Source organism: Coptis chinensis, chromosome 5 (assembly GCF_015680905.1).
Source record: "Coptis chinensis isolate HL-2020 chromosome 5, ASM1568090v1, whole genome shotgun sequence".
Lineage (NCBI taxonomy): Eukaryota > Viridiplantae > Streptophyta > Magnoliopsida > Ranunculales > Ranunculaceae > Coptis > Coptis chinensis.
Window position 1 is genome coordinate 44619353 of NC_141460.1, and position 144179 is coordinate 44763531.

Below are 144179 nucleotides of genomic sequence, written 5' to 3' on the forward strand. Positions count from 1 at the left end.
CTCCTATTAAGATCAAATTGCATTCTAATGCAAGTATTTATAAGGAATGCATCCAAGAGACTTGGCCGTTGTCCGCAGAGAATACAGTTGAGTCGAATAATGAAGGCGAAGATATGACATGGTTGGTTGAGGATAATTTCGATAGTCATACTTCTAATTTAGAATCTAATGATAATGCCGCGAACCGGGTTCGCGATGCAGCTTATCGTGATCCGGTGGAAGATATCCGACATAGACAAATTGTAATTCGAATAAGCAAACGAACTTTCGGGACGAGAGTTGAAATGCTCGAAGGGGTCAGGAAGATATCTTGTCTAACTTGGAGATTATCCACCGTAATCACCAAGCCCAAGATGCGACTCAAGATCGAGATGGAAGCACGCCGCTTTGTTCGTGATAGAGATGCTACGACGTATGCCACTCGTGGATGAGTCCGTCTCACCGAAGTCCGAGAGGCATGAGCGCCGTCGCCAAGAGCCGGATGGCTCAAGCCATTCTTCGCCACGTAACCGGTCTCCATCTCGGGGACCATCTTCTTCACACGCCTAGGTGTTCACCATCGGGCCGGGTGTGGTCCTGTTATTTCATTGTTTTTATTGTTTTGTTAGTGGAATTTTATTTCAGTAGTTAGATTTAAATATTAAGTTGTTTGTTTTAGATTGCTTGGATTTCATATTATTTTAATATAATTTATTTTGATCATCTCTTCGTAAGGTTGTCTTGGAGTTAGAGTTGAAAATTAGGCCGATATCGGCATAGCTATGATTTTTATAGTGATAGCATGATATGTAGGAGAGTTTAGAAGTTACTATGCTAAACCAAGTTTAAAAGATACCATGGTTGTTAGGAAATCAAAACTATGGATAGTTTCCGTTTTGGTTTGGGCAGTTTTCAAGTTCCGAAATTGCCTTTAAAACAATTTGGCAACTTGCCGATTCGCTTTGGAAACCCATAACTTATTTAAACTTCCATCTTTCTACACTCACAACCCACACTACACCCCACAATCATCTCTCACTTTTTACTCCAAGCTTTTTCTTCTTGTTTCTCTTGTCAACTCGGTTTTACGATTTATTTACGACGCCGCGCGCCGGAGGATTTTTGGCCGCCTTTACACTTTTGTCGAATTTTGTTCGAGAGCGCCGCTTCAAGTAGAGCGACTTCGCCCTAAAACACTGTAATACGAAAAATCTCGAGCGCCCGCTTCAAGCAGAAGCGACCGCTTAAAACATCTGTAATTTCAAAAACCTAAGAGCGACTTCGCTTTATAATGAAGGCGCCGCGCATCCATCATCGAAAACACGTGAAATTCCAATTTCCCCGAGGTTTCTTCCGTGTTTTCGCAGCTGTTCTACACAGTAGTTTTGAGATGACACCTCCTATAGTGATTCCTGAACAGTCATTTGAAGACTTGATGGGAACCGATACCTATGGAGCATCGTTCCGCGAGCGGATCGTGTAGTTAGGATGGCGGCATCTTCTGGTGAGTGATGACGACTCTTTTTCACCTAAGCTAACTGAATTCTTCTATAATAATATTACTTTTTATTGTACCCAAGAAGGAGAACAAAAATTTTCCCTTGCTATTGATGGCACGACTATGAAATTCAGTAAGCAATTGATAGCTTTGGTTTCGGGTTGCCATTACCCGACCTATGCACACGTGGGGATATATGATGATAACTCATACCTATATGAATATGCCTATTTCCATGAGTATTATGGGGAGGGTGTTTAAAGATCATGGACCAAGACCAATATAACATCGCACGAAAGTAGCCTATCGCTGAATGTAGGCATTAACCATGTTGTTCATCATGATGAACATTCTAGGGAACGGCAGTTTATACGCCAATAATATCGGCCGGTGACATTTTCCTTGCTTTAGCCGAGGGACATCGTCGGTATGACATTCCCCGAAGTTTTAGTTGCTACTCGGCGAGGCCATTCCTTGAGGCATAAGTACCTTCTTATGCCTGCCTTGGTTTGTCGCTTTTACGCGGCTTTGCCTACCCTTTTATTGCAGACACGCATTACCGATCGGGGAAAGGGTCGAAATCATGAGACCCACCAATCGGTGGTAAGATCATTCGAGCCATGACTTGGCGGGATGGCAGGTGCAACCACATTTGGTTGCCCCCTTACACCCCATCGACCAAATAACACTAGAGAGGTTAGCACTAGTTGATGATACACGGGACGGCGTGGCAAGTTGTTATGGCATGGCAGGATGCGAAAAGAACCTCATATAGAAGAGGAGGATGACGAGTAGATGAGCTTATGTCCCAAGCAAGATGTCTTTATGTACGTTTTAACCTTCTTTTGCAGATGTTCTGAATTCCATTCCGCTTCAATGGTATTTTTAACCCTTTTTATTTAAATGCTTTGAGGACAAAGCATGCTTTTTGTCCCAAGTAATTTCATTCTTTTATAAATATGTATAATATGCATTTGTTTTCTAGTAAAAATTTCAAAAATTTATAAATATAAATAAATAAGTTATGCTATACACTTAGGAATATTGGTATTGTTTCTTTCTCTATGCTCTTAACAATCTAGAAGTCTCACATAGCTTTTTGCATCGTAATAATTGTTAGGAACTTAGGTTAATATGTAGGTAATAATCTTTGCATCTATCTATAAATATATTACATGAGTATCTATGATTGTTTGGCAGTAAGTTTTCAAATCTAGGCTAAAAGTACTTATTCTACAAATCCTGTGAGAATATAGCCTAAAGCCTTATATGAGTGAAACAATTGAGAAATGACACAAGGGAGAAGTAAAATCCGGATAGAGAAATCACACGTCCACTTGCTTGATCACTAAACCATATCCTAAGCGAGAATTTAGGCCCTTTTTGGATCGATATAGCCAGAAATTCAAACCTATGAATTATTTTCCGCTAGTCGCCCCTTTGAGCCTTTCATTAGCCCTTCCATAAACCACAATTCCTTTACCCTGTTACAAAAACAAAAACAAAATAAAAAAAAAAAAAAAAAAAAAAAAATATATATATATATATATATATAAATATATATATATATATATATATATATATATATATATATATATATATATATATATATATAAATCAACCTACCCAATTAAGATAAGTCCGAGAAAATAGAATGAGTGAAAGAAAGAAGAAGAGAAAACCCGTGTAAACAAAAAAATTAGTTAGTTGCTTCAGAAAAAAAAAAAAAAAAAGAAGTTTCCATCCAAGGAAAAAAAAAAAAAAAAAAAAAAAAAATAGAAATAAAATCAAAACTCCAAAAATAGAATAAAGGGAGTCAAAAGCCAAAGAAAAGAAAAAAAAAATATGGCTAAGGATGGAAACAAAGTGTAGAAGGAAAAGTAAAATAACAAGGTTTCTCTAGTTACATAATATGAAGACTCTATTATCTCAGACTTGTCCTTTTCGAATATCCATTTCCTTCCTTCTTAAACCATCTCCTAATCCCATGAACACCTAATAAAGACCTCTAGCTCAATTAAGAATAGGTTAGTGTGATAGTAAGTGGCAGATGTGTTTGATCGACTCGGCTTCCTTGTTGTCATTGAGATTGTAAGGTAAAAGTGTGCCCACCGCGACACCGGAGTAGCTTAAAACTTGAGTGGAAAAATCAAAGTGGTTTTGTCTTGACATTTATGTGAGGACCTACTTAAGGACGCTTATTCCGAAGTTTTAAACGGACTCGCTATTACATTTCATAGTATTACTCATTGTTATATGTTTATTTTAGATGATTGATTATTATGCATATATTAGCTTAGGGTTCCGATTTGGGTTATTCTTATGTATTTGCTAGTGAGATGTATAGATAGTTGAGACATGAATGAGAAAACAATAGTTTTATTTCGAAGTCGTCACAGTATATAGGCGAAGTTTGTGAGTACCTTCATCGAAAACTCTCACGAGGTTATAACTCGGTCCACTAGGGAATTCCTAGTGGTTTAAGGCCTTGTTGCATATGGTCAATGCAATCGCGACTCAGTGAAAACAAGAGTAGTTAGAACTCCATTTTTGGTCACTTATTCTAATTTCTCATCTTTGCTTGAGGACAAGCAAAATGCTGTTTGTGGGTGGTTTGATAAGAGCCCAAAACTGTAGTTTTAACCCCTTAATAATCATATTGTTAGACCAATTATGTGAATAATAAGTAAGAGTTAATACTGATTACGTGTTTTATGCATTTCAGGCTTCAAAGTCCATTATGTGCGTAATCGCGCCACTTTTAGCGAGGATAAAGGAGCAACAGTCAAAGCAGAACTTCCGAATGCCATATCTTTGGACTCAGACCTCGGAATTGGGCCTACCTTATGTCAAAACGACCGGCTCGGAAAGAGCTTTCCAATGGTCCACGCCTTGCCCCAATCAGAGGAGCAGAAGTGGACGAAAAGTCTGTTGAAGCGAACTGCAGCTGAAGAGGCCTTTTTGGACCGAAAGAATTGGGTTTTGGGCCTGATTCTCTGGCCCAAAACATGGCTCCAAGCCCATGCACGATTTTTGGATCTGGATGTATAAAAACAAAAGCTTCATTCTTTGTTAATGGTAGCTAGTTAGACCTAAATTAATATATAGAATTCTAGATCTAGTTTTATTAATAGATTAAGTTTTAGTTCCATTTGAATTCCTGTTTTAGATTAAATCTTTGAATGATTGTTCTTGATTGATTAGATTAATAAAATAGTTAGTTGTCAATTTCGAATTTTGTCATTTCCATTCTAGATCTAAATTAAATTCTTGTTATTATTCCATTCCACCATTAAATTAGATTCATTATTGTTAACTAAGTAAATCTCAATTTCTTACATTATGTTTAGTTTAGATTCAATGGGAAATGTTGGTTTGATGACTCAAGGCTAAACCTCCATTAGAGGGGGTTGATGAAGCCTTGATGAAAACTTAGTGGTTAGTATAGAATTTGGTAGTAGAATCTATTCCACTCTAGAAGGTCGTGGTTTCGCCATGAGAATGGGTGGACGACCTCACATGCTAGTTAGTATCTGGTAGGAATGCCATGAACACTAGGGATTAGACTCGAAATTCTTGCCGTTAAAATGTAAGAATCGAGATACGACAATCTATACTAGGTTATTAAGTTGGAGTCGAGGTGGATTTAATTCCCTCTATTTCTTTATCTAGAGTCAAACAATCGATTTCGTAGCTTCGTAGATTATCTTTAGTTATATTTTATCTTGTTATTTATTATATCTAGTTATTTAAAATAACGCTGGCCTTGTTAGCATAACATTTAAGTAAAGCTCTCATTGACTTAAGAGAGATTTCTTAGACTTAGAAAACAATCCATGCTAGGGAACTAGGAGTGGAACGAACTTCCTACTCCACTTAGTGCAATTCGTGACGAGAGTAGAAGCTTTGATAATAGAACACGAAAGTTAGTTTAGTTTACTTTACGTTGTGAATTCATCGCTCATTTCAGAGGTAAACTATACATTACATTTATCATTATAATTATTATAATTACCCTGATCATGTCCTTGTTGTGGTGGAGCTTGGTTATAACTGTGCGTTGGCCTAACATATTGATTATTGTACCCTGTAGGTGTGACTTGTTGGTTATTTCTCCAACCTAAGCTGGGTTTTTGTCTCCCAAGGGGTTAGGTTCACTATTAATGGAACAAGAATGTTCATAGGCTATAGGACGATTGGGAGTCGGGATGCTCGGGACTCAACGTAAAACTACATGGATTTGAATTTACATTCATGATGTGGATAGGCTTTTGTTGTCTGTAAATGGCCTCTACCTTTTTTGTGAGGGATTCAATTAGAGTTTTAAGCTCAAGATCTGATTTAACCTCAAACATACTGGTAGCCTTAACTGTTGAAGAAGAACTAGCGGAGCGGAAGTAATCGTCACTACACCCCCAATTATTATTACGCTTAGTCCGATCTTCCAAAAATTTATATGCCTCTCGGGCTCTTTTACTTAGGAAACTACCCCCATTCATTATGTCTAGGACTTCTTTATGGTGGTGTAGAAGTCCTTGAAAAAGGCAACGAACTAACGTGTCTTTTGCTAGGTGATGGTGTGGACACTCTATAAGGAGATCGGTGAAACGATTCCAAGCCTCAAAATGATTCATGAGGATTTCACGAAAGAAGTGAATCTTGGAAAGCATTTCATCCGCCTTTAGGGGTGGGTAAAATGTTCCATAAACAGGTGAACAAGTTTGGCCCACGAGTCCACAGAGTTAAGGCTTTGGGCGCTTAACCAAGACATTTGCTTTATCGGCTAAGGTGAAGGGAAATACCCTCAGTTTAATTTGTTCCGCACCAACCGTAGGATGATGGAATGTTGTAATGACTTGTTCAATCCTACTTATGTGTTGATAAGGTTTTTCATGGTCTAAACCATGGAAAACGGGTAACAAATTAAATATGTTTGGGGGAATTCAAAAATCCCCCACTGGGTCTGCTAGAACGATGCAAGATTTAGGGCTATCGCTCAAGGCTTTGTAAAAGTCGGAAAGAGGAGTCTCTCTTTCTTCAGCCATTATGTCAGGTGTGGTTGGTGGGATAGTAGTTAGAGGTGTAGTGATTGGTATACTCAATAGATTTGTTTGTTGACGTTGATGGTTAATTACGTTCGGTGTTTTTCTCCCACTGGACCTTAATCTCATGCAAGTCTAAGTCTAAATAATGAAAACAATCCAAACAATCTTGATATATTAGTATGAACCTCTATTTGGAGATGCGAGGTATGGAAGAAAGGAATACCGATAAGCGCCCTTGCTTCGCTTATAAATAGCGTCTTGTTTACGCGTGTTCAGTGTAAATAACAAGTTAGAACACTGAAAAAACTTAAAAATTGAAGTTTGAAACAAAACTGTTGAAATCCGGGATTTTGGCTTCTTTGGGTGCTTCGCGCCGCTTTGATGCGGTCGCTCCGTGCGGTTCCAAGAAGCCTTAGCTGCGTTCGGGTATGGGGCTGGTCGCTCCCGTGTTCCAATAACTTAGCTGGTCGCTCGGTATGGGCGTGGTTTGCGCTCCGTTTCAAGAACTTAGCGCGGGTCGCTGTGATGGGCGCGATCGTCGGCGTCGCCCGTAATTTTTCGCGGAACTTTTCAATGCTGAAAAAATAAACAACCCGCGAGTATGAATCAAACAATGGTGGGTGGGTGAAATGGGACTTAAAAATGACTAATTATACTATGAAAACAATGCTGAAGTGAAACTAAGATGGTAGCGGCGCCATTTGATAAACGTAAAAATGATAGATTTTACCTACGAAATGAACGATGAACTCAAAACGTAAGTAAACTAAAACTTTCTTATGAACCTATATGTTTATCAAGGATTCTACTCTCAATTCTATCGAGATAGAGTGGAGTAACAAATTCGTTCCACTCCTAGTGCTCTAGCATGGAATGTTTTCTAGTCTAATTAGTCGGTCTTAAGTCTAATGATGAGAGATTTACGAGGGGGAATTATACTACGATGCAATATGAAATTGATTATTTGAATTTAAACTAAGAATGCTATGGAAATATGATTGTTTTGAATCTAGATAAAAGATTAAAGGAGAATTGAATCCACCTCGAATCCAACTTGGTAACCTAGCATAGGTTCTTGTATCTCGATTCTTACGTTCTTACGGCAAGAATTTCGAGTTCTAATCCCTAGTGTTCATGACATTTCTACCAAATACTAACTAGCATGTGAGGTCGTCCACCCATTCTCATGGTGAATCACGACCTTCTAGAGTGGAATAGATTCTACAATGCTTCTACACTATACCACTAAGTTTTCATCAAAGCTTCATCAACCCCTCTAATGGAGGTTTTAGCCTCGAATCATCAACCCATCATTTCCCATTGAATTATAACTACACTTCATATCAAAATTCTAACTTTACTAATCTAAATTAAACAATAATTGAAATCTAATTAATTAACTAAGAATGAAATAAGAACAAGAATTTAAACTAGATCTATAAATGTAAATGACAAAAATCGAAATTGAATAATAATAACTATTTTATTTATCTAATTAAATGACGAACAATCATTCAAGGAATTAAATAAAAACAAGATATGAAACTAATTAAATTAAACTAATTAAATCTAAGGAAAACTAGATCTAGAATTAATTAATGGAGGCCACTAATCTAATCTTTAATCTAGGTCTAACTATCTACCATTAACAAAGAGTTAAGCTTTTAGTTTTTATACTTTCAGATCCAAAAATCGTGCATGGGCTTGGGGCCATGTTTTGGGCCAGAGAATCAGGCCCAAAACTCAATTTCTTTAGTCCAAAATGGGCTCTTCAGCTGCAGTTGGCTTCGACAAATGTTTCGTCCACTTGTACTCCTCTGATTGGGTCAAGTCTTGGACCATTGGAAAGCTCTTTCCGAGACGGTCGTTTTGACATAAGTTAGGCCCAATTCCGAGGTCTGAGTCCAAAAATATGGTCTTCGGAAGTTCTGCTGATTTTGTGTGCTGTTTCTGCCCGCGTTGACTTTGACTTTTCAGCTTTAACCGGGCTTTAGAAAGGCTTTGTTTTCTTGAATCTTGGCCTTTAATCATAGAACTCCTTAGCAACCAACCATTGCTCCTTTATCTAGCTAAAGTGGCACATTTCTGCATATAATGGACTTTGAAGCCTGAAATGCATAAAAACACGTAATCAGTATTAACTCTTACTTATTATTCACATAATTGGTCTAAAAGTATGATTATTAAGGGGTGAAAACTACAGTTTTGGGCTCTTATCACCTACCCCTATAGAGGTACCAGTTAAACCACAACCTAAGAAACAGAAAGCAAAGGTTAGACATCTAGTTGATCCATACGCTAAATATAGAGAGAAACCACCGTTTTCCCAGAAATTAGCTATGTTAAATAGGGATATTTCGACGAGATTAGGGAAGTTTTTAAAAATCTAATGATAAACTTACCTTTTCTGGACGCAATTAAAAAATTAACTCACCATGCTAAGTTTCTCAAAGAGTTGTGCACTAAAAGGCATAAGACAAATATTCCTAAAGACGCCTTTTTAATTGAACAATTTCCAACTTTAACGGAACACAATGGAATCGTTAAGTACAAGGACCCTAGTCGTCTTACTGTATAATGCACCTTAGGAGATTCCCACACGACGGCCGCTTTACTAGACCTGGGGTGAGTGTTAACTTACTCCCGTAATATCTATACAAACAAATAGGTCTACAACAGATGCAACCTACTAAAATGACGTTGCAATTAGCGGATTGATCAATTAAGTACCATAAGGGTGTTGTTGAAAATATGCTTGTTAAGGTCCAGGATTTCTACTATCCTGCTGATTTTGTTATCCTCGATACAGAAGTCGCTAACGACTCTGTTCCGATCATTTTATGGTGTCATTTCTTGGCGATTGCAAACGCGCTTATAAACTGTCACGATGGGTCGATGTCTTTGTCTTTTGGCCATCTTTCGGTTGAGGTAAGTATTTTTAAAATGATGAAACAGTTACTAGATTCGTCTATAGATGGAGAGGTTAGCATGATCGAGAGTTTAGCTCAAGATTACTTTAATAACACGTTTCCAGAAAACCATATGCATAAATTCCTTTCTTTTGGAAGTTCAGATTTTGTCAATGACTCTTACATAGAGGAAGTCAACACCATCTTCGAGTCTACACAAATCGTAGACCCTTCGGTTGCTCCATATACAGAGTTTGAAGAACTGCTGCCTAAGCAAGTATTCATTACTCAAGATGAGGACCCTCTAGAAGCATTTATCGATATTCCTCCCACCCCGGTGCTTAAACCTCTTCCTCCTGAGTTAAAGTATATTCAACTTGATCCGGATGGTAGTCATCCGGTAATTATATCTTCTTTGTTATCTAAGGAGGAAGAGACACGGTTGATCAGGGTGATTAGGGAACATCATTCTGCGATTGGTTGGTCCCTAGCCGACATTAAGGGAATTGACCCTAATGTGTGCACTCATCGTATCCATTTAGAGGATAACGCAAAAACTTCTCAGCGAACCTCAGCGTCGTTTAAACCCTGCTATGAAAGAAGTGGTCAGGGAAGAGGTCTTACGGTTACTCGATGCGGGTATCATATACCCAATCTCTGATAGCGAATGGGTAAGTCCTATTCATGTAGTTCCAAAGAAATCAGGGATTACCATGGTACGTAACACTAAGGGTGAATATGTTGCCACGCATGGTCCTATGAAATGGAGGATCTGTATTGATTACAGACGTTTAAATGCCATGACACGAAAGGATCATTTTCCTTTACCCTTTATAGATCAGATGCTTGAACGTCTAGCTGGTCATGCTTTTTATTGTTTTTTGGATGGCTACTCTAGTTATTTCCAAATTATTATTGATATTGATGACCAAGAAAAGACTACATTCACATGTCCTTTTAGAATATACGCCTATAAACGAATGCCTTTTGGCCTTTGTAATGCTCCTGGTACCTTCCAGCGGTGTATGCTTCATATATTTAGTAACATGGTAGAGCGTTTCATGGAAGTGTCTATGGATGATTTTTCTATCTATGGAGACTCTTTCACTGAATGCCTGTCTAACCTGTCTAAAGTTTTAACACGATGTGAAGAGAAGAGTCTCGTTTTAAATTGGGAAAAATGTCACTTCATGGTGAAAAAAGGCATAGTACTAGGTCACATCGTATCTAGTGATGGCATCGAAGTAGATAAGGCCAAACTAGATAAGATAGTGACTTTACATATACCACGGACTGTCTGTGATATTAGAGCCTTTCTAGGCCATGCAGGTTTTTATAGGCGTTTTATCAAAGATTTTTCGAAAATACTAATCTACTTTTAAAGTAGACCATCTTTGATTTTAATTTTAACTGTAAACAGGCTTTTGAAACTTTGAAAGCCGCCTTAACTTCCGCACCCATTATACAACCTCCCGATTGGTCTAAACCTTTGGAACTCATGTGTGATGCTAGTGATTATGCAGTTGGTGATGTCTTTGGGACAGAAACTAGATAATAAATCCAATGTTATTTATTATGCTAGTAAAACTCTAAACGATGCTCAAAGGAATTATACAACTACTGAAAAAGAATTCTTAGTTGTCGTTTATGCTTTAGATAAATTTCGTCCTTATTTGGTTGGTTCTAAGACTCTAGTTTACACGGACCATGCAGCCCTTAGGTGCCTTCTCGCTAAGAAGGATGCTAAGTAGAGATTGATCAGATGGATTCTTCTCCTGCAAGAATTCACATTAGAAATAAAGGACAAACGAGGGGTCAAAAATATAGTTGCCGACCACTTATCTAGACTTACAAACGACGATGATAGTGATTCTGACTCCATACCGGACTCTTTTCTAGATGAGCATCTATATGCTATATTTTCTGCACCATGGTATGCTGATATTGTGAATTATTTAGTGTCTGATGTTATTCCTTACGAGTGGTCAAGAAATGAACATAAGAAGTTCTTGGCCAGAGTTAAGCTATACTACTAGGATGAGCCTTACCTTTTCAAGTATTGTGCGGATCAGATCATTCGTCGTTGTATTCTCCAATGGGAATATAATGAGGTTCTCTCATTCTACCATGACAAAGAGTGTGGTGGCCATTTTAGTGGTATGAAAATAGCTGCTAAAATTCTTCAATATGGGTTTTATTGGCCCACTCTCTTTAAAGATGCCCAAGTGCATTGCAAGACGTGCATTCGTTGCCAACAACTTCGGCGAATCACGAAGCGTAATATGATGCCATTGAATCTAATATTGGTGGTAGAAATTTTTGATGTATAGGGCATTAATTTTATGGGTCCTTTTCCAGTTTCCCACGGTTTCATTTATATTCTAGTCGCCGTGGACTATGTGTCTAAATGGATAGAGGTGGCTTGCCGTAGCAATGACCATAAGACAGTTGTGTTTTTTGTTAAAGAATATATTTTCTATCGATTTGGCATTCCCAAAGCCATCATTAGTGATGGTGGAACATATTTTTACAATATAGTTGTTGCATCTCTAGTGAAAAAGTATGGAGTTACACATAAAGTAGCAACTCCGTATCATCCACAAACTAGTGGACAAGTAGAAGTTTCTAATAGGGAAATCAAAAAGATATTAGAAACAACTATAAATCTTGATAGGAAAGACTGGTCAAAGCGTCTATCTGATGCCTTATGGGCATATAGGACCGCTTTCAAAACTCTTATAGGTATATCTCCCTTTAGACTTGTATTTGGAAAACCTTGTCATTTTCCCATTGAATTGGAGCACCATGCTATGTGGGCTATAAAAAACCTTAACTTCAATGTCAATGAGTTGTGTCAGTTTAAGTTGCAATTGAATGAGCTTGAAGAAACCGTGAGCGATTCTTATGATCTCGCGAAGGATTATAAAGCTAACATGAAATGTGTTCATGATAAGTAAATCTTGCGCAAAGAGTTTGTGGTTGGTCAAAAAGTTTTGCTTTACAACTCCCGTCTACATATTTTTCCAGGGAAATTAAAAACATGTTGGTCTGGTCCTTTTCTGGTTACTGAAGTCACCCCTCATGGGGCAATCACCTTGGTAAATCCCAAGGACAACAGTACCTTTCAAGTCAATGGCTAACGGTTGAAATATTTTCATGAGCTATTGTCCCCTGATGTAGAGGAAGTCCTTTTACAGGACCCTGTCTATGAGGACTAACCTTTTTCATTGGTGTAGTTCCTTCCATTTCCATATATTGGTAAGTGCACCATTCAAGTAACCGGGCCCTCCTTATGGAGCGTGTGGCTGTAAGTACCAGATCCTAAGTCCACTTTAAACATAATTCACGTTTTCCACTCTTACATGTTTTCTCGGATTTTGAGTCATGTTCTTCTATGGTATGAATTATGCATTTATTGCTTTATTGTTTTTCTTATATTAAATCTTATTCATAAAAATTAAAATTGTTAAAATCATAAAAATAGTCATTTAGGAAGTCTTGGGAATCTTACTTTAAAAGACCCGCTTTTAAACAAATTTTCTAAACTTCGTTGCCAAAAATTTGTTTGGGGTGGGGTGTTCGTTTCTGTACTGGATTGTTCAACTTCCCTGTTGTGTTGTTTATGCCATTTAATTGTATTCCGATTCGGGTTGACATTATCTAGGAAATTAGAGTTCATTCGTTCGCATAACTTACGTCATACACGCACTTTGAGGTGTTTTTAATCTTCTTATATGTCATCTACAGTTGGAATAGAGTGTTTTATAGTTCATTGGATTGGAAATTCTCTCCTGATCATTTCCATATCTCATTCGCAAAAATCGGACCGGTAACGAAGCAGCAATTTTAGTTTGAAGTTGCGTGAAAAAAACCATTAAATTTTGAAAAATTGAATTGGGCTTGGGTCCAATCTCGCACGCACGTGCGTCTCCTTCTTCAAACAACAGTCGCGTTTCATTCTCCAAACCGCCATTAACAACAAAGCTTCAAAACCTAACCTAAAATAAAAAAAAGAAAAAAAAAAGAAACCTAATTACACCCACGCCAATTAGTTAAATCCACCACAAATCTTCTCCAAACTACACCCACCACCATCCCCACCTATTTAAACCACCAAAAAACACCGAAAATTCAAGAATTGTGAACTGCCGCGCCCACCCACGCGCCACCACCACTGTTTTGTTAGTGAGGGAGTCTCAAACTCAATCCCCACATTCAAGTTAAACCCCCACATCGTCCCAAATCTTAAAATGGCTTAAAGACGTCGGATTTTGCCGGAGCACGCGTTTACTGCTTACCACTTCATGCTGTTTTACGGTGACAAAATGGTTAGGAGAGATTGGAGTGGTTTGTGGTACTCGATAGAGGATTTTTACCATGAAGATTTGGTCCGACAGTTTTATAGGATGAGGGAGTTAGATGGAAATAGGATGTTTGTCAAGATGGCTGGGCGGAGGAGAGAAGTATTTACTGAGTTGTTAGCTGAGATTTTAGGCATTACGCCTAGACGCCAGCTCGATGCCATACTACTGGATTCCCAATTTACTGGGGTCGAGTCTTTGATGCACGCGACTGTTACGGAAGGGAACTACAATGCGAGCTCGCATTGTGTTCACCAGTCGTCTCTCAGAACCAACTAGCTGGCTGTAGCTCAGTGGATTGGTAGGAATGTCATGGGGAAGGAGAAAGTCAGTGACATCGGGCTGAACTGCCTTCACATTCTATGGATACTCCAAGAGCAAAAGTATGAGTTCTGTATTTTGGAGTTTTTGGGTAACATGATTAGGGGAGTTGGGAAGAGTATTGCACCTCTCCCTATTTTGATAACCAAAATCATGATGACCTTGAGAGCGACTCCGACTTCTGATAGGATTTGCCTGAAGGAGCACCAAAATCCTCATATTTATACGGAGTGTATCCAGAGAGTTTGGAGGTTGCCTGAAGAGAGGGTAGTCGAGGAGGATGACTCGAAGGACGAGGAGGACACAACATGTTTTGATGTTGATGCCTTGGAGAGGTGTAGGTCGGATGTAGAACGCCTGGCTGTGATTCACCGTGGCATGCGTTCTCTAAATACTATTTGTGAAGACCTCTGAACTCGGCAGGCTACCATGTATCATAACTTTGAGACTCGTGCCCAGCGTGAGGATGAGCGATGGGAACAGACGAGGGCAGAGATGGAAGCTCAGCACAAGTTCCGAGACGATATGCTTGCACGCTTTCCACCCCGGGGTGGTGCTTCTTCTGAGGAGCAGTTTGTGAGGCACAAGCGTTGTCGCCGCAGGACTTATGGCTCTGTCCCATCAGGAGCTCAGGAGACATCACCTTCCCATGTCCCTTCAACTACCAACAGCGATTGGTTTAGGAATATTATGAGTTGATGTTGTTTTGTATTTGCTTTTTATTTTAGTTTAGATGTTAATTTATGAATTCCGTATTTAATTTTGAATTTGGTTGTTAAATGTTGGTTGAATTTCCATTTTAATATAATCTGGTTCTTTTTAAATTGTGCATTGTTTTCCCACCTTCCCGAATTGTTTAGGGGTGGTATTATGTATTCTATCATAATTTTTGATATGATCCTCAGGTTTAGAATTTGTGTTGGAGTGAGGATTGAGAATGTTGTCGATATGGGCATCACTACGAATAGATATTGTGATAGGATAAAATCTCGATGAATTAGGCAGTATCTATCCTAAATTCAACCTAAAAGGTATTAGGTTTGTTTTAGAATAGAGAATATGGGTTGTTTTCGTTTTCGGATTTGGAAATTTTTTGTTTCTGGCAAATTGCCTTAAAACTTTTTGGTAACTTCCCGATTTGTTTTAGCAACTTAAAACCTATAAAAACTTCATTCATTCTACACTCACAACCCACACTACACCTCACATTCATCTCTCACCTTTCACTCCTACGATTCCCATCTTTTTATCCATTTTAGCACTATCAGCACCTCGGAGCGCGACCTGCGCCCTAGGCACCTTCTGACAAAATTTCCCCAGAGCGCGACCTGCGCCCTACCAAGCCCTGAGCTAAGCACGACCTGCGCCCACACCACTGGAATTCTAGCTTTCATCCTGAGCCCGACCCGCGCCCATCCCAGGCACAAAGTGAGCGCGACCTGCGCCCAAGTGCCTGGAACTCAAAAATCACCAAGGCGTACCCCGCGTCCTATCCAGGCATAGGTGGAGCGCACCCCGCGCCCAAAACCCTCTAGGCAAGAAAAACTCCAATTTTGGTGGGTTGTTCCAGGATCCTTCGCAGCTATTCCAGCAAGTTTATTGGGGATGACATTCCCTCGTATCATACCGGAACAGTCTTTCGAAGACTTGTTCCAAAGTGACACCTATGGTGCGTGGTTTTGCGAAGTGATCATTCTAGCAGGATGGGAGCCACTATTGGTAAGTCCTGATGAACTTTATTCTCCCGCACTTACATCTTATTTTTACGATAATTGTAAGTTCTTTGATAGACGAGATGGAGAACAAGTATTCTCCATCACCATCGGGGATGAACTAATGGAAATTTCATGGTTCTTGTTAGCCTTTGTGCTTGGACTTGCTATGCCGGCCGAAATACAAGACTCATGGGCCTATTTGGTAGATAATATGTACATGTATAACTATGATGATTTGCATGAGCAGTACAAGGCAAGAATATTTAGGATAGAGGACCAAGGGGATTATAACGTCGCCCTTGGTAGCTTGTCTATGAACGTGGGCACTGTTATGTTTTGGATTATGCTAAACATTATAGGGGAATGGCGTTATTCTTCTGTGAATGACGAAACTTGTGATATTTTCCTTGCTTTAGCTGGGGGACGTACACTCTATGATATCCCCCAGACCTTACTGTCTAGTTTAGCCCGAGCCCATGCCAAGAGGTATGAGTACCTTCTTATGCCTGTTTTAATTTGTCGTATAATGCTATGTTTCTTTCCTATTTTTTGTGCCCATTTCACGGATTAGGTTGGGGTCGACATTGTGAGACCAGCCAATTGTATTATACGATTGTTCCGTGTAATGACTTGGCAAGGGTGGAGGATACAACCTCATCAGGTTGCACCTTACACCCCATCCAACCAAGTGGCGCTTGACAGGTTAGCTATAGTAGACGATAAGTGGCGTGAAGCCTGGAAAATCACCATGGCATGGAAGGATGCGAAGGAACCACATTTCTTCATTAAGGATGAGGACAAAAATGCTTAAACGGGAGTTAAGGTTCGTTTTTATTTCAGTTAGTGTCTGCTTATGTCCCAAGCAATATATTTCTCATTAACCACATAACGGGTGGAACTCTTATAGAGTTGCATCAGTTTTTCTTTTCTATATTAGTATGTTTAACCTTATTTTCCAGATGTTCTAGAATTTCACGCGTTTCAATGGTATTTCTCTACCTTATTTATTTAAATACTTTGAGGACAAAACATGCTTCTTGTTTAGGGGGGGCATAAAAACGCATGTAATTAAGGCATCTGTTAGGATATAGATATGTATAATATGCACTTGTTTTCTAGTTAAAAAATTCAAAAATTTTAAAAATATAAATAATAAGTATACTATACACTTAGGAATATTGGTATTGTTTTCTTTCTCTATGCTCTCAATAATCTAGAAGTCTCACGTAGCTTTTGCATTAGAATAGTTTTTAGAAACTTAGGCTAATATGTAGGTAATAATCCTTGCATCTATCTATAAATATGTTACATGAGTATCTATAATTGTTGGCAGTAAGTTTCTGAAATCTAGGCTAGAGTACTTATTCTACAAATCCTGTGAGAATATAGCCTAAAGCCTTATATGAGTGAACATTTGAGAAATGACACAAGGGAGAAGTAAAATCCGAATAGAAAAATCACACGTCCACTTACTTGATTACTATACCATATCCTAAGCGAGAATTTAGGCCCTCTTTGGATCGATATAGCCAGAAATTTAAACCTATGAATTATTTTTAGCTAGTCGCCTCTCTGAGCCTTTCTTTAGCCTTTCATAAACCACAAATCCTTTACCCTGTTATAAAACAAAACAAAAAAAAAAAAAAAAAAAAAAAAAAAAAAAAAAAATCAACCTACCCAATTCTTTGAATAAGTTTGAGAATAGAGATGGAGAATAGAAAAGAGAAGAACCTTTGAAATCAAGAATTCGTTAGTCGCTTCAGATAAGAAAAGGAAATTTCCATCCAAATAAAAAAATAAAAAAATAAAGGAAAATAAAGAGTTAGAACTCAAAAAAAAATAGAATCAAAGGAGTCAAAAGCCAAAGAAAAAAAAATATGGCTAAGAATGGAAACAAAGTGTAGAAGCAAAAGTAAAGAACAAGGGTTTCTCTAGTTACATAATATGAAGCCTCTATTATCTCAGAGTTGTCCTTTTTGAATATCCATTTCCTTCCTTCTTAAACCATCTCCTAATCCCCGCAACACCTAATAAAGACCTCTAGCTCAATTAGGAATAGATTAGTGTGATAGTAAGTGGCAGATGTGTTTGATTGACTCGGCTTCCTTTGTGTGTCATTGAGTTTGTAAGGTAAAGTGTAACGACTACATCGGAGTAGCAAAACTTGAGCGGAAAAAATCAGAGTGGTTTTGTCTTGACATTTATGTGAGGACCTACTTAAAGACGTTATTCGAAGTTTTCAAACGGACTCGCTAGTTCATCTCATAGTATTACTCATTGTATATATGTTTATTCGTAGATGATAGATTATTATGCATATATTAGCTTAGGTTTCGACTTGATTATACTATATTCATTGCTAGTGAGATATATAGATAATTGAGACATAGATAAGGAAACAATAGTTTTATTTCTGAGTCATTGTAGTATAGATGAAGTTTGTGAGTACCTTCACTGGAAAACTCTCACGAGGCTATAACTCGTCCACTAGGGAATTTCTAGTGGTTTAAGGCCTTGTTGCATATGGTCAATGCAATCGCACTCGGTGAAATGAGATTAGTTAGAACTCCATTTTTGGTCACTTATGCTAATTTCTCATATTTGCTTGAGGACAAGCAAAATGCTGTTTGGGGGTGGTTTGATAAGAGCCCAAAACTGTCGTTTTAACCCCTTAATACTAATGCTTTTAAACCAATTATGCGAGTAATAAATAAGAGTTAATGCTAATTATGTGCTTTTATGTATTTCAGGCATGGAACTCAATTATGTGCATAAATGTGCCATTTTGCCGATATAAAGGAGCAAAGGGTTGGTTGCTAAGAAGTTCTGGGATTAAAGGCCAAGACGGGCAGAAACATCACACAAAAGTCAGCAGAACTTCCGAAGATCATATCTTTGGACTCAGGCTTCGTAATTGGATGTACCTTATGTCAAAACGACCGGCTTGGAAAAAGATTTCTAATGGTTTAAACTTTGACCCAATCAGAGGAGAAAAAGTGGACGAAAAGCCTGTTAAAGTTGAAGCCAGCTGAAAAGGGCCTTGTGGACTGAAGAAATTGGGCTTTGGGCTCGATTTTCCGGCCCAAAACATGGACCTTCAGCCCATGCACGAAAATGTGGATGTGGTCTCCTCCATTTCCACACACAATACTTAGCTCTTACGCATCAATTAGCTTAGGTTAGAAGGTAGCCATTAGAGTAGCCATTAAACCTTAGTTCTAGATCTAGTTTTGAGATTTTAATTAGTTTTCATTCCTTATTTTAGATTAAGTATTTGAATCATTGTTTATCATTGATTAGAGAAATAAAATAGTTACTTCTTGTTAAATTCGATTTTGTTATTTAGTGAATTACTTAGATCTAAATTCAGTTATTAGTTGTTATTCAATTCTTAGTTGTTAATTTAGATTTCAATTATTGTTTAGTTAAATTAATTAAATGTAAAAAATTTTATATTATGTCTTATTCAATTTCAGTTGGAAATGATAGTTTGATGAATCGAGGCTAAACCTCCATTAGAGGGGTTTGATGAAGCCCTGGTGAAAACTTGATTGTGTAGCGTAGAAACGTTGTAAGAGTCTATTCCACTCTAGAAGGAAGTTGATTCCCAATGAGAATGGGTGGACTTACTCACATGCTAGTTATGAATTGGTAGAAATGCCAAGTATAATTAGGGATTAGAACGACCAATTCTTACCGTGAGAACGTAAGAATTGGATTACAGCCATCTATGCTTGTCTTTTAAGTTGGATTCGAGGTGGATTCAATTCCCCCCTAATTCTTATTCTAGATTCAAACCTTAGTATTCTGTAGCATTTCGTAGTTGAGTTATTCATATCTTGTTAGTTAAATTTGCATCGTAGTATAATTCGTAATTCTCTCATTGACTTTGGTAGGATTGATAGTCGTAGGAAACTTGAATGCTAAAGAACTAGGAGTGGAACGAATTTTCTATTCCAACTCTATTTCAATATATTCGAGAGTAGAAAACAAATATCTTTGATAAGTCTAGTATAAGTTTAAGTTATAGTTTTACTTTCGTTTAGAGTTTCATCGCTTTATTCATTAGTAAAACTATCTTCTTACGATTATCAACTTTGTAGTGAGGAGGTTTAGAAATTACCTCCCAAGGTGTGCGTACACGACCCTTGGGGTGAAGGCGACGTCGGTTGGTGCTTTATATGAGAATCAAGCACAACCTTTCGATCTTTGCCCTATTTTAAGTTACAATAAAGGTCCACTTAAAAAAGCCCACAAGTAAGGTTTTTGACAATTTATACAACTTTGCCTTTAAGGGCCCAAACTTAAAACAAAACTAATATTATACTAATCTAATTAACAAGTTTTAGATTAATCCAGTAAATTAACTATAGTCAAATAGACTTAGAGTGTCGATTACCAAGTTGATCCATAGTGTGTGAGCTATGATTTTCTCATTGCCTCACACACTTGGACTTCCCAAGGCAATTAAAGCTCTTGCCCCTTGGTAAGTGTATAACTTAAACCAAGTTTAACTCATGTTCATCATAAGAAATCAATCAAAAACCACTTTTCCTAATTTTTTTTTTTTCATTTTTCTTTTTATCCCTAACTATTACAAACAAGTTGCACTGATTTATCCTACTCTATTACACAATCTGGGCTCGGTGTACCACTATTCATCACAAACCAACCACGCAACCAAAAAACTGAACCCACGTCACTAAAGGTGATTGGGCGGTTGCCCTTTGGCTAGCCCGTGGTCGCTCGCGAGGACGTCCCTTGACCCTGGCCAAAGTCGATCGTCTTCCGGCTACTTCTTGAGCTCCTTTTCAGGTTCTTGGTTCCGCACCCTGATTTGTAAGAAAATAGATCAGTAACGAAATAACAGCGAAATAAAATGATGAAAAATAAAAGAAATAGAAATGAAAGGGTAAGAAGAGTGCTTCCTCCTTAGGTGCTCAACCAAGCTCTTCTCCTCTATGAATCCATGATGGTGGCGCCATTTGAAGTTGTAGATTGTAGAAAGTATACTTCATAGATTTGTAAGAAGTTGAGGTTCATCCTAGATTGTTTAGAGTTAAGAGATTGGGAGTTTAGGGAAGAAGGTAGACTTTTAGTTTAGGACATGGCTAGTTTAGTTGTGAATGAAAACATTGAAAAACAAGTTGTTGAAGATTGAAATTACTCAAAACATTGAAAGCAAATGATTTAATGAAAGATTGAAACAAGAAGAACAAGGAAATATTGATTGAATGAAATAAACAAGATAAAATAACAAGATTGAAATACAAGAAAATGAAGAACAATAAAGTAAAACTTGAATTAAAAAACAAGACTAGAAAAGTAAAGCAAACCAAATGGTTTGTATCCTAATAAAATGGATGAGTTCTCTCTCCATTGCTTTTTGATTATATACCCCTCCTTTTGCCAATTACATATTTGCCCTCATTCATTCTAAATTAGACACCTCACCTACCCCTTTCACTTTCGCTTTTGTTTTTGCTTTATGGGTGCCTTCTTGACCAAGATAGGTTTAGGGATAAGTCTTCATAATTTGAGATAAGGGCCTCCATCTTTGGTCTTCTGATTTGAGTCCTTTGATTGGTGACTTTGACTCGTTCACTTGAGTAAAAGCTATGAGTTGTCTTTTCGTTAAGCGTAAGAGGGACTGTAATGCATTAATAAAGGGGTAATAAAATGCATATTTGGGTGCTGATCACCACCCCCAAATAGCATCTTGCTTGTCCTCAAGCAAGGATGAGAGAAAAAACTAAGATCACAAATGTGTGATTAATTATCAACTAAACATCTCGTTTCGCAGAGTAAGATTGCATTGACCATATGCAACAAGGCCTTAAACCACTAGGAATTCCCTAGTGAACGAGCTTTAAGCCTCGTGAGAGTTTTCCAGTGAAGGTACTAACAAACTTCTGCTATTTAATACAAAGAGTGTTGGTTCCTTATTTATTCTCAGATGTCCATACATCTCATTAGCGGTGAATAAGGAAAAGCTCCTTTGAACTTAGAATAATATATGTACAATAATTTAATAATCTAAAGATAATTGTGCAAAAGTAATGAAATGCAAAAGCAGAGTTGTTTTCGAGACTTTTGGAGAGCGTCCTTAAGGTGGGTTCTCATAGGGGTGTGTTGCAATCACAACTCTCTAATAGATTTCCTCAAGTTTCGTTCTCTTAAGTGCAGTGGGCACTTATATTCCTCACATACACAAATGACGTCCAAAGGAACCGGGGTTGATTGATCACGTTTGATTGAGCTAAATGTATTTTATTAGGAGTTACAGGGTTAGGGTGATGGTCTAGAAAGAAAAAGGAAGGGAAAAACAAAATCTGATGAGTTGAGAAACTAGGTCTTCAAGATACTTGTAACCAGAGAAGAATCTTGTTTTGTTATTTTGCTTCCGAATTGTGATACATTCTTTTAGCCCTTTGGCTTTGTGACTCCATATGCTTTTGAATTTTGGGAGTTCTAACTTTCTTTTGTTTCACTTTTTGTTTTGTTTTTGATATCGTCTCTTTTTATTTTGAACTTTGGGAGATTCAATTTTTGACTCCTTTGAATTATTTTTTTGGAGTTTTTGGTTTTTGATAGGTCTTTCTTTTCTTTCTTTCTTTTCTTTTTGAAGCAACTAACTGATCTATTTTTGTATAAGGTCTTCTCTTCTCTTTTTCTGATATCCATCTAATTGTCATCTCGTCAGCTGGGTATGCTTTTTATTGGGTTTCGTAATGGGTTAGGATTTTATAGTGAAGAATAAAAAGGCTTTTAGACAAACGTGAAAGCTCAAAAAAGGGGTAACTAAAGGAAAAATCTATCTTTTTGGGTTTTTAACGTTTATTTGGCTATATCGATCCAAAAAGGGCCTAAATTCTCTCTTAGGATATGGCGTGGTGATCAAGTACGAAGCCCATAGTAAAAAGCTTAAACCTTATTCTTAAAACTTTATCACTAATCAGGGTTAACTTTTTATAGAACTTCACTATCCACCTCGTGTACCCGGACCAGTACTCATATAATTGTTCCAGTAACATAAACGTGCTTCAAGGCTATTAAAGGCACTATTTATACGCGTAGCAAGGACGCTCCAGGTAACACCTCTTTACATCCTCGAATCTACTGTAAGATTATTCTATTTCTAGTAATAATCAAGCTAATTTTTGCATGCTCCTTAGGAATTGCCTATTAGACTTAAAACTTGCATGAGATTAAGATCTGGTACGCATAAACTTGCCTTTTTAGTTTATTGTAGACGCAAAAAATATCGCCTATCCAGAAATTGACCAATCACCACACACACATCACCTACACCCACCAACACTACATTTGTAACAATGGGTGAAGAAATAGCAGAGAGACCTCTCTCTGATTTTTATAAAACTTTAAACGATGGACCTGAGTCCTGCATAATTTTTGTAGATACTATGGGAGATTTTAGAATCCCCAATATATTTAATCTGCTACATGTTTTCCATGGCTTAGACCATACGAAACCTTATCAACACTTATGTAGGATACAACAAGTAATTACTACATTTCATCATCCTAACATAAGACATGAACAAATAAAGCTAAGGGTGTTTCCTTTCACCCTAGCTGACAAAGCAGCAACTTGGCTAACAGCACAAAAGCCAAACTCTGTCGACACATGGGAAAAACTAGTTGAATTATTTATAGAACAATTCTACCCACCACAGAAGACTGATGAGATGCTACAAAATATTCACTTCTTTTGCCAAAAGCCTCAAGAATCTTTTTTTGAGGCTTGGATTCATTTCACTGATATTTTAATTGATTGTCCCCACCATAATCTTGGTAAAGACACACTAGTTCGTGCCTTCTTCAAAGGCCTATCCCAACACCATAAGGAGACGTTAGACATCATGAACAGAGGTAATTTTTTAAGTAAAGGAGCCACAAATGCTTGTAACTTCTTAGATAATCAATCCAAGAAAAGTAACAACTTGGGAGGTAACGATTACTCCCGCTCCAATACTTCTTTTTTAACAGTTAAGGCAACCAGTATGTTTGACGTAAAACCTGACCATGAACTTTAAACTCTTATTGAATCCTTTAATAAAAGGGTCGATACCCTCTCTGTGCATAAACAAGAAGCGATACCCACTCCAGTCATGAACATCAACTCCCCACCACGTAATGTATGTTTTAATCCCAACCATACAAATTCCTTTAGTCCCTTACTCTACGGCTCACCGCCACCACAATCCGTAGATAATTATGCTTTCACTAACCCTAACACACAATGGATGCAAAACTTTAATTATAATCAACAACAACAACTTACACCTCCAGGTATTAATTATCAAAACGTTAGTCCCACTACAAACTTCCACCAATTTAACCAACATCTAAGACAAGGTGATTTAGGTGACTAGAATAAAAGTTTAGTGCCCGTGACCCAGAACAATGAACATCAAGACATGACCATGCACCAAGCCTTAGTTCCAGTCACTCCACTAGTTAAACCATCTACAGAGGACGTAGTAGTAACTTTGCTACAACATCAAAATCAAATTATGCAACAAAACTCCAACTTGATGAAGGAACAAAATGAACAAAACTCCAACTTGATGAAGCAACAAAATGAACAAAAATCCAGATTTATGAAATATCAACATGATCAAAACACTAACATGCTACAACAAACGATGCAGATGATGCTATTTGTGCAAAAGGTTATTGACATGTCTCCTAACTAATATAATAACCAACAAGGCATGTTTTCAGGTCAAGTTGTGCCTAATCCTAACTCAACAAATTAACACTGCCTTCAAAGTAAACAATATTCAATGTAATGGTAATATAAACCAAGGGGACGTAGAGGCAGTCACTACCCTTCGTTCGGGTAAAGTAGTTGATAACCAAGTGACTATGCCTAAAGATCACCCGCAAACTAAGAATGAAATCATACCAAATACTTTTATAGAAACTGAAGACCCTACAACTGTAGCAGTACCAGTTAAACCACAACCAAAAGGGAAAACCTTACAAGACCCCATAATAGAAGCCTTCTTACCTGAACAATATCCCTCTTTATCTAAACATAATGGAATTGTTAAGTACAAGGACCTTGGTCGTCCTACTGTACAATACACCTTCTGAGATAACTTCATAACAACTGCACTATTAGACCTAGGGGCGAGTGTTAACTTACTCCCTTTTTATTTATATAAACAACTAGATCTCCACGAACTTAAACCGACCAAAATGACTATGCAGTTAGCCGATCGTTCTATTAAGTATTCCAAGGGTGTAGTTGAAAATATTCTCATTAAAGTTTAGGATTTTTACTATTTAGCCGACTTCGTTATTCTTGACATAGAAGTTGCTCATGATTCTATTCCCATCATCTTAGGGCGTCCTTTCTTAGCAACTGCCAATGCCCAAATCAATTGCCTGGATGGATCAATGACTCTTTCATTTGGAAATCTTTATATGGAAGTTAACATGTTTAGACTCAAGCATGGACAAATAGGTTTGCTTGTAGAAGGAGAAGTAAAGTCTGTTGAGAATTTTGTATCTAACATTAGTACAACCAACGCCTTAGTCCCCACCTTAGTAGATACCCCTCTTATGAAAGAAGACAAAGATCACAATTTCTACTCCTTTAACATAACTGAATTAGAGGAAGAATTTTCCACCCTACCTTCCGACCCTATGGGAGATGTAGTTAATCTCACAATGGAAGAGATAGATGAATTCCTCAAAGATGCTGATGAATACCACAATTATGTGGATTTGAACAACCTAGATGAGGAATTTGATGAGTTTCTAAGAGCCTGTGATGATCCACCCTCTCAAGAACTACCTAAAGCACCATCCGACCATCATCCACCTAAGCTAATTTGATGTAATCACAATTGCAAAGAAACAAATTCTACAAATTCTCAATTAAAATCAATTCAATTCAATCCAAAAAGTAACTATGGCCAAAGGCCTACAACTTCTTATATTGGAAAAGAACTTCTAAAACAAATAAAACACCCTAAATTCGGAATTAATAATAACCCCAAAATACTCTTATACTAAATAACCTCAAAATACTAATTAGACCAAATTCTAGTACTCCCTAATGACATAGAAACTAATATAGGACTCAATTATCAATGTGAAACCCTAATTCACATCATACTCCCCCACTTGAAAAACTCGACTCCGATGAGTTAAAATTCTTCTTAGATCTCCAATCACTACGACGATGAGGTGGCAGAGAAGTATCATTCCCAACTTTAGCAAGCATAATCTGATGAGACAACATCTTATACAATGGCTGATTATGCAGTGTAAAGACAAGTCGACCCTGAGAAATACGATAAGTCTACTCCCAAGCACGATAAATAGCTCGAACACTATACTGCCAACTAGTGCGGAAGACCAAGTCACATGTATCAAGACTACTCAAATGACAAAGAACATAGTCACGAAAATCTCCCATGCGAACACTAACAATAACTGTCTCTGCAAGTTCCTCAAAATCTCCAACTCTGAAGAATGCACCTTCCTAGGTCGACGATGTATCATAGTAGTCAAACCAAGTGTGTCAACCATACGACGAGAGATCAAAGAAATACTACTGCCATTATCCAAAACCACATGAGTAGGACAAGTCTTAGAAGCTAGTGGATTACATAAAGTAGCACTCTGTCAAAATACATTACCACGTGTAGACTCTGTTATAGGCGAAACATGAGCCATAAGCATAGGCAACCTTTTATCTGCGGGAGTAAGAATTCCCTCAGTTTTATCAATAGTTAGAACTGGTTTCTTAGGACAGGTTTACTTGAACATGACCCTCTTGACCACAACTATAACACTTAACAATTCTCTTCAGACCTATGGGAGTAACTTTATAAGATGACATGGAGGAAAAGTAACTCATTTTCGTCTCAGACTCACTACCAAAATTGTAAGTTTCCTCCAAGGTGTTAATCCGAACATGGACTAAATCATAACAAATGTCTCCCCTAAGACCATTGATAAATGTAAAAATGCTAGTTTACCTACGAAATGAATGATAAAACTCAAAACGTAAGTAAAACTAAACGAGATTACGTTCCTAGTTTATCAAAGATTGTTCTACTCTCTATCTATTGAACAGATATAGTGAAGTAGGAAGTTCGTTCCACTCCTAGTTCTTTCACATAGTAATGTTCTCTAAGTATAAATAATCTTAACTAACCGTCTAATGAGAGATTTACGAATTATAAACTACGATGCAACTACCCACAAGATACGACTAATTAACTACGGAATGCTGCGTTGATTTTATGATAAGGAATTAGGGGGGGCGGGGTTGATTCCACCTTAACTCAACTTAACTTACTAACGACGAATTGTCGTAATCTGAATTGAACTGCTATGCAGAACAATTGGTTCTTCCTAATCCCTAATTACACATGGCACTTCTACCAATTCATAACTAGCATGTGAACGATTAAACCCATTCTCATGGTGAATTAATCGTTTCTAGAGTGGAATAAAAATTACGATGACTCTACGATAATCGGAATCAAGCTTTCATCAAGGCTTCTCAACCCCCTCTAATAGAGGTTTAGCCGAGAATCATTCCGCAATCATTTCCATAAGAATCTAAACTAAACATAATATCAAGATTCTAACTTTACTAATTTAACAAACAATAATTGAAATCTAATTAATAATTAAGAAATGATATCAACAAGAAACTAAACTAGATCTATAAATGTAATGACAGAAAACGAATTGAATAATAATAAACTATTTTATTAATCTAATCAAATGAATAACAATATTTTAAAGGTTTAATCTAAAACAAGGAATGAAAATGAAACTAAACTTAATTAAAAACCATTAAAACTAGATCTAGAAGCTATTCTAATCTAACCCTAGCTACCATTACAAGGAACTAGTTTTCTAAATATAACTAGATAACTTAAGAACTAAGCTTTTTTTTGTTTTTATATGTTTCAGATCCAAAATCATGCATGGGCTTGGAGCCATGTTTTGGGCCAGAGAATCGAGGCCCAAAACCCAATTCTTTCAGTTCTAAAAGGCCTCTTCAGCTAGAGTTGGCTTTGACAAACTTTTTGTCCACTTTTGCTCCTCTTATTGGGTTAAGGCTTATACCATTGGAAAGCTCTTTCCGAGCCGGTCGTTTTGAAGTAAGGTAGGCCCAATTCCGAGGTCTGAGTCCAAAGATATGGTCTTCGAAAGTTCTGCTAACTTTGTGCACTGTTTCTGCCCGCGTGGACTTTGACTTTTCATCTTTTGATTGGGCTTTACAGAGCCTTTGTCCTCTTGAAAATTGGCCTTTATTCACAGAACTCCTTAGCAACCGACCTTTGCTCCTTTATCTCGCTAAAGTGGCACATTTCTGCACATAATGGACTTTGAAGCCTGAAATGCATAAAAACACGTAATCAGTATTAACTCTTACTTATTATTCACATAATTGGTCTAAAAGTACGATTGTTAATGGGTTAAAACTACGGTTTTGGGCTCTTATCAAACTACCCCCAAACAGCATTTTGCTTGTCCTCAAGCAAATATGAGAAATTAGAATAAGTGACCAAAAATGGAGTTCTGACTTCTCTCGTTTCGCTGAGTGCGATTGCATTGACTATATGCAACAAGGCCTTAAACCACTAGGAATTCCCTAGTGGACGAGTTATAGCCTCTTGGGAGTTTTCCAGTGAAGGTACTCACAAACTTCATCTATACTACAACGACTAAGAAATAAAACTATTGTTTCCTTATTCATGATCTAAATTAACTATACATCTCACTAGCAATGAATATAGAATAATCAAGTCGAAACCTAAGTTAATATATGCATAATAATCGATCATCTACGAATAAACATATATACAATGAGTAATACTATGAAATGCATTAACAGGTCTGTTTCTGAAACTCGTAATAGCGTCCTTAAATAGGTTCTCACAATAATAGTCAAGATACAACACTCTGATTTTTCCACTCAAGTTTCTCTACTCCAGTGCGCATTGGGCATACTTTACCTTACAATCTCAATGACAAACAAGGAAGCCGAAGTCGATCAAACACATCTGCCACTTACTATCACACTAACCTATTCCTAATTGAGCTAGAGGTCTTTATTAGGTGTTGCGGGGATTAGGAGATGGTTTAAGAAGGAAGGAAATGGTATTCAAAAGGACAAGTCTGAGATACTAGAGTCTTCATATTATGTAACTTAGAGAAAACCTTGTTATTTTCTTTTGCTTCTATACTTTGTTTCCATCCTTAGCCATATTCTTTCTTTTTCTTTTCTTTGGCTTTTGACTCCCTTTTATTCTATTTTTGGAGTTTTTATTTATTTCTATTTTTCTTTTTCTTTTCCTTGGATGGAAACTTCTTTTCTTTTTCTGAAGCAACTAACTAATTTTTTGTTTACACAGGTTTTTCTCTTCTTCTTTCTTCACTCATTCTATTCTCAGACTTTTCTAGATTGGGTAAGTTGAATTTTTTATTTTGTTTTGTTTTTGTAACAGGGTAAAGGAATTGTGGTTTATGGAAGGCTAAAGAAAAGGCTCGAGGGGGCGACTAGCGGAAAATAATTCATAGGTTTGAATTTCTGGCTATATCGATCCAAAGAGGGCCTAAATTCTCTTAGGATATGGCATAGTGATCAAGCAAGTAGGCGTGTGATTTCTCTATCCGGATTTTACTTCTCCCTTGTGTCATTTCTCAAATGTTTCGCTTCATATAAGGTTTTAGGCTATATTCTCACAGGATTTGTAGAATAAGTACTCTAGCCTAGATTTGAAACTTATTGCTAACAATCATAGATACTCATGTAATATATTTAGAGATAGATGCAAAGATTATTACCTACATATTAACCTAAGTTTCTAACAATTATTTCGATGCAAAAGCTACATTGAGACTTCTAGATTGTTAAGAGCATAGAGAATGAAAACAATACCAATATTCCTAATTGTATAGCATAAACTTATTTATTTATATTTTTGAAATTTTTAACTTGAAAACAAATGCATATTATACATATCTATATCCTAACAGATGCCTTAATTACACGTGTTTCTATGCCTCCCCCCCCCAAACAAGAAGCATGCTTTGTCCTCAAAGCATTTAAATAAAGAGGGTAGAAAAATACCATGGAAACGCGTGAAATTCTGGAACATCTGCAAAACAAGGTTAGAACATAGTAATATAGAAAATAATAACTGACACAACTTTGTAAGAGTTCCACCCATTATGGGGTTAACAGAATAAAATTGCTTGGGACATAAGCAGACACTAACTGGAATTAAAAACTGACTTTATCTCCCGCTTTTATTCTTCATCCTCTTCTTCTATAAAGAAGTGAGGTTCCTTCGCGTCCTGCCATGCCATGATAATTTTCCAGGCTTCTCGCCATTTATCATCTATTATTGCTAACCTATTAAGTGTCACTCGGTTTGACAGGGTGTAGGGTGCAACCTGATGAGGTTGTATCCTCCACCCTTGCCAAGTCATTGCACGGAAAGATCGAATAATACTATTGGTGGGTCGCACAGTGTCGTCCGTAATCCAATCCGTGAAACGTGTACAAAAAATAGGGAAGAAACATAGCATAATAATTAGAACAGGCATAAGAAAGTACTTATGCCTCATGCTATGGGCTCGTGTTAAACTAGACATCAAGGTTCTAGGAAGGTCATGGCACATACGTCCCGTGGCTAAAGCAAGGAAGACGCTGCAAGTGGCATCATTCACAGAAGAAAAATGCCATTCCCCTAAAATGTTTAGCATGATCCAAAACATAACAGTTCCTATGTTCATGGACATGCTACCAAAGGCGACGTTATATTCCCCTTGGTCCTCGATACGGAAAATGCCTGCCCCATATGACTCATGCAAAAACTCATAAGTGTAGACATGCATATTATCTACCCAATAGCACCATGGGTCTTGAATTTTAGTAGGCATAGCAAGTCCAAGAACAAATGCTAGAAAGAACCTGGTAATTTCCATTGGTTCATCATTAATGTTGATGGAGAACACTTGTTCTCCATCCGGTCTCTCAAAGAAAATACAATTATCATAAAAATAAGATGCAAGTGCTGGAGAATAAAGTTCATCAGGTCTTACCATAAGCGGTTCCCAGCCTACGTATGTGATCACCTCGCGAAACCAAACACCATAAGTAGTGCTTTGGAACAAATCTTCGAAAGACTGTTCCGGTATTATTGTAGGAGATGTCATCTCAAAACGACCCTCTGGAACAACTGCAATTGATCCGGGAACAATCCGCAGAAAATTGGAAATTTATGGTCTAAATAGGTCGCGTGGAATGCGCTCCGCTTGAAGCGCAGTGCGCTCGTAGTTTTGGATTTACATTGTTTTGGAGTGCAGGTGCGCTCTCCCGAGGTGCAGTGTAAAATTTCGACAATTTGTGAAAATGGTGAAGAAAATGGTGAAGGAAACGGGGGAGTGAAAGGTGAGAGATGGAAGTTAGGTGTAGTGTGGGTTATGAGTGTAGAATGACTGAAGTTTTTATAGGTTTTAAGTTGCTAAAACGAATCGGGAAGTTGCCAAAAAGCTTTTATGGCAATTTTCGGAAATACTAAAATTTTCAAACTCAAAACGGAAACAACTCATATTCTTGATTCTAAAACAACCCTAGTATCGTTTAGGTTGAATTTAGGATAAAACTACCTAACTTATCGAGATTTCATCCTAACCAATATTTATTCATAGATATGCCCAGATCAGCATAATTCTCACCCTAACTCCGAAATAACTTCTAGAAATGAGGGTCATATAAAAATCATGCTGGAATAAATAATACCACCCCCAAACAATTTGGGAAGGTGGGATCAATATTAAACAACCACGCACAATGAAAATAACCGCATTATATTAAATTTTTCATTCAAAGTACATTTCACTACAAAATTCAAATTACCGAATTAAAACTTACATTAAAAATAAATAACAACAATAATAAATAACAACATCAAATATTATCAAGCTATACTATCCCTAAACACGTCGGTACTGGTAGCGGAGGGCACACGCTCAGGAGATGGCTCCTGAGCTCCCGATGGGCTAGCACCATTCGTCTTTCGGCGACGACGCTCGTGCCTCGATGATGTATCCTCAGAAGGAGAATCCCCGTGAGGTGGAAAGCGTGCAAGCATATCGGCTCGAATCGGCGAGATTCCATTCCAGCCCTTATCCGTTCCCACCGCTCATCCTCTCGCATTTGGGGTACGAATCACCGGTTATGGTGCATAGTAGCCTGTCGAAGTTCGGAGGTCTTCGCAGATAGTATTGAGTGAACGCGATGCCACGATGAATCACAGCCATGCGTTCGTGATCCCGACCAACACGCCTCCAAGGCATCAAAGATCAAAACATGTCAAGTCCTCCTCATCCCACGAAGTCATTCTCATTTCCAACGCCCCTCCTCGTCGACTACCCTATCCTCAAGCAACCTCCAAACTTGTTGGATACACTCCTAATAAATTTGAGAATTTCGGTGTAGGGTGAGGCAAATCCTATCAGACGTCGGAGTCGCTCTCAACTTCAGCATGATCTTGGTTATCAAAACAGGGAGAGGTGCAATAGACTTCCCCACCTAATAATCATGTTAAGCAAAAACTCCAAGATACAGAACTCATACTTCTGCTCCTGGAGTATTTATAGAATGTGAAGGTAGTTCAGACCGATGTCGTTGACCTTCTCCTTCCCTATGACATTCCTACCAATCCACTGAGCTGCAGTCACCGGTTGGTTGGATTCGAGGATGCTGGCGAAACACAATGCGAGCTCACATTGTAGTTCCCCCGCAATTAACAGTCGCGTGCATCAAAGGCTCTACCCCAGTATATTGGGACTCTTGTAACATGGCATCAAGATGGATTCTAGGCGGAATGGCTAGAATCTTAGCCAACAACCCAGTAGTTACTTCTTTCCTCCTCTTTGCCACCATAACAAAAATTCTATTCCCCTCCAACTCCCTCGTGTTGTAAAACCGTTGGACTAACTCTTCGTGGTAAAAGGCGTCGGTTGAGTACCACAAGCTATTCCAATCTCTACTAACCATTTGATCACCGTAAAACGGTGCGAAGTGGTCGCCAGTAAATGCTTGCTCTGGCAAAATCTGACGTCTTTGAGCCATTGGAAGTTTGAACTGATTTGGGGTTTGTAGAAGGTGTAGGAAGCAATGAGGAACAATCTCACTGGAACAACAATGGTGGTGGTGCGGTGGTGGCGCGGTGGTGGATCGGCAGCTCCAATCTTTGGATTTTTTGGTGTTTTTTTTGGTTTTGCAAAATGATGGAGGTGGTGGTGGAAAGGTTTTTGAGAAGATTTGAAATTGATTTGGATGTTTGGCGTAGTGTAGTTAGGTTTTTTTTTATTTTTTTATTTTTGGTTTAGGGTTTGAAGCTTGTTTGCTTGTTAATGGCGGTTTGCAATTGAAAACTCACGACTGTTGGTGGAAACAAAGAGGCGCAGGTGCGCTGCCGGTGCGCGCGAGTTGGGCTCAAGCCCAATTCGAATTTTTCGAATTTTTGTCGATTTTTAGCGCGACTTCAAACTAACATTGCCTCTTCGTTACCGGTTCGATTTTTGCGAATGAGATATGGAAATGATCAGGAGAGAATTTCCAATCCAATGATCCATAAAACACTCTATTCCGACCGTGGATGACATATAAGATAGTGGAAAATGCCTCAAAGTGCGTGCATGACGTAAGTTATGCGAACGAATGAACTCTAAATTCATAGATTATGTCAACCCAAATCGGAATACAATTAAATGGCTTAAGCAACTCTAATGGGACAGAAAACATTCTAGGACTGAAACACGAACACCCCACCCCCCAAACAAATCTTTTACAACAGAGTTTAGAAAATTTGGTTTTTTTTTTTTTTTTTAAAGTGGGTCTTTTAAAGTCAGATTCCCGAGACTTTCTAGATTACTATGTTTATTATTTAATAAACATATATATATATATATATATATATATATATATATATATATTTTTTTTTTTTTTTTTATAAATACGGATTAATATATAGAAAAACAATAAGCAATAAGGACATAATTCACCCCATAGAGAAACATGACTCAAAAACCGAGAAAACATGCATGAGTTAAAAATGTGAATTATGTTAAACGTGGAATTAGGATCCGGTACTTACAGCCACACACTCCATAGGGAGGGCCCGGTTACCTTAATGGTGCAATCACCAATATCTGAAAATGAAAGAAAATGCACCAAACACAAAAATTAAGTCGTTTATAATCAGATACTCGAGACTTTATCTAAACATATGTATGAACATGCAGTTTATCATATATCAACAACTGAAATAGTTGTGGATCATTCCATAAATAAATATCACAAAAAACATACCCAAACACAATCAAGCACCAAGATTTCCTATGACGCAACCTAGTGAAATGAAAGTGAAGTCGGATAGACCTATAACGTAACCTAGATGCACCTTCTTTTTCATCTTTGAACGAGAGGGTGTCCTAGTGAATAAGTGTGGAAAAGTGAATGGTTGTGGAAGATATGGTGGATATGGATAAGTTGTAGAAGGAAAGCATGGAAAAAATGAGGATGTGGGTTTAGCACAAAACTCATTCATGGTATAGGTAGGGACTGTCTCAATTCTGAAAATGAAGGTGTCAAATGGTTTGTCCTTCTGAAGTATTTGTTTACTAGGAGGATTTAAAAAATTTGAAGCACAGGAGAAACAAAAGGATCGAGTGCATACTCGAGATTCCTTTGAAAGGGTGGAAGGAGGGGAGTCGAGGCAGATGTTGTGCAAAGTAGTTCTTGATAGGGTGACTCATCACCTGCTCTAAGAAACTCATCGAATTCCTCATCTAGCTTGGTCATATCCACATTACTATGGTATTCCTCTATATCTTTGAGAAAGTCATCTATCTCGTCCTCATCCATAATATGTGTATCGATTAGTGTAGGGATGAAAATGTTGGAGTCTGAACCTTCAAAGGAAAGAAATTTGGGCATCTGATTATCAGGGAATGTGTTGTTGAAACAATCTCGAGCGATGCTCTCGATCATGCTAACCTCGCCATCCATAGACGAATCGGGTAACTGTGTCTTTGGTTTAAAAACATTTACTTTAACAGAAAGATGGCCAAAAGACATGGACATCGAACCATCGCGGCAATTTATGAGCGCATTGGCAGTTGCTAGGAAATGACGCCCTAAGATGATTGGGACAGAGTCGTTAGCGAATTTCTACGTGATCGAGGATGACAAAATCAGCCGGATAGTAGAAATCCTGAACCTTTACCAGCACGTTTTCAACCACACCCTTAGGATACTTAATAGACCGATCAACTAATTGCAACGTCATTTTAGTGGGTTGCATCTCCTCTAGACCTATTTTCTATACAAATAAAATGAGAGTAAGTTAACACTAGCCCCCAGGTCTAATAACGCGGTCGTCCTATAGGAATCTCCTAAGGTGCATTGTACAATAGGACAACCAGGGTCCTTGTACTTAACAATTCTGTTATGTTCAGATAGAGTTGGGAATTGTTCTGTTAAAAAGGCGTCTTTCGGTATATTGGTCTTATGCCTAGTAGTACACAACTCCTTAAGAAACTTAGCATGGTGTGGTAGCTTTTTAATAGCTTCGAGGAAGGGAAGGTTTATAGTTAGATTCTTGAAAACGTCCCTAATCTCCTCATAATTTGTATCCCTAGTTAACATGGCTAATTTTTGTGGAAACGGTGGTTTCTCTCTATATTTAGCATATGTATCACTGGATGTTTAACATTGGCTTTTTCGCTTCTTAGGTTGTGTTAGAACGGTACCCTACCGTGGTAGGCTATTCAGTTTCTATTTCGGTATCTAGTAAAGTAGCGGTGTAGGGGAATATCTTGGTGGGGTAACTATAGGCATAGTTACTTTGTTATCAACCACTCTGCCAGAACGGAGAGTGGTGATGGCATTTAGCTCACCTACATTTTCATTTTCATTACTAGTATTACCGGTTACCTCAAAGGCCGTGTTTGTTGTTTTAGGATTAGGTATCGCGTGACCTGGAAACACACCTTTGGGTTGGGCTTTATCTTGGGCCAACTGTTAGCTTAAATTATTAACGGATTGTAGAAGCTGTTGGTTAGATTGAGTCATGGTTTGGAAAAGTTGTTGGCTCACCTGTATGAAGGTGTCAAGACGATCTGGTTGTGTGGGTGTAGTGGTCATGGGTGGTGTTACTAGAACTATCTCGCGTTGATTATTTGTGGGTGGATTGTGATAGTTATTATTTACCGGAACGATACCTCTATTAGCAATACAATTATTATAACTACCTTGACCTTGTGCTTGACCTTGTCGAGGTTGCGCTTGGTTGTTATAATTATTATAATTACCCTGCCCCCCTGTCCTTGTCGTGGTGGAGCTTGGTTATAACTGTGCGTTGGCCTAACATATTGATTATTGTACCCTGGAGGTGTGACTTGTTGGTTATTTCTCCAACCGAAGTTGGGATTTTGTCTCCAAGGGGCGTTAGGTTCACTATTAATGGAACAAGCATGTTCATAGGCTATATGACAGTGGGAGTCGGGATGCTCCGGGACTCCAACGTAAAACTACATGGATTGGAATTTACATTCATGACGGGGATAGGCTTTTGTTGCACAGAAATGGCCTCTACCTTTTTAGTGAGTGATTCGATTAGAGTTTTAAGCTCAGGATCGTGTTTTATCTCAAACATACCGGCGGCCTTAACTGTATTAGAAGAACTAGCGGAGCGGTGGATATCGTCACTACCCCCCCAGTTGTTATTTCACTTAGTTTGATCCCCTAAAAATTTATAAGCCTCCGAGGTCCTTTACTTAGGAAACTACCCCCATTCATTATGTCAAGGACTTCTTTATGGTGATGTAGAAGTCTTTTGAAAAAGGCACGAACTAACGTGTCTTCCGCTAGGTTATGATGTGGACACTCAATAAGGAGATCGGTGAAACGATTCCAAGCCTCTAAAAATGATTCATGAGGATTTTGTCGAAAGAAATGAATCTTGGAAAGCATCTCATCCATCTTTAGGGGTGGGTAAAAATGTTCCATAAACAGCTGAACAAGTTTAGCCCACGAGTCCACAGAATTAGGCGCTTGGGCAGTTAACCAAGACGCCGCCTTATCGGCTAAAGTGAAGGGAAATACCCTGAGTTTAATTTGTTTAGCACTCACCGTAGGATGGTGGAATGTTGTAAGAACTTGTTCAATCCCACGCGATGTCGATAAGGTTTTTCATGGTCTAAACCATGGAAAACGGGTAACAAATTAAAATATTTGGGGGTATTCGAAATCCTTAATCGGGTCTGCAAGAACGATGCAAGATTTGGGGCTATCGCCAAGGCTTTATAAAAGTCCGAGAGAGGAGTCTCTCCTTCGCCGGGCATCAGGTCGCAGAGTATGTGGAATAGTAGCTAAAGGTGCAATGAGTGGTATACTAGATAGGCGTTTTTGTTGACGCGTTGCCGTGTAATTACGTTAGGGTGTTTTGTTCGACCGGACCTTAATCTCATACAAGGTTAAGACCAAACTTAACTAAACACGACAACCTCCAAACAATCCTCGATATTCTAGTATAAACCTCTAACGTAAGATGCGAGGTGTGGAAGAAAGGAATATCGATTGCGCCTTTGCTTCGCTTATGAATAACGCCTTGTTTACGCGTGTTGGTGTATATATAACAAGTTAGAACACTAAAAACTTGAAAAAATCGGGTTGAAACAAACCCGTGGAAACCGGAAAAATCAGTTGGGCAGAAAGCGCCACTTTGAAGCAAAAGCGCCGGTGTAACCTTCGAAGTTACCGTGTTTTGAGCGCGGGTCACGCTCAACTTCCAGTAACTTTAGCAAAAGGTCGCTCCTTTTAGAAAAGTGCCTCCGTGCAATTTTTGCAAGGAAGTTTAATGCTGAAAAAGACAACCACAGTTAGAATCGAACAAGGGCAGGTGGGTGAAATGAGACTTTAAGAAGAGTACTTATACTACGAAAACAATGCGAAAGTGAAACTAAGATGGCAGCGGCGCCATTTGATAACCGTAAAAATGATAGTTTTACCTACAAAATGAATGATAAAACTCCTAGTTCGTTCCACATAGTTCTTTCACATAGTAATGTTCTCTAAGTATAGCAGGTGCCGACTAGCAAAGTCGGTAAAACCTTTGGATGATGGTACCAGAGGTCTGGGGTTCGAACCCCGCCAGCATCAAAGAGTTACTGATCTCATTTAAAACAGGTTTGCCAATCAAAAAAAAATGTTCTCTAAGTATAAATAATCTTAACTAACCGTATAATGAGAGATTTACAAATTATAAACTACGATGCAACTACCCACAAGATACAACTAATTAACTACGGAATGCTGCGTTGATTCTATGATAAGGAATTAGGGGGTTGATTCCACCTTAACACAACTTAACTTACTAACGACCGAATTAATCGTCAGAATCCGAATTGAATCGCTTGAGAACAATTGGTTCTTCCTAATCCCTAATTACACATGGCACTTCTACCAATTCATAACTAGCATGTGAACAATTAAACCCATTCTTATGGTGAATTAATCGTTTCTAGAGTGGAATAAAAATTACGACGATTCTACGATAATCGGAATCAAGCTTTCATCAAGGCTTCTCAACCCCCTCTAATGGAGGTTTAGCCAAGAATCATTCCGCAATCATTTCCATAAGAATCTAAACTAAACATAATATCAAGATTCTAACTTTACTAATTTAACAAACAATAATTGAAATCTAATTAATAATTAAGAAATGATATCAACAAGAAATTAAACTAGATCTATAAATGTAATGACAGGAAATGAATTGAATAATAATAAACTATTTTATTAATCTAATCAAATGAATAACAATATTTTAGAGGTTTAATCTAAAACAAGGAATGAAAATAAAACTAAACTTAATTAAAAACCATTAAAACTAGATCTAGAAGTTATTCTAATCTAACCCTAGCTACCATTATAAGGAACTAGTTTTCTAAATATAACTAGATAACATAAGAACTAAGCTTTTCTTTTTTTTATATGTTTCAGATCCAAAATCGTGCATGGGCTTGGAGCTATGTTTTGGGCCAGAGAATCCAGGCTCAAAACCCAATTCTTTCAGTCCAAAAAGGCCTCTTCAGCTGGAGTTGGCTTTGACAAACGTTTCGTCCACTTTTACTCCTCTTATTGGGTCAAGTCTTAAACCATTGGAAAGCTCTTTCCGAGTCGGTCGTTTTGACATAAGGTAGGCCCAATTCCAAGGTCTGAGTCCAAAGATATGGTCTTCGGAAGTTCTGCTGACTTTGTGCACTGTTTCTGCCTACGTGGACTTTGACTTTTCATCTTTTGACCGGGCATTACAGAGGCTTTGTCCTCTTAGCAACCGACCTTTGCCCCTTTATCTCGCTAAAGTGGCACATTTCTGCACATAATAGACTTTGAAGCCTGAAATGCATAAAAACACGTAATCAGTATTAACTCTTACTTATTATTCACATAATTGGTCTAAAAGTATGATTGTTAAGGGGTTAAAACTACAGTTTTGGGCTCTTATCAACCATGCAGATAATGGCGAATGCGAACTTCCTCACTCTTTGGCAGGTTGCAACGTGATTGCAAACGATAAAAGGACTCGGTATACTCCTGTGCAGACTTAGACTCTTGTTTTAAATCTTGTAACTTCCCATTCAACTATTGAGCATAATTCATAGGAACAAACTTAGTAAGAAAAGCTTCTTTCATGCGCTCCCATGTAGTGACTTGACCCAAATTTTGGCGTAGGCGTTGTTAGAGAAACTCTGTCTACCAAATCAAAGCAAAACCTTGAAGCCTAGTAGCAACCCAAGAAACCTTGCGATCTTCTAACATATTTTAATAAGAAAACACATTCTCTATCGTAGCAATCCACTCAAGACAAACTTCGGGCTCCATGATACCTGTAAACTCTGGAATATCAACATTTGGCTTGAACTCACTCTCAGTTGGTGGATGATGATTAACAATAATGGGAGGAGGCAAATTATCTCTATGAGGTTCATTTTCATTCGTCAACAAATCTCGTAACTTGGCAAAATGTACATCGAGAGAAGTCATCAGATCTTCTTTCAATTTCTCAATTTTTTCATCTAAACCAATGAACTTCTTATCATAACCAGATGCTTTCTCAATTATATCATTCACACTCTTCTATAATGCCTTAAACTTCACATTAAGTTCTCTTATTGTCGTCGCCATGAGAATAATAATTTTTATTTTTGTAGTGAATAGTAAACACAAAGGAAGCGATTGTCGATAAATAAAGATGCACGAGCGGTGTTGATCGATAAACAAGATACCTAACAAGGTATCGATGAACAAGCATTACCATATTATTTTGTTTTTTTTTTCTTAACTAAAAAAAATCAAATCTTTTTTGCAAAAGAAACAATAAACCAATTAATAATACCTTTGATAGAGTTGCAGAATTGATTTTTTTCTCCACTAATTCTTTTATCTTCTTCAATAATAAAGAACAATTAACAAAGACCTTCAAAGGCAATAGAAGCTTTGAAATCTAGCTCTTGATACCAATTTGATGGAATCACAATTGCAAAGAAATGAATTCTATGAATTCTCAATTAAAATCAATTCAATTCAATCCAAAAACTAACTATGGCCAAAGGCTTACAACTCCTTATATAGGAAAAGAACTTCTAAAACAAATAAAACACCATAAATTCATAATTAATAATAACCCCAAAATACCCTTATACTAAATAACCTCAAAATACTAATTAGACCCAATTATAGTACTCCCTAATGACATAAAAACTAATATAGGACTTAATTATCAATTTGAAACCCTAATTCAAATCATAATCCCTCATAAATTCCAATCATTTACCACCACCTCGATTCCCCTCCCTCCACCTTTTCAAAGGAACCTTGAGTATGCACTAAACCTTCTTATTTCTCTTGTACTTCATGACTTTCTAAACCCATCTGGTGAAAAAATAATACACAAGGACAAGCCACCTGACACTTTCTCATTTTTTCCATTCCTTCCTTCCAAAACTTATCCATATCCCATGTATCTTCCACAACCATCTAAGTTCTCATGATCATTCACTTGGACACCCTTTCGTTCAAAGAAAAAGAAGAAACAACATTCTCGATTAGGTTCTAGATCATCATAATTCACTCCCAGTCAGTTAAGCCACACCATAGGAAATATTAGTGCTTAATTCTATTTGGGGGTGCATTCCGTGATAATTATTTATGGAAAGACCCACAACTCTTTAGATTGTTGATATATGGTAAACTACATGTTAATAGATATATTAGATAAAGTCTGAAGTATCTGACTATAAAAGACTCATTGTATTCTCTGGTGTACTCTATTTCATTTCATATTTTTATGGGAATGCACCTTTCATGTAACTCATGCATTCATCTGTTGCAGTTTTTCTCGTTGTTTGAGAAGTGTTTCTCTATGGACTAAGTTTCATTTTTTTTTTATTTCTTTCTCGTAATTTTGTTTTTTCCAAAAATCAAATATATAAAAATTAAAAAATTAAAACATAAACACATATTAGTAAGTCTAGGGAATCTGACTTTAGAAAACCCAAGTTTTTTAAAATACCACTTTTCTAGAGTATAGGCCAAACAAAAAATTTCAAACTTAAAAAGTGTTTTCAAATTTTGTTTGGAGGTGATGTATTTTGGTCTTTCATTTCAAAACTTTTTGCCACCCTTTGTCTGTCATGTTTACTTCAGTAGAGTCTACGTTAGTTAGTTACATTATTTAATTGTGCAATTGATTTATTCCATGAACACCCTTCTCCCAAATTGTTTGGGGGTGATATACTTAATTTTAGCACATTGTATGTGCACATATTAAAATTGCATGTATAAATATTGAAATATAGAACCCATGAGCCTTGTTCATTTAATTGGAATGCATAATGTAATTAGGTACCTTAATTTCGTGACATGTCACTATTTTATGGAATTTCGGAAGCTAATCCTATAGGAGCCATGATATGCGCATGCTTGATTTGTGAACGTATGATATTATATGAGTATGCTTATGTCCCAAACGCTAATTATTATTTCATGTTAGTTATCTCCATAACGGGCGAAACTCATATAGGAGTTGCGTATGTTTTTATTTCTTTATATTAGTATAGATTAACCTTCTTTTTCAGGTGCCCCCATTTACAAGCACATTTTTATGGTAATCTCTATTCTGTATTTTCATTCCATACTTTGGGGACAAAGCATGATTCTGTTTGGGGGTGGGATAGAAACAAGTTGTAAATGTTTAAGCACATATTAGGTTGTATATTACATATTATTTGTCATATAAAAATTAGAAAAATATAAAAAATTATAAATATAATTTATACTATGCACTTAGTGATAATTGTATTGTTCCCTTCTCCATGATGATATTAGTCTAGAAATCTCACGTAGTACTTGAATTAGGATTTAATTTTTGAAACTTAGATTAATATGTAGGTAATAGTCATTTCATCTTTTCTTGAATATCTTCCATGAGCATCTATGATTGTACTTGGCAGTATTTTTCTTAGACCTAGGTTAGAATACTTAATCTATATCGTGTGAGCATCTAGCCTAAAAGCCTCATTAGGTTCTAGATCCATCATAATTCACTCCTATTCCACTAAGCCACGTTGTAGTAAATCTTGGTGCTTAGTTCTGTTTGGGGGTGCTTTCTGTGATAATTATTTATGGAAAGACTCGCAATTTTTTAGGTTGTTGATATATGGTAAACTGCATGTTAATATATTTTAGATAAAGTCTCGAGTATTTGACTTTTAAAAGACTCATAGTATTTTTCGGTGTACTCCATTCCAATCTTATATTATGGGCGTACACCATGGGTTCCATTTTTATTTCTTGTTTGTAATTTTGTTTTTTCCAAAAATCAAACACATAAAAATAAAAAAATAAAAAACATAAATATTTATTATTAAGTCTAGGGAATCTGACTTTAAAAGACCGAAATTTTTGTAAAATACCACTTTAATGGCGTATAGGCAACAAATGTTTTCAAACTTAAAAAGAGTTTTCAAATTTTGTTTAGGGGTGACGTATTTTGGTCTTTCATTTCAAAAAAATTTGCCACCTTTTGCCTGCCATGTTAACTCCAGTAGAGTATAGGTTAGTTAGTTTGTAATTTAATTGTGTTATTGAATTATTTCATGAACCCCTTTCTTCAAAATTGTTTTGGGGTGATATATTTAATTTTAGCACATTGTACGTTCACGTATTAAAATTGCATGTATAAATATCAAAATATAGAACCCATGTACCTTGTTGATTTAATTGGGATGCATAATATAATTAGGTATCTTAATTTCGTAAAATTCCCCTATTTCACTGAATTTCAAAAGCTAATCCTATAGGAACCATGATATGCGCATGCTTGATTGGTGAACGTATGGTATTATTTTATTTATGTTAGAGTCCACTTATATCCCAAGCGCTTTTTATTATTTCATGTTATCCCCATAGCGGGAGGAACTCATATAGGAGTTGCATATGTTTTTATTTCTTTATATTAGTATAGATTATACTAACCTTCTTTTTCAAGTGCTCCAATTTACAAGCACGTTTCTATAGTACTCTCTATCCTTTAATTTTATTCCATACTTTGGGGACAAACCATGATTCTGTTTGGGGGTGGGATAGAAACATGTTGTAAATGTTTAAGCATATATTAGGTTGTATATTACATATTATTTGTCGTATAAAAATTAGAAAAATATTAAAAATCATAAATATAGTTTATACTATGCACTTAGTGATAATTGTATTGTTCCCTTCTCCATGATGATATTAGTTTAGAAATCTCACGTAGTACTTGAATTAAGATTTAATTTTTGAAACTTAGATTAATATGTAAGTAATGGTCATTGCATATTTTCTTGAATATCTTGCATGATCATCTATGATTGTACTTGGCAGTATTTTTCTGAGACCTAGGTTAGAGTACTTAATCCATATCCTATAAGCATCTAGCCTAAAAGCCTAATAAGAGTAAAATATTTGAGTGATGACACAAGGGAGAAGTCAAATTCTAGTAGAGAACTCACACATCCACTTGCTTGATCACCATACCATTCCTTAAGAAAAAATTTAGGCAATTTTTGGATCGATATAGCTAAAAATTCATACCTATAAGTAATTATCCGCTAGTCGCCCCAATGAGCCTTTTCAGTAGCCTTTTCACAACCACAAATCATATTTAAAACTAATAAAAATAAAAATAAGAATACCCATCTTGAATGAGTCTAAGAAATAGGATGAGTAAGGAAAATAAAGAGAAAGACCTGTGGAAAACCAAATTTAGTTAGTTGCTTCAAAAAATAAAAACAAAACAAAAGAAAAGGAAAGAAAAATAGAAATAGAAATAAAATAAAAACTCCAAAAAAATAGAATAAAAGAGTCAAAAAGCCAAAACAAAAAGGCTAAGGATAGAAACTAAGTATAGAAGCAAAATAAGAACTAGGTTTTCTCAAGTTAGATGTAATTGAAGACCCTATTCTCTCAGACTTGTTTATTTGAATATTCATTCCATTTCTTCTTAAACCATCACCTCAGCCCCGTATCACCTAATAAAGACATCTAGCTCAATTTGGATTAATTTGGTGTGATAGTAAGTGGTAGATGTGTTTGATCGACCTCGGCTTCCTTCGATTGTCAATGAGATTGTGAAGAAACATGTGCCCATTGCACACTGAAGTTAGCAAACTTGAGTGGAAAAATCAGAGTGTTATTTGTCTTGACACATTTCTTGTGAGAACCTACTTAAAGACGCTAATCCAAAAGTTTCAGAAACAGACCTGCCATTGCATTTCATAGCATAGTTTATTGTATAGTTGTTTATCTTAAGATTATTTGATTACTATGCATGTATTAATTTCAGAGTTAGATTGATGATCCTTGTTTAAATGGTAATGAGATATATAGATTCTGAGATAAAATTAGGGGACAATTACTTTTATTTCTTAGTCGTTGTACTATAAATGAAGTTTGTGAGTATCTTATTTGGAAAACTCTCACAAGGCTATAACTCGTCCACTAGGGAATTCCTAGTGGTTTCAAGCCTAATTGCATATGGTCAATGCAATCGCACTCTGCGAAACGAGATTAGTTAGGACCATATTTTTGGCCACTTATCTATTTTTATTTCTCATTTTTGCTTGAGGACAAGCAAAATGCTGTTTGGGGGTGGTGTGATAAGCACCCAAAAGTGTAGTTTATTCCCTTTAATAGTATTCTATTCAGGTCAATTATGTTTATAATAAATAAGAGTTAGTAATGTTTACGTGTTTTTGTGTATTCCAAGCCTTGAAGTTGTTTATGTGCTTAAAGATGCCATTTTACATGGAAAATGAGTCAAGATGATTGCTGAGGAAGTTCTACGTTTAAAGCCCAAGAATCATAAAGAAAAACCTTTTTCAAGCCCAGTCAAAGCTGGGAAGTCAAAGTTAATTCGGGTAGAAAAAAATATAAAAGTCAATAGAACTTCAAATAGGCGTATCTTTGGACTCGGGCCTTGGAATTGGGCCTATTTTATGTCAAAAGGACCGGCTCGGAATAAATTTTTTAATGCACCCATCCTTTCCCCAATCAGAGATATAAAAGTGGATGAAAAGGGCACTGATATAATTTCTAACATAATTATCCATTTTAGACTTAACCTAATAGACTTTAGGCTCACCTTAGAGGCCCAAAGTCTCCCATTTTGGCCCATTGATATTCACTAATTTAGGTTTTTTTAAGTCCTTTAGATCCACAATCCAAAGTCCAAGGTCCGTAAATGTCCGATTAGTCAAGTTACCTTACTCACGTGGGTTGGTATGATAGGTCTAAGGGATTGTCCATTCCTTAGGGCTCGGCAAGGTTTACAACTGGATTTACAACTTTTAGTGAGTAGGATTTTAGGTTATTTCTCTGGTTTAGGTAAATTAACGGTAATGCAAGTAACATAAAATTACAACAATTTATTTCTATGTAAAATAAACAGGGATAGAGATACAGGAAAAGGGTTAATCATAACCATGCAAAATCAGTTTCCAAAGTTAGAGTACCATATCACTACAACTCTAATCCGTCTTGAGTTTATAGACAAACCCGAAACGGCATCGAGTAACGATCCCTAGTGAGATGCACTCATCTTTGAGCTCATCTCACTAGCATAAAGAGTTGAACTAACATTCCATCTCTGGAATATCATTTCAGCTCTTGGTTTGATTCTACATCAGCTGGACAAACCAGAGGGCTAACGACTACCATAGAGTTTTGCACAAGACTGGACATAGTGTAAACTGGGTCTCGTGCGAGACTATTCTGGAGCATCAACACTCCAAACTTGCCAAGTCTCAATAATTTTGGGACCGGATGCATAATCTAAACCTAATTCATAAGTAGTGATTCTAGAACATTAAATGGCAACCTGATCCTCACATGAGCATCATTAACCCTCCCCTTGGGAGGATTTTAACTCATGGTCCTTGGATGGATTGATTAATCTTGTTGTATACAATGAATAAGTAAAAAGAAGTAACTGAAGAACAGGAATTTAACTTGAATGAAAATAGATTTTATTGAAGTGAATACTTATAGTACTTGATACAAAAGCTTGAAATGAAAAGCTACTGAAGAAAATATAAACTACGAAAGGAAATATGCAAGAATGTAAAGTCCAACTTTCTCTAGTCTCCCAACAAATATATAGCCCCTTTGGAATCTCATGTGAAGGCTTTCCTTTATAAGTTTTGTCCTATCCTATTTCTAAACATCAAAACTTTGTATTAACAAAGCTTGTCTTTTCATGTATTAATTTGTTTTGTCTTTTCTTCATTTGCAAACATCAAATCATGTATTAATTCTTGTTTTGTCTTTTCTTTATTTGCAAGGTGGCACACAAGTGTCTTTCCACTTGTCTATGCATGATGACTCATCATTTCTTGTGGGCCCGTAGAGTGGGTTTACGTGTTGTGTCCAGTGGTGGCTCGGATTTTGGTATTTTCCAACTTTCTGTCTTTGCGTAGAGCTCGTTGCCCTGGTCGTTCTGGCAGTTCAATTGCCAAAATCGGCGTCCAGGTTTGAAAGATTTGAGCTTCAGAAGTTTGCTGCTTCTTTACACGTGGACCCATTCTGCACTGGTTTTGTCCCTTTGGAATCTTCGACTCTAGTCAGGTTATGTTGGGCTTCACTGGGGCTAAGTGGGAAGACTTCAAGTATGCACAGTATTCCCGTACTTTGATGCATGTTTTATTATCATATTCACGTTAATTGCGGAAACATGTAAAAGTACGAAAATATAATAATTTCATGATTATTAAACACATAATTAACCAAAATGCTATGTCTCTTGGGGTTTAGTATTACAGTTTTGCATTCTTATCACACCACCCCCAAACAACACTTTACTTGTCCTCAAGCAAAGAAGAGACATTAAAATGATAAGTGGCCAAAAATGTGTTGTCCTATACTAAGTCTCATTTCACAAAGTGCAGTTGCATTGACCATATGCAACAAGGACTTGAACCACTAGGACTTCCCTAGTGGACGAGTTATAACCTCGTGAGAGTTTTCCAGAGAAGATACTCACAAACTTCATTTATACTACAATAACTTAGTAACTAAGGTTTGTTTCCTTAATTAATCTCAGATATCTATACATCTCACTAGCGAGGGAAACAAGGATTAATTCTTTTGAAATTCAAGTTAATATACATACAATAATCAAAACATCTACATATGATTATGCATGCAGTGATCTTTACAATGAAATGTACTAGCAGGGCCATTTCAGGATCCTTTGGATAGCGTCCTTAGGTAGGTTCTCACAGGTATGTGTCGAAACACAAATTCTCTAATATTTTTCCACTCAAGTTTTGCTAACTCCAGCGTGCAGTGGGCACACGTTTCCTCACATACTCAATGACAGTCAGAGGGGCCGAGGTCGAGAATTCACATCTACTACTTATTATCACATCATCCTACTCCTAATTGAGCTAGAGGTCTTTATTAGATATTTTGGAGCTTATGTGGTAGTGTAGAAGAAAATGGAATGGAAAATTCAAAAATGATAAGTATGAGAGAATAAGGTCTTCGAGATATTTATACTAGATATTTTGATATGATTTTGGGGGAAATTCTAACTTTTATTTTTCTTTAGATTTTATTTTTCTTTTTTGGAAACATATTTATATTTTCCTTTTTCTTTTCTTCTGAAGCAGGTAACTGATTTTGATTTGTGATAAGTTTTTCTCTTCATTTTTTCACACTTCATCCTATTTCTCATACTCATCATCTAGGTGGACTTATTAATTTGTGTTTAATAGATGGATAATGAATTTTTGGTGAAATAGAAAGGGTTAATGAAAGGTTCAGTGAAATAGAAAGGCTATATCGATCCAAAGAAGGCATAAATTCTCGCATAGGATTCGGGTAGTGATCAAGTAAGTATACGCGTGAACTTCTCTATTCGAAAAAACTACTCTTCTGTGTCATTACTCATATATCACACATTTTGAGGCTTTTTGGTTAGATTCTTACAGAATATGGAAATTAAGTTGTCTAACCGTGGGTCCCAGAAACTTACTGCTATGTACATTTAATGATAGTCAGTGCATGGATGCTCATGAAAAGATATAAAAACTATTGCATATGTATTAACTTAAGTTTCTAAGAACAAATCCTTTTTCTAATGCTAGGGTGAGATTTTTAGATATTTTTCATCATTGAAAAAGAAACGAGACTTTGTCACTAAATACACTTATTTAGATAGAAAATAAAACTATATGCAAACTATGAATGCTTAATTTTTGCGAAAGGTTCTCACCACCCCAAAACAGTAGGACGTTGTGTCATCAAAGTGTCAAGAAGAATAAAGAATATATGATAAAGGTAAAATATAGTTTTTACCTACGAATAAGTAACGAGACTCAAACGCAAGTAAAACTAAGACTTTTTTCTACTGTGTTTATCAAAGATTTCTACTCTCAATGCTATAGCAATAGAGTTGGAGAAGAAGATTTGTTCCACTCCTAGTTCTTTAGTATTCAATGTTTTCTAAGATTATCGGTCTTATCCAAAGTTAATGAGAGTATGATGGAAAATTATACTACGATGCAAATTATGCTAACAAGATACGAATAACTCAACTACGAAATGCTAAGTTGATACTAGATAAAGAATTAGGGGGGATTGATTCCACCTTAACTCGACTTAATTAACTAGCGAAGATTTATCGTAATCCGAATTGCAATGCATCCGCATAGAAATTGGTTCTTCCTAATCCCTAGTTGTTCATGGTAATCTCTACCAACTAACATCTAGCATGTGAATCAATCAAACCCATTCTCTTGGTGAACTAATTACTTTCTAGATTGGAATGGAAAATTACGACTATTCTACGCTAACAACAAACAAGCTTTTATCAAGGCTTTCTCAAACCCCTCTAATAGCGGTTTAGCCTAGAGTCATTAAACTATCATTTCCAATTGAATTTAAACAAGACATCATATAAAGATTGTAAATTTACTAATTTAATCTAAACAATAATAATCTAATGATTCCAAATGAACTAAAACAAGATTTAAAACTAATTGGAACTATAATTATGATTTAACTAATTATCAATTGAAGACAACCTAATTTATGAATTTGAAACAACTAAAACTTAAACAAGAATTTAATCAATAAACTAAATTGGAATTAAAAACTAATACTTTATTATAAAACTAAATATGATTCTAAAATAATAATCTACTTTGTTCTAAAAATAATTAATGGAATGGAAAAACTAGATCTAAAACAAGATATGAAAACTAATTAATGGAGTCTAAATCTGGATCTAGAATTCTATGCTAATGGCTACCTAATTTTCTACTTGCTTAAGAGTTTTAGTCTTGTGTGTTGAAATGGAGGAGACAAGATCCACATTTTCGTGCATGGGCTTAGGAGCTATGTTTTGGGCAGGAAAATCGAGCCCAAAACCCAATTTCTTCAGTCCATAGAGGCCTTTTCAGTTAGATTTTTCTTCAATAGACTTTTTGTTTACTTATGCTCCTCTGATTGGGTCAACGTTTAGACCATTGGAAAGTTCTTTCCGAGCCGGTCGTTTTGACATAAGGTAGGCCCAATTCCAATGTATGAGTCCAAAGATACGGTCTACGGAATTACGGAAGTTCTGTTGACATTTGTGCGTTGTTTCTGCCCGCGTTGACTTTGACTTTCAGCTTTGACCGGGCTTTAAAGAGACTTTTTCTCCTTGAATCTTGGCCTTTAATCACAGAACTTCTTAGAAACCAACCCTTGCTCCTTTATCTTGCCAAAGTGACACATTTCTGCACATAATTGACTTCAATACTTAAAATACATAAAAGCACGTAATCATCATTAACTATTATTTATTAATTGCATAATTAGTCTAAAAGTATTATTGTTAAGGGGTTAAAACTACAATTTTGGGATCTTATCAAACCACCCCCAAACAGCATTTTGCTTGTCCTCAAGCAAATATGAGAAATTAGAATAAGTGACCAAAAATGGAGTTCTAACTACTATCGTTTCGCCGAGTACGATTGCATTGACCATATGCAACAAGTCCTTAAACTACTAGGAATTCCCTAGTGGACGAGTTATAGCCTCGTAAGAGTTTTTCAGTGAAGTTACTCACAAACTTCATCTATACTACAACGACTAAGAAATAAAACTATTATTTTCTTATTTATGTCTCAATTATCTATACATCTCACTAGTAATGAATACAGAATAATCAAGTCGAAACATAAGCTAATATATACATAATAATCAATTATCTACGAATAAACATATATACAATGAATAATACCATGAAATGCACTAGCAGGTCTGTTTCTGAAAACTCAGAATAGCGTCCTTAAGTAGGTCCTCATATAAATGTCAAGACAAAAATACTCTGATTTTTCCGCTCAAGTTTTGCTACTCCAATGTGCAGTGGGCACACTTTACCTTACAATCTCAATGACACACAAGGAAGCCAGAGTCGATCAAACACAATTGGCACTTACTATCACACTAACTTATTCCTAATTGTGCTAGAGGTCTTTATTAGGTGTTGCGGGGATTAGGAGATGGTTTAAAAAGGAAGGAAATGGATATTCAAAATGGACAAGTCTGGGATAATAGAGTCTTCATATTATGTAACTAGAGAAAACCTTGTTCTTTACTTTTGCTTCTACACTTTGTTTCCATCCTTAGCCATATTTTTCTTTTTCTTTGGCTTTTGACTCATTTGATTCTATTTTTGGAGTTCTAACTTTTTATTTTCTTTTATTTGTTTATTTTTTATTTGGATGGAAACTTCCTTTTCTTATTTGAAGCGACTAACAAATTCTTGATTTCAAAGGTCTTTCTCTTTTCTATTCTTCATCTCTATTCTCAGACTCATTCAAAGAATGAGTAGGCTTATTTTTATTTTATTTTGTTTTGTAAAAGGGTAAAGGAATTGTGGTTTATGAAAGGTTAAAGAAAGGCTCAGAGGGGCTACTAGCGGAAAATAATTTCATAAGGTTTGAATTTCTGGCTATATCGATCCAAAGAGGGCCTAAATTCTCGCTTAGGATATGGTATAGTGATCAAGCAAGTGGACGTGTAATTTCTCTATCCGGATATTACTTCTCCCTTGTGTCATTTCTCAAATATTTCACTCATATAAGGCTTTTAGGCTGTATTCTCACAGGATTTGTAGAATAAGTACTCTAGCCTAGATTTCAGAAACTTACTGCCAAACAATCATAGATACTCATGCAATATATTTATAGAAAGATGCAAAGATTATTATCTACCTAAGTTTATAAAAACTATTTTAATGCAACGCTACATGAGATTTCTAGATTATCAAAGGCATAGAGAAAGAAAACAATACCAATATTCCTAAGTGTATAGCATAAACTTTTTATTTATATTTTTGAAAATTTTGAATTTTTACTAGAAAAGAAGTGCATACTGTACATATCTATATTCTAACAGATTTCTTAATTACACGTGTTTCTATGCCCCCCCCCCTCCCAAACAAGAAGCATGCTTTGTCCTCAAAGTATTTAAATAAAAAGGGTAGGAAAATAACATGGAAATGCGTGAAATTTTGGAACATCTGCAAAACAAGGTTAAAACATACTAATATAGAAAAATAAAAAAAGACGCAACTTTTATATGAGTTCCACCCGTTATGGGGTTAACAAGAATTAAATTGCTTGGGACATAAGCAGACACTAACTGAAATAAAAACTTACCTTAACTCCCGCGTTTAATCGTCATCCTCATCTTCTATAAAGAAATGAGGTTCCTTCACATCCTACCACGCCATGATGATTTGCCAGGCTTCACGCCATTTATCATCCACTATAGCTAACCTATCAAGCGCCACTTGGTCGGATGGGGTGTAAGGAGCAACCTGATAAGGTTGTATCCTCCACCCTGGCCAAGTCATTGCACGAAAAGATTGAATAATATAATTGGTGGGTCTCACAATGTCGACCCCAACCCAATCCGTGAAGCAGGCACAAAAAATAGGGAAGAAACATAACATAATAAGGCAAACTAAAATAGGCATAAGAAGGTACTTATGCCTCATGCTATGGGCTCGGGCTAAACTAGACATGAGGGTCTAGGGAATATCATAGAGTGTACATCCCCTAGCTAAAGCAAGGAAAATATCACAAGTTTTCTCATTCACAAAAGAATAATGTCATTCCCCTCTAATATTTAGCATGATCCAAAACATAACAGTGCCCACGTTCGTAAACAGGCTACCAAGGGCGACATTATATTCCCCTTGGTCCTCTATCCTAAAGATTCTTGCCCCATAATGCTCATGCAAATCCTCATAGTTATACATGTACATATTATCTACCAAATAGGCTCATGATTCTTGTGTTTCAGCGGGCATAGCAAGTCTAAGAACAAAGGCTAGCAAGAACCTGGAAATTTCCATCGGTTCGTCCCCAGTGGTGATGGGGACGAACTGATGGAAATTGTTCTCCATCCGGTCTATCAAAGAACTTACAATTATCATAAAAATAAGATGTAAGTGCAGGAGAATAAAGTTCATCAGGACTTACCAATAGTGGCTCCCAGCCTGCTAAAATGATCACTTCGCGAAACCACGCACCATAGGTGTCACTTTGGAACAAGTCTTCAAAAGACTGTTTCGATATGATACGAGGGGCTTTCATCACAAAAATACTCTCTAGAACAGCTACAAACAATCCTGGAACAACCCACAAAAATCCGAATTTTTCGTGCCTAAGGAGGTTAGGGCGCAGGGTGCGCTCTGGCTATGGTCGAGTTCCAAGCACTTAGGTGCAGGGCGCGCTCACTTTTTGCCTGGGATGGGCATGGGTTGCGCTCAGGTGAATTTTGAGTTATAGGTGGTTCAAGCGCAGGTGGCGCTCAATTGAGGCACAGGCGCGCTCCGTGCAGCTTAAGTGCTGAAGTGAAGAAGAAAAGAGGGAAACTTGGGAGTGAAAGGTGAGAGATGAAAGTGAGATGTAGTATGGGTTGTGAGTGTAGAATGAAAAAAGTTTATATAGGTTTTGTTTTTCCAAAACGAATCGGCAAGTTGCCAAAAAATTTTAAGGCAATTGCCGGAAACAAAATATTTCCAAAACCGAAAACGGAAACAACCCATATTCTCTATTCCAAAACAAACCTAATATCTTTTAGGTTGAATTTAGGATAGTAACTGCCTAACACATTGAGATTTAATCCTACCACAATATCTACTCATAGCCATGCCGATCTCGACAACATTCCTAACAATCACCGTAAAACTACTTCTAAAAAAAAACCTGTGGATCATCTAAAAATCATACTAGAAGAAATAATATCACCCTCAAACAATTCGGGGAGGTGGGATTAACACAAAAATCCACGCATAATTTGAAAAGAACCACATTAAATTAAAATCGAAATACAAATTAAAATTATCTACCGAATTCAAATTTAGCTACTGAATTCAACCACTTAACATCCAAACTAATAAAAATAATAAAACAACTGAATAACATCAAAATAACAATTTTTTTCTAAACAACTAGCCATGTGATGAAGATGGACCCTAAGATGGAGATTGGGCCTGAGATGAAGAAGGGCCCGAGCCATCCGTCCTTTGGCGACGACGCTCATGCCTCTCAGATTCATCTGAAACAGAACCCCCCAGGGGTGGCATGCGTCGTAGAATCTCTACTTGAACAGGGCCAGGCTTCCATCGTTGCTTTTTCATCTCTCAGATAATAATGATTCTCGACTGAAGGAGAGTCTCCATGTTACACAAGAGATCCTCCAAACCCTTTTCGAGCATTTCAAAACTCGTCTAAAGGTTCTTTTGTTTATTTTGAATTATAATCTCCCTATCCCATATATCTCACAAATACCATAAACACAACGCACGCCAGTATACAGCACTGACATGCGTTCTAAATCAGAAGTACACCTCTCAATAAAGGCAAAACAATAAAGGATTACTTATCAAGTTATCCGTTAGTTTATTTCTTTTTATATTCTGAATTGTTTTTTAATTATTTTTCTAGCAAATAAAAGGCAAAACAATAAAGGATTAATTGTTCTACCCGACTAGAACTCTCTCAAACCCCGACTCTCTCCATGCTATTCAAATTTCAAACCTAGGGTTCCAAATATATCACCCTGCATATGAAGATGAAGAAGACAAATCTGGTTCGATATTCGATTAAAACCGGAGGTACACTGTTATTTATGTTCCTCACTTGAAATTTTTTCTACTTATTGTCACTCGATTTGGGAATTTGATTTTAGATGATTGAATTGAGGAGCTATTGTTGTAGAAGTCAGTTTTTCAAGTGTAGGGTTAGTTTTCCCGAAACCCAATTCATCATAAATGTAGTTTTTTTTTAAAAAAGTATAATTTATTGAGTATTTAGGGTTTCAAAAGGGAAATCTGGCTTTCAAAAGCTTCACTGAATTTCTACTTGTTAGCATGATTTTCGAGCACCAATTAAAAGTTTTAATGAATGTTTTGATGTTTCCTTATCAGTTCCATATGGCGTCTAGAACATTTGTTGCTGAAACAATTGCTCTTACTGACAAGAAATTGAGCATGCACATCTTTGGGTAAGTTAGTAATCATTTTTGGAGATTGTAGCTCATCATTGAGCAATTATAAATATATGCCAACGGTTCTAGTTAGAAGTGGCTTGTCGTTTGTGAATAACCTATATTTGTTTGAATGGAACAGATGATATCATTGAGATGAACAAGAAATCTAATGCAAAAGTTAATAGACAAAGGTCTTTGGTAAGTGATGAAAGTTGAAATCAAGCTTAGTCTTTTTGGCTGGATTTTTGTTAATAAGTCTTGGAAAATAATAACTCTTGTTACTTTGTGAAGCTGTTTTGTCTGTCTGTGTTGAAGCAGTGTGTAGAAGTAGTGGTGTTGGAAGATGAGAAGGTGGACATGGGGTTCATCTCTCATTTCTTCTGCCGGGACCCTGCTACTGTCAAGCTCAATAGACACTTAATCGGCAATGTGTTGTCCTCTTCTTCTTCCCTCACTTGGAAATCCCTACTCTCCTTCTTTGCCTCCCGTGGTTTCCCTACAGGCTCCACTGACAATGATCATATTATAGTCCATGGCATGCTCTGCAACTCCAGAACCAAAAGTAAGTACTACTCGATCGTTATTCACTCTAGTTTTTGTTTCTTTTCTTACTACTTGTTAATTTGCTTCTTCTGTTCCTCCATCCTCATTGTTTACAAACATATATTTCACCGAACGAATAGCTTTAATGATTTTGTATTGATAAAACCACGCCCCTGAATACAAGTTTTAGTTTCACAAAACAAACTTATCCCTCATTTTTTCAGCCACAAGGTACATTAGCATCACTATAGTTTTGGTGAATAACGGTATGGCCTCAAGGCCATAGCATTGACACCCTTCTGTTTGTATGTTATTGGGGATTGGGCGAACACTTTATTGGTTAGGCAAGTTATGGTTGTGTTCTGACTTCTGAGCATAAAAAAGGGAGTCTATATATATGCTTTCTTGTAAGTGTTTGGTGATTTTTGTGAGATAAATTGCTCAAGCACAATAACTTGATCACTATCTTCCATAGGGTCAGCATATTCCAACTTCTTCTGGAAAGAAGGTTTGATAAACTTAATTATTTGTTTAATTATCTTTATTTTAGAATGTTTAGTAATTGATTATTGTTGTTTTGGGATTTTGTTTAGATGTTTGTTTTGGCGGATAAATTGTATACGAGAGATGCAGATGCTGATCATGCTGGAGTTGATGATATGACAAAATTACCTTATTTGAATGAACATGAAATTCTTTTTTAATCTTGCTAGAAGATATGTATTGAATGATATCTATGTAAAGTTTAATTGCACTAGTCAGTTTATCGTTTTAATGTGATGCAAGTTTTTATGAGGTTTAATTAATTAATTAGACGACATGTATACTGAGTGAGCATCTTTTTGTAAATTGGATTGCACCAACTTATGTGTTTTTTAAATGGAAATATGTAATGAATTATATGTGTTTAAGTGGACTTGCTTGCTGATGTGATAAATATTTTATTTTTTTTTTTATGTCTTCATTTAGACACACGGGGAGCATATTGATTGCCGTTAATCCATTTACGAAACTACCACATTTATATAACGTGCACATGATGGAGCAATATAAAGGGGCTACATTCGGTGTGCTAAGTCCTCATGTTTTTGCTGTGGAAGATGCATCATATAGGTAATTATATATTAAATGGTTGCATTAGAATTGTTACCTCATTATTTGGTTCTATGGATTGGAACGTGTGTTTGGCTGTCCTGATTTGTTGGGCAATGGTCAACAGGGATCGTAGTTAGTCTATTTTGATCAGTGGAGAAAGTGGTGCTGGAAAGACAAAGACAACTAAATTACTCATGCAGTACCTGACTTACATTGGTGGAAGGGCTGCTTCTGATGATAGGACAGTTGAGCAACAAGTCCTTGAAGTAAGAGTCTAATTGTATTTTTTTTTTGTTTGCATTCACTATGGTTTTTTTTTAGAATATTTTGTAATCAAGATATTTTGTAAGCACAATATTTTGTAATGTTTCTCTCACTTTCTTGTTGCTTTTTCTTTGTTTGCTTTGTGTAATTGGTTTTATTTGTGTATTTCTTCTTGCATGGCTATGTCAAATAAGTAGTGAAATAGTGGGAGAAGTTATGGGAATTGCAGATGTGCACCAAAGGACAACAAATATGGCTAGGGAGCCAGATGCATTCATAGACTTACCTGGTTAGTGAAAACCCATATTAAATCTATCATGCTCTTCGTTTTACTTTATGGTTTTTACTATATGTATTTTTCTTATTAAGTACGTGTTTGAAGCAAGATTGAACTTTTGGTCTTGGGAAGTTTATGAGCACTTCTAGTACGGTTTAGTAACTAGTATATCTTATATAATCTTAGGCGCACTTAGCTTCCATGAGGGCATATAGATGGTAGACTGAAGTATGATTGATATTTATTTGTATGTTTGAAATATTTTTTGGATTGCTCTACCTTTATGTACGTGTGAAGTAGTTTGGAAACTTAAGACATGGGCATGGTGGCTTGAGATTTTTGTGTCATTGTGTAGTTATGAGTTGGAATTATATTGGGGTTGCTTGGGTTTGTATCCCGACTTTGAATTATGTGGTTGTGTTGTCATGGCTTGGACCTTTAGAATACATGACATGTCTAATAGAAAATTAAATAACTCTCCAGTTTACAATTATTTTTATTCGTTATATGTCATGATTTACCATGTTGTACATAATCAAGGCCTTGGGAGGGGAATACGGATACGGATACGTAAACCCCTGGTCAGTGTTTTGTTTTTCCATCTAGCTATTTTATTTCAACTTTGTTACCTTTATGTTGCCAAGAATGTCATTTTCATTTGATGCATGCTAGGTTCATAAAATAGAAATCGGTTGTTCCTATCATATTCCTCGTATACTGGGTAAGCAACTGGATTAGGTGGCTCGGGATTATAATTATCTAGATGTTAATGAATGTGCCTTAATTGATTTCTTATTTGTTGCAGGTACTCAAGAAAAGGTTGTTGCTCGTGTTTACGACATTGTAGCAATTGAATAGAGAGATTAATGTTCTAACCAACTTTGACGTGAGCATTCACATAAATGAGCTGGGTCATAAATGCGATTTTCTATGACTGACATCCCAAGATTAGGTTAGGTGAATTCAGTTCTATGTAAGTTTGATTTGTAAATTGGGATTTACATTGATGACTATATTTTTATAATAATATTTAATTGATATGTGACTCTGGTTTTTGTTATTCATTTGTTGATTTAGTTTGTGGAGTGTGATTTTTATATCATATTTGCTAGAACTAGATGGGCATGGTGGACAATTTGACCTAGGATTTTTTTTTTTAGTGGCTACAATTTACTAACGGATATTTCTGTTACAAACAATAGTTAGTAAATAGCACATCCATTACTAACGGATAATCCGTTAGAAATGACAAATTTAATCGGGCCATAAGCTATTGACTATCTGTTACAAAGAATTTTAGTAACGGATATAACCGTTACTAAAATTATGATCAGTAACGGTTATATCCGTTACTAAATTTGGCCTAAGTGACAGTGACGCCCCAGAGCTAACGGATATAACCGTTAGTAAAAATATAAGTAACGGATATAACCGTTAGTAAACGCTTTTTCTGGTGTAGTGTAATTAAAGCAGGAAATGGTGCAATACTCTTCCCAACTCCTCTAACCATATTTATCAAAAACTCAAGGATACATAATTCATACCTCTTCTCTTGCAATATCCAAAGAACGTGCAGACATGTCAAACCGCGCGATGGTGCTCACTTTCTCCTTCCCGATGATGTTCTTACCAATCCACTGAGCTACAGCCAGTTGGTTGGTTCGCAGAGATGACTGTTGAGCACAATGAGAATTCGGATTGTATTGACCCTCCATAATAGTGTCTTTCATCAATGCAGGAAGTCCAGTATAGTGAGATTCCTGCAAGGTGGTTTCGAGGTAGCGTTCAGGCGTAATGCCTAAAATCTCAGCCAACTTCTCTCTCGAAAATTCTCTCCTAGCCACCTTCATGAAAATTTTCTGACCCTCCAACTCTCTCTTCTTATAGAATTGTTCGACCAAATCGGAGTGGTAGAAATCGTCTGTCGAGTACCACAACCTACTCCAATTCCTCATAATCATCTCGTCACGAAAAAACGGCATAAAGCAGGCGGCAGTAAAAGTTTGTTCCGGTAAAATTCTTCATCTTAGAGCCATTGAAGTTTTGGAACGATTTGTGGGTTTGAATAAGGTGGAGGAGACGAGTTTGAGCAAACTCACTAAATATTTGGGAGGAGGCGCGGTGGTGGTTTGAAATTTTTTATAGTTTGATGATTTTTTATTTATTTTCGGTGTTGCAAAAGGTTGGAATGGTGGTGGAGATGTTTTGGAGATGGTGAAACTATTTTGGCATGATGTTGTCTAGGTTTTTTTATTTTTTATTTTTTTTATTTTATTTTGGTTAGGGTTTAAAATTTGGTATTGGCAGAATTTGGAAGAGGAAGAAGAAGAACGCGATGCATTCTTGGTTCGTACTGTTGACTTGGGCCCAAGCCCAATCAAATTCAGAAATGCCCATTTTGTCCTTATGCATGCAAAAATTAAAATTGGAATTCTCGACTCGTTACCGGTCCGATTTTTGCAAATGAGATATGAAAAAATCAGTAGAGATTTTATGATCTAATTATCCATACTACATTCTAATCTAACTGTGGTTGACATATAGAAAGGTGGTAAACACCTCGAAATACGTGAACAACGTAAGTTATGCGTACGAATGAAAACTAAATTCATAGGTAATGTCAACCCGAATAAAATTACGATTAAACGACATAAGTAACAAAAATGGAAAGTTGAACAATCAAGGATGGAAAAACCAACACCCCACCCCCAAACAAATTTTTGGCAATGAAGTTTGAAAATTTGTTATAACGTTGGTCTTTTAAAGTCAGATTCCCAAGACTTCCTAGATTACTATTTTTATGGCTTTGATATTTTTTTACTTTTTATGAATAAGTTTTAATATAAGAAAAATGAAAAACAATAAAGACATAATTCACACCATAGAGGAACATGACTCAAAAACCGAGAAAACATGCAAGAGTGGAAAACGTGAATTATGTTAACCATGGACTTAGGATTCGTTACTTACAACCACACACTCCATAGGGAGGGCCCAGTTACCTGAATGGTGCACTTACAAATATATGGATGTGAAAGAAAGTACACCAAGCAACAAAAGTCAGTCCTCATAGACAGGGTCCTATAAAAGGACTTCCTCCACATCAGGGGACATTAGCTGGTGAAAATGTTTTAACCGTTGGCCATTGACTTGAAAGGTATTGTTGTCCTTGGGAATTACTAAGGTGATTGCCCCGCAAGGGGTGACTTCAGTAACCAGGAAAGGACCAGACCAACGGGTTTTTAATTTCCCTGGAAAAATATGTAGACGAGAGTTGTAAACTAAGACCTTTTGACCTACCACAAACTCTTTGCGCAAGATTTGCTTATCATGAACATGTTTCATGTTAGCTTTATAATCCTTCGCGAGATCGTAAGAATCGCTACGGATTTCTTCAAAATCATTCAATTGCAACTTGCGCTTGACACCCGCCTTATCAAAATTGAAGTTAAGGCTTTTTATAGCCCACATAGCACGGTGCTCCAATTCAACGGGAAAATGACAATGTTTCCCAAATACAAGTCTAAAAGGAGACATACCTATAGGAGTTTTGAAAGCAGTCATATATGCCCTATAAGGCATCAGATAGACGCTTCAACCAGTCTTTCCTATCAGGATTTAGAATTGTTTCTAAAATCTTTTTGATTTCCCTATAAGAAACTTCTACTTGTCTACTAGTTTGTGGATGATACGGAGTTGCTACCTTATGTGTAACTCCATACTTTTTTAATAGAGATGCAACAACTCTATTGCAAAAATGTGTTCCACCATCACTAATGATGGCTTTAGGAATGCGAAATCAACAGAAAATTTACTCCTTAACAAAAAAGACAATTTTCTTATGGTCATTGCTACGGCAAGCCATGGCCTCTATCTATTTAGACACGTAGTCCATGGCAACTAGAATATAAATAAAGCTGTGGGAAATAGGAAAAGGACCCATGAAATCAATGCCCCATACGTCAAAAACTTCTACTACCATGGTTGGATTTAATGGCATCATATTACGCTTCATGATTCGCCCAAGTTGTTGGCAACGAACACACGTCTTACAATGCACTTGGGCATCTTTAAAAAGAGTAGGCCAATAAAACCCACATTGGAAAATTTTAGCAGCTGTTTTCATACCACTAAAATGGCCACCACACTCTTTGTCATGGCAGAATGAGAGAACCTCATTATATTCCCACTGGGGAATACAACGGCGAATAATATGATCCACACAATACATAAAAAGGTAGGGCTCATCCCAGTAGTATAGCTGAACTCTGGCCAAGAACTTCTTACGTTCATTTCTTGACCAATCTTCAGGAATAGTATCAGACGCTAAATAATTCACAATGTCAGCATACCATGGTGCAGAAAAAATAGCTTACAGATGCTCATCAGGAAAAGAGTCAGGTATGGACTCAGAATCACTATCATCGTCATTTGTAAGTCTAGATAAGTGGTCGGCAACTACGTTTTCGAACCCTTTTTTGTCCTTTATTCTAATGTGAACTCTTGTATGAGAAGAATCCATCGGATTAATCTCTACTTAGCATCTTTCTTTGTAAGAAGGTACCTAAGGGCTGCATGGTCTGTGTAAACTAGAGTCTTAGAACCAACCAAATAAGAACGAAACTTATCTAAAACATAAATGACAACTAAGAATTCTTTTTTAATAGTTGTATAATTCTTTTGAGCATCGTTTAGAGTTTTATTAGCATAATAAATAACATTGGATTTATTATCTAGTTTCTGTCCCAAGACAGCACCAACAACATAATCACTAGCATCACACATGAGTTCGAAAGGTTTAGACCAATCGGTAGGCTGTATAATGGGTGCAGAGGTTAAAACGGCTTTTAAAGTTTCAAAAGCCTATTTACAGATAAAATTAAAATCAAAGATGGCATCCTTTAAAAGCAGATTAGTTAAAGGCTTAGCTATTTTTGAAAAATCTTTGATAAAACGTCTATAAAAACCTGCATGGCCTAGAAAGGCTCTAATATCATGGACAATCCGTGGTATCGGTATAGTCGCTATCTTATCTAGTTTGGCCTTATATACTTTGATGCCATCACTAGATACAATGTGACCTAGCACTATTCCCTTTTTCACCATGAAATGACATTTTTCCCAATTTAAAACTAGACTCTTCTCTTCACACCGTGTCAAAACCTTAGATAGGTTAGATAGGAAGTCAGTGAAGGAGTCTCCATAGATAGAAAAATCATCCATGAAGCACTCCACCATGTCACTAAATATATGAAGCATACACTGCTGGAAGGTACTAGGAGCATTACAAAGGCCAAAAGGCATTCATTTATAGGCGTATGTTCCAAAGGGACATGTGAAAGTAGTATTTTCTTGGTCATCAATATCAATAATAATTTGAAAATAGCCAGAGTAGCCATTCAAAAAATTGTAAAAAGCATGACCAACTAGACGTTTTATCATCTGATCTATAAAGGGTAAAGGAAAATGATCCTTTTGTGTCATGATATTTAAACGTCTGTAATCAATATAGATCCTCCATTTCATAGGACCATGCATGACAACATATTCACCCTTGGCATTATGTACCATGGTAATCCCTGATTTCTTAGGAACCACATGAATGGGACTTACCCATTCGCTATCGGAGATTGGGTATATGATGCCAGCATTGAGTAACCGTAAGACTTCTTTCCTGACGACCTCTTTCATGGCAGGGTTCGCTGAGGTTCATGAGAAGTCTTTGCGTTATCCTCCAAATGGATGCGATGAGTGCAAACATTATGGTAAATTCCCTTAATGTCGGCTAGGGACCAACCGATCGCAGAACGATGTTCCCTAATCACCCTAATCAAACGTGCCTCTTCATCCTTAGATAATAGAGAAGAGATTATTACTGGGTGACTACCATTCGGATCAAGTTGAATAAACTTTAACTCAGAAGGAAAAGGTTTAAGCACCGGGGTGGTGGGAATGTCGATAAATGCTTCTGGAGGGTCCTCATCCTTAGTAATGAAGACTTGCTTAGGCAACAGGTCTTCAAACTCAATAGATGGAGCAACAGAAGGGTCTACAATGGGTGTAGACTCGAAGATGGTGTTGACTTCCTCTAAGTAGGAGTCCTCAGCAAAATCTGAACTTCCAAAAGAAAAGAATTTATGCATATGGTTTTCTGGAAACGTGTTGTTAAAATAATCTTGAGCTCTCGATCATGCTAACCTCCCCATCTATAGACAAATCTGGTAACTGTTTCATAATTTTAAAAACATTTACCTCAACAGAAAGATGGCCAAAAGACAAGGACATCGAACCATCGCGGCAGTTTATGAGCGCATTGGCAGTAGCCAAGAAATGATGCCCTAAAATGATCGGAATAGAGTCGTTAGCGACTTCTGTATCAAGGATAACAAAATCAGTAAGATAGTTGAAATCCTGAACCTTAACAAGCACGTTTTCCACCACCCCCTTAGGATACTTAATTGACCGATCCGCTAATTACAACGTCATTTTAGTAGGTTGCATCTCCTGTAGACCTATTTGTCTGTATAGATAATATGGGAGTAAGTTAACACTCGCCCCCAGGTCTAATAAAGGTGCATTGTACAATAGGACGACCAGGGTCCTTGTACTTAACGATTCCATTATATTCTGATAAAGTTGGAAACTGTTCAGTTAGGAAGTCGTCTTTAGGAATATTTGTCTTACTCCTAGTAGTGCACAACTCTTTAAGAAACTTAGCGTGGTGAGGTAACTTTTTAATTGCTTCAAGAAAAGGAAGGTTTATTGTTAGATTTTTGAAAACTTCCATAATCTCATTGTAATTTGTATCCTTGTTCAACATAGCTAATCTATGGGGAAACGGTGATTTCTCTCTATATTTAGCATATGGATCAACTGGATGTCTAACCTTGGCTTTCTATTTCTTAGGTTGTGGTTTAATTGGTACCTCTACAGGGGTAGGATCGTTAGTTTATACATCGGTATCTAGTACAATATCTGGTGTAAGGACCACTGGTGGGGTAACTATAGGCATAGTTACGTTGTTATCAACCACTCTGCTAGAACGGAGAGTGGTGATGGCATTTAGCTCACCTACATTTGCATTTTCTGTACTAGTATTACGGTTTACCTCAATGGCTGTGTTTGTTGTTTTAGGATTAGGTATCGCTTAACCTGGAAACACACCTTTTGTTTGTACCTTCCCTTGTGCTATCTGTTGTAAGGAAAATTGGATAGCTTGTAAAATCTATTGTTGGGTTTGCATAAAGGCGTCAAAATGATACAGTTGTGGAGGAATGTTTGTTAGAGGCTGTGTGACAGGAACTATGTCACGTTGATTACTAATGGGTGGATTTTGATAGTTATTATTCACCGAAATGATACCTCTATTAGCATTATAATTATTATTGTTATAATTATTATAATTACCCTGACCTTGTGCTTGACCTTGTCCTTGTAGTGGTTGAGTGATAAGAGCCCAAAACTGTAGTTTTAACCCCTTAATAATCATCTTGTTAGACCAATTATGTGAATAATAAGTAAGAGTTAACACCGATTACGCGTTTTATGCATTTCGGGCTTCAAAGTCCATTATGTGCGAAATGTACCACTTTAGCGAGATACAGGGAGCAAAAGTCAGCAGAACTTCGAAAAGCCGATCTTTGGACTCTCAGACCTCGAATTGGGCATACCTTATGTCAAAACGACCGGCTCGGAAAGAGCTTTGTAATGGTCCAAGCCTTGACCCAATCAGAGGAGTAGAAGTGGACGAAAAGTCTGTGGAAGTCAACTGCAGCTGAAGAGGCCTTTTTGGACTGAAAGAATTGGGTTTTGGGCCTGATTCTCTGGCCCAAACCCTGGCTCCAAGCCCATGCACGAATTTTGGATCTGAATGTATAAGAAGAAAAGCTTAAGTCTTTGTTAATGGTAGATTAATTAGTAGAGAATTAGGGTTCATAGCTTAGAATAGAAAGTAGCCATTAAAATAGCTTCTAGATCTAGATTTAATTGTTTTTCTTTAATTAGTTTCAAATCCCTTATTAGATTAAACCTTTGAATCTTGTTCTTCATTTGATTAGATCAATAAAGTAGTATTCTTTATCCATTTCGATTTTGTCAATTCCAATTCTAGATCTAATTTCAATTCATGTCCTTAGTTCAATTTAGTCATTAAATTAAATTTCATTTGTTTAATTAAATAAATTTCAATGCTTTATATTATGTTTAGTTTTAATATAAATGGAAATGATTAATGATTCAAGGCTAAACCTCCATTAGAGGGGGTTTAGTTTGATGAAAGGGATTGTTGTGAAGCCTCTTGATCCATCATAGAATCGCCGATTTTCTATTCCACTCTAGAAATGATTAGTTCACCATGAGAATGGGTTTAATTGTTCACATGCTAGTTATAATTGGTAGAAATGCCATGTATAATTAGGGATTAGGAATAACCAATTGTTCTGCAAAGTTCATTCGGATTACGACGATTCGTCGTTAGTGGATTAAGTTGAGTTATGGTGGAATCAATCCCCTCTAACTCCTTATCATAGAATCAACGTAGCATTGGATTCGATAACCAACTAGTTGCATCTTGTGGGTTATAAGACTTAAAACGACTAGTTAGATTAGAAAACATCCATGCTAGAGCACTAGAGTGGAAACTAACTCTATCTACTCCCCTATATCTCAATTTGAGAGTAGAATAAATCTTTGATAAACAAGATAGCATCGTTAATGTAATAAAGTTTAGTTTACTTTACGTTTTGAATTCATCGCTCATTTCAGAGGTAGACCTGTTCATTTTACGTTTATCATTGAGCTTGGTTGTTATAATTATTATAATTACCCCGACCTTGTCCTTGACGTGGTGGAGCTTGGTTGTTATAATTAATGGGTGGAACCGTTTGGTGGCCTAATATTTTGATTATTATAACGGAGGTGTTACTTGTTGATTAATTGAAGTTGGGATGTTGTCTCCAAGGGTGTTAGGAATAGGATAACTATTAATTGAGCAAACATTATCTTGTTGTAATGTTTGTTGTTCATGTTTAGAGGACAATAGGAGTCGGGGATGCTCACGGACTCAAACAGAAATTACATGGATTGGAGTTGACATTCATGCGGGGATGGGCTTTTGTTGAACAGAAATAGCCTCTACCTTTTAGTGAGAGATTCGATTAAATTTTTATGGCCTTAATCGTTGTAGAAGAACTAGCGGAGCAGGAGATATTGTCACTACCCCCCAAGTTATTATTATGCTTTGTTTGATCTTCTATAAATTTATAAGCCTCTGAGTCTCCCTTACTAAGGAAACTACCCCCATTCATTATGTCAAGCACCTTTTTGTGGTGGCGTAACAGTCCCTTGAAAAAGGCATGAACTAACGTGTCTTTCGCGAGGTTATGGTGTGGACACTCTATAAGAAGATCGGTGAAACGATTCCAAGCCTCTGAAAATGATTCATGAAGATTCTGTCGAAAGAAATGAATCTTGGAAAGCATTTCATCGGTCTTCAGTGGTGGGTAAAAATGTTCCATAAATAGTTGAACAAGTTTAGCCCACGAATCCACAGAATTAGGCGATTGGGCAGTTAACCAAGATGTCGCCTTATCGGCTAAAGTGAAAGGAAACACCCTCAGTTTAATTTGTTCAGCATCAATCGTAGGATGGTGGACTGTAGTAAGGACTTGTTCAATCCTACGCATGTGCTGATAAGGTTTTTCATGGTCTAACCCATGAAAAACAGGTAACAAATTAAATATATTTGGGGGGATTCGGAAATCCCCCACTGGGTTTGATAGAACGATGCAAGATTTTGGGCTATCGTTCAAGGCTTTGTAAAAGTCAGAGAGAGGAGACTCTCTTTCTTCAGCCATTATTTCAGGTGTGGTGTGTGATATACTTGATAGGTGTGTGTGTTGACGTTTGATAAGAGCCCAAAATTGTAGTTTTAACCCCTTAACCATCATACTTTTAGACCAATTATGTGAGTAATAATTAATAGTTAATCCTGATTACGTGTTTTTTATTCATTTCAGGCTTCAAAGTCCATGATGTGCAGAAATGTGCCACTTTAGCGAGATAGCGGAGTAAAGGTCAGTTGCTAAGGAGTTCCGTGATTAAAGGCCAAGATTCAAGAAGACAAAGCCTTTGTAAAGCCCGGTCAAAAGCTGAAAAGTCGACGCGGGCAGAAACATCACACAAAGTCAGCAGAACTTCCGAAGGCCGTATCTTTGGACTCAGACCTCGGAATTGGGCCTACCTTATGTCAAAACGACCGGCTCGGAATGAGATTTCCAATGGTCTAAGCCTTGACCCAATAAGAGGAGAAGAATTAGAAGAAAATTCTATTGAAGCCAAATCCAGCTGAAGAGCCCTTACGGACTAAAAGAATTGGGTTTTGGGCCCGATTTTCCGGCCCAAAACATGGCTCCAAGCCCATGCACGATTTTTGGATATGAAAGTATAAAAACAAGAGTTTGATTCTTTGTAGGGATAGATAGTTAGGTTAGAAAATAAATGAGTTTAGAAAAAAAGTATCCATTAAACCTTAGTTCTAGATCCAGTTTTAGATTAAATTAATTAGTTTTTATTCTTGTTTTAAATTCAGTATTACATTATTGTATTGATTTTTATTGGATTAATAAATTAGTATTCTTGATAATCTAGTTCATTTCCTTTACTTAATTAGTTTAATTCTTAGATTCAATAGTTGTCTTAATTAGATTGAAATAATTCTTGCATGAGTAGTTGCTATTGAAGTTTAAATTAAGCAAATTTCAATCTTTAGATCATGTCTTTCTTGAATTTGATTGGGAATGATAGCGTGATGATTCTCGGCTAAACCTCCATTAGAAGGGGTTGTGAAGCTTTGATAAAGGCTTGATTCGTGTTAATGTTGAATAGTCGTAATTTCCTTTCCACTCTAGAAATGATTAGTTCACCATGAGAATGGGTGTAATCGTTCACATGCTAGTTATGAATTGGTAGAAATGCCATGTGTAATTAGGGATTAGGAATAACCAGATTGTTCTGCAAAGCAGTTCAATTCGGATTACGACGATTCGTCGTTAGTGGATTAAGTTGAGCTAAGGTGGAATCAATCCCCCTCTAACTCCTTATCATAGAATCGACGTAGTATTCCCATAGTTGTTTAAATAGTCGACTAGTTGCATCTTGTGGGTAGTTGCATCGTAGTGTAGTTATCATTTCGTAAATCTCTTATTAGACTTAGAGTAGAGTAATTAGACTAGAAAACATAGCATGCGGAAGGACTAGGAGTGGAACGAACTTCCTACTCCACTATATTTGTTCAATAGATCGAGAGTAGAACAATCTTTGATAAATTTAGGCACGTAATTAAGTTTTTGTTTACTTACGTTTTGAGTTTTATCGTTCATTTCGTAGGCAAACTTTATCTTTTTATGGTTATCAAAATTGCCATCTTAGTTACCTTTAGCATTGTTTTCTTACTATAATTAGTCATTTTTAAGTCCCATTAAACCCACCCCTTGTTCGATTCTAACTGTGGTTGTCTTTTTCAGCATTAAACTTCCTAGGAAAAAAAATTGCACGGAATGCACCTGCGCCCCAAAAGAGCGCACCTGCGCTAAAGTTACTGGAAGCTGAGCGCGACCCGCGCCCAAACCGAGCGCGACCCACACTCAAACACTGTAACTCAAAGTTTACACTGAGCGCACCTGCGCCCAAAGTGAGCGCACCCGCACCCTGAGCTGAATTTTGCCGGATTTCCACAGGTTTGATTCAAACTTCGATTTTTCAAGTTTTTCAGTGTTCTAACTTGTTATATACACTGAACAGCGTAAACAAGACGCTATTCATAATCGAAGCAAGGACGCAATCAGGTATTCCTTTCTTTCGCACCTCACATCTCCTATTAGAGGTTTATACTACTATATCAGGATTGTTTAGAGTGTTGACGTGTTTAGCTAAGTTTGGTCTTAGCCTTGTATGAGATTAAGGTCTGGTCGAACAAAAACACCGATCGTAATTACACGACAACGTCAACAAACAAGTCTATCTAGTATACCACCCACTACACCTCTAGCTACTATTTCACACACACCACCTGATATAATGCGACGAAGAAGGAGAGACTCTCTCTCGACTTCTACAAAGCCTTGGCGATAGCCCCAAATCTTGCATCGTTCTAGCGGACCGGTAGGGGATTTTGAATCCCCAAATATTTTGAATTTGTTACCCATTTTTCATGGTTTAGACCATGAAAAGCCTTATCAGCACATGCGTAGGATTGAACAAGTCCTAACAACATTCCACCATCCTACGGTTGGTGCGGAACAAATTAAACTGAGGGTATTCCCTTTCACCTTAGCCGATAAGGCGGCGTCTTGGTTAACTGCCCAAACGCCTAATTCTATGGACTCGTGGGCTAAACTTGTTCAGCTGTTTATGGAACATTTTTATCCACCCCTAAAGACGGATGAGATGCTTTCCAAGATTCATTTCTTTCAACAAAATCCTCATGAATCATTTTCAGAGGCTTGGAATCGTTTCACCGATCTCCTTATAGAGTGTCCACATCATAACCTAGCGAAAGACACGTTAGTTCGTGCCTTTTTCAAAGGACTTCTACACCACCATAAAGAAGTCCTGGACATAATGAATGGGGGTAGTTTCTTAAGTAAAGGAGCCTCGGAGGCTTATAAATTTTTAGAGGATCAAACTATGCGAAATAACAACTGGGGGGATAGTGACGATATGCACCGCTCCGCTAGTTCTTCTAATATAGTTAAGGCCGCCGGTATGTTTGAAATTAAACACGATCCCGAGCTTAAAACTCTAATCGAATCACTCACTAAAAGGTAGAGGCCATTTCGTTCAACAAAACCTATCCCCGTCATGAATGTAAATTCAAATCCATGTAGTTTCATTTGGAGTCCCGAGCATCCCGACTCCCATCGTCCTATAGCCTATGAACAGGGCTTGTTCCATTAATAGTGAACCTAACGCCCCTTGGAGACAAAATCCCAACTTCAGTTGGAGAAATAACCAACACGTCACACCTCCAGGGTACAATAATCAATATGTTAAGCCAACGCACAGTTATAACCAAGCTCCACCACGACAAGGACAGGGTGAGGGTAATTATAATAATTATAACAACCAAGTGCAACCTCGACAAGGTCAAGCACAAGGTCAAGGTAGTTATAATAATTATAATGCTAATAGAGGTATCATTCCGGTAAATAATAACTATCAAAATCCGCCCATAAATAATTCACGCGAGATAGTTCCAGTCACACCACCCGTGAGTACTACACCCACACAACCGGATCGTCTTGATACATTCATACAAGTGAGCCAAAAACTTTTCCAAACCATTGCTCAATCTAACCAATAGCTTCTACAATTCGTTAATAATTTAAGCCAACAGTTGGCCCAAGATAAAGCCCAACCCAAAGGTGTGTTTCCAGGTCACGCAATACCTAATCCTAAAACAACAAACACAACCTTTGAGCTAACCGATAATACTAGTAATGAATATGAAAATGTAGGTGAGCTAAATGTCATCACCACTCTCCGTTCTGGCAGAGTGGTTGATAACAAAGTAACTATGCCTATAGTTACCCCACCAGTAGCCCCTACACCTCCTATTTTACTAGATACCGAAATAGAAACTGAAGAGCCTACTACTGTAGAGGTACCAGTTACAACACAACCTAAGAAACAGAAAGCCAAGGTTAAACATCCAGGTGATACATATGCTAAATATAGAGAGAAACCACCGTTTCCACAAAAATTAGCCATATTAACTAGGGATACAAATTATGAGGAGATTAGGGACGTTTTCAATAATCTAACTATAAACCTTCCCTTCCTCGAAGCTATTAAAAAGCTACCACACCATGCTAAGTTTCTTAAGGATTTGTGTACTACTAGGCGTAAGACCAATATACCAAAAGACGCATTTCTAACAGAACAATTCCCAACTCTATCTGAACATAATGGAATTGTTAAGTACAAGGACCACGTCGCCCCATCCAGACAATGCACCTTAGGAGATTCCTATACGACGACCGCGTTATTAGACCTGGGGGCTAGTATTAACTTACTCCCGTTTTATTTGTCTAGACAAATAGGTCTAGACAAGATGCAACCCACTAAAATGACGTTGTAATTAGCTGATCGGTTTATTAAGTATCCTAAGGGTGTGGTCGAAAATGTCTTTGGTAAAGTTTGGATTTCTACTATCCGGCTGATTTTGTCATCCTCGATCTGAAGTCGCTAACGACTGGACTCCGATCATTTTTAGGCGTCCTTTCACGGCAACTGCCATTGCGGCTCATTAATTGCGCGATGGTTCGATGTCCATGTCTTTTGGCCATCTTGCTGTTGAAGTAAATGTTTTTAAAACAAAGACACATTTACCCGATTCGTCTATGGATGGAGAGGTTAGCATGATCGAGATCTTCGCTTGAGATTATTTCAACAATACGTTCCCTGATAATCATATGCCCAAATTTCTTTCCTTTGGAAGTTCAGACTCCAACATTTTCATCCCTACACTAGTCGATACACATATTATGGATGAGGACGAGATAGATGACTTTCTCAAAGATATAGAGGACTACCATAGTAATGTGGATATGACCAATCTAGATGAGGAATTCGATGAGTTTCTTAGAGCAAGTGATGATTCACCCTATCAAGAACTACTTTGCACAACATCCACCTCGACTCCCCTCCTTCCACCCTTTCAAAGGAATCTCGAGTTTGCACTCGATCCTTTTGTTTCTCCTATGTTTCATAATTTTTTAAATCCACCTAGTAAACAAATACTTCAGAAGGACAAACCATTTGACACCTTCATTTTCAGACTTGAGACAGTCCCTACCTACACCATGAATGAGTTTTGTGCTAAACCCACATCCTCATTGTTTACATGTTTTCCTTCTAGAACTTATCCATATCCACCATATCTTCCACAACCATTTACTTTTCCACACTTATTCACTAGGACACCCTCTCGTTCAAAGATGAAAAAGAAGGTGCATGCTAGGTTACGTTATAGGTCTATCCGACCCGGCTTTTCAGTTCACTAGGTTGCGTCATAGGAAATCTTGGTGCTTGATTGTGTTTGGATATGTTTTCTATGATATTTATTTATGGAATGATCCACAACTATTTCGGTTGTTGATATATGATAAACTGCATGTTCATACATATGTTTAGATAAAGTCTCGAGTATCTGACTACAAATGACTCAATTTTTTGTGTTTGGTGCATTTTCTTTCATTTCTATATATTGGTGAGTGCACCATTAAGGTAACTGGGCCCTCCCTATGGAGTGTGTGGCTGTAAGTACCGGATCCTAAGTCCACAGTTAACATAATTAACATTTTCCACTCTTGCATGTTTTCTCAGATTTTTTAGGCATGTTTCTCTATGGGGTGAATTATGTCCTTATTGCTTATTGTTTTTCCTTATAAAATTGAAAAAAAAAACAAATTTTCTAAACTCGTTTTGTAAAAATCTGTTTTGGGGGGGAAACGGATGAGATCGAATTTGGAATCTCGGCGCCGATTCGAGCCGATATGCTTGCACGCTTCCCACCTCACAGGGATTCTCCTTCTGAGGATACATCATCGAGGCACGAGCGTCGTCGCCGAAAGACGAATGGTGCTGGCCCATAGGGAGCTCAGGAGCCATCTCCTGAGCGTGTGCCCTCCGCTACTAGTGCCGACGTGTTTAGGGATAGTATAGCTTGATGATTTTTATTTGTAGTTTTATTATTGTTAGTTATTTTAATGTAAGTTTTAATTCCGTAATTTGAATTTTGTAGTGAAAGGGTATTTAATGCCAATATTAATATAATGTCATTATTTTCATCGTGCGTGGTTGTTTAATGTTGATCCCACTTTCCCAAATTATTTGGGGGTGGTATTATTTAGTCCAGCATGATTTTTATATGACCCCCAATTTTTTTTAGAAGTTATTTTGGAGTCAGGGTGAGAATATTGCCGATTAGGCATATCTATGAATAAATATCATGGTAGGATGAAATCTCGATAAAATAGGTAGGTTCTATCCTAAATTCAACCTAAAAGATACTAGGGTTGTTTTAGAATAAAGAATATGAGTTGTTTCCATTTTCAGGTTTGGAAATTTTAGTATTTCCGGAACTGCCGTAAAAGCTTTTTTGGCAACTTCCCGATTCGTTTTAGCAACTTAAAACCTATATAAACTTCATTCATTCTACACTCACAACCCACACTACACCTAACTTCCATCACTCACCTTTCACTCCCACGTTTCCCACATTTCGTCTCATTTTTCAACCATCGGGAACATCGGAGGCGACCTGCTTGAGGAGAGCGCCTTTCGCCCTACTCATTTTTCTGAAATTTTGCACAGAGCGCACCCAAAACACTGTAAGTCAAAAACCCTGAGGCCCACCTGCGCCCAAGTGGAGCGCACTTGCGCCCTGACTTCCGTGGACCAGTAAAATTCCAGTTTTCTGCGGGTTGTTCCCGGGTCATTCGCAACTATTCTAGAGCGTAATTTTGGGATGACATCTCCTACATTAATACCGGAACAGTCTTTCAAAGATTTGTTCCAAAGCACTACTTATGGTGCTTGGTTTCGCGAGGTGATGACATACGTAAGCTGGGAACCGCTTATGGTAAGACCTGTTGAACTTTATTCTCCAACACTAGCATCTTATTTTTACGATAACTGCATTTTCTTTGAGAGACCAGATGGAGAACAAGTGTTCTCCATCAACATTGATGATGAACCAATGGAAATTACCAGGTTCTTGCTATCATTTGTTCTTGGACTTGCTATGCCCACTGAAATACAAGACCTATGGTGCTATTGGGTAGATAATATGTATGTCTACACTTATGAGTTTTTGCATGAGTCGTATGGGGTAGGCATTTTCAGTATCGAGGACCAAGAGGAATATAATGTAGCCTTTGGTAGCCTGTCCATGAACATAGGAACTGTTATGTTTTGGATCATGCTAAACATTTTAGGAGAATGACGTTTTTCTTTTGTGAATGATGCCACTTGAAGCGTCTTCCTTGCTTTAGCCACGGGACGTATGTTCTATGACCTTCCAAGAACCTTGATGTCTAGTTTAGCACGAGCCCATAGCATGAGGCATAAGTATCTTCTTATGCATGTTCTAATTTCCCGTATTATGCTATGTTTCTTCCCTATTTTTTGTACACGTTTCACGGATTGGATTACACGCATTAATCGCATGCGACCCACCAATAGTATTATTCGATCTTTCCGTGTAATGACTTGGCAAGGGTGGAGGATACAGCCTTATTAGGTTGCACCCTACACCCCGTCAGACCAAGTGGCGCTTAATATGTTAGCAATAATAGATGATAAATGGCGGGAAGCCTGGCAAATTATCATGGCATGGCAGGACGCGAAGGAACCTCACTTCTTTATAGAAGAAGAGGATGAAGAGGATGATGAATAAAGCGGGAGATAAGGTAAGTTTTAATTCTAGTTAGTGTTTGCTTATGTCCCAAGCAATTTTATTCTTGTTAACCCCATAATGGGTGGAACTCTTATAGAGTTGCGTCAGTTTTTATATTAGTATGTTTTAACCTTGTTTTGCAGATGTTCCAGAATTTCACGCGTTTCCATGGTATTTTTCTACCCTCTTTATTTAAATGCTTTGAGGACAAAGCATGCTTCTTGTTTGGGGGGGGGGGGGGGCATAGAAACACGTGTAATTAAGGCATCTATTAGGATATAGATAGGTATAATGTGCACTTGTTTTCTAGTTAAAATTTTAAAAATTCAAAAATATAAATAAATAAGTTATGCTATACACTTAGGAATATTGGTATTATTTTCTTTCTCTATGCTCTTAATAATCTAGAAGTCTCACGTAGCTTTTGCATTAGAATAATTGTTAGAAACTTAGGTTAAGATATAGGTAATAATCTTTGCATCTATCTATAAATATATTACATGACTATCTATGATTGTTAGCAGCAAGTTTCTGAACTCTAGGATAGAGTACTTATTCTACAAATCCTGTAAGAATATAGCCTAAAGCCTTATATGAGTGGAACATTTGAGAAATGACACAAGGGAGAAGTAAAATCCGGATAGAGAAATCACACGTCCACTTGCTTGATCACTATGCCATATCCTAAGCGAGAATTTAGGCCCTCTTTGGATCGATATAGCCAGAAATTCAAACCTATGAATTATTTTCCGCTAGTCGCCCCTCTGAGCCTTTCTTTAGCCTTTCATAAACCACAAATCCTTTACCTTGTTACAAAAGAAAACAAAATAAAAAATTCAACCTACCCAATTTAGATAAGTCTGAGAATAGAATGAGGAAGAAAGAAGAAGAGAAAAACCTGTGTAAAGAAAAGTTAGTTAATTGCTTCAGAAAATAAAGAAAAGAAGTTTCCATCCAAAGAAAAGAAAAATAAAAATAGAAATAAAATAAAACTCCAAAAAAAAATAGAATAAAAGGAGTCAAAAAAGTCAAAGAAAAAGAAAAAAAAAATATGGCTAAGGATGGAAACAAAGTGTAGAAGCAAAAGTAAATAACAAGGTTTTCTCTAGTTACATAATATGAAGACTCTATTATCTCAGACTTGTCCTTTTTGAATATCCATTTCCTTCCTTCTTAAACCATCTCCTAATCCCCGCAACACCTAATAAAGACCTCTAGCTCAATTATGAATAGGTTAGTGTGATAGTAAGTGGCAGATGTGTTTGATCGACTCCGGCTTCCTTGTTGTCATTGAGATTGTAAGGTAAAGTGTGCCCACTGCACACTGGAGTAGCGAAACTTGAGTGGAAAAATCAGAGTTTTGTATCTTGACTATTATTATGAGAACCTACTTGAGGATGCTATTCCGAGTTTCAGAAACGAACCTGCTAGGTATTTCATAGTATTACTCATTGTATATATGTTTATTGTAGATGATTGATTATTATGCATATATTAGCTTAAGTTTCGACTTGATTACTCTATATGCATTGCTAGTGAGAGGTATAGTTAATTTAGAGCATGAATAATGAAACAATAGTTTTATTTCTTAGTCGTTGTAGTATAGATGAAGTTTGTGAGTACCTTCACTGGAAAACTCTCACGAGGCTATAACTCGTCCGCTCGGGAATTCCTAGTGGTTTAAGGCCTTGTTGCATATGGTCAATGCAATCGCACTCAGCGAAACGAGAGTAGATAAAACTCCATTTTTGGTCACTTATTCTAATTTCTCATCTTTGCTTGAGGACAAGCAAAATGCTGTTTGGGGGTGGTTTGATAAGAGCCCAAAACTGTAGTTTTAACCACTTAACCATCATACTTTTAGACCAATTTTGTGAGTAATAATCAAGAGTTAATACTGATTACGTGTTTTTTATGCATTTCAGGCTTCAAAGTCCATGATGTGTAGAAAAGTGCCACTTTAGCGAGATAAAGGAGTAAAGGTCGGTTGCTAAGGAGTTCCGTGATTAAAGGCCAAGATTCAAGAAGACAAAGCTTTTGTAAAGCCCGGTCAAAAGCTGAAAAGTCGACGCGGGCAGAAACAACACACAAAGTCAGCAGAACTTCCGAAGGCCGTATCTTTGGACTCATACCTCGGAATTGGGCCTACCTTATGTCAAAACGACTGGCTCGGAAAGATCTTTCCAATGGTATAGGCCTTGACCCAATCAGAAGAGCAGAAGTGGACGAAAAATCTGTTGAAGCCAAATCCAGCTGAAGAGCCCTTTTCGGATTGAAAGAATTGGGTTTTGGGCCCGATTTTTCGGCCCAAAACATGGCTCCAAGCCCATGCATGATTTTTGGATCTGAAAGTATAAAAACAAGAGTTTGATTCTTTGTAGGGATAGATAGTTAGGTTAGAAAATAAATGCGTTTAGAATAGAAAGTATCCATTAAACCTTAGTTCTAGATCCAGTTTTAGACTAAATTAATTAGTTTTTATTCTTGTTTTAAATTTAGTATTACATTATTGTATTAATTTTTATTAGATTAATAAATTAGTGTTATGGATAATCTAGTTCATTTCCTTTACTTAATTAGTTTAATTCTTAGATTCAATAGTTGTCTTAATTAGATTGAAATAATTCTTGCATGAGTAGTTGCTATTGAAGTTTAAATTAAGCAAATTTCAATCTTTAGATCATGTCTTGTTCGAATTTGATTGGGAATGATAGCGTGATGATTCTGGGCTAAACCTCCATTAGAGGGGGTTGCGAAGCCTTGATGAAGGCTTGATTCGTATTAATGTTGAATAGTCGTAATTTCCTTTCTACTCTAGAAATAATTAGTTCACCATGAGAATGGGTGTAATCGTTCACATGCTAGTTATGAATTGGTAGAAATGCCATGTGTAATTAGGGATTAGGAATAACCCAGTTATTTCTTGGGCGATTCAATTCGGATTCTGACGATTATTCGTCGTTAGTGGATTAAGTTGAGGTAAGGTGGAATCAATCCCCCCCTAACTCCTTATCATAAAATCGACGTAGTATTCCCATAGTTGTTTAAATAGTCGACTAGTTGCATCTTGTGGGTAGTTGCATCGTAGTCTAGTTATCATTTCGTAAATCTCTCATTAGACTTAGAGTAGAGTAATTAGACTAGAAAACACAGCATGCGGAAGGACTAGGAGTGGAACGAACTTCCTACTCCACTATATCTGTTCAATAGATCGAGAGTAGAACAATCTTTGATAAATTTAGGCACGTAATTAAGTTTTAGTTTACTTACGTTTTGAGTTTTATCGTTCATTTCGTAGGTAAACTTTATCTTTTTATGGTTATCAACGTTCATGATAGATTACGTTAGTCGTTTTTTCTCAACCTGACCTTAATCTCATGCAAGGCTAAGTCCAATATTTAAGAAACAGGACAACAATCAAAACAACCCTGATATGCTAGTATAAGAACTCCTCTGACAGAAGATTTGAGGAGTGGAAGAAAGAAGTACCTGAATGCCTCCTTGCTTCGCTTCTGAATAGTGTCTTGTTTATGCGAGCTCAGTGTATTTAACAAGTTAGAACACTGAATAACATGAAGAAATAGAAGTTTGAACTAACCTGTGGAAATCGGGCGGTTCAGAGTAGAAGGAAGAAGATGCTTCGAGAATCAACCTAGGTAGGGCGTGTCGCGGCTTCAGTCCAACTCGAGCTCGATTCGGCCGGGGTGGGGCTTCGAAGTTTTGCCTTGGCAAGGCGCGGGTCGCACTCAGGTAAAACTCAAGTTCCAGGTGCTTCAACGCGGGGGGCTTTCGAAGTTTTGCCTTGGCGCTGGCGCTGGTCAGCTTCAGTCAAAATTGAGTTGACTTTGACTTTTCAGCTTTGACCGGGCTCAGGTCAGAATCGCGCTGAGGCCCATTTCTTGGTTTCTGCCCGCGTTAACTTTGACTTTTCAGCTTTGACCGGGCTTTAAAAAGGCTTTTTCTCCTTGAATCTTGGCCTTTAATCACATAACTTCTTAGCAACCAACCCCTGCTCCTTTATCTCACCAAAGTGACACATTTCTACACATAATTGACTCCAATTCCTGAAATACATAAAAGCATGTAATCAACATTAACACTTATTTATTACTCGCATAATTGGTCTAAAAGTATTATTGTTAATGGGTTAAAACTACAGTTTTGGGCTCTTATCAATATACCTGAGAGGCTTGAGCAAAAATAAAGCTGATATCTTCAACAGAAAGTTATGCTAACACCATATATAATATACAACACAAAAGGGAAAGGACACTGTTAGGTTATGTATTTTTCACATCAAAAAGTAAAACAACAAATATGTACATCAACTTACACTACCCCAATTACGAATTAGGGGTATGTCCATTCTAGCTTCATCTCTATCGAAGTGCAATTCCTTTGCGTCACGCCAGTTTATCATGGTCTCCCAACCTTTGCTCCACTTTCTCTTTCTAGAAGTGTCCAAATGAGCTATCATGTCTTTGTCTTTAGGGAAGCAACGAACGTACCTCAGGTACCTTGAAGAGCGTCGACGCCCCCAGTCTCAAAAAACGAATTATGCTATTCATCGGACACATAGAATCTACTCATACCCAATCTTGAAAAGTGTCCACAAATTGTGGGAAGAATGTCCACATTATCCGGCATGCAGTAATTGGCAAAGTGATATAATGGTGTCAAAAAAGACAAGCCTTTTTTAGGTTCTCAATTACTAGGTTCGTGATGTCGAAGGTGGTATGTTGCTGAGCGAGACCATGGAAAGTCTTGAAAGCTGATTCGGAGGTAGTGGAAAAATGTCAATCCCCTATGATGTTCAAAAGGATAAATAACATAGCAGTCCTGACATTCATTGTCATACTTGCCAGGGGAATTGTTTTGTCCAGCCATCATCCCGGTTCCTCACGTCCAATGACTTGGGTGAGGCCATCACGATAGAGGCCTGCGAAATCTTCCCAAAAGTAGTGATTAAAGGTGTTTTGTATGATGTATTGAATGGGGGTTTGGCTGATTATAGGGAAGGTCCAAAGCCATAACAACTGTTGACTCGTAAAAAAGATGCCTGGTGTTACCAATACGGATTGCAAATCTGTTCAAAAAGAAACCACGAGCATTATTTAATGTTTGTGGATCCTCCATATTATCATAAAAATAAGCCGCTAAACCTGGAGAGTATGTCTGCTCAGGGTGCAGAATGAAGGAGGTCAAACCGACATGGGTGATGAGGTTTCCGAAATGAAGTTCACACGCAGGAGAATCCAACAAAGCCTGGAAGGACTATTTAGGGATGATCTTTGGTTGTGCCGTTATTGGAGATGCAGAAGACGTGTGATGAAAGATACCACCTATAGACAAAGATAAACAAATATTAGAATACGATGGAAATGACTAAGTAAAAACAAATGACATTGATTACAACAGGTAAATTGCACTACACTTAATTATGTTTACTAAAAACTAAAAAAAAACATAAAATGACAAAGAACGGAAATTTTAACAGAAATTTGTGAAATTTAATTTAGGTCATGGCCCAGGTAACGACGAGGATCCTTAGGTGGGAGAAATCCGTTTATAAGATTCTCGATGAAGTCAAACAATTGCAACAGGGCGCTCTGTGTCTGGTAAATCTCGGCTTGGTTCTCCATTATGAGATTGTGATTTGCCAAGAACTGGTTGTGGTTGTGCAAGAATTGTGCTTGTTCCTCGTCTTGTATTGTCTGAAGGTCGTGAAATTCAAGAAAACTAGTGATGATGATGTTTTGACGTGTATATAATATCATTAGTCCTTGGTGAATTAAACGAAGGCCTTTTATAGAATTAAATATGTTGTGTATTATGTTTTCAGCGAAGATGTTGACAGCGGAACAAGCTTCGCCGGTTTCTGCACTGGCATGGTTCTTTTCAATGTCGGGAGTCCAAAAACCGTTCATACAAACTGAGTGAATAGTGAGAATGTTACCTGTTCTGATATAGGTATTAGGAGCAGTAATGGGAAACCCCCAACGCGCCATGATAACTATCACAATGGTTGGCAAAGGAGCTGACTTTTTCTTGGCAAGTGCAATCGCGTTCCAGAGAAATTGAATTTTACAAAAATCATTGCTTTTAGTCTGCAGTACCCAGAGTAGATGGAAGAGGGGTTTTTATATTTCGAAAGTTTTAGATGTGCCGAGCACATTATGGGCTAGCCATTGGATCACAGATAATTGTTTCCTTTGCAAGGATCGCTAGTAAACAATGCGGTTTTTCCAGTTGTATTTGCCATAAAGGATAGTTGCAAACATTAGATGCCTTATATTATCGAATGGCGAATCTTGAAGGTGTACCCCAGGGATTGTTATGGGAATTTGAAGGACCTCGGAGATGATTTACGGAGTTAATTCGCACTCGCATCCGTTTGCACGAACAAAAAATTGCCCATTTTGGAAATAACCGTGTTTATAGAAATGCATAACCAATTCTCTAGAATAAAGTGCCTCCATATGATGTAATAGAGGGAGCAATCCTCGATGTAAAATTTTAGTATCTAAATATGGGTGAAATAGACCGCTCTGAAAATTTTCCATAAAGTTTTGCTCGGACACGAAAAATTGAGTGGGGGCTATTAAAGATGGAAGGAATGGAGTGGTGAAGATAGTTTAGTGAAAAATGGAAGACTGGATTTGGGAGGTGTCTAGCCTTGCTATAAATAGGCACCAATCCGAAAGTTAAGAAAATACTGATTGAGGTGTCATAATGTAGTTAGACCACGTGTATCTTCTAAAATAATTCTATCGAGGTGCTTGCCCAAAAGATCGTTTAAAATCAAATCCCTGAGACTGTGAATCAAATGTGTAAAATCAAAAGATCGTTTAAGAAGTTGATTAATGTAGTTGTCAGTAACTTGACTCAATTAACGGGCATTCGATATCTTAAACATGGGGAGATCAACAAGCATATAATATGAAGCCCATAAACGTAACACATAATTTGGGATTAGGGCGGCAGTGCAACAATGGCCTTTAGTGGAATAAGTCATTTGTTGACGGACTTAGGCCGTGTGTTCTGGGCGAACATGGGAAGCCCAAGCCCGTCAGGAGGCCCAACACTAATTTCTCCTCATGGTCCCTGTTGTAGCCTATAAATAGAAACCCTTCTCTCCTGGTCGATTTCACTAATTTCAATATTTCATTTTTGATTAAAAAAAAGAGAGGGAAGGAAAGAGAGAAAGAAAGGGTTGGTAGATCGTTGCCCACACAACATCCAATCTAAGGATAGGAATACAATAGAAGATCAAGAGGTTGTTGATTCATATATCTTATATTCTCAGAGTTATCTTAGCCGATTTACAGGTATGTTTTCCAATCAAAATCGTGAACCCCATTAATTCCGCTATGCATGGTTCCCACGGTTTATAGAAATTTACATTATGAAATAACGGTTCCTACAATTAGTGTGCTGACGTGGACTCGCGGTCGCATGTTTGGTTTCGGTAAACTTCCATCGGTTTTCGACTACAGCTTCAGCTCCTCTCCAGTATGTTGATCCCGAACCCTAATTTGCAAAAAAGTAAGTCAGTAATGAAAAACAACATAATAAAACAACGAAAATTAAAAAAAATAAGAAATGGCAACGTGAGAATGGTGTTTCCTCCTTAGATGCTCAACCAAGCACTCTTGGTCCTTAAATCCATGACAACGACGCCATTTGTAGTAGTAGTATTGGGAAGTATCTTCAAAAGATTAGAAGTGAGGTTCACCATAAATTGTTTGGAGTTGAATGATTGGGAGTTTTAGAAGAAGAAATGTAGTTTCTCTTTAGAATTTGTTTAGTTTCTAGTTAAATGAAGAACATGAAGAACATAAAAAAACTTGTTGAATGAAAGATGTAAACACAAACATTGAAGTAAGGGAAATATTGATTGAAAGAAATAACACAAAAAGGAACATTGATTAATTGATTAACAAAGCAAATAACAAGATTGAAATGAAATGAAGAATAATAAAGTAAAAACACTTGAAAAATAAAATACTAGAAATTAAATCCTACAAGACACTAGATTAAGTCTAGGTGTATTCTCTCTCCTTAACTTTTAGTTTATATACCCCTACTTTATGCTTTTTACTGATTTGGCCTTCTCCATTACATTTGAGACACCTCACACTTTACTGTATGCTTTTGCTTTTTGATTTCTTCTTGATCAAGATAGGTTTTGGAGAATGCCATATTTTTTGATAAGGACCTCCATCTCTAGTCTTCTGAGTTGAGGGCTTTGACCTTTGACTTTGACTTTTTCAGCACTTTTTCATAGCATCTTCTAATTTTCATAATAAGCGTCCTTTTGGTGCTAAGAAGCAGCATTTATGATAAGTGGTTTAAATTTCTCTGTAACCTGAAAAAGGCAATAAAAGCTATGAGTTGTTTTTTCATTAAACGTAAGAAGGGATGTAATGCAGTAATGTAAGGGTAATAAAATGCACATTTGGGAGCTGATCAAACACTGAATATAAAATCTTTCAGTCTTAATTTCACCCACAGCCTATTCAAGTAAAAGCAGTATATGTATACATACGTAGATTAGACAAAATGAGCTCAGTTCTTATTAGCCCTCATACCATATATACATGCTACCCCCATACGTAATCCGAACCTTTTCTTAATTGAAGTTAGTTACTCAAACAACATACAAGAAACAAATATCTTGCATAATCGAAAGCAACATACAAGAAACAAAGATGGAATGAGAACAATACACAAGGTGGTGCTTCATGATCATGGCATAACTGACTTATATATACTTGTAGGGGAGCAATATTCTCATTAAGGAATATTGCGCACGCGCGAAGCATAAGCGAACTCAGGACATCGACTTCCAAGACCGATCTGTGAGCAGCTCCCTTCATGTAGGTGGTAAGCTTAAGCTCGTTCAAGGATGTCTTAGGACGAACAAACGGCTGGAGACAGAACGCCTCAGATAAAGTCACCACCAGGTGTAATCATTACCAAAATCTTACTTGTACTTCCCACCACTAGGAAATAGGGACTACCGCACCAACTCCCAATCAGCCCACGACTTATACTAAAACCAGCCCAACACACATTCACAATCTCCACCCTACATATGTACAAGAAGGTACACGTGTCTCAGAGATCAACACTTCATTAGGCCTATAAATACCACCTACTTGAACTATGTGAGACCTGATTCTTCTCTCCCCTGAAAAAACCAAGAGAAGATACGTAGGCAGCTCGCTTATCAGCGAACTCAGTCTCTCCAAAAAACCTCAACCCATTCTCCTTTCTTCACTGCATCTATAGGAAAACCAAAACACCCCTTTACATTGGCCGTCTATGCTTTCGATTACTTGAGAAATCACTATCACTCAACTCAAAAATCACCAATTCTCAAGCCCACGAAGCATGGCAAGCCTTGAAGCTCAAGTTCAAAACCTCGCAAACCAACTGGGTTTAACAAACGAGAGCATTTCCTTGCTCAGGCAAGAAAATGATGTGAGCAAGAAAATGCTGCTTTACGAGCACAGGTAGATGCTTACACACAACAACCAGTCGGTAACGTCGCTGAGAACGGCATCAACAAAGTTAATCAACAGATTAACGAATTATCGCAAAGGATCGGCCAGAGCGTAGTAAAAAAGGATGAGACCCAGATTGTTCAGAAAATGCTCAAGACATACCGCGCATCTCCATTCAGTGCCGAGGTTCTCAATAAACCCTCTCCACAAGATTTTATCCATCCACGTTTCCCAATGTATGATGGCAGCACGTGCCCTGGTCAGCATGTGGCTCGATACATTCAAAGTCTAGCGCTTTACAGCTCCCCCAAGTTTGATCACCTTCACTGTAGATTATTTCCAGCCAGTCTCAAGGATTGCGCACTTGATTGGTTCTTGTCACTTGAGTCTGATTCTATCAAAACCTTTGAACAACTTACTGATCTGTTTGCCAGTCAATACGTGCACAACAGACGAAAGAAAGCAGATCTTGACTCACTGTTCCAACTATCATTCAGGGAAGATGAAACCATTCGCCAATTCTTAGGACGGTTCAAGGCCAGGCTGTTAGGTATGGAAAGCGGCCTGAAAGAGTCTTTTGCCACACTGGCATTTTCTAACACCTGTCGTGTGCGTAATACCGACCTCTCCAGATCATTGATGAAAGAACGCCCAGAAACGCTGTCTGAACTGTACGCTCCGGTAGATAAGTATATTAAGTTACAAGAAAGTTTGAAGTTCCATGGCTTAGCCAAGGACCAGGAGGTGGCAGCGATCTCTGATCACACCCCGTGTGCCATAAAGCGATCCAGGTCGCTTGCACCAAAGGCAGGTACCCGACCGGACAACAGCAGAGAGTTCGCTGTCTTGACACGCTCCCCCAATTACATACTGAACAAGATCCAGCGAGCCTCATACTTCCGACCAGATGTGAGGCAACTAATAGATCGACCTGACAAGCTTTACTGCGCATTCCACAAAGCAAAATGCCATGAAACCAATGCGTCCTGGGGGCTTAAGCACTATCTCCAGGACCTCGTGGAAGCTGGTCATATTAAACAGTACACTAATATTCCTCATGGAGACCTGCGCCATAAACTTATGGCTTGCCGAGTACGCAGTCGATCTCTGCCTCGCCATAACCACCAAGAGGTTCAAGCTCGCCCTCAGCGCAGGACGCCCCAGACCGTTTCACCACGGCTTAAGACAACACTCGTCGGATCGTGACAATGCTAGAACCATTCATATGATTACTTTCCCCGATGATTCTATAACCTCCTCCAGAGAGAATAGACGTCGTGTTGGCGCTCTTCAGGAAGTGTATCATTTCATTTCATAGGCAGCACCTGCTCTGCAAAGCTCAGGTCGCAACTCAGGAGATATCATTTTCACAGAGGCTGACCTCAACAAGGTCTGCCTCCCTCACAACGACGCACTTGTCGTCCATGTCAAGATTAGCAACTGGACAGTCAAGCACTTCCTGATCGACCCTGGGAGCTCGTGCGACATTTTGTTCTATCACACCGTTCAGGAAATGAGCTTACCCAAATCAGTCCTCATAGATCCGATTGCCCCCCTTTACGGGTTCAATGGCTCCAGGGCCGACCCCGTCGGTGACATCATACTCCCAGTATCCGTAGGGTCTCAAGAAGACAAAGTCATCTGCAATACACGCTTCAGCGTTCTAGACATCCAGTCGTCCTACAATGCCATATTAGGACGGCGTTGGATCCATCAAATGCAAGCTGTACCGTCAACATTGCATTAAGTTCTCCGTTTTCTAGGTCCTAGATGAATGATGGAACTGCGCAGCAATCAGCTTGAAGCGTATCATTGTAATAAAATCCTATCAGCAAGTAAGACCGACAGTGTACCAATCCACACAAGGAGCGAGCCCACCAGTTATACAATGGCCAAAGACCTGGTTGCCGAGGTCAGAGCCAAAGCATCAAAATAGCACGCTGGGGGCTCCAGCAAGAAGGTTCAGTCGTCTGTTTCAACTCCAGAAGTCAGTCCAACCATTGTCGATTCACCAAGTCGGATCCCAGAAGTCACGTCAGTTGTTGTCAATCCAGCAGTCAAGACCCCAGAAGTTACCTCCGCTGTTGTTGTTCCACCAGTTAGCACCCCAAAAGTCGCGCCATCATGTTTCGCGCAACAAATATCAATTCCGGAGGTCACTCCAGACTCTGTTGTCATGACCACAGAGGTCATTCCAGCCCCTGTTGTCGTCGCCATAGATATCGCTCCAGCTCATGCGGCCAATTTCACTCTCCCTCAGAGCGATAAAGTATCACCATCTGAGGAAGCATCAGTGCCAAAGACAACACCTCAACATGCAGACAGAGAGCGAGTGAACCTAGGAACTGAGGATGATCCCAAGTTCGTATATGTAGGGGCTAACCTTGACCTCACACTCAAGGCCCAACTTGTAAACTTTTTGGCCATTAATAAAGATGTTTTCGCTTGGTCGTATATCGACGTGCCCGGAATAGATCCTAATGTAGCATGTCATAGATTAAATGTAAATCCCAATGCTAGACCAGTTCGCCAACGACCTCGCCGATTATCCCTGCGATTTCAGAAAGCCATCAATGACGAGGTCGACAAACTTAAGCAAGTCGGTTTCATCATAAAGGTAGACTATCTAGACTAGATCGCTAACATCGTCGCGGTCCCCAAAAAGAATGGAACAGTTTGCCTATGCGTCGATTTCACGAATGTAAATCAAGAAACACCGAAAGATAGTTTTCCCCTACCTCGCATTGACCGACTTGTTGACCAAACCTGTGGGCATGAACTTCTCTCCTTCATGGATCGTGTACAGCGGATACAACCAAATCCCACTCACTGAGGAGGATCAAGAGAAGACCTTGTTCATTACCGAGCAAGGAATTTATTGCTACAACGTCCTCCCATTCGGCCTTAAGAACGCTAGAGCGACGTATCAACGTCTGGTAACTGACATGTTCCAGGACATGTTAGGTGATACCATGGAGGTTTACATCGACGACATGGTCATCAAAAGCAGGAAAGCAGGCGATCACCTCACTCACCTTGAGCAAGCGTTCTCCAGATTATGCCGAACTCGAATGAAACTGAACCCAGAGAAATGCCTCTTTGGAGCGTCCTCCGGAAAGTTTCTAGGATATCAGGTGTCACAGCGAGGGATCGAAGCAAATCCCGACCAAATCCGAGCGTTCTTAGACATGCCCGATCCACAGACAAAGAAACAGATACAGAAGTTGTCAGTCATGGTCGATGCACTCAACCGATTCATATCTAGGGCGTCAGACAAGTGCCGACCGTTTCTACAACTCCTCAAAAAAGGTGAGCAATTCTCATGGAATGATCAATGCCACCAAGCATTCGCCACTCTCAAAGAGTACCTCACCACGCCTCTCGTCTTAGCCAAACCAACAGATGGAGAAACACTGGGTCTCTATCTAGCAGTATCAGACTTCGCCATCAGCTTAGTTCTCTTCAAAGAAGAGAACAACTCAGAAAAACCAATCTACTTTACAAGTAAGACGCTTACGCCAACTGAAAGGAATTATTCTTTCCTTGAAAGAGCCGTACTTGCTTTGTTGTATTTGGCAAGAAAGTTCAGGCCATACTTTCAAGCACATCCGATCAAAGTATTTACCGACCTCCCCTTGAAGAAAATCTTCCACAAGGAAAACAAGACTACTCGTATGGCAGTATGGGCCGAAGAGCTCGGCGAACACCACATGGAGTTTGTACCTCTAACTTCTCAGAAAGGTCAAGTCGTCGCAGATTTCCCTGTCGATAACCCAAATTGGGAACCAAAAATGGAGCTCACAGACACAAAGGAACGTATCAAATCAATCTGGTCTCTCTTTGTAGATGGCTCTAGCAACCCCGGAGGGAGTGGCATCGGGGTCGTCTTAGTGTCACCCGATAGAACTATGATAGAGAAGTCAGTTAGAATCGACTTCGCAACTTCCAACAACGAGGCGGAGTACGAAGCATTGATCATGGGACTTCGTATGGTGCTACAACTCGGTGTACAGGAACTTCAAGACTTTAGTGACTCGCAACTGGTCGTTCGCCAGGTTGCAAAAGAGTACACTACCCATGAAGGTAACCTTTCGAGATATCTTAAAGTCGTTCATCATTTATTGCCTTCTTTTAAGAAAGCTACCATACATCATTTTTTGCGTGACGATAACCATCATGCAGACAGTTTAGCTTACTTAGCCACTCAAACTCCGAATTGCGTCCCAAGACAACTACTCATTGAAGTAGTCGACTGACTTGCGTATCAAGTCGAGCACGCCCTAGCAATAAGCGATCTGTTCCCTCTCTCCGCCGATCAGTTAAGTCAGACATGGATGCAGCCCATCATAGACTACATCCAGCATGGCACGCTCCCTGTAGAATGTACCAAGGCCAGGCAAATCCTATATCAAGCACGTCGTTATTGCTTATTTCATAACAAGTTATTCAGGAAATCTGCTGGTGGACCACACTTGCGGTGCATTACTCCAGAACAGGGTCAATTGATTTTTGCGGAAATCCATGAAGGAGAATGTGGAAAATCATGCCGGAGGTCGCTCTTTAGCCCACAAAGCCATTTCCCAAGGAAACTTTTGGCCCCGTATGCAGATCGATGCCAAAGCATACGTCCTCAAGTGTATAAAATGCCAAACATTCGGCCACAACATCATCCAGCCCGCTCGCGAGTTGATCAGTATAGCGAGCCCATGGCCATTTCACATGTGGGGCATGGACATCATGGGACCATTCATCCCATAGAAAAGCACTGGTTTTCGCTTCGTCTTAGCTGCAACCGACTATTTCACTAAGTGGGTCAAAGCCATTCCTTTAGCGCATGTCAAAGAATCACATGTCAGAAACTTCATCTGGACTCACATCATCACCAGATTTGGTTTGCCACATACACTAGTGATGGACAATGGCCCCCAATTCAAAGGCAGAACAGTTAAAGAATTTCTAGCTAAGTGGAAGATAGTTCATGCATTTTCTACTCCACAATACGCTCAGAGTAATGGTCAAGCAGAAGCCAGCAACAAGGCCATCTTAGAAAATTTGAAGAAAAAGATTGAAAGGAACAAGAGCCAATGGCCAAATCAGTTGGAGAACATTTTGTGGGCTCATCGCACCACAGCTCGGTCCAGTACAGGCGAATCTCCATCTCCTTGTGTTATGGCACAGAAGCCGTAATTCCCACCGAACTGACAGTCACTACGACTCGGTCAGAGCTCGTCGAGACGGGACACAATGACTCTGTTTTAGCACGAGAGGTCGACTTGCTAGAAGAACGGCGTGACTTAGCCGCCATCAGAATCACATCTTATCAACAAACTCTGAAGAACTCCTACAATAAATGAGTGCATTCTAGATCTTTCCAGTCTGACAATCTAGTGCTAAAAAAGACGCAAGACGACTCCAAATTAGCACCTACATGGGAAGGCCCATACATCGTGGAACGCGTTGTAGGCAATGGAGCCTACTGGATAAAAACCCAAGAGGGGAAATTGTTGCCTCGCCCTTGGAATACTTATCTGCTGAAAAATTTTATCAGTAAAACCACTGATGTTGTATATTCTGTTTTTCATTTAGTATAAACTCAAGATTAAATTTCTTATGTTGCCTATTACAATCTACTCCATTTACTTGCATCGAAAAGATATACAATTCGCACCGGAAGAACGACTAGTACACTTACCTAGTCCAACACTCTCAGCGAGCCATACGCTGTCATAAGCTAATACGCTCTCCGTGAGTGACAGCTCTCTGGAGCTTACAGGATCCATAGCCTCTCTAAGTCTTGTTAAGTCGAGGACCTATACTTCTAGGATCGACCAAACGAGAACACTCTCCGTGAGCAGACAACTCTCTGAAGCTTACAGGCTCCACAGCCTCTCCAAGTCTTGTTAAGTCGAGGACCTATACTTCTAGGATCAACCAAACAAGAACGCTCTCCGTGAGCATATAGCTCTCTGGAGCTTACAGGCTCCACAGCCTCTCCAAGTCTTGTTAATTCGAGGACCTATACTTCTAGGATCGACCAAACGAGAATGCTCTCCATGAGCAGACAGCTCTCTGGCGCTTACAGGCTCCACAGCCTCTCCAAGTCTTGTTAAGTCGAGGACCTATACTTCTAGGATCTACCAAACGAGAACACTCTCCATGAGCAGACAGCTCTCTGGAGCTTACAGGCTCTACAGCCTCTCAGAACCTCACTCGTCAAAGAACTTATACTTCTAGAGTTGACCATACGAGAACGTTCTCCATGAGCATTACGCTTCTATAAGCCAACACGCTCTGCCTGAGCAAAACACTCTCTTGAGTATTACTTCTAAGTTCAGATCAATGCACCAAGTGGAGAACTCTCAATTCTAGACTCAGATTATCTAGAATGCTCTCAGCGTTTCTTCTCTTATAACATGATGAACAAGGAAGAAAGCGCTAATCACAGGCAAAACGTGTCTCTAATCTAAGTCTCAAACTCCTCAGTTATTTCAAGGCACACGCATAATAAGAAGGATGCTAACTACAAGCAGTTAAGCAGAAACATGCATTATGAGCACAATCTGTAGCAATACTTGGCCAACGCCACAACAACTAGATCCACCAATCTACTGGGACTACCCAGGAAATCTAGATCGGTGTCTATTACAAATTTAACAAAACATCGAACTACCACTTCCGTGGAAACCAGTTCTCTGTACCAAAATAGCGAACTGCTCAGGCAAGCCTGAAGACACAGCTCTATTGTTAACTCTCATATAAGAGAGGAGAACGTAAACAAACTCACAATTTTTCACTGAAATAGACAAAGGTAGATTGCATCATCAAATATCAGTCAAGACATGCTTATCTTCTGGGGCAGCGCTAGTAGAAGCAGTGTGTCGCGCAGATCTCAGCATCACGTGCATACCTTGTCCCTGCTCCTCGCCTTTAGTCGCTTTCTTCAGGACGTGATACTTCTCGTCCAGAGCGGCATATGTGACACAGGCTATGGTATACGCCTTCTGTGCTTTGCGCGCTACCCTTTGACATTTTTTAGCATATGCAGTCACCTCAACTAACTCTCCCTTTAGGTCAGTCATATCTGTAACCAACGCAGCGTTCTCGGTAGCAGCATTCTGATACTTTGTGGTCATCACTTCTAGCTTCCTCTTGTCAGCCCCCCACACAGCTCGCATACATCCCAGCTAGACGTGAGGGTTATCATCAGTCTCAACGTCTTGCATTGCATCTTTCAATTTATCATACCCTGCAAGAAACTACGCGTACAAAGTTAAAGATCAAAATTGCCCTGGAAGCAGACACAACAACTTAGCGCATAAGGAGCTCACAAAACAAGCGGCCATATCCATCGTCCCTAACAACGTCTCCATATCTTCATCTTTCACCTCCGCCTTGTCACCATCCAAAACGATCCCCTTCAGAAGGCTAGTCCCTATGGGTGCCGAGTGGAAGCTACAGTCTGAGCATTTCACTATACGCTTCTTCCCCGTCTTTCCCAGGTAGTAGAATTCGCTTACCACATCCCCGTATCGCGGGGACGAATTCTCACCAGCGACTTGGTGACCTTGCCTCAGGTCGCTACGCTCCGCAGCATGACGATCGGTGTCGCCTACACGCTGTGGCGACTTAAACACAATGCCACCAGCCGGACGACCAGCTCTCCTAGGTCGCTTGTTGCCTTTGGCTCCTACAGCAACAGGCTACCTCTTACCATGATCACCATGAACATGAGGATCGAACTCCATCTCCTCCATTATCAGAGGTGAAGTTTCTCTCATGTTTCCTTCTCCTCTCACATATGGGCGGCACCTTGCCATGATCAAACCTACGAATAGAGATAACACCGCCTGCGTTAAAACTATACACCTACTCCTTCTCAAAGAGATAACATTCAAAAATGAAAACAAACGTACCTGTAGAAGCAGCGACAAAGGTAGTGCACAACGATAAGGTAGAGAGGAGCTAAGACAAGAAGCCGAGCAAAGATCTTTGGAATTCTACGAACAGTTTACTTATTATGTAACGTCTTTTCCCTAAGCACTTCATAATTACCTTGAGACGCCAAACGCCACCTGCCTACCATCATTATGTTCCTTGAACCGCTCATTTTCCTACACGTGTCACGCACGTGAGGAGATACTATCGTTTGCGGCAATGAACAGCATACAGTACGTCCTACTCTATGTACAAGATCACATCGATCTGGTACCATCATTACGAGCGACACCTAAAGTTGAAGACAATTTAACGACAAGACGCTCATGCAAGCTTACAGGTTACTTGCCGGTCAGTTATCACCACAGTCCATCTGACATGCATAGTTAAAGCAATATCACCGTTCATACATTCAATCAAATAAGCGACACACACAACAGGGAAACAAGCAACGAGCATAACATATAAGCAAAAAACGACCTGTTCAGACAGACCACAACCATAGTTCATTCCTTAGTCGAGTTGCTGAGCCTACTCATGAAATCCAACCCGGCTAAGCAATATTCATCATCACATGGTTACCCCAAACCAGTACGGGATACCAGATCATTCAGAGTGGTAGCACATAAAAGCAAGAAAGGCAAACTGCCCAGGTTACCCCAGGAAACCAGCTCTATCATATCACAGCTTACAAGCAAACAGATTAACAAGACAAACTTACAACTCGTCATCTCTAGGCGCAACAACTAGCTCTCCAGCCACAAGTAACTTGTCAATTTTAGCATCCCTCCCGTCAACCACAACAGAAACTCCGTCCAAATCCAAACTCATAAGCACTTTAGACACAGCAGCTTCAGCTTGCGGTACCACGGCTTTTGGAACGACCACTGAAGAAGCGAGAACACTACCGACATCTCCCTGCACCTGTTCCACTGCGGTGCGAGACGTCCAGCGTGCATGTTCCTCCTTCAAAGCATTACAGTCCGCTTCCAGCTCAACAAAGTCAGCATCCAGGACGTCATAGGCCTTCCGTGGCGTCCGAGTAACCTAACTGCGGTGCAAGGCATACTCATTCAGCCTACCAATTTCCACAGTCGCTGCAATGACGTTCTCTTCAGCACCCTGTAGTTTTAGCCTCAAATCTTCTGCCTCGGTATCCTTCAGCATCTTGGCCAGACTCAGAGCTTGGTGTGCTTTCTTTAGGTCTTCAAACTCCTCACGTTCCATCTTAGCGGCGTCTTGAACATTTTTCAGCTCGTCTGACAGCTTCACCACAGCTTCTCTATCTGCCTCCGCGAACTGAGCAATCTCCTTCAACTTCTGAAACCCACTTACAAGCTGCAATGGCACACATATGTTAATAACTAGGTCATAGTAGCGTACATAAGCGCACCAAGACATTAAAGGGGGACAAATCCACGTACCAGACATTGTGCGATTTCCATCCGCTTCAGGTTATCAGCCAACCCTCTGTCATCCAGCTCCTTACGGTTGCCGTCCAGAGCTATCTGTTCTAGCAGACAAGCTGATACCTTACTCGACCTGAAGCTACAATCAGTTCGCCTCACAGTTCGTTGAACCCCGTTGTCGTCTAGATACACAAACTGTGACTCTAAGTCATCAGCAACCATAACAGATTTTCCACTCGCTTTATGGGGACCCTTCGCTCTCGCCAGCGGACTAAGTTCTCGCACCACAGGAGACGGACTAGACCCCACCCTAAAGGTGGCCAAGTCCATGACCTGCTCCAGTCGCACCCGACTCCGGCGAACAACCGTAGCACCAGTCTGACAACCACCAGAACCGCCCCCCGCGCTGGAGCTTTCTCCAAGAGCATGCTGTGTAGCTTTAGCAACTCGGGCAGCATCTTGCTCGGAGGCGTCATTTTTTCTCTTCTCCGACCTGCTCCTTACACGAGGATTGAAGACCACCGTCTCCAGCTCTAAAGGAGCATCAATCGACCCCCCTTCAGGTCGCGAGCTTGACCCACCAGCCCCTGAAGCAGCACCTCCAGAGGGTCATCTCAAGCCGCCATGAGCCCGGTTCCTATCTTCCCGCGTAATCAGATCACTCGCGTGTATCTCTATCACCCCTCGCCTAGTCTGACCTTGAGCTCGGTCCTTTTGAGCCTTTCTTTTTTCCCAGATCGCAGGCCCACCCTTTTCCACAAAGAAATGAGCAAATTCGGGTAGCTTCGCTTGTTTTTCTGCTCGAGTCAGCCGCGCGAACCTCTCCATCTCCCCCCAATCAGTTAGCATTTTCACAGAAAAATCTACAAGCAAAGCAAAGGCATGGGCCAGTTAGAACAACAATAAATCACCAAGTAAAGCGACAAAAGAAAGCCATTCCTACCCACCGGATATGTTAGAAATCCTAGTTTGCAACCTACATCCACTAGCACAGTAGTTGCCAACTAGCAGCAACGACCTCTTTGTCTAGGCCTCGTTGTTTACACCGTCAATCACAGCAGAACGCGTCGTCATCGTTTGCAAACTAAAGTTCAGATTACCAGATCGTCTCATGACATAATGCTCGATTATGTCGAATACTCCGATGTGGTATTCCCCACTCGCATTCAACAGGTCGAACACCCTAAACAGTCGCCAGGTGTTACCAACAAACTGACAAGGAGACTTCCAACAATAAGCCAAGAAGTCACAAACCAGTTTCTAGAACGGTATTTGCATAAACGCTCTTAGCTGGCCCTCACAGATGATTACCCCCCCCATTCAGTGGGTTATACTCCTCACTACGTACATTTTCACTCAACCGTGGTTCGTATATCTCTAGATCGGGAACGTTGATCCCATAAGTTGCCCTCAATTCGGGGAACTTGCTCGCAGCACGATGAACCACCATCCTAGGGGGCAACTCACTTGACGACGAACTCTCCCCTTGACCTAACGTACTGGCCACAGCACCTTCCGACCCAGATCGTGTATTACCCTTGTCTACCCTAACTTCCTCATCCAACTCAACCTAAATACCAACACTCGCCGATTCTTCATTGTCATCCTCATATTCACCACAACTTAATGAAACCTCCCGAACCTCTTCTGATCGAGTATCGTCAGAATCAGACATTATGACGTCTCCTTTTTATCAACTACCCAAGCTTAAACCCTACAACCTAACACTGACCTACCTATTCAACAAATTGCACTTGAACAAGAGGAAAACAAATTGAAAATGAAAAGGCAGCAGCAGCAGAAGCACTCACCTGAGAAACCCTAGCTTGCGTTTTTGCTGGAGAAGGAAACAGGAAATACTTTTTCGAGTGTCCCAAATTTGATTTTGTACAACCGCCCGTTCAGTTACCAAGAAGTTATGATTACAACCTATGCTCTAGCCCACACACGTGTTCCAAGGACCTGTCTTCTCAAAGTTCTGAATAACGCGGCGACACGTTTATTTACCAACTGCTACGATCCTGTCATGTGCCAATCACGTGCCAATTTCCCTTTCCCGCAAAATCATCTTGCCGCATGATTCAAACTTTACGGCATCTCGGTCGGATCGTCCACCCCAGCTCACTCATGCTCCACACGTACTTCCGTTTTTCTCTCAGCAGATCGTTTCCATGGACATAAACAATTTACTAAAAGGGGGCTGTGTAGGGGAGCAATATCCTCATTAAGGAATATTGCGCACGCGCGAAGCATAAGCAAACTCAGGACATCGACCGCCAAGACCGATCTGTGAGCAGCTCCCTTCATGTAGGTAGTACGCCTAAGCTCGTTCAAGGATGTCTCAGGATGAACAAACGGCTGGAGACAGAACGCCTCAGATAAAGTCACCACTAGGTGTAATCATTACCAAAATCTTACTTGTACTTCCCACCACTAGGAAATAGGGACTACCGCACCAACTCCCAATCAGCCCACGACTTATACTAAAACCAGCCCAACACACATTCACAATCTCCACCCTACATATGTACAATAGGGTACACGTGTCCCAGAGATCAACACTCCATTAGGCCTATAAATACCACCTACTTGAACTATGTGAGACCTGATTCTTCTCTCCCCTGAAAAAACCAAGAGAAGATACGTAGGCAGCTCGCTCATCAGCGAACTCGGTCTCTCCAAAAAACCTCAACCCATTCTCCTTTCTTCACTGCATCTATAGGAAAACTAAAACACTCCTTTACAATACTAGCATCAGTACAACTTAATACCGTCAAATATCTGCACCTCATTTATGAAGTAATACATATTGGAGTGCGACTAGTTACTTAGGTATCTAGATAGTCGAATTCTATTTCCTGTTGCTCAACTTGTTAAAGGTGAATATGTAAGTTTTCAATCCTAATCACATATTCTAAAACCAAAGTAACTACTCCCACCATCTATAACTATCAAGTAGACCTTTATACAGGCAGCAACATAATGGGGCCCAACACTTGTTTTTCATATATATACTGCTGACCAAGGTTTAAGCATTTGTTCTCAACATAAGAACCAAGGTTTTAACCATTTGATCTATTCAACAATCTTATCCTCAATTAATCATGATCAAGCTTATTCTAGATTTCTTGACCCACTCAAAATTAGATCCAAACAACCACACTACTACTAGTAAACCATAAGACAGTTTCCAATGTTTTTTGTATTTATGATACCAAAGTATACAAGACCAAATATTCACAAAAGAATTCTTGGAATTAATTGAGTAATTAAATCAACAAATCAATAAACTGGGATATTACATGAAACACGTTTTTATTGTTGAAAAAGAATATACTAAAATAGTAAACTTTATCCCTAGGCTGAGTGTATACCTCTTAAAGGATACGTCACCAATATATTTGGACACCGCTAGCTTGCCATTAACACGTTCTATGCCAGCCCAATCTGTAACATAACCACCTACATATAGCAAGAGGTTATTAAAAAGCTCAGAAACTAATTTTGTAAATACAAGACCAAAAAGTTACAAAAAATAAACTTAAGTATGATATCTAATTGACATCATATTATTTCAGCAACCAATTACATGGAACAAGAACTGTTAGAATACATCATTTAGTTCTCATTACTTTCATACGCCAACGTGAGCTATCCTACGCTCCCTAAAATCTATACACATTAAATTAGCATTATAATGACAGTTTTACATAATATAAATTAGCTTTATATTTATGCTCTAAAAGAGCAATTTTCCTCACTGCACCTTATATGCTTATGTCATACAGGGGCACAAAGCCACAAACAACTCTTTGAGTTCCTCTGGCAGTAGTAGTGTTTAGCAAATATTGAGAAGCAGTAATCAGGCTATGTGGAATCAAGCATTTAGTAGATGACATCAGGGCAATTGTTAGAGCAATTGGAACGCGATTAGTTTTATCTCTACTCCTTTTTCGTATTTCCTCTTAAGGTAATATTCGAAAGGTTATTATTCCATCTCTAACCTTATCTTCATATGTTTTTCCACTAATAGTAACTTTTAGAGCAAGCAACTTGAAGAAGCTTGTGTTATGACCTAGACTGTTTCACAGTGAATGGAGCACATAGTTTCTTCTTCTTGTTTCTTGATCTCTCAGTCCCTAACAACGAGAATTCTCTACTTGTACATTCTCTCTTCTTTTAACAAAGTTGAGGATAACTACAAGGGTTACCTTCTCAATATTAGCAAGATCTGAGCTTTCCTATTAGTGGTCTGTTAGTTTCCTCTATGGTTCTTATGTCTTCACATGTGGGGCCGAGCTCTTCCTCCCCCTCTACCCCTCCAACTTGGAGCTCTCTATTTGGGAACCAAGGGTCTAGTTGTAGTGATGGTCAGTTGGAATTTTTTGAGGTTGATAAAGAGGTTGATGTTATGGATGTGCCATCAGATATTCTTGAAGAGGGAGTTGAGTTATGGAAGGACCACCTAATGGGGTTCTTTGCTAACAAAAGACTTCATTTTCCTGTGGCTAAAAGTATACTTGAGAAATAGTGGAATACAAAAGCAAGCTATGAGATTTCAACATACAAGGATGTCTTTTATTTTAAATTTGTTCTTGAAGAAGATAGGAAATTGGCTCTGGAAAGTGGGCCATTATTTATGGCTAGTAGGGTGTTCATGATTCAACCATGGACAGAGGAGTTAGAGGCTCAAAGGAGAAACATGACTACACTACCAATATGGGTAAAAATATGGGATATACCTAAGCAAATGTGGACAAAAAAAGGAATAAGCTTCATTGCTAGTAGAATAGGGAAGCCACACTATTGGGATGAAGTAACCCCACTACCAAAAAATTGAGTTTACCCGACAGACCTAACAGAGGTACGCCGACGGCTATGATCTGTTGGATGTTTCCGACGATTCTAGCTAGTTGGCCACCAAATAATGCCCGTCGGATTAGTTATTTTCCATTTTGTTAAAAAAAAATCTTACTCGACGGACATCCCTCTATTTTATGCCGTCGATATATCTGACGGTTAATAACTGTTATACACTTTTGATGGATATTTCTTGTAAGACGACTGTTTCTAGAGATTTTTAGCAACCGTTAGCCCGAAATGGACCTTGGAAAACTCTCACCAGCGCCAAAAATGTTTTAGTACCCCACAAAAGAAAATAACGTATTCTAAAATTTTTAGGTCACTCACACAATTGCAACAAGAGGGAGGCAAGGTCATCTCCTTCAGCTCACTCCTTAAACTAATTTTCAATATCTCACAAACACTTAGCTCACCTTCAAATTTTTGTTCTTTTTCAGGAAATTCAACGCATATATTCTCTCCAAATTGTATCTCTCTTTTCAACGCCACCAATCAAAGGTAATTTTTTTTCCTTAAACTCATGTGTCTCTTTCCATTCTAACTCATTCTCAATTTTGATTTTAAAGATAGTATTTTTTTCGATAGGTTTAGCTATTGAGCTCAAATGAAATAACTTTATTCATTATATTTTTAAAATTGATGTGAACAGGTTTTCTGTGCGTTATCACATCAAGGTTCATGTTTTTTTCTTCTTCTTTGTATTTGGTCATGAGTATTTGTTCTTTAATCAGATATGCTTAAAGGTTAAACTAGTATGAAGTAGAAATGGGCTTTCGTGATCATGATCTCTTCTTAGTTTAATACAATATGAAGGTGGTTTTCATGGTCTAGATAGTTAAAACAAACTGTTCTTGTGACTGGGTGAAGGAAAAAATAAGTGGTCTAGATAGTTTAATGCTATATATAGTGTTGAAAAAAAGGAACTTGAGGTTCTTGATATGAAGTTATTAGAGTGATCCAGTAGTTAAGTGTTCTTGTTTTCTTAAGAGTGTGACTAGCTTAGCATTCAGAGCAGGGCTGAAACTGATGTGCTCTCCAAACTGACCATCTAAGTTCTTGCCAAGAAAATCTTTGAAATACTATCTTCTGAGTGAATTTGGAGGTCCCTGAACTCCTATTGGACAAGTCTTTCTTTAATCAAAATGATTATGAATAATACTTTGACAATTACACTTAAACAAGTAAAATATGGTATAAGGAAAACCTTGTGGCTTGTAGTATAGTTACCCCTTCTTTGAGGCTAGCCAATAATGCACTACATATACTGACCCATCTTTTTGACTCACATCTCTAGAATTAATGTTATATATATATATATATATATATATATTTGTTCTTTAATCAGATATGCTTTAAGGTTAAACTAGTATGAAGTAGAAATGGGCTTTCGTGATCATGATCTCTTCTTAGTTTAATACAATATGAAGGTGGTTTTCATGGTCTAGATAGTTAAAACAAACTGTTCTTGTGACTGGGTGAAGGAAAAAATAAGTGGTCTAGATAGTTTAATGCTATATATAGTGTTGAAAAAAAGGAACTTGAGGTTCTTGATATGAAGTTATTAGAGTGATCCAGTAGTTAAGTGTTCTTGTTTTCTTAAGAGTGTGACTAGCTTAGCATTGAAAGAATTTGGTGGCTGATGTGCTCTCCAAACCCGACCATCTAAGTTCTTGCCAAGAAAATCTTTGAAATACTATCTTCTGAGTATTTGGAGGTCCCGAACTCCTATTGGACAAGTCTTTCTTTAATCAAAATGATTATGAATAATACTTTGACAATTACACTTAAACAAGTAAAATATGGTATAAGGAAAACCTTGTGGCTTGTAGTATAGTTACCCCTTCTTTGAGGCTAGCCAATAATGCACTACATATCTTGACCCATCTTTTTGACTCACATCTCTAGAATTAATGTTTATATATATATATATATATATATATATATATATATATATATATATATATATATATATATATATATTTTTTTTTTTTGAGTATAGTGTACACCTTATTATCCATATGTATTGTAAATAGACTTGGTTAGCCTCATACTATGTGTTACTCGTCTTTTGTGTTTTAATCCTTTACATTACCATGTAGATGTTGGGTTAGGTGGTACAGAGTTTAACTAATAGTATAAGGAGTTATTCTTCATAAATGAGGATTATGGGGAAGGGTCAAGTTTGGAATAATGGTGAGCACGCCTGCCTTTCTTGCTTTGCCTCACGTCTTTGCCTCTTGTTACTACATGCATTTGCTTCTTCTGCTGCGCGTGCCTGCTTTGCCTACTTGTTGCGTTGCTTGTTTTGTTGGTTTACATTTTCACTAGTTTTGAAGTAGGGTCTTGAACTGGATGATTTCATTTATGGGCCTTGTGAGTTGTTGCTAAAATTTGTTGAAGAGAATTATCCTTTGCCGCCAAAGCCCGATTCTCTGCCAAGTATCTATGCTTTCTTCTGCTTTTGATTGCTAATCATGTCAGTCGTAGAATTTCACGAAAAAACTTCATTTTTGTTTTTCGGAAAATCAAGACTGAAACATACTTAATAGTTCGACAATATTACTTTAAAAAGTACCAGAACTTACTGATTTTCTGATGTAAATGCTAATTTCTAGCTTCTTCCCCCCCCCACTTGGTATTTTCAACTATACTTTAAACTTGAATTTTCCTTTTGTTTTTGTATGCTCTAGTCATTACCGTAGTGTTCCCCCTTTTTGAATACCTTTGTTGAAAGTCACATTGTTTTCTTTTCATGTAAAACAAAATTGTTGTTCTTTTAGCATTGATTGGGCGTAATAGTAGTATTCATCTAGGTGGTGGTTGGGATTTGTTCCAACTTCCATAAGATCGAGACCACCTTACCGAGACATATAAAGACATTGTTATATATGAACTAAGCCCTAAGATTGAAGTCTCCGTGTCATCCACACCCTGTAAGTTCTAGAAAATGATCCTCGTAAGAACGATGGGGGAGTAGGTTTAACTTCAATAACACTAGAAAATAGTTTGCTAGTTTATGATTAAAGTAGTCTACTGAATAGACATATAATATTGTTCGTGTGTTCCATTGGTTCCTTCCAGGTGGATTTCAAGCTTTTTCATGGGGAAACGAATATGCAAAGCTTTAGGCGGGGGAGTCATTTATGTAGCTCAATAAATATTGTTTCTTTGCTTTAGTTTTAACTTTTTGTAGATGATAATTGATGAACACTTTAACTAGATGCTTGGTTTTGGTTTATTTGTTTTAGCATCGAGATGTTTATTGACATGTTTATTAGCATCTGTAACAAGGGAGTATATTAGTCTTGTTCTTGTGACATGTTTATTGTTGTCTAGTGATATCAAGACAATTGTTCTAGCTCTTACACTAACTCTAGTAGATCTTTGTCATCATGCACAGGTTGGTTATAACTGGAGCAAGGGTGCATAAAATCATAATCCATCAGCAGCAAAGAATTATATTTAACTCAACTTACAACAGGTAGCAACACTTAAGTTACTAACTTGAATATAAGTTTATTTACTGTACCATATTATTTTTGTGCCCAACATTCTTAGGTTCTGGTTAGACTAGAAAACTTCATTTGATCTGGATAGGATAGGTGCTAAACATAAGAATTTGCATGTTCATGCCCAGAGTACCTGGAAATTTTTTTGAGACTAAGACTACAAAAGTCTGATAAAAATGTTTGAGCTATCCACGACTATGATTAGTGGTAGTTTATTGCCCTTTTCCTTAATGTTTTATCATGTGGGGTTCAAGTTGTTGAATGTAATTTTAATATGAGTAAAGAATTTCTCTCTGACTTCTTTTTTTTTTGTTTGTAGGAAAGTGAAGTCAAAGGGAAACCACGTATTGGATCGAAACAATGGTAGAAAGTGAAAATCTACTTGGTTTTTGTTAGGGTTTGGCTTGGGAAGTTAAAAAGTGTTAGAAGACTCCATTTTTTTTATGTAAAGAGTTTGACATCCTTATAGACTTGGGCACTACAGTAGTATGGAGAGATGGTGTTATAATTTCATCGAATTATTGTTGTTACACGTCCTTTCTACTTGTGCTAGATACCAAGTATAACTCTTTTGTAATAATTGTGATGTTGGTATGAAAAAGAATGTGATGTTGGGATCTTTTATTAAAATCCCAATATTTTTTTTAATAAAAAAAACTAATATCCGACGGTCAAAGGCTGTCGAGTAGCAGCAATACCCGACGGTCTTTAACAGCAGCAATACCCGACGGTCTTTGACAACATCTATATCCGACGGTCTTTGACCGCAGTATATCTGACGGTTAGTGTCTGCAGCAATACCCGACGGTCTATGACATCTGCAATGTCCATCGGCATAGATACCAAACGCCGGCGACTGTTTTATTTGTTTTTAAGCGCCGGGGAGCCTATGCCGAAACGAGGCGTTTTCTGACGGTCGTGCGATGGTTTCTAGCTGTCGGGTAATACCTTTGGTGATAGTTATTGTCTGTCGGGTAAAGTCATTCTTTTTGTAGTGCCCGGAAGAAACAAAGACTAGACTATGCAAAAGTGTGTATAGAGGTACCAATAAATGCAAACTTTCCTGATTGCCTAAGATTCAACTTAGGCAAAGGTGTTATTGCTGATGTGGGGGTAGAGTATCTGTGGATTCCATCCACATGCTCTTTGTGCAAAAAGCTTGGACACAAAGACACTACATGCTCGTCTATCAGAGTTCCAAGAACTAGTGCCCCTACAAATAGGAATGTAAATGCTATGAAGAATGAGGGGCAAGTCGAACCCCGACAACAGCAGACTACATGGGTGAGGAGGCTGGCAATAGCCACAACTGTTACACCTATTAATGGAAAGATTACGGAAACTATTCCGATAGTGAATGAGATACCGGAAATAATGAATCAAGAGCAAGGAACAACAAGTACAGCGAAAGAAAAAGAACAACAGAAAAATCCATTAGCTATTGTGGTGGCTCGGGAAAGAATTACTACTTCAAATCAGTTTCAGGCTTTAACTGATGAAGTAGAAATGGACTATGATCAGGCCTTAGACGTAGTTAATCCAATCATGTTAGAGCAAGTAGCTGCTGAAGAAGGAGAAATCTGTAATTTGATGCCTGAACTTCTAGACCTAGTCACTGTACATGAACAATATGTAGCAAATCTAGAGTAGTTCAGTAGTATCAGAGAGGAACTTACCTTCCATGAGGTTTCTAATGAATTTGATGATGATAAGGAGGTGTTTTTGGATCATCAAGTCAATGCAGACTCTGTGGTGGTGGTTAACAAGGAGACCACAACTACAATCACTAATAAAAGGGAAACAAGGCAATCCAAAAGCCAACAGCAGAAGCCGAGCAAGTCTTCGAGCCCAGAGAAAGGTAGGAAGCAACTTACACAACAAGTACAAGGAAAGGGGAAGCCCAAGGTGGTAAACAAGAAACAAATCCAACAGATTAATGATTAATCTAGGAGTATGGAATGTTAGGGGAATAAATGATCACTCCAAAGCTAGTGAAGTGAATAAGGTTAGACTAGAGCATAAGCTGTGATGTTTGCACTACTAGAAACTAAAGTCAAGAAAGAGAAGTTTGATGCTATTAGGAACATCTGTTGCCCTTATTGGTCTCATTTGAGCAACTATGCAAGTGATTTTGATGGCAGACTATGGTTTTGTTGGGATTCTAGCTTTGTACAAGTAAAGTTGATCAAGGAAACTTCTCAACTTTTACATTATGAGATTCTCATTCTGCCTACAAGGCAAACTTTCATGCTTACCTGTGTATATGCCAAGAATACAAGGAGGGAAAGAATGCACCTCTAGAGTGAGCTGATTCTTTTGGAAGCTTCTATCCATCTCCCTTGGACAATTTGTGGGGACTTTAACAGTATTTTGCACTCGTCCAATAGACTAGGGTGTGAACCATCTAACCCTAGTGAGATTGCTGAGTTTCTTAACTGCGTCACAGTTACAGGGCTATCTGATCTTAAGTACGTGGGGAGCTTCTATACATGGACGAATAATTTAGGAAAGTACTCTAAAATAGATAGATGTATGGTGAATAATCTTTGGATTAACTCCTTTCCAGCTTCTAAAGTGGAATTTACCCCTCAAGGAGTATCAAACCATATACCACTCATTTTATCTTGGTTTATAGATACAAAGAAGATATACCCTTTCAGGTTCTATAATGCCTGGACCATGCACAAGGAATTCTATGATATTGTGAAAAATAGCTAGCAAATGCTTTGTGAGGGAAACCCTATTTTCATTCTTACTTGCAAACTCAAAAGACTGAAACATAAACTAAAAAGGTGGTCTAAGAAGCACTTCTCCAAGTTGCAAGAAAGAGTAGAAGCAGCCAGAATTGAACTCTTCAAGGTGCAGAAAGAATTACAAGCTTCCCTAGGAAATTTTAACATGATGCACAAGGAGCGCAATCTGAAGAAAGTTTATAGTGACCTGCTCAAAATGGAGTATGAAGATATTAAGCGAAGATCAAGGTATACTTGGTACCTACTTGGGGACAGATGCACCGTGTACTTTCACAATATGGTGAAGGAAAGGAAGGGGAAAAACAAAATATGGTCAATCATGGATGAACAAGGAGTCAAACATACTAACCACACTTCTGTTGTGAGTTTACTCACTCAACATTACAAGGATATGCTTGGACTTCCAGCTCAAACTAGTGTTCCTGAAGACTTTTATGAAAATCTACATGTTCAAGCCATTGATGGAACCACAGCTGTTGAACTAGTGACTGAAGTAACAGACATTGAGATTAAAGATGCTTTATTTGGTATTGACAACTACAAAGCACCATGGCTAGATAGATTTAATGCATGCTTCTTTAAGGTATGTTGGTCTATTATTGGAGTAGACTTTGTCAAAGCCATAAAATCTATTATGCTCTCCTCTGTCATGCCTACGAGTTTTAACTCCACTTTCATTTGCCTTGTGCCTAAAGTGCCTAACCCAGCTAAAGTAACTGACTTCAGACCTATTTCTTGTTGTAACACCTCTTATAAGTGCATCTCTAAAGTAATTAGGGATAGGATGAAGTCGGTCATGCCTCTATTGATATCCATGAACCAGTCAGCCTTTATTCCTAGCAGAACAATTCAAGATAACTTGCTGCTTTCACATGAGTTATTGAGAAATTACAAAAGAAAGCTTGCTTCTCGAAGATGCTCTCTTAAAGTGGATATTAGGAAAACCTATGATACTGTTAGCTGGAACTCTATAAAAGCTATGTTAGAGAAGTTCAATTTTCCAAGAAAGATGATAAGATGGATAAAGATGTGTTAAACCTCTCCATTCTTTTCGTTGCTCATTAATGGCTTACCTGAAGGTTACTTTCGGGGTCTAAGGTTTTAAGGTAGGGGGATCCTATTTCCCCATACCTTTTTGTTATGATTATGGAGGTGTTGAGCAGTTTACTTTAGCAGGACTTTGCTTCCAAGGCCATTAAACCAAATCCCAAATGTAAGAGAACTAAAATTATCAACCTTTGTTTTGTTGATAACCTACTATTATTCTTCAAAGGTGATATTGATTCCCTTATTGCTATACAAGAATCTCTTGAAGTTATTGCACAACTTACAGGATTGAGGATCAACAAGCAGAAAACTACACTTCTTGTAGGTTGCTTAAATGCTGCGAAGGGTCAGCTGTTGGCATCCACTATAGGGGTTAACCTGGTTACTCCCCCATTACTTATCTTGGCTTACCATTAGTTTCTTCAAGACTTGGTATTCATGAATGTCAACCTCTTGTTGAGAAGGTTACAGCGAGAATACAAACTGGAAATCAAAAGTGCTCTCTAGTGCAGGGAAGTTACAGCTCATTCACTCTATACTATCTACTTTTCATGTGTATTAGGCTAAGAACTTTATTCTTTCACTCACAGTGTTGGAACAAGTGTCAAAGATATATAACAAATTTCTCTGGTGTGTCCTGAAATGAAAAAGAAAATGCATCATGCAAGTAAAAAGTGTACAAGCCTTACAAAGAAGGAAGGTGGTTTAGGCATTCTTGACCTAAAACTTTCGAATCTAGCAGCTTACTATGGGTTAGTTTTCAAGGTGGCATCCAACGAAAGTAGTATTTGGGTGAACTGGATATGGAACCAAAACTTGAAAGGGAAGTATTTTTGGACCATGACTGTACCGAAGGAGTGTTCTTGGGTGTGGAGAGGTATCTCTAATGGCAACAACACTTTGCTCTGGCATGACATCTGGTGCCATGATACAGCCCTTAAGGAAGACCCTATGGCAAGAAATGAATTCACGCTTCCAATGAATACCAAAGTGAGTGACCTCATTCCAGATGGCAAGTGGAACTCTATAGTACACGATTTGCCTCAAAGCCCCTTAAAAGACAAGATTCTCTCCATCGAAATCAATGTTCATCTTTAGGAAGATAAAATTATATGGACTCCTAACCCTAATGGTAATTACACTTTAAAGTCAGCCTATGTTGCTTTAAGGATACCAAGGGCCACAGTGATATGGTACATTATGGTTTGGGGGAAATCGGTTATTCTAAAACACTCTTTTACTGCTTGGCTTCTTTTCTCTGGAAACTTACCCACTCAGGATAGATTGGTCCAGAGAAAAGTTATCCAGTCTACCAAGTGTTGTCTGTGTAATACTAATGAAAAAGAGAAGTCTAAACATATCTTTTTTGAGTGTCCTTTCAGTGAAGCACTATGGAATAGTGTGAAGCAACACTTAGGATTACCTCCTCAAGCTTCTAATGCCAATAGAGAATGGATTCAATTCATACGGATGTGTGAGAAGAACACCATGGAAGTGGAAGTATACAAAGTCTATGTTTGTGCTGTTGTGAGCTCTATTTGGCGAGAGAGAAGCTATAGACGATTTAGAAAGGTGGAACAAGATTAGAGGATGGTTAGTACTATAGTGATGAGTGATGTGGGAGTCTACCTTCAAGGCCAGCTAACAGTTGTGAAAGAGACTGTCCAAATCAAAGCTTTACTAGAAAAGCTGGGAATCACAGTGGAGTATAAAACAAAAACACCGATTCCATGATGTATTTGGAAGAAACCGGAAACAACCGCAGTCAAACTTAATGAAGATGGCTCTCTGACAGATTGTAGAAGTGGAAATGAAGGTACCATACGAGATGCAAATGGAGAAGTGGTGCTGGCTTACTCAGAAGCTAGAGGTATAAGTGATAGGGTTATATACTAAAAGCATTACTTTTGTATTAACTCTAATTCTTTATATTTTGAATGAGAATTATATGGGCAAATGTTATGCATATTATATATGTTATTAGTTATATGCATGCGTCTAATACTTTATGTTGTAGATGATATGGTGTGTAGTGACACACAGAAGATCATATCATCAGTATCTTATAAAGTATAAGTAAACGTTCACAACCTATATGGATTTGGACAAACCATTGGTACGGTTGTAGTATAATCTGGTATTAGTCTATCTTGACTATAGGATTACACTAGTACACTTTGTGTGTATTGAACAGGACCAAGTGAGGTTGTTTATCTTTATACTGACTATATAAGAGAACAAACACCTCTGTTATTATGGATCCTTGTCCTTTTAATCCGGATATAATAACCGGGACTTACGTGCATTGTACATTGCTTTAAATCATCAATGAGTGAGATTCATTTGTGAATCAACAAACTCGATGGATTAAGTAATGACATTGTGTGTAAGGTGTGCTGTTGATTATAGAAGGAATCCGTGACCCGCAGGAAGTCGGGCTGATGATGTCCCATTGAGGAGCTCATAAGGATTGTCATGTAAACCCTGCAGGTGGATTTAATCCGACATGACAATGAGGTTGAGTGGTACTACTCAAGGACATAAGAAGTTAATTAATGTTGTTGTCAGTAACTTAACTTAATCAACGGGCATTCGATATCTTAAACATAGGGAGATCAACAAGCATATAATATGGAGCCCATAAACGTAACACGTAATTTGGGATTAGGGCGGTAGTGCAACAATGGCCTTTAGTGGAATAAGCCATTTGTTGACGGACTTGGGCCGTGTGTTTTGGGCAAACATGAGAAGCCCAAGCCTGTCAGGAGGCCCAACCTTAATTTCTCCTCATGGTCCATGTTGTAGCCTATAAATAGAAACCCTTCTCTCCTGGCCAAATTTACTATTCATTGTTTGAAAAAAGAGGCAAGAAAAGAGGGAAAAAAAGGGTTGGTAGATCGTTGCCCACACAACGTCCATTCTAAAGATAGGAATACAACAGGAGATCAAGAGGTTGCTGATTTCATAGGGCTTGGAATCTCAGAGATAAGAAGCCGATCTGAAGGTATCATTTCTAACCAAACCGTGGACACCCTTTATTCCGCTGCGCGTGGGTGTCCGCGATTTTAAATCATTCGGTACAACCATAACGGTTCCTATAATAAGATCGGTACTATTTCAAGAACTAAAAGCATTATTTAATGGCTTGCAGGGATGTTTGATGCTGAAGATCATGAAGGTGGAAGTCGCATCAGTTTCTCTACTAGATGTCAGAATTTTGAAGGACCAGGAAAGAGCCCCATGGCTAATGCGCTAACTTAACAGCTGCAATTAAAGACCTTATTAGTAAGTTTGTTAGTGTTAAGATCACTCATGTCTATCGGGAAACGAATTGCGCTACTGATCATCTAGCATCCTTAGCTATTGAACATGTAATGGAATATTTTGTACCTCCTCTGAGTTCAACTCTAATGACTATTGTTGAGGAGGACAAAAATGAAACTGTTTATTTAAGATTCTAAATGCAGGTCGGGGTCTGCCATAACCTCAAATCTATTAAAAAAAAAAAAAAAAACTCTTTGACATCCATCCATCCAACAACCTTATATGTATAGTAAAAAGAAATGTCGTTATTCATACACAAAAGCCACAAACAGACATAAAGTTTTGGAAGAAAATAAATGTACAATGAGCCTTGTGACGGCCTTAGGCTCCAGATATCATCCAACTTGTTTGATTTATTCATAAAGCTCGAGCGCATCTGACATTTGCCCACATGAAGCAAAAGCAGATACACACGGGCTATTAACCTCATTCATGCTTTTAGCAGGTAGTATAGGCCTTTATCCAAGACCACCTATATCTAAAAAAATCAATTTAGAAAGAGAAAATCAATTGTGCCAGGCTCACATGGATAGAAATATGTATGTGAACCTTACTCTGTTCTTACTTCTTAATCTATGTTGCATTCTCCACCGCTCCATAACTTAAACTGATGATACTTCCCATCGCTCCAAAGATAAAACTCATCCCCATCCAAAGGAAACTTCGCAACCACATTCTAAGAAAGCAACATAATTTTAGTTTTTATGATGTAATGCATGCAAGTATATAACTAAACACAAGTACATATTTAAGTAGGTGAAAATAAGGAATGTATAATCCACTTATTAGCTTGAAATCCCACAAGTAGCAGTTTAAAACAAGAGATTCTTTTAAGATTTCTATATGAAACAATCGATCAAAATTCTCATGCAATTACATCCAGTTAAACTTGTAAAAGCTTTATAGTGTCATGCAAGTGCATACATTAGCCATCCTGATTAGACTAAAAATAAAGAGAACCTGACAAACCTAACCAGATGATCGGGAAAGTATAACTTCCCGTAGTTGAAAATTGTTTCATCCACCAGTATCACTATTTAAAGATGCCATTTTGTTTGCTTTAGATGAGCATAGCATTGAAGTAATTATATACAAATACGGAGTACTTTAATATAGATCCATTCCACAAAGCACCAAAATACCATACCATATTCAAAAATAGACAAATAAGAACTTTCATTCAACTATACGTGCTTCATAAAATTATAGCTAATCTATGGAATGTAGTACCTGAAAAAGAATGACCAAAATGATGAATGAAATCCCGATAACCATGGAACTGCTATGTAGTCACGCATTGGCACAACCCGAGAGAAGAATTCCTACACGCACTTACGAAATGAGATATATCTAACCACAAAATAAATCTCAAATTATTTAATAAAGAACCAAAATGCAAAAACAAGAAAAGATATAACATTTACCTACGTAAACAAATTCCAAATTTGCCATGAAACTTCTTAGGTATTACTATTGATGGTGTAAGAGTGACCCAGAACGAGTTGGCATTGCTCTTGATTTTCAACCTTGATAAACCATATATTCAAACACGGCTACATGACAAAATATCTCGAGAACCGTGAGAAGATGAATATTCCACAAGGGGAGATGGACTCAGGTGTGAGACTAAGTTCCCAATATGAACATCAGTGATTCCACATAATCAATTAACTAAAATTTCTGACTAAAAAGTAAAAACACATCTTATATCGATATCATATCAACATAAAGTGTAAATTATTTGATGAAGTAACCAGCAAATATGACTCAAAAACCAGTCTGTTAAGGGGTGAAAAGTTAATTACTCAATCTAGAATACTGATCAGTCCCCAAATATTTTTTTTTATCCTCTTATAATATCTAATTTAGTCAAACAATATAATCAATAATGTAGAAAACTCATGTTCTTATCACTTTTTCATGATACAATATTATTCTTGACCAAATACCTCAAAAGGCGTATTTTATAGCCAAAAGGAGCCTAAAAGGGACCATATGGGACAACTGAGAAAAAGTGCCAAAAAGTCAACATTCAAAGTCAACGGTCAAAGTCAAAATCAACTCAAAGGTCCTAAAACTCAAAAGCTCAGGAAACACTCCAAGGCTTAAAGGACCACAGACTCAACCCTTTGCAAGACAAGGACTAAGCACAAAAGTCTCAAAATACAAAATGATCAAATTCCTAAAGACATGGGCTTTGACCCAAAAGGCTTGACCCAATCTACTCAAAGAAGGCACAAGAAGCTTCTAGATTAGGTTAATTGTTAGATAAGATAAGATGAGAGCAAACTTGTACATTTCTACATATATATAAGTGTAGAGATGCCCACAAAATAAGGGACTTAGTTAATTAATAGCTGGACTCTAGTAGGAGTAAGAGATAAGAATTTGGTTAATTGTTTTTTTATTTACTTTTAATTCATTGTTTTCCATTTTCATTACTTTAAAGCTTGAAGTTTTGTTGAATCTAGTTGGTTTTCTTCCATTCAAAGTGTTTAATCTTGTTTTTCATAACAATAGTTCTTCGAAACACCTTCTTAATCATTCATTCACCCAACTAAAATTGGTTATACTTATTTGAATCAATCAAATAAGTATAACTTGCTAACAAAACTACCTTTTTCTTATCTAATCTTCATGTTTCTCAACCAAAAACAAAACTTGTTTTCATATTTTAATCATCAAAACCACAATAACTAGTTCTCAATATCATCATACATCAATAACCATACTAAAAACAAGTGAAAAGTTAAGAAAAGTTAGGTTTTTTTGTCCATCACCATTCTACTCACATTATATCTAAGATGAACAACTTCAAAACACCAAACCCCACTTTCTACCAATGTCAAATGGCACCACCATCATGGATCTACTGATATGAGAAGAAGAGTGAATCAAAAGGGGAGTATCTCTCGCTTTTCTTAAAACTTCTCAACCTGTTTTTCTTATTTTCAAGTTTCTTTACTGTTGGATCTTACTGATCCGTTTTGTTTATGATTTCAGGTCTCAGGTTGAAAACAACTGGAGGAAGCCGGTCAAAAGTTCCGGAGCACCGACAAAGAACACCAAGGCCTTCGACTGGATGACGTGACCAGCCTAACACCTTGCAAAAGACTAGGACAAATCCTTGGCTCAGATTGAAGACCTTGTTCAGTATATCTCTCTACTTAACTCGTATTTGTTAAAATGTTAATGGTTTGAAACTAGTTAGATTCCCAATATTTACTGTTCTTCAAATTCAAAAAAAAATATATAATAATAGAAATAAATAAAACAAAATAAAAATAACTTAGTTTATTGTCATTATTAGATAAAGTTTAATTTTTTTTAGAAAATATCATATTTTGCTATTATTATTATTAATTATGGATAATTAAAAAAAATTAGGATAATATCAACTTAGGCTTAAAATAGGTAGTATTTGTTTTTTGGTTTAAGTATTCAAACTTACCAAGTGATGGATATTTGATTAACTTGGGACATTTGAGTGTGCGAGGCGAGTCGTGTAACAATATGCTCGCACATTACAAATCGACTTGGCAATTAAAAATTCAATCTTTGACATTTCTTGTTATATTTTTATAATCACATAATTAATAGTTAAATCACAATTAGATAAGTATTTTAACGTAGTTACTTTTTGCTTTATATTTCTATTAATTGAGCCCATGAAGGCAAATTTGTAAACCTATTGGCTTTGCCACCTTTCCAACCCAAATTTTGGGTTTAGTTTAGAAATTTGTAACAGAAAAAACGTAAAGCTTGGAAGGTGGGTTTGACGTATCAAGACACCAAACACTTGGTCAAACCCCCCCACATCACCTCCATCCCCAAATACATGTACGCACACTTGCAAGGTAATTTCTTCACCTCCTCACAACTCCTAGTCAGAGGATACTTGGTTGTTTACAAAAGCATGCTTCCGTGACTCCGTGTTAAAATTCAGTATTGTACATATTTACTTTACGCGCTTAAGGCTAAACCCGAGCCATAACAAACAACAAGTGGGACTAATCCCCGCTTTAGTTAACGGACGTTGCGTGATTCAAATTCTATATTGACTAAACAAAAATTTAAAATCAACCAAGCAAAGCCAATCTAGTAACGTCCATAGGACAAGCACTTAGCACGAAGATTGAAAGTGGAAAACTACCAGATTCCAGTGGACCAACTTCCTTCCTCACTCCCCTCCCACATTTCATTGAGAGTGAGATTCTTGGTAGCACCCCACATGGTGAAGTAGTGATCTACCCTTTTGAAGTGTGTAGAGCCCCAAAACCTAGTTTTGCACCCAACTGTCCATTTTGAATAGGGCATAGTATCAAATCTACAGACATTCAAAGTTTTTATATACAAATTAAAAAAAATGAATTTTTGCTTGTGTGCATCATCCTTGTTTGAGCATTCATGCCTTATCAATATGCATCGCAATCTTCATGGAATTACAATGCAAACCCATAACCTTGTTCTTGTTGTGGTAGTCCTTATTATTGGGCGTCTCAATACATATCATATACTAAGTTCGAGCCTCCTATGGAATATTCTTACGATTACGAACCTCAATTTTCAAATTTCCCTAGTACCCAATACACGCAAGAGTTTTCTAATCATGCAAAAAATTCATGGAGTTTAGACACAAATAGTTAACCATCATTCATACCTACACTTGGTCAATTAGAATATGGGTTAACTAATAGTCCATTATCATTCATGTCAAATTCATATCCCACTCCACCATCTATCACAGACCAACTTTACTAGGTAATGGCTGAGCAAACAATACAAATTCAACAAAGAGCAAAGACCTTGTGTTCTCTCTAATCCACTTCAATCAATACCACGTCTGAGACTTATATTCATCCCACCAATCCAAAACCCAACCAACAATTGAAACAAGGTGTTACTATAATAGAGCCAATTGCTAAAGTCCATCATGAAATTTATGGCCAATTAAAACCACATCACCATCCACCTGACTATCGTGTGAATTCCAGATTATTCTATGATGATGACTATATGCATGAGAACACTCCGACAGAAGAAACTCTAGAACTTGTGTTAGAAAGTAACTCGACATACTTGGAAAATGACATTGAGAAAGTTTATGAACATTTAAGATGAGGTGACAAAGAAAATCAAGTGCTTGGAGGAGAGGATATAAAATCTATGGTGGAAAGTGGATCCCAGTTTAGTTTGGTCGTTAAAGACTTATCAATGGAACAAATTTGTGAATCCTTACTATTGCATATATGAACCACAATCTTATGGAAATGCCAAAACTAGATGAAGAATTCTCTAAGTTCTCAAGATCATTTGAAGAACCACCACCCAACCACCACCATCCCAAATGAAGACCTCTTGAAATCCATCCTCCATTCATAAAAGGTCCACCCGTTTCTGAGGACTACACCACAAACCATTTCAAATAAAACTCAAATTCGCACTTAAGCCAATTATCTTTGAGATCCTTCATAATTTTCTCAACCTTTCCAGTAAAAAGACTTTGCCCAACATACAAACTCATGATCCCATCATTCAAGTGGTTGAAAAGCCTAGTATGTCATACTTCGCATCATCTGAGCTTCATGAAGAACAACTACTACCACACTCATACTCTCTTAGACAATTCAAATATAACTGGTTATTGTATAAGTTCCATGAGGGGTTACATAACATTTCTTTAATTATTCTGCATCTTACACTCCAAATGCATCATTTCATTATGTTTGGGTGTAAATATTTTAATATATTTTTCTATATTAATCCCCAACTATTTAGACTATTAGTTTATAGCTAACAACATATCATCCATCTTATGCAATCATGGAGAATCTGACTTAAAATGACCCCACATATAATCTTGAATATCTGACTATAAAAGATTAATATTATGTTTTCTTGATGCATTCCATGGGGATGCATCCTTAAAGTAACCGGGCACTCCTCTAGAGTGAGTGGTTGTAAGCGTTGGAACCTTAGTCCACATATATCTCACGCATTATAGTATATCTAGCACTTTTTACTTGTGGTTTGAGTAGTGCTACTCTATGAAGCGAGTATATTATTTTTTCATTTCTTTATTTTACATTTATTTTTAAAAAATGATTGTTTTTCCCCGTTCTTATAAACGATGATTCTCGATAAAACAATAGTTATATGATTTTCTAAAACAGGGGCAATGGATTCCACCTAGACCAACCCTTAGAAGTACGCAATCTCCACTCTTCTAAGGGCGGTTTGAGGATCAGTTCGAAAGGGTTGGTTATGGGAACCGATGGTGACGAAGGTTACCGGGCCGATGCGGCCGGTTACCGGGAACTGCAAGGTTCCCCCGGGAAACAGCGTTCCTTTCATAAAGTAGGCCTTTTGATAACTTATTAGAGTTGAAATGAAACGAATGACGGAAGAAGACGTATCTGATGAATGAATGATTCAATCCCCTCCCCAGCGTAGAGGAAGTGCGCTCCTGCTCCCCGGGGGCCATGTGTTACTAAAGGTTGCCCATATCACCATGATATTCGTATGAGACATTGTATGTCGTGCATAGTAAATCCCCCAACACACATAATTGAAGCCACAGTCTGACTGGATTGGGTTCAATAAAGAGTCGACACGAAAGTTACCTAAGATCACCTGTTATGGTTTGTTTTCAAACTTAGCTTAGAAATTACTACTTTTATATGAGTTATCTGTAATAACATCTCTACGTAGTTTTCAAAACTTGAGGATATAAAAATGAAAATCTTACATCCCAGAGTAACCAAAATGATACTAGATAAACGTATGATTTTATCTTCTTATATAAACCCTCTATATGGTTAAAGATACATTTAGATTTAGAAAAACAACCTCTAAAAAAAAAACACACACACACACACACACACATTTGATATGGGTCTGTATAGATAGTTGTTTACATATTTTACAGTACATTTCACACTTTTTATTCGTAACATGTTAGTATTATATTAGTATTATGTTAATAGTATGAATGCATGTTTAGTGTTTTGTATGAGGAATTTGGTATATGAGTAGAAGTTAATACAAGTACATCATACCAAAATTTTGAATTTTTGCATTATATACGTGTTTCAAAAATAAATACGAAAACCCAAAAATTTCATTGTAGAATAATTACGTAACTTCCTATTTAAACAAACCATGTATTTCTTGTTCTACATCCAGCAACCCACGCTGCAAACTTGTTTGGGGGTGGTATATTTTCATCACGAAGAACAAAGTACTAGTGTAGTGCCATTTTTGCTCATGTTCATATGGTAATCTCTTTTCTTATCTCTTCATACTTTGAGGACAAATCATGTTTCTATTTGGGGGTTGTATAGTAACATTCTGCAAAAACTAGACATTTCTTATATTAGGTATATTAGTATATTTCTTTCTTTCTTAAAATATTTTCGAAAATACCAAAAATAGTTTTTATGTTTAGTACAAAAAAATCTTGTTTCCTTTTTCTATGATGAATACATGGTCTAGAAGTCTCATTATAGCAATAGAGTAAGGATTCGTTCTTCGAACTTAGACTAATATACGTACAATAGTCTATGCATCTTTTCATGAATGGCATGCATAAGCATTTGATTGTATATAGCAGTGAGTTTTCGAGACTAAAGTTAGAACAATTAAGTTCCATATCCTGTAAAAATCTAGCCAAAAGCCTCATCAGTATGTTTATTGAGTGATGACACAAAGGATGTCCGGATAAAAGGACCATACGTCCACTTACTTGATCACCACACCATATCCTATGAGAGAATTTAGGCTTTTTTGGATCAATATAGCCAACTAAACGTTAAAAACCCCAAAAAAATAATTTTTTCCTCTAGTTTCCCCTTTTTGAGCCTTCAAATATTCCATAAACCTTTTTATTCTTCGCCATCAATTCCTTAACCCGTTGCTACAGACAATAAAAAGCTTACCCAGCTGATGAGTTGAGAATTGGATGAACTGTAAAAAGAGATGAGAAGACTTTGTACAAAAACAGAACAGTTACTTGCTTCGAAAAGAAAAGAAAGAAAGATTCATATAAAAAATCGAAACTCCCAAAAGTTCAACAGCAAATAGAGTCGATTTCAAAAGAAACAAAAACAAAGTTAAAACTCCGAAAAATCAACATCATATGGAGTCACAAAGCCAAAGTGCTAAAGAATGAATCATAAATTCTGAAGCAAAGAAAAAAACGAGGTTTTTCTCTAGTTAAAAATTTCATGAAGACTCAATTTATCAACTTATCAGAGTCTATTTTCCCTTCCTTTTTATTTCTAAGGCACCACCTTAGCCCCGTAACTCCTAAAAAAAAGACTTTTAGCTCAACTAGGAATAGGATGGTGTGATAGTAAGTGGCAATTGTGATCAATCGACCCTAGTTTTCTTTGGACGTCATTCGTCTATGTGAGGAATATAAGTGCCCTTTGCATTTGAGAGAACGAAACTTGAGTGAATCTATTAGAAAGTTTTTGTTTTAACACATCCCTGTGAGAACCCACCTTAAGGATGCTCTCCAAAAGTTTTGGAAATGACTTTGCTTTTGCATTTCATTGCTCATGTTTGCATATTTATATGTAGATGATTTAATTATTGTACATATGTTATCCTAAGTTCAAAGGAGCTTATCCTTATTCACCTGCTAATGAGATGTATGAACTTCTGAGATAAATAAAAAGACAAGACTCTTTATGTTAGATAGAGGAAGTTTGTGAGTACGTTCTCTAGAAAACTCTCACGAGGTTTAAGCTCGTCCACTAAGTAGTTCCTAATGGTTTAAGGCTTTGTTGCATATGGTCAATGTAGTCGCACTCTGAAACGAGATTAGTATAATAAACACATATTTGACTTCTTTTGTTTTATTTCTCATCTTTGCTTGACGACAAGCAAAAATGTTGTTTGGGGGTAGTTGATTAGTCCCCAAATATTCATTTTTATCCTCTTATAATGCTTCAATTTAGTCAAATTATATGATCAATAATGTAGAAAACTCATGTTCTTATCATTTTTTCAGGATACAACCCTATTATGGACCAAATACCTCAAAAGACGTATTCTAGAGCAAAAAGGAGCTTAAAAGGGACCTTATGGGACAACTGAGAAAAAGTGCCAAAAAGTCAACAGTCAAAGTCAAAGTCAACGGTCAAACTCAAACTCAAAAACTCATGTAACACTCAAAAGCTTCAAAGACTAAGGACTCAACCCTTTGTAAGACAAGAACTAAGCACAAAAGTCTCAAAAGACTAAAGGATCAAATTCCCAAAGACATGGGCTTGGGCCTAAAAGGCTTGACCTTATCCACTCAAAGAAGGCACAAGAAGCTTCTAGATTAGGTTACTTGTTGGATAAGATAAAATGAGGGCAATCTGGTACATCTCTACATATATAAGTGTAGAGATGTCCACAAAATAAGGGAGCTAGTTAACTAATAGCTAGACTCTAGTAGGAATAAGAGATAAGAATTTAGTTAATTGTTTTTTAATTTACTTTTAATTCATTGTTTTCCATTTTCATTACTTTAAAGCTTGAAACTTTGTTGAATCTAGTTGGTTTTCTTCCATTCAAAGTGTTTAATCTTGCTTTTCATAATAATAGTTCTTCAAAACATCTTCTTACTCATTCATTCACCCAACCAAAGTTAGTTATACTCATTTGAAATAATCAAATGAGTATAACTTCCTAACCAAGATACCTTTTTCTTATCTAATCTTCATGTTTCTTAACCCAAAATAACTCTTGTTGTCATGCTTTAATCATCAAAACCACAATAACTAGTTTTCAACTTTATCATACATCAATAACCATACTAAAACCAAATGAAAAGTTAAGAAAGGTTAGGTTTTTTCTCGATCACCTTTCTACTCACATTAGATCTAAGATGAACAACTTCAAAACCCCAAACCCCACTTTCTACCAATGTCAAATACTAAGATTCCACCATGCTTCCAAGTTCAGCTGCTTTTACAGCAGCCTACTCTATGTACATTGAACCTAAAGAGTCTTCATTACTCATCAGTCAATATTGTGACTAAGCACCATGCTTATATGTAATACTAAACCCTTTTTATAGTCTTGTTTGTAGGTCACACAAACACCCACCCCTTGCCCCCTTTGTGACTAAGTCCTGTACCTGGGGTTGTCTTTGACCAAATGTAACCTGACTGATCAATGCACCTCAAAAGGCAATGACAAAAAAGAGTGAAAAGTTAGTTACTTGAACTGGATAACAACTAATATTCCTTTACAACCAAGTGTTCAAAAAGAGAAAAACTATTTATCTAATCCATGTAGAAAGGATAGTTTGTTGTCGGGGCACATTTCAAGATAAATTTGTCACTACAAGTGTAAGCTATGTGCACACCTTAAGCAAAAAAAATGTAAGCTATGTGCATTTTTCAAGAGTACTTATATAACATGTTGATGTAAGTACCCATGACCAACCCATGTCACACAATTTAAACTGATGTTATAAAGAATTCACTAAAATTATTAAGTTTAATTAGTTGAATTGCAATAGTGTAATACCACTTACCAGATCAGAAAGTGGCTTAGGTAACCCCAAAGGAAAAGTAGAAACTGAATCATGCAGACTTTCTTTATTTATAAAGAGAAAAAAAATGTAAAAAAGAGACAAAGGAAGTTGGTCAAGTAATGTGGCACCTATCAATCCGATAAACTAAGTGAATTTGACGCTTGAATACCTTCTCCAGTGCACTGACAAGAGAAACACTAACTCCACTGGTGCGTTCCATCTTCAGGTGAATTTTCAAAATGCTACAACTCGGGATAATTTGAACATGATTAAAGATGAATGAGCTAGTGAGAAGGAAATAGATAAAGCAAGAAAAAAAAAATATTATAGGGCAGTAGAACTAAATAGCCTATGGAACAAAAATTGTCTTAAACAACATAGCCCCACTTAAGTTTGATTTGTTGTAAAGTTGTAATACTAACAAAAGAAAAGATGTCTATTGATTGTAAGTGTTCTTTTCTACATGGAGTCTCAAATGACCAACTAAATAACAAAATTATGATGATGATGAATCATAGAAGAATAAGATACCAGCTGAAGCAGCAAGATTAGGTACATATTTAACCTCATTTCCCAAAGACCAAGGTATAATGCATGCATGATTTTGTCCCTCTCCCCAATGCCTATGACACAATCCAACATAGAATAAGTCTAACTCGGTTCTAATCTGGGATGCCCGCTTAAAGTTTTCTAGATTAACAAAACCATGTGTCTTAATGCTGAAACATTATAAGATTTTCCATGCAACATCACAATAAATTAATGATGTACAAAGTTACAGTAAACTGAGTGTGCATGTATTTGTCATTTAAAGCCTTCAATAGGCCACTTAATTAGTTTAGCTCAATTAGTAGAGTAGCCCATGATGAGCTAAGAAGCATGGAGATTTTTAATTACTCATTCAAAAGTTAGTTGAATCATTATTAGAATAAAAAGTGATAATTGAGGCCCTTCACTGTCTGAGTGAGGAAGGCACACTTAGGCAAACAGTGTAGAAACAATACCAACACTTGCGAGATCCTAACATTTTCTACTTAGTTATTGAAATTATCCAAAATCTTCAAAAATGCTCATTTTTTGTTTCAAATAATCTTATGAGTAGAGTTACACTATTTATCTCATTAGACTTCATTTCTTCATATCTAGCTTGAAACAAATACTAGTTTCACCCAAATTATGCGTCTGCATCAACCTAGTGACACTCCTCTACAGACAGTGATACAACCCCGTTAATTGGTAAATTCAATGCCGAATACCAAGCTACTACATACTAATATGGTCAAGTCGCCTTTCACATGAAAAAAACAAAAGCAGTCACGACTGAACCATTACTGCACACTACATGAGCTAGGTTCACACTAACAAAGCACTCAGTGTCTAAATTACTCGAATATCTCATTCAAACAAGAAACTTGCACTCATTTAACTGACACAATAAATTATCTACAATATTCAGACAATAAACAACATATAAAATAAGCTCAGAACACAATCAATAATTATAGGTTCAAAAATCACAATTAAATTTGCGATTAGCAGATACATATCAACATACCTAATTCGAAATAACAACAATCCATTGAGAAAATAGATGAACGAATTTCCATGAAAATGAAAACTTGCAAATTAAATTGAACTAGTACAATCAATTGACTCTTGAAGCTTGATTAATGAATCGAACCTGTAAATGGATAGATCAATCAAATGTAATAATTGATAAGCAATAATTATAATTAGATTGATTTTCAGTAGATATATGAGATCGTAAACAGTAGATAAAGCTTATCAAAATAGTAGATATAATACTCTCAAAATCATAGAAATAAATAGGAGTAGTCTTGTTCGGCAAACTCTAATTGTACACTACTTGGATGTAAGTCTAGATTAGAAGTATGTTTCACTAATGAGAGTCAAAAAAGTAAATATGAAGTAAAAACATTGAATTTAAATGATGAATTAAGGTATTAGAAGGGGTTTTATCCACCACGCGATTCGATTGACTATTAGTTAGTATCGAATCGCTTGTATTGATCCCTAGTGAAAACCAAGTCCTCCCAGATTGAGGTTTCACTAACTTGAGAGTGTAGCTCCACCATAAATCTCTTTGGTGGTGGCTTTATACTCTAGTTCTCTGTTATGAGCTCTATCTCTAGTTACTCATAATGAAGAACTTGGCGTTCTTTTATGCAACACAATACAAACTACTAGCTAGTCATCCTCACATGGCTTTATAAACCTCTTCTAATGGAGGTTTAGCCTTGTTTCATTAGAATCATATTGACTAAATAAACTAAAAACATAATTGAAAAGACAAATTAAATGAAGAACTAAAGCTTTTATTGATGAGAATTAATGGTGGCTAAATTTCTAACCCTAATGAAAGTAAAACTAATTAAAACTAAACTAAACTAAAATTAGTTAAAGAGGGGAAGCTAGAAGAGGAGAGAAAGTGTTTAGCCTTAACCCTCTTTATATAGGAGAGGGTTAGGGTTACATTTTCGTGAATAGGCCAAAAAGGGGGACTTCGGGCCTCTAAAGTGAGCCTAAAGTTCATTAGGTTAGGTCTAAAATGGCCACAACTACTAGAAATTACTTCCGTGCCCTTTTCATCCACTTTTACAGCTCTGATTGAGGCAAGGTTTGGTCTATTGGAAAGATGATTCCGAGCCGATCGTTTTGACATAATGCTGGCCCAATTCTAAGGCTCAAGTCCAATGATACGGCCTGTTGAAGTCATATTGACTTTTTTGTCCTTTTTATATCCGGATTGATTGGGTCTTCCTAGTTTTATTTTATTTTTTTGAAACGATTATTTGGGGTTAGGCAGACCCCAACCTGTATCGATCAAACTCTTTGGTACAACTTACCAATAACATCTTCCTCCACTATTACATTAAGCTTATACGTGAGTGGGGGAATGCTAACCAAGGTAACTCCTGGATTTATAATTCTATCCAGAATAGTACTAGACTTAGCCACCACATCAGCCGCTCTGTTCTTTTCCCTATACACATGGGACACACTAACCGAACCAAAATGGCTCATAAGCCTCTAGATAGCTTCAACTGTATCAAGACAGCACCAAGGACCTACTTCCTTTCTGCTAATCACTTGGACCGCTCTCATGGAATCAGACTCAACCAATATCATGTTACAATTCACGTGAGGGCTGCCAGGATAGCCGCCTCTATACCTTTTAATTCTTGGATAATCACCGACCATAAGTTTGCATTACCCATATATAGAAGAATGGGAGCACCCTCATGGTTCCTCAATATACCTCCATATCTAGCACAGTCATCAGTCACCGACCCATCAGCATTTATCTTGATGAATCCAAGTGGTGGCTTGGTCCACTGAACTAGTTCGTGCACTATCTGGTTTACAATGATATCAATACCAAGTCTAGCAATCATTCTCCTAGTCGCAAGAGAGGAATCCTCAGTAGTCTTGATAACTCGCTGTAGATAAATTCACATCTTCTCTATGACATACCTGCTGATCGACTCAGCATTGTGACCTTTGTTCCTGAACCTCCTGCTATTCCTCTCATTCCAGATCCCATACACAATAGCACAAATCATCGTTCTGACTATCTCACTCGATAACGAGTTAAATCTCGTTAAATGCAAAAGAAATTGCCACTCAGCAGAGGACTCGTGCACCATTCCCAACCCTAATCTATCCTTTACTACAACCCAAATCTTCTTTGTGAATGCACAGTTGAAGAAGAGATGCTTCGAGTTTTCTAGATGATGATCGTCACACAGACAACACTCTGAATGAGTCAAGACCTTCCTGTGGATCAATCGATCTTGGGTAGCAAGGCAGACCGAAAAAAGTTGCCAGGTGATGAAAGAATATTTTGGAACATTATACTTACCCCACACCAATTTGTACCATACAACCTTTTCTCTCATCTTTTTGATGGACATATAAGCTAACTTTGTGGAGAATCTACCTGAGCTTGTAGCAGTGCACATTACCAAGTCCTGGGCCATGTTGACATTTATGGAAGTCTGCAGGATTTTATTCTTTAACTCACCATCTGGCAAATTAAGAACCATATCATTCCATGAACCATTAGAGATCAAGGCACTAACTTTAGCATCATCTGGAACATGAAGGAGATTTCTTGCCTGTGCAGTAGCATAGAGGATATCCAAGGATCATGCCATAAACTTGTGCCTTCTCCGTTAGCAATCAAGCATCTAATATACTTCTGGGCAATCTTCCTATGTTTTAGAATACTCCTCCAAACCCACAAAAAATCTGTCGGAATCTTCATAGACCAGAAATATTTCTGTCGCACTAGTAGAAAAAAGGCTTTTTGTGACTGTTTTAAAATGTTATTTGTGACTGTTTTGTTCGAAACGGTCACAAATAGTAGAAAAGGGTTTTTGTGACTGTTTTAAAAAGTTTTTAGTTACGTGCGTTTTCGAAACAGTCACAAATAGTTTTTTTTTCTAAAGAAGGTGTATATGTGTGGAGAACTATTTGTGACTATTTTACTAAAATAGTTACATATTATCCGTCCTTAAGTAACCGTTTGACCCAACTAGTTTTTGGTCCATCACGCCCACAACACTACTAAAAAACAACTAATTTGAAACACGACACAACCACGTTCACTCTCACCTCCCTCTGTCTCCCACTAACTTTGGATTCGAAAACTTTTGTTGTGTCATAAAATGTGGTGAATTTGTAATTTCATTGTGACAATTTTTGTTTTGAAAAGTTTTCCAACCCGCTCAAAATTTTTGGTTATCTCTCGCCCATCTCTACACTATATGATGGCCGGGTTTTGAGGAACCCACTCTCCACTATCGAGTAGGAAAATTGAAATCTCCCTATTTGCTCAATTTATAAACACCTCCCTCACAAAAATTACAAACCCCCCCTTTATTAATAATTTAGAAGAACCTCCCTAATATAACTTAAATTATATAATTATTCTTCATTTTTCTCCCTGAATTTAGAACAAGCCCTCTTTTATTAATAATTTAGAAAAGAACTCCCTAATGTCACTTAAATAACATAATTATCCCTTATATTAAATTAGATGTGCCTCCCCTATGTAATTACAATTAGAATCCAAAAAAACCATGCTAATTATCGATCTCGAATTACGGTTTCAAGACTTCAGGAAAAAAAAGTCCATGCGTAGCACGGTTTGCATACTTGTTAAATTAATAATAATTTAAGCTCAATTTCAGATTTTTTTTTTTAGCATAATCGTGTTCAAACTGCAAATTGAACAAGGAATAAAAACCTTCTAAACGAGTTTTCTTCTACAACTCCTACAACTATAACACTTCTAATATCGTATTCGATATGTATTTATTATTAGATGGATTATTAAACGCCACATTCACACTTGTTTGCCATAAACACTACCAACTTCCCTGTCTCATTCTCTTTCAGCGAATCTAACTGCAAAAAAGAAGCATGTCCAACCAAGTGCAAGAAGAAGAGGTGATATCTTGTGCTCTATGTGTTCCTAAGCATAGGTACCGTTACATGCTAAGTGAATGGGAACACATACGTGTTATTTTAACCATCGGAATAAGCATCGACCTAGGTTTGGATCCAAAAGTAGAAATCCTGCCAATTGATCTTTAAAATTTCAAATTAATGTTGTTTCGTCTGTACCTGTGTTTGAGTGTTCTAATATCTCACTTACTCAGGAGAGAAAGATCGAGATGAGGACACAACCTGATACCTTGGACAAAAGTGATCTAAGAAGATGTGCAAGTTTCATCAAAGTCATAATCCTAGGTTTCAGCATTGCAGCTGCCAGAGCACTTCTCAGCAGGGACAACGTGTACATCAATTCTACCAGCATTACAGGCATCTGTGTTCAGCAGAAATCAAGCAAGGAAGAAAACATCCAACTTATGTACAAGAACATTGGCAAAACCAAGTTTGCAATCGAGCAATGTACAAAGACAAGCATATTCGCAGACAAAACAAATATATACATAATGGGATCTTCGTCATGCATCAAGAACGCAAAGTACTATCTTCGTCACCTTATTTCAATTCACTTTATTTAACAAACTAGTCTATTCTAATAAGAAAGCAAACTCCGAGTAGTAACCGTTTTTTTGGTTTAACAAGTTTTGGATAAAAAAATATTTGCCCTCAGATTTACAATATTTCGGTCACCCTATATATCCGCCTAAAACAGTTTCTTCTCTCCAACAAACTCTTCTTCTCTTTCCTCGCACCAATTCCCTCAACAAATAAACCAAACACATTCCCACCAAATATATTCACCAAAATAAACCAAACTTATTCCCAAAAAAATTCTCTTCAATATTCCCGACAAAGTTTCTAAAAGGATTTTTTTTAAAAGTTCGTACGATTTGTATCCAATCTCTGCGTATTTCTTTCGAAAGGTATGTTTGCTCACTTGCTTAAGCCTTTAGTTTAATGGCCATGTTTGATTTCCTTCTTCTCTCCTTTCTTCTTTCTAGTTCGTCGGCACATATGAGTCATTCTTGGAATAGATTAAATTTATCCCTATAGTGTGTATAGAGTTAGGTAAGTTGTGCTTTGTATTTCATAATACATAATCGGCCATTGGTTTGTTTTGGAGTTAAATGGAAAACCAGTTGGTGATCAAATCGTGCGTGCTATTTTTCCTTTATGTTTTGCAAGATCAAATTCCTTCATGTACAACTCACTTCCAGAAGACAGTTCATCTCCAATATCCTCCTCTCCACCACTTACTAATCTCTAATCTCACTCTCACTCCATAATTGGTTTTATGTTATAGGTTTTCTCTCTCTCAATGTAAACTATTTTCCTTAAATTAAATCGATCTGCAATGCTTCGCCATGTTTTGATTGCGAGTCAAGCGTCTCAGGCCATCGAAGAGGTAAGATTAATATTTTCTTCTTCCTCTTATCCTACGTTGGAGAGGACTTAGAAAACAGTTCAGACACTAAGCTTTGAAACAAGATTAGGATGAATCTATCACTTCCTTTCATCTTATGTGTTACATTTGACTAATTGTTGATAAGAGCCCAAAACTATAGTTTTAACTCCTTAATAATAATACTTTTAGACCAATTATGCGAGTAATAAATAAGAGTTAATGCTAATTACGTGCTTTTATGTATTTCAGGCATTGAAGTCAATTATGGGTAGAAATGTGCCACTTTGGCAATGTAAAGGAGCAAAGGGTTGGTTGCTAAGAAGTTATGGGATTAAAGGCCAAGACGGGCAGAAACAGCACACAAAAGTCAGTAGAACTTCCGAAGATCGTATCTTTGGACTCAGGCTTCGGAATTGGGCGTACCTTATGTCAAAACAACCGGCTCAAAAAGAGCTTTCCAATGGTCTAAATCTTGACCCAATCAGAGGAGCATAAGTGGACTAAAGAAATTAGGCTTTGGGCTTAATTTTCCGGCCCAAAACATTGACCCTCAGCCCATGCACGAAAATGTGGATCTAGTCTCCTCCATTTCCACACACAAGACTTAGCTTTTAAGGATCAATTAGTTTAGGTTAGAAGGTAGCCATTAGAGTAGCCATTAAACCTTAGTTCTAGATCTAGTTTTGAGAATTTTAATTAGTTTATTAATTAGTTTTCATTCTTTGTTTTAATTTAGATTATTGAATGATTGTTATTATTCATTGGATTAAATAAAATAGTTAGTCTTGATAATTTCGGTTTTGACTTATTGAATTACTTAGATCTAAATTCAGTTATTAGTTGTTATTCATTTCTTAGTTATTTAATTTAGTTTTGAATTATTGATTAGAATCTTTATATTAATAAAGTTAGAATCTTTATGTTATGTCTTATTCAATTTCATTTGGAAATGATAGTTTGATGAATCAAGGCTAAACCTCCATTAGAGGGGTTTGATGAAGTCTTAATAAAAACTTGATTGTGTATTATAGAATCATTGTAAAAGTCTATTCTACTCTAGAAGGTCGTTGATTCGCCATGAGAATGGGTGGACGTCCTCACATGCTAGTTATGAATTGGTAGAGATGCCATGTATAATTAGGGATTAGAACGACCAATTCTTACCGTAAGAACGTAAGAATTGGATTACAACCATCTATTCTAGTTCCTTAAGTTGGATTCAAGTTGGATTCCATTCCCCCCTAATTCTTATTCTAGATTCAAACTTTAGTATTCCATAGCATTTCGTAGTTTAATTTGTAAAACTCTCATTGACATTGGTAGGATTGATAGTCGTAGGAAACTTGAATGCTAAAGAACTAGGAGTGGAACGAATCTTCTATTCCAACTCTATTTCAAGAGTATCAAGAGTAGAAATATTTGATAAATTTAGTATAAGTTCAGTTTATAGTTCTACATCCGTTTGATATTCATTATTTATTCGGAGTAGATATATATTCCTTTTTATGTTTATCAAATGGCGTCGCTACAATCTTAGTTGCCTTTAGCATTGTTTACTTTGGAATTGTTAATTTTCCAAAGTCCCATAACCCACCCACCCTTGTTTGATTCTCACTGTGGTTGTCCGTTTCAGCACTGAAAATTTTCCTCGAAAATTTTCACAGAGCGAACCAGCATGGCGCCTGGAACTCCACTCTTTTTGAGCAACCCAGCTTTTTACCAAGGCAAAAACGAAGCCCCAAGGCGGTTGGATCTCGAGGTTTTCCCTGAGCACTACCTGCGCCCTACCAAGGCTAAATTGGAGCGCGCCTTGCATCCAAGAGCCTGGAACTCCAGCTTGAACCTGAGCACTACCAGCGCCCTACTTAGGTCTATTCTGAGAGCTACCTGCGCCCTTTGCTAAAACTGCCCGATTTCCATAGGTTTGTTTCAAATTTCCATTTCTTCATAGTTTTAAGTGTTTTAACTTGTTATACATATTGAGCACGCGTAAACAAGACGCTATTTATAAGCGAAGCAAGGAGGCATTCAGGTACTCTTTTCTTCCACACCTTGCATCTCCTGTTAGAGGTTCATACTAGCATATCAAGATTGTTTGGAGTGTTGTTGTGTTTCGTTAAGATTGGCTTAGCCTTGCATGAGATTAAGGTCAGGCCGAAGAAAAACACCTAATGTAATCAACTGTCAACGTCAACAAACACGCCTTTCTAGTATACCACTCACTACACCTCTAACTAATATACCGCACACACCACCTGAAGTAATGGTTGAAGAAAGAGAGTCTCCTCTCTCTGACTTTTACAAAGCCTTGAAGCGATAGCCCTAAATCTTGGATCGTTCTATCAGACCCAGTGGGGGATTTCCGAATCCTCCCAAATATATTTAATTTGTTACCCATTTTTCATGGGTTAGACCATGAAAATCCTTATTAGCACATGCGTAGGATTGACCAAGTCCTTACTACATTCCACCATCCTACAGTTGGTGCTGAACAAATTAAACTGAGGGTATATCCCTTCACTTTAGCCGATAAGGTGGCGTCTTGGTTAACGGCCCAAGTGCCAAATTCTGTGGACTCGTGGGCTAAACTTGTTCAACTATTTATGGAACATTTTTACCCACCACTGAAGACCGATGAAATGTTTCCAAGATTCATTTCTTTCGACATAATCCTCATGAATCATTTTCAGAGGCTTGGAATCGTTTCATCGATCTACTTATAGAGTGTCCACACCATAACCTCGCGAAAGACACGCTAGTTCGTGCCTTTTTCAAGGGGTTGTACACCACCACAAGGAAGTGCTTGACATAATGAATGGGGGTAGTGTCCTAAGTAAGGGAGCCTTAGAGGCTTATAAATTTTTAGAAGATCAAACTAAGCATAATAATAACTGGGGGTAGTGACGATTTCTCCGGTTCCGCTAGTTCTTATACAACAGTTAAAGCCGCCGGTATGTTTGAGATGAAACCCGATCCGGAACTTAAAAATTTAATCGAATCTTTAACTAAAAAGGTAGAGGCTATTTCTGTTCAACAAACGCCGATCCTCGTCATGAATGTCAACTCCAATCCATGTAATTTCTGTTTGAGTCTAGAGCATCCCGACTCCTATTGTCCTTTCCCCTATGAACAACAACAGTCACAACAAGATAATGTTTGCTCGATTAATAGTTTTCCTATTCTTAACGCCCCTTGGAGACAACATCCTAATTTCAGTTGGAGAAATAATCAACAAGTAACACCTCCAGGGTTTAATAATCAAAATGTTAGGCCAGCAAGCAATTATAACCAAGGCCCACCACGACAAGGTCAAGGACAAGGTCAGGGTAATTATAATTATAACAACCAAGCTCAACCACGACAAGGACAAGGTCAGGATAATTATAATAATTATAACAATAATAATTATAATACTAATAGAGGTATCGTTCTGGTAAATAATAACTGCCAAAATCCACCCATTAATAATCAACGTGACATAGTTCTTGTCACACAACCAGTAGCAAATACTACTCCACAACCGGATCATTTTGATACCTTTATACAATCTCAACAACAGATTTTACAAGCCATCCAACTTTTCTTACAGCAGTTAGCTCAAGAGAAAGTGCAACCTAAAGGTGTGTTTCCAGGACAAACGATACCTAATCCTAAAACACCAAACACGGCCTTTGAGGTAAATGGTAATACTAGTATGGAAAATGAAAACGTAAGTGAGCTAAATGCCATCTCCACTCTCCGTTCTAGGAGAGTGGTTGATAACAAAGTAACTATGCCTATAGTTAACCCACCAGTTGTCCCTACTCCGGAGATTGTACTAGATACTGTAATATAAACTGAAGAGCCTACCCCTGTAGAGGTACCAGTTAAACCACAACCTAAGAAATAGAAAGCAAAGGTTAGACATCCAGTTGATCCATACACTAAATATAGAGAGAAACCACCGTTTTCCCAGAAATTAGCTATGTTAAACAAGAATACAAATTTTGACGAGATTAGGGAAGTTTTTAAAAATCTAACGATAAACTTATCTTTTCTTGAAGCGATTAAGAAGTTACCTCACCATGCTAAGTTTCTTAAAGAGTTGTGCACTACTAGGCGTAAGACAAAGATTCCTAAAGACGCCTTTTTAACTGAACAGTTTCCAACTTTAACGGAACACAATGGAATCATTAAGTATAAGGACCCTGGTCGTCCTATTATACAATGCACCTTAGGGGATACTCACACGACCACTACTTTATTAGACCTCGGGGCAAGTGTTAACTTACTCCTTTATTATTTATATAAACAAATAGGTATACAGGAAATGCAACCTACAACAATGACGTTGCAATTAGCTGATAGGTCTATCAAGTATCCTAAGGGTGTATTGGAAAAATGTCGTTGGTTAATGTTCAGGATTTCTACTATCTTGCGGATTTTATTATCCTCGATACAGAAGTCGCTAACGATTTTGTTCCAATTATTTTAGGGCGCCCTTTCTTGGCAACTACCAACGCGAAACTGCCGTGATGGTTCAATGTTCTTGTCTTTTGGCCATCTTTCCGTTGTGGTTAACGTTTTTAAAACAATCAAACAGTTGCCTTATACGAATATCGATGGAGAGGTTAGCATGATTGGGAGGTTAGCTCATGATTATTTCAAAACCACATTTCCGAATGACCAGATGCACAAATTCCTTTCCTTAGGAAGTTCCAACTTTGACAAATACTCCTTGGATGTAGAGGAAATTGAGGAAGATTTCCTTCAACTCTTTTGCAACTCTTCCCTGCCACCTCGCGAGTCTTACCCTGCCAACATCCATTTATCCCTTGACACTATGACGGAAGATGAATTTTTCACCCTCTATCCTAGTGATTCTTTTGACCCACCTATTGAGAATTGTCTGGCATATCTCAAGGCTTCTAATGATCTAGATCTGAGAGCTCTAACTGACACTCATTCATCTTCCCTCACCAATATTCCCCACCTTCCACCCTTTTAAAGGAACCTGGAGTTTGCGCTTGACCATTTTGTTTCTTCTGTACTTAATGATTTTCTAAATCCTCTTAATACAGAAATAATTCCCAAGGGAAAGGGAATTGACACCTTCATTTTCAGAATTGAGACAGTTCCCACCTACACCATGAATGAGTTTTGTGCCAAACCTACATTCTCATTTCTTCCATTCCTTACGTCTAAAATTCATCCATATTCTCCACAAACATCCATTTTCTCACGATCATTCACTTGGACACCCTCTCGTTCAAAGGCGAAAAAGAAGGTGCATGCGGTTACTTTCTAGATCCATCAGACTTCGCTTTCATTTCAATAAGTTGCGTCGTAGAGAATCTTGGGGCTTAATTCTGTTTGGGAGTGTATTCCATGTTATTTATTTATGGAAAGACCCCCAACTCTTTAGGTTGTTGATATATCGAAAACTGAAGGGTATATATATATATATATATATATATATATATATATATATCCAGTTATTTGTTAAAGTCTCGAGTATCTGACTATAAACGGCTCATTTTGTTGTTTGGTGTCCTTCCTTACAATTCCATATATTGGTAAGTGCATTATTCAGGTAACCGGGCCCTCCTTATGGAGTGTGTGGCTGTAAGTACCGGATCCTAAGTCCACGTTAAATATAATTCACATTTTCCACTCTTGCATGTTTTCTCGGATTTTGAGTCATGTTCTTCTATAGTGTGAATTATGCATTTATTGCTTTATTATTTTTCTTATATTAAACCTTATTCATTAAAAAATAAAAAAAAAATTGTTAAAATCATAAAAATAGTAATTTAGGAAGTCTCGAGAATCTGACTTTAAAATACCTGATTTTAAAACAAATTTTCTAAACTTCGTTGCCAAAAATTTGTTTGGGGGTGTGGTGTTCGTTTCTGTACTAGATTGTTCAACTTTTCATTTGTGTTGCGTAGGCCGTTTAATTGTATTTCGATTCGGGTTGACTTTATCTATGAAATTAGAGTTCATTCGTTTGCATAACTTACGTCACGCATGTACTTCAAGGCGTTTTCCATCTTCTTATATGTCATCCATGGTCGGAATAAAGTGTTTTATGGATCATTGTATTAGAAATTCTCTCCTAATCATTTCCATAGCTCATTCGCAAAAATTGGACTGGTAACGAAGCGGCAAATTTAGTTTGAAGTTGCGCGAAAAATCGAAAAATTCGAAAAATCAAATTGGGCTTGGGCCCAATCTCGCGCACTCGTGAAACGCACGTGCGTCTCCATCTTCAACACAACAGTCGCGTTCCTCCTCAAAACCGCCATTAACAAAGTTTTAAGCTTCAAAAACCTAACCTAAATAAAAATAAAAAAATAAAAATCTAATTACACCCATGCCAATCAATTAAATCTACCCCAAATCTTCTCCAAACTACACCCACCACCATCCCCACAAATTCCCACCACCAAAACATTAGAAAACACAAAAAAAATTGAGGAATTTGAATTGCCGCGCCACCACCACTGTTTGGTTAGTGAGGTTGTCTCAAACTCCATCCCCACATTCAATTTAAACCCCCAAATCGTCCCAAATCTTTCAATGGCTCTAAGACGAAGAATTCTGCCGGAACAAGCTTTTACGGCGGACCGCTTTGCGCCGTTTTTTTCGTGATGAGATGATTAGGAGGAATTGGAATAGGTTGTGGTACTCTAAAAATAATTTCTACCACTCCGATTTGGTCTAACAATTCTATAAGAAGAGAGAGTTGGATGGTCGGAAAGTTTTTATGAAGATGGCTGAGGTTAGGAGAGAATTATTGAGAGAGAAGTTGGCTGAGATTCTAGGCATTACGCCTGAACGCCACCTCGACGCCACCGTGCAGGAATCCCAGTATACTACAGTTCCTGCATTGATAAATGACACTCTCATGGAAGGTGAATACAATACGAATTCTCATTGTGCTCGACAGTCATCTTTACGAACCAACCAACTGGCTGTAGCTCAGTGGATTGGTAAGAACATCATTAGGAAGGAGAAAGTGAGCGACATCGGTTTGACATGTATGCACGTTATCTAGATATTGTAAGAGAAGAGGTATGAATTTTGTATCCTTGAGTTCTTGATAAATATGATTAGAGGAGTTGGGAAGAGTATTACACCATTCCCTGCTTTAATTACAAAGATAATGTTGTCTTGGGGAAGGAGGAAACCAAGAACTGAGAGGACTATGTTGAAATTGCATTCAAATGAAATTATTTATACAGAGTGTATCCGAAAGACTTGGATGTTGTCGGAGGGCAGGATGGTTGATTTGGATGAGGAAAGGGAGGACATGACAGGTTTGGATGAAGATGCCTTGGAAAGGTGTACGTCTGATTCAAAACGCATGTCAGTATTGCATACTGGCGTGCGTTGCATTTATGCGATTTGTGAGGATATACGAGATAGGCAGATTAAAATTCGAACGAAACAAAATACCCTTCAGACAAATTTTGAAATGCTCGACAAGAGCCAATCGGATCTCCATTATAACATGCAGACAGTCCTACAGCGCCAGGTTGCGCATTATATAGAGATGAAGACAAAAATGGAAGCACAACGCCTGTTCCGAGTAGAGATTCTATGACGCATGCCACCCCTAGAGGTTTCTGTTTTCGATGAGTCTGAGAGACATGAGCATCGTCGTCAAAGGACGGATGGCTCGGGCCCTTCTTCATCCCAGGCCCAATCTCCATCTCAGGGTCCATCTTCATCACGTGGCTAGGTTTTCTAAAAATATGTGGTTTCGATGTTATTTTGTTTTTTTTATTGTTTTTCTTAGTTCGGATACTAAGTTGTTTAAATTCAGTAGTTAAATTTAAATTTGGTAGTTAATTGTATTTGAATTTGAATTTGTATATAATTTAGTTCTTTTCAAATTGTGCATTGTTTTATTGTTAATCCTACCTTCCCGAATTGTTTGGGGGTGGTATTAGTTAGTCTAGCATGATTTTTGATATGATCCTCCAGTTTATAATTTGTGCTGGAGTGAATGTTGAGAATATTGCCGATATGGGCATCACTATGAATAGATATTGTGATAGGATGAAATCTCGATGAATTACGCAGTTTCTACCCTGAATTCAACCTAAAAGATATTAGGTTTGTTTTGGAATAGAGAATATGGGTTGTTTCCATTTTTGGGTTTGGAAATTTTTTGTTTCCAACAATTTCCTTAAAACTTTTTGGTAACTTCCCGATTCGTTTTAGCAACTTAAAACCTATAAAAACTTCATTCATTCTACACTCACAACCCACACTACACCTCACTTTCATCTCTCACCTTTCACTCCCACGATTCCCATCTTTTTATCCATTTTAGCACTATCAGCAGCTCGGAGCGCGACCTGCGCCCTAGGCACTGTCTAACAGAATTTCATTAGAGCGCAACCCGCGCCCTACCAAGCCCTGAGCTGAGCTCGACCTGCGCACACAACACTGGAATTCCAGTTTTCATTATGGGTGTGACCCGCGCCCATCCCAGGCACAAAGTGAGCGCACCCTGTGCCCAAGTGCCTGGAACTCGGAAAATCACCAAGGCGCACCCCGCGCCCTATCCAGGCATAGGTGGAGCACACCCTGCGCCCAGAACCCCGTGGGCAAGAAAAATTCCAATTTTTTGTGGGTTGTTCTAGAATCATTCGCAGCTATTCCAGCAAGTTTATTGGGGATGACATTCCCTCGTATCATACCGAAATAGTCTTTTGAAGACTTGTTCCAAAGTGACACCTATGGTGCGTGGTTTCGCGAAGTGATCATTCTAGCAAGATGGGAGCCACTATTGGTAAGTCCTGATGTACTTTATTCTCCCGCACTTACATCTTATTTTTATGATAATTGTAAGTTCTTTGATAGATCAGATGGAGAACAAGTGTTCTCTATCACCATCGGGGATGAACCAATGGAAGTTTCCAGGTTTTTGATATCCTTTGTGCTTGAACTTGCTATGCCGGCCTAAATACAAGACTCATGGGCCTATTTGGTAGATAATATGTACATGTATAACTGATAAGAGCCCAAAACTGTAGTTTTAACCCTGTAACAGTCATACTATTAGACCAATTATGTGAGTAATAATTACGAGTTAACACTGATTACGTGTTTTTATGCATTTCAGGTTTCAAAGTCCATTGATAATGATAAAATTGATAGTTTTACCTACGAAATAAAGCGATGAAACTTACAAATGCAAGTAAAACTAAAACTAGTTTATGCTCCTATTTGCTTATCAAAGATTTCTCTACTCTCAATCCTATGAGATATAGTGGAGTAGGAAGTTCGTTCCACTCCTAGTGCTCTAGCATGGAATTGTTTTCTAATCTAATTAGTCGTTTTCAAGTCTAATGAGAGCTTTACGAAGATGTGTTATACTACGATACCTATATGAAATTGATTATGTTGAATCTAACTACGAATGCTATGGAAATATGATTGTTTTGAATCTAGATAAAGGATTAGAGGGGAATTGAATCCACCTCGAATCCAACTTAATAGCCTAGCATAGATTCTTGTATCTCGATTCTTACGTTCTTACGGCAAGAAATTCGAGTTCTAATCCCTAGTGTTCATGGCATTTCTACCGAGTACTAACTAGCATGTGAGGTCGTCCACCCATTCTCATGGCGAATCACGACCTTCTAGATTGGAATAGATTCTACAATGCTTCTACACTATACCACTAAGTTTTCATCAAGGCTTCATCAACCCCTCTAATGGAGGTTTTAGCCTTGAATCATTCACAATCATTCCCATATGAATCTAAACTAAACATATTATCAAGATTCAAAATTTACTAATCTAAACTAAACGATAATTAAATTCTAATTAACAACTAAGAAATGGTAACCAACAATAATTAAAACTAGATCTAATAGATTGAAATAACACAATTCGAAATTGATAAAATAACTATTTTATTTATCTAATCAATCAAGAACAATGTTTCAAAAACTTAATCTAAAACAAGAATTGAAAATGGAACTAAAACTTAATTTAATTAATTAAACTAGATCTAGAATTATCTATATTGTTTTAGGTCTAACTAGCTACTATTAACAAAGAGCTAAGCTTTGGTTTTTATATGTCCATATCCAAAAATCGTGCATGGGCTTGGAGCCATGTTTTGGGCCAGAGAATCAGGCACAAAACCCAATATTTTCAGTCCAAAAAGGCCTATTCAGCTGTAGTTGGCTTCAATAGACTTTTCTTCCACTTTTGCTCCTCTGATTGGGTCAAGGCATAGACCATTGGAAAGCTCTTTCCGAGCCGGTTGTTTTGACATAAGGTAGGCCCCATTCCGAGGTCTGAGTCCAAATATATGGCCATCGGAAATTCTGCTGACGTGTGTGCTGTTTCTGCCCGTGTTGACTTTTCAGCTTTTGACCGGGCTTTAGGAAGGCTTTGTCTTCTTGAATCTAGGCCTTTAATCACGGAACTCCTTAGTAACCGACCTTTGCTCTTTTATCTCGCTAAAGTGGCACATTTCTACACATAATAGACTTTGAAACCTGAAATGCATAAAAACACGTAATCAGTGTTAACTCTTAATTATTACTCACATAATTGGTCTAAAAGTATGACTGTTATAGGGTTAAAACTACAGTTTTGGGCTCTTATCAAACCACCCCCAAACAGCATTTTGCTTGTCCTCAAGCAAAGATGAGAAATTAGAATAAGTGACCAAAAATGGAGTTCTATCTACTCGTTTTTTGAAAGTGCGATTGCATTGACCATATATGCAACAAGGCCTTTAAACCACTAGGAATTCCCTAGTGGGACGAGTTATAACCTCGTGAGAGTTTTTCAGTGAAGGTACTCACAAACTTCAACTATACTACAGCGACTAAGAAATAAAACTATTGTTTCCTCATTCATGTCCCAACTATCTATACATCTCACTAGCAATTTGAATAAGAATAACTAAGTCAAAACCCTAAGCTAATACATGCATAATAATCAATCATCTATGATACAAATATAAATACTACGAGTAATACTATGAAATGGCTAGCAGGTTCGTTTCTGAAACTCGGAATAGCGTCCTTAAGTAGGTCCTCACATAAATGTCAAGACAAAAACCACTCACGATTTTTTCGCTCAAGTTTAGCTACTCCGATTAATGCGGTGGGCACACTTTACCTTACAATCTCAATGACAAACAAGGAAGCCGGAGTCGATCAAACACATCTGCCACTTACTATCACACTAACCTAATCCTAATTGAGCTAGAAGTCTTTATTAGGTGTTGCGGGGATTAGGAAATGGTTTAAGAAGGAAGCAAATGGATATTCAAAAGGACAAGTCTAAGATAATATAGTCTTCATATTATGTAACTTAGAGAAAACCTTGTTATTTTCTTTTGCTTCTATACTTTGTTTCCATCCTTAGCCATATTTTTTTTTTCTTTTCTTTGGCTTTTGACTCCCTTTTATTCTATTTTTTGGAGTTTTATTTATTTCTATTTTTTTTTTCTTTTTTCTTGGATGGAAACTTCTTTTTTTTTATGGAAGCAACTACTAATTTTGTTTTACACGGGTTTTCTCTTCTTCTTTCTTCACTCATTCTATTCTCAGACTTATTCTATATTGGGTAAGTTGAATTTTTATTTTGTTTTGTTTTGTAACAGGGTAAGGATTTGTGGGTTATGAAAGGCTAAAGAAAGGTTCAGAGGGGCGACTAGCGGAAAATAATTCATAGGTTTGAATTCTGTTTATATCGATCCAAAAGGGCCTAAATTCTCGCTTTGGATATGGCATAGTGATCAAGCAAGTGGGCGTGTGATTTCTCTATCGGATTTTACTTCTCCCTTGTGTCATTTCTCAAATGTTTGGCTCATATAAGGCTTTAGGCTATATTCTCACAAGATTTGTAGAATAAGTACTCTAGCCTAGATTTTGAAACTTCTTGCTAACAATCATAGATACTCATGTAATATATTTATAGATAGATGCAAAGATTATTACCTATATATTAACCTAAGTTTCTAACAATTATTTTGATGCAAAAGCTCATTGAGACTTCTAGATTGTTAAGAGCATAGAGAAAGAAAACAATACCAATATTCCTAAGTGTATAGCATAAACTTATTTATATTTTTATATTTTTGAAAATTTAACTAGAAAACAAATGCATATTATACATATCTATATCCTAACAGATGCCTTAATTACACGTGTTTCTATGCCCCCCAAAACAAGAATCATGCTTTGTCCTCAAAGTATTGTAAATAAAGAGGGTAGGAAAAATACCATTGAAGCGTGTGAAATTCGGGAACATCTGCAAAACAAAGTTAGAGCGTACTAATATAGGAAATAAAAACTGACGCAACTCTATAAGAGTTCCACCCATTATGGGGTTAATCGAATTAAATTGCTTGGGACATAGCGGACACTAACAAAACTAAAACTTACCTTATCTCCGGCAGGCATCCTCTTCCCTCGTTAGTGAGGCGAGGGTTCCTTCGCGATCCCCGATCCATTGTAATTTGCCAAGCTTGCGCCGGTTATCATCTACTAATGCTAACTTTGTTAAGTGTTATCATGTGCGATGGGATGTCGGGGGCAACCAAATGAGGCTGCTGCCATCCATCCCGCCAAGTCATTATTATTGCGAACGGCGAACCACCCGATTGGTGGGTCTTATGACTTCAACCCTTTTCAATCGTGAATTGTGCCGCGAATACGGTAAACAACTTCACGCATGATCGCGGCTTACTAACACGGGCATAAGAAGATACTTCGCCTCATGGTTTGGGCTCTCTTAAGACTAGCGACTAATACTTTCGGGGAATGTCATATCGGTAGCGTCCCACCACTAAAGCGAGGAAAATGTCACCAGCGATCTTGTTTGCAGAAATGAACCGCCATTCCCCAAAATATTCATCGGGATGAATAACATGGTGGTGCCTACGTTTAGGGGAAAGGCTACCAAGGGCAATGCTATATAAGCCCCTGGTCCATTACTTTCGAAATACCCCTCCCCATAATACTCATGGAAATATGTATAATCATAAAGATATGCATTATCGGTCATATATGCCCATGTGTGAGCGGGATCGGTATTGGTAATCCACGAAACTAAAGCGACCACATTTTTATCGAATTGATGTGCGCGTGTTCGACTACAACGGAGAATTCTTGTTCTCCATCGATTACAATAGAATTTAACATGGTCGTAGAAATAAGCCGTAAGCTGTGGTGAATATGAATCGTCATCACTTACCGGTAGATGGCGCCATCCCTAACTGCGGGATCGTATTCGAACCAATGTCCATAGGTCACCGATTGCCCAACACATCTTGAAAAGACTGTTCAGGTATGACTATAGGAGATGTCATCTTAACTACTCTTTGAAAGCGGTTCCAAAAAATCACGGGTGACCCTCACGAAAATTGGAATTTCCAGCGTTAACAAAGGCGGGGCTGGGATTGCTCTCACATAGAAGCGGTCGCGCTCGTGTGTTAATGCTTTTACAGTGTTTTGGGCGCAGGTCGCACTCAAGGAGGGCACGGGTCGCGCTCTGACAAAATTTCGTGAAAATGTAGAGGGCACAGGCGCGCTCGTAAGTGCGGAAACCGGGGTTTAGAGCAAAAAGAAAGAAAAACTTGGAGTGGAAGGTGTGGGATGATGGTGGGGTGTAGTGTGGTTTGTTAGTGTAGAAAGAAAGGAGTTTAAATAGGTTCTGAGCTACCAAAATGAATCGGGAAGTTCCCAATTTGTTTGAAGGCAATTTCCGAAAATAGAAAAATTCCAAACCCGAAAACGGAAACAAACCATTTCCATGATTTTCTATAAATCACGGTATCTTTCATACTTGATTTAGAATAGTAACTTCTAAACTCTCCTAGATTTCATGCTACCACCACACAAATCATAGATATGCCAATATAGGCCAAATTATCAACCTTTCCTCCAATACTGACTTTCTGATGTAGATGATCATATAGCGACTTATGCTTTCGGTATAAATATTTCCACCCCAAACAAATTCGGGAAGGTGGGATTAATGATAAAACAAGCGATTACTTTCGAAAATAACCAATTATATTAAAAATAAAATTTAAATCTAAACAACATTAAATAAACACATTACTATTTAAATTTAACTCTTGAATTAAAATCCAACTAATAAAACAAAATTATGAAATAACGGTGAACCAAGTGATGGTGAACACCTAGTTACGTGATGATGATGGGCCCTAGGATGGAGATTGGCTTGAACCATCACGTCTTTGGCGGCGACACTCATGCTGTCGGACTTCGGTGAAAACGAGAGTCCTCCACGGGTGGCATCGCGTCGTAGCATCTCTATTCGGAACAAAGCTTTGGGCTTCCATCTCGATTACCCTAGTCTTTCGCATCTTTGGGTTTGTTGATCTTTGGTGGATAGTCTCCATGTTAGACAAGATATTGTCGAGAACCCGCCGAGCATTTCAAATCTCCTCGAAGGTTCCTTGCTTCTTTTGAACTACAATCTGTCTATCTCGGATATTTCCACAAATACCATAAACGCGCGCAAAGGCGGTTTGCAACACTTGCATCGTTCTAAATTAAATTACAATTATCTAATGCATCTTCATCCGGACATGTCATATCTTCCCTTTCATCCTCGACTCAACCATTTTTTTCTTGGACAACGGCCAAGTCTCTTGGATGCAATCCGTATAGATACTTGCATTAGAATGCAATTTGATCTTAATAGGAGCGAGATCTTGCGGCGACTCTAAAGGAGAGCATGATCTTAGTGATCAATACGGGGAAGAAGCCAAGCTCTTCCCCACTCCTTTGAATCACATTAAACATTAAATCAATGATGCAGAAATTATACTTATTTGTTTGCAAAATCAGAGCGCGTGCAAACATTGCGGGCGATATCATCGACTTTGTCTTTCAGGGGCGTTCCTACCAATCCAGCGAGCTCTGACCCGGTTGATTGGTTTCGTGGAATGGTGGGCGGATATAATGAGATGTCGGATTGTATTCACCCTCGGGACATTATCCTTCATCAAAGCGGGAACTCGATATATCTTTGGGATTCCTGAATTATCGATTACGAGGTTGCTTTCAAGCATAATTCCTAACGATTGGCCAACAAGCGTCTCATTACTTCCCTCCTCGTTCCTCCTAACTTTATGAAAATCCTATCCCCTTCCAATTCTCGCTTTTTAAAACTGTTCTACCAAATCATAGTGATAGAACTCCTCGGTCGAAAGTACCACAGTCCGTTCAATGCCTCTTAATTATCTCGGCGTCGTAAAATGGGAAATCGGAAACAAAGCGTGCTCGGCAAAATTCTCGTCATAAGCGCCATTGAAGTTTCTTAGACAAGTAATGGTTTTGTAGACTGTGGGGGGGCGAGTGTGAAGAAAAAACTACTAAAAACACGGTGGTGGCGGTGGTTACTTGAACTGGTGGCTATTTTTGGAGTTGGGGTGGTGGTGGTAATGGTTTAGAGAAGATTTAAGTTGGCTTTGATTATCTTGGTGTGGGTGTAGTTAGGTTTCCTTCTCTCTCTCTATATATATATATATATTTTTTTTTTATTTTGGTTTTCAAAGTTTGATTTAACTTGTAGCCGGTGGGATTGAAAGGGAAAACAATGCGTGCGGTTTGGGAAGGAAGGAGAGCGCATAGTCGATTCGATGCGTCGCGGTTTTGGCCCAAGCCCAATTTGAATTCGAAATTTTCGATTTCGCCAAGCGCAATTTCAAATTCAATTTGCGCCGTTCTTGGCCCGATTTTGGCGAATGAGTTATGGAAATGATCAGTAGAATTTCCAATCCAATGATCCATAAAACACTCAATTCTAACCATGGGTGACGTATAAGAGGGTGGAAGAACGCCTCGAAGTGCGTGTGTGACGTAAGTTATGCGAACGAAGGAATTCTAGGTTTAGATTACGTCAACCCAATTGAACTACAAGTAATGGGCCTAAGCAACACCAATGGAAAGTTCGAGCAATCCGATGGAAAGATCGATTGCCCACCCCAAACAAATTTTTTAAACACAAAATTTGTTTTAAAGCGTCGGATGGATTTTAAAGTCGATTCCCAAGACTTGTTGGATTGCTATTTCTATGATTTTAGAATTTTTATTTTATTTTTATTCTTTTTTATTTTTTTATTAGTTTATTATAAGAAACACGAAAAACAATAAATACATAATTCACCCCATAGAGGAACATGACTCAAAAATCGAGAAAACATGCAAAAGTGGAAAACGTGAATTATGTTAACCGTGGACTTAGGATCCGGTACTTACAGCCACACACTCCATAGGGAGGGCCCGGTTACCTGAATGGTGCACTTACCACTATAGGGAGTGAAAGAAAGAACACCAAATGACAAGGTCAAGGTCCTCATAGGCGAGGGTCTGTAAAAGGACTTCCCTACATCGAGGGGGCGAAGTTCTTGAAAATGTTTTAACCGTTGACCATTAACTTGAAAGAAAACTGTTGTCATTTGGATTTACCAAGGTGATTGCCCCGGGGGTGACTTGATAACGAGAAGGGGCGGACCAGCGGGTTTTAGTTTTCACGGGAAAATATGTAGGCGGGAGTTGTAAAGCAAGACCTTTTGACCGACCACAAACTCTTTGCGCAAGATATGCTTATCATGAACCGTTTCATGTTAGCTTTATAATCCTTCAGCCGAGATCGTCATGCGAATCGCTTCACGGATTTCTTCAAGCTCATTCAATTGCAACTTGCGTTTGACACTGCCTCATCAATATTGAAGTTAAGGCTTTTTATAGCCCACGAGAGCGGTGCTCTAATTCAGCGGGCAAATGACATGGTTTCCCAAATACAAGTCTAAAGGGAGACATACCTATAGGAGTTTTGAAAGCAGTTCTATATGCCCATAAGGCATCCGATAGGCGCTTTCACACGGTCTTTCCTATATCGGGGTTTGAGTTGTTTCTAAAATCTTTTTGATTTCCCTATTAGAAACTTCTACTTGTCTGCTAGTTTGTGGATGATAAGGAGTTGTTACTTTGTGTGTAACTCCATACTTTTTCACTAGGGATGCAACAACTCTGCTGCAAAAATGTGTTCCACCATCACTAATGATGGCTTTCGGAATGCCAAACCCGTGAAAATATATTCTTTAATAAAAAATACAACGGTCTTATGGTCATTGCTACGGCAAGCTAGGGCCTCTATCCATTTAGACACGTAGTCCACGACAACTAGAATATAAATGAAACCGTGGGAAATAGGGAAAGGACCCATGAAATCAATGCCCCAAATGTCAAAAATTTCTACTATCAAGATTGGATTTAATGGCATCATATTACGGCCGTGATTAAGCCCAAGTTGTTGGCAATGAATACCGTCTTGCAATGCACTTGGGCATCCTTAAAAGGGTAGGCCAATAAAATCCACATTGAAGAACTTTAGCGGCTGTTTTCATCCCACTAAAATGGCCACCACACTCTTTGTCATGGCGAGCGATAGAACTTCATTGAATTCCCAATCGGGGAATACAACGACGAATAATCGATCCGACAATACTTAAAAGATAGGGCTCATCGATAGTATAACTTAACTCGGCCAAGAACTTCTTTACGTTCATTTCTTAACCAATTATAAGGCATAACATCAGCCGCTAAATAATTTACAATGTCGGCATACCATGGTCTTTGAAAAATGGCATCTGGATGCTCATCGAAAAAAAGAGTCCGGTATGGACTCAGAATCAGTCTGATCGTCGTTTGTGCATCTAGATAGGTGGTCGGCAACTACATTTTCGACCCCTCTTTTGTCCTTTATT

At 37.8% G+C, this 144179-nt stretch overlaps 1 protein-coding gene and 1 long non-coding RNA gene across 2 annotated transcripts; both read left to right on the top strand.

Annotated features, from left to right (window-relative positions):
* The first annotated feature begins 54481 nt into the window (after positions 1-54481).
* On the top strand, positions 54482-55732 carry LOC147497616 (uncharacterized). Its single transcript, XR_015197174.1, has 3 exons — positions 54482-54632; positions 54945-55021; positions 55146-55732. It is a non-coding gene; the product is annotated as an uncharacterized LOC147497616 (long non-coding RNA).
* A 28567-nt stretch (positions 55733-84299) lies between these two features.
* On the top strand, positions 84300-85358 carry LOC147497617 (uncharacterized). The gene has a single exon (XM_086562941.1). The coding sequence runs from the start codon at positions 84300-84302 to the stop codon at positions 85356-85358; it is 1059 nt and encodes a 352-aa protein (XP_086419067.1).
* The last annotated feature ends 58821 nt before the right edge of the window (positions 85359-144179 follow it).

What these genes read in the sequence shown, in the direction of transcription:
- LOC147497617 (XM_086562941.1), top strand. Translation starts at nt 84,300, where the DNA reads ATGCTCAAGACATACCGCGCATCTCCATTCAGTGCCGAGGTTCTCAAT.